This window comes from Nomascus leucogenys, chromosome 10 (genome assembly GCF_006542625.1).
Source record: "Nomascus leucogenys isolate Asia chromosome 10, Asia_NLE_v1, whole genome shotgun sequence".
Classification (NCBI taxonomy): Eukaryota; Metazoa; Chordata; class Mammalia; order Primates; family Hylobatidae; genus Nomascus; species Nomascus leucogenys.
The window spans coordinates 61016202-61147237 of NC_044390.1; the positions used below are offsets into that span (position 1 = coordinate 61016202).

At 50.9% G+C, this 131036-nt stretch overlaps 5 protein-coding genes across 8 annotated transcripts; 1 reads left to right on the forward strand and 4 right to left on the reverse strand.

Moving 5' to 3' along the window:
• Positions 1-7095: 7095 nt before the first annotated feature.
• LOC100587458 (complement C3-like) lies at positions 7096-10554 on the reverse strand. Its single transcript, XM_030821872.1, has 6 exons — positions 10444-10554; positions 9843-9932; positions 8214-8300; positions 8045-8134; positions 7789-7924; positions 7096-7317 (listed from the first exon to the last, which is right to left on the reverse strand). Exons 1-6 carry the CDS (start codon positions 10502-10504, stop codon positions 7185-7187), a joined length of 597 nt encoding a protein of 198 aa, XP_030677732.1. The 5' UTR covers positions 10505-10554; the 3' UTR covers positions 7096-7184.
• Positions 10555-19688: 9134 nt separating this feature from the next.
• Positions 19689-34611, reverse strand: LOC100586770 (putative protein C3P1). Its single transcript, XM_030821871.1, has 11 exons — positions 34541-34611; positions 34168-34253; positions 33920-34059; positions 31019-31087; positions 28775-28826; positions 28513-28599; positions 26247-26322; positions 25808-25976; positions 22912-23001; positions 22461-22759; positions 19689-19784 (listed from the first exon to the last, which is right to left on the reverse strand). The coding sequence occupies exons 1-10, from the start codon at positions 34609-34611 to the stop codon at positions 22508-22510; spliced, it is 1092 nt and encodes a 363-aa protein (XP_030677731.1). The 3' UTR covers positions 19689-19784; positions 22461-22507.
• Positions 34612-41706: 7095 nt separating this feature from the next.
• Positions 41707-42603, reverse strand: LOC105740331 (complement C3). The gene is made up of 3 exons (XM_012509487.2): positions 42375-42603; positions 42205-42287; positions 41707-41964 (listed from the first exon to the last, which is right to left on the reverse strand). Exons 1-3 carry the CDS (start codon positions 42425-42427, stop codon positions 41873-41875), a joined length of 228 nt encoding a protein of 75 aa, XP_012364941.1. The 5' UTR covers positions 42428-42603; the 3' UTR covers positions 41707-41872.
• A 15807-nt stretch (positions 42604-58410) lies between these two features.
• On the reverse strand, positions 58411-68017 carry RDH8 (retinol dehydrogenase 8). Its single transcript, XM_030821873.1, has 6 exons — positions 67607-68017; positions 63550-63708; positions 61803-61982; positions 59885-59978; positions 59252-59435; positions 58411-59156 (listed from the first exon to the last, which is right to left on the reverse strand). Exons 1-6 carry the CDS (start codon positions 67764-67766, stop codon positions 58941-58943), a joined length of 993 nt encoding a protein of 330 aa, XP_030677733.1. The 5' UTR covers positions 67767-68017; the 3' UTR covers positions 58411-58940.
• Positions 68018-70682: 2665 nt separating this feature from the next.
• COL5A3 (collagen type V alpha 3 chain) lies at positions 70683-120480 on the forward strand. Of its 4 annotated transcripts, none has more exons than XM_030820909.1 (67): positions 70701-70910; positions 74959-75117; positions 75205-75394; positions 75476-75632; positions 77048-77152; positions 77479-77631; positions 79314-79427; positions 79525-79671; positions 83156-83203; positions 83280-83321; positions 83871-83933; positions 84619-84693; positions 84791-84874; positions 85045-85101; positions 85188-85241; positions 85691-85744; positions 87489-87542; positions 87621-87674; positions 87859-87912; positions 88225-88269; positions 88412-88465; positions 89253-89297; positions 89459-89512; positions 89646-89690; positions 91460-91513; positions 91616-91660; positions 91805-91858; positions 93569-93613; positions 93720-93773; positions 93904-94011; positions 94431-94484; positions 97995-98048; positions 98978-99022; positions 99252-99305; positions 99419-99463; positions 100066-100119; positions 100221-100274; positions 100701-100754; positions 100879-100986; positions 101136-101225; positions 101489-101542; positions 102388-102495; positions 102617-102724; positions 102807-102860; positions 103513-103566; positions 105685-105792; positions 105869-105922; positions 106118-106171; positions 106281-106334; positions 106467-106520; positions 107063-107170; positions 108659-108712; positions 108999-109052; positions 109348-109401; positions 109984-110037; positions 110223-110330; positions 110499-110552; positions 111222-111275; positions 111458-111565; positions 111871-111924; positions 112011-112046; positions 112640-112693; positions 113295-113505; positions 113619-113731; positions 117142-117210; positions 119152-119391; positions 119485-120480. In XM_030820909.1, exons 1-67 carry the CDS (start codon positions 70823-70825, stop codon positions 119629-119631), a joined length of 5241 nt encoding a protein of 1746 aa, XP_030676769.1. In that variant the 5' UTR covers positions 70701-70822; the 3' UTR covers positions 119632-120480. The 4 variants fall into 4 exon arrangements, 3 of the variants coding, with proteins under 3 accessions (XP_030676769.1, XP_030676770.1, XP_030676771.1); XM_030820910.1 differs by having other exon boundaries at positions 83289-83321; XM_030820911.1 differs by lacking the exon at positions 100221-100274.
• The last annotated feature ends 10556 nt before the right edge of the window (positions 120481-131036 follow it).

Consider the following 131036-nt stretch of genomic DNA (forward strand, 5'->3'; position numbering starts at 1 on the left):
TTCTTTCTTTCTTTCTTTCTTTCTTTCTTTCTTTCTTTCCTTTCTTTCTTCTTCTCTTCTCTTCTCTTCTCTTCTCTTCTTTTCTTTCTCACAGAGTCTTGCTTAATTGTCCAGGCTGGAGTGTAGTGGTGCAATCTCGGCTCACTGCAACCTCTGCCTCCCATGTTCAAGGAATTCTCCCATCTCAGCCTCCCGAGTAGCTGGGATTACAGGCGCCCGTCACCACGCCTCGCTAATTATTTGGTATTTTTAGTGCAGTTGGTGTTTCTCCATGTTGGTCAGGCTGGTCTCGAACTCCCGACGTCAGATGATCCACCTGCCTCGGCTTCCCAAAGTGCTGGGATTAGAGGTGTGAACCACCGCACCTGGTCCCCATTTTCTTTTCTACATGTCTGCCTTTGGGGGAATCTTTTTGTTTTCATGTATCCTAAAAAGATAATAAGCACAGGCCAGGTGTGGCGGCTCCTATCTGTAGTCCCAGCTCCTCGGGGGGCCAAGGCAGGAGGATCACTTGAGCGCAGGAGTTCAGGCTGCAGTGAGCCATGATCATGCTACTGCACTCCAGCCTAGGTGACAGAGTGAGACTCTGTGAAAATAAATAAAAACTAAAATTAAAAAAGTAATCAGTATAGCTGGGTGTAGTGGTTCATGCTTGTAATCTCAGCACTTTGGGAGGCTGAGGGGTGGGGAATCACTTGAGTCCAGGAATTCAAGACCAGCAGCTTGGGCAACATAGCAAGAATCCATCTAAAAAAAAAAAAAAATAGAGAGAAAGAAAAAGGAGAAACAGTGGAGAAATTTAAAGACTCAATGGGCCAGGCATGGTGGCTCACGCCTGTAATCCCAACACTTTGGGAGGCCGAGGCAGGCAGGGATCACGAGGTCAGGAGATCAAGACCATCCTGGCTAACATGGTGAAACCCCATCTCTACTAAAAATACAAAAAATTAGCCGGATGTGGTGGCACGCTCCTGTAGTCCCAGCTACTCTGGAGGCTGAGACAGGAGAATTGCTTGAACCTGGGAGGCGGAGGTTGCGGTGAGCTGAGATTGCGCCACTGCACTCCAGCCTGGGTGACAGAGAGAGACTCCATCTCAAAATAATAATAATAATAAATAAATAAACAAAGACTCAAGGAAACCAAAAGGTGGTTCTTTAAAAAGATAAAGAAAATTGACAAACCTTTAGCAATACTGACAAAGGAAAAAAAGGTGCAAATAACTAAAATTAGAAATGAAAATAGAGGCATTACTACTGACCTTACAGAAATTTAAAGGATTGTAAGAGAATGCTGTGAACAATTATTCACCAACAAATGAGATAATCTATCTAGATGAACAAATTTCTGGAAATACATAAAACTAACTCAAGAAGAAATAGAAAATCTCAACAGATCTGTAATAAGAACTAGAATTAGTAATCAAAAACCTCCAAACAAGAAAAGGTCATGACTGAATGATTTCAGTGATGAAGTCTACCAATAAGGTAAGTACACATTCTTTTCAAATGCTTCCAACAAATAGAAGAGGAAGGAACATTCCTTCCTTCCTTCCTTCCCTCCTTCCTTCCTTCCTTCCCTCCTTCCCTCCCTCCTCCCCTCCCTCCCTCCCTCCTTCCCTCCCTCCTTCTCTCCTTCCTTCCGTCCTTCCTTCCCTCCCTCCCTCCCTCCCTCCTCCCCTCCCTCCCTCCCTCCTCCCCTCCCTCCTTCTTTCCTTCCTTCCTTCCTTCCTTTCTTCCTTCCTTCCTCTCCTCCTCCTCCTTCTTCTTCTCTTCTCTTTTCTCTTCCCTCCTCCTCCTCTTCCTCTTCTTCTTCTTCCTCCTCCTCCTCCTCCTCCTCTTCTTCTTCTTCTTCTTCTTCTTCTTTCTTCTTCTTCTTCTTCTTTCTTCTTCTTCTTCTTCTTCTTCTTCTTCTTCTTCTTCTTTCTTCTTCCTCTTCTTCTCCTCCTCCTCCTCCCCTTCCTTTCCCTTCCTTTCCCTTCCCTTCCCTTCCCGTCCCGTCTTGTCCCATCCCTTTCCTTTTCCACAGGGTCTCAGTCTGCTGCCCAGGCTGGAGTGCAGTGGTGTGAATGATTTACTGCAGCCTTGACCTTCTGGGCTCAAGCAATCCTCCTGCCTCCCATGTAGCTGGGACTACAGGCACACACCACCGCATCCAGCTAATTTCTTGATTTTTTTGTAGAGACAGAGTCTCACTTTGTTGCCCAGGCTAGTCTTGAATTCCCGGACTCAAGTTGTCCTCCTGCCCCAGCCTTCCAAAAATGTTGGGATTACAGGAGTGAGCCACCCCACCTGGTCTCTCTCTCTCTCTCTCTCTCTGTCTCTCTCCTTTTCTTGGATACAGGGCTTTTCTCTGTTGCACAAGCTGGAGTGCAGTGGCCTGGTCGTAGCTTACTGCAGCCACCTCTGTCTCCTGGGCTCAAGGAATCCACCCACCTCAGCCTCCTGAGTAGCTAGAACTACTGGTGTGTGCTATCATGCCCAGCTTTCTTCTTTTCTTTTTCTTTCTTTCTTTCTTTTTTTTTTCACTCTTGTTGCCTAGGCTGGAGTGCAATGGCGCGATCTCGGCTCACTGCAACCTCCACCTCCCGGGTTCAAGCGATTCTCCTGCCCCAGCCTCCCTAGTAGGTGGGATTACAGGCATGTGCCACCATGCCCAGCTAATTTTTTACTTTTAGTAGAGACGGGGTCTCTCCATGTTGGTCAGGCTGGTCTCCAACTCCTGACCTCAGGTGATCCACCTGCCTCAGCCTCCCAAAGTGCTGGGATTATAGGTGTGAGCCACTATGCCCGGCTAATATTTTTTTAATTTTTAATTTGAGACGAGGTCCTGCTGTGTTGCCCAGACTGGAAGAGGGATTTTTTTGTTTTGTTTTTTGAGACAAGGTCTCATTGTCACTGAAGCTGGAATGCAGTGGTGTGATCAGAGTTCACTGCAGCCTCAAACTTCCAGGGTCAATCCATCCTCCCACCTCAGCCTCCAAAGTAGCTGGGACTATAGGCACATACCACCAAGCCTGGCTAATTGTTGCATTTTTTGGTAGACACAGGGTTTTTCCATGTTGCCCAGGCTGGTTTAGAACTCTTGGACCCAAGCGATCTGCCTGACTCAGCCTCCCAAAGTGCTGTGACTACAGGTGTGAGCCGTCATGCTCAGGAAGAGGAGAAAATCTTTCTTTCTTTTCTTTGTCTTTTTTCTTTCTTTCTTTTTTTTTTTTTTTTTTTTTTGAGATGGAGTCTCACTCTGTCACCCAGGCTGGAGTGCAGTGGTGCGATCTTGGCTCGCTGCAAGCTCTGCCTCCCGGGTTCATGCCACTCTCCTGCCTCAGCCTCCTGTGTAGCTGGGACTACAGGTGCCCACCACCACGCCCGGCTAATTTTTTGTATTTTTAGTAGAGACGGGGTTTCACTGTGTTAGCCAGGATGGTCTTGATCTCCTGACCTCGTGATCTGCCCGCCTTGGCCTCCTAAAGTGCTGGGATTACAGGCGTGAGCCACTGCGCCTGGCCAATCAATCCTTTAAAAATGTTTTAAGGCCAGGCAGGGTGGCTTACGCCTGTAATCCCAGCACTTTGGGAGGCCGAGGTGGGCGGGTCACCTAAGGTCAGGAGTTCGAGACCAGCCTGACTAACATGGAGAAACCCCATCTCTACTCATACAAAAAGATTATCTGGGCATGGTGGTGCATGCCTGTAATCCCAGCTACTGTGGAGGCTAAGGCAGGAGAATCACTTGAACCCAGGAGGCAGAGGTTGCAGTGAGTGCACCATTGCACTCCAGCCTGGGTAACAAGAGTGAAACTCTGTCTCAAAAAATATATGTATTTTAGCCGGGGGTGGTGGCTCACGTCTGTAATCCCAGCACTTTGGGATGCCAAGGCGGGTGGATAGCCTGAGGTCAGGAGTTCGAGACCAGCCTGGCCAACATGGTGAAACCCCGTCTTTACTAAACATAGAAAAATTAGCTGGGTGTGGTGTTGGGTGCGGTGTTGGGTGCCTGTAATCCCAGCTACTGGGGAGGCTGAGGCAGGAAAATTGCTTGAACCCAGGAGGTAGAGGTTGCAGTGAACCGAGATCGCCCACTGCACTCCAACCTGGGTGATAAGAGCGAGACTTTGTCAAAAAAACAACAACAACAACAAAAAAACCCTACTCTTAGCTTGAGGACTGTACAGAAACAGGCCATAAGCCAGTTTGCCTGCCATCTTTCCTTCCTTCCTTTCTTCCTTCTCTTTCCCTCTTTCCTATCACCTCCCTCCCTTCCTCTCCTTTCCCCTCCCCTCCCCTTCCTCCCTCCCTCCCTCTCTCCCTTTATCCTTCTCTCTCTTTTTCTCTTCTCTCCCTCCTTCCCTCCCTCCCTTCCTTCTCTCTCACTCCCTTTCTTTTACTTCTTCAACCATTCATTCAGCAAAATTAGCATCTATTATGTGCCAGGCCCTGAGTGCGTCTATGATTATAACTGCGGCTAAGACAGGGAGCCTCCCTGCTCTCCTGGGGCTCTCAGTCCAGTAGGGGAAACAGCAAAGACACAGATAAAGAATCTCAGCTGAGTGTGGTGGGTCATGCCTGCAATCCCAGAACTTTGGGAGACTGAGGCGGGCAGATCACCTGAGGTCAGGAGTTAGAGACCAGCCTGACCAACATGGTGAAACCCCGTCTCTACTAAAAATACAAAAATTAGCCAGGCATCATGGTGCACGCCTGCAATCCTAGCTACTAGGGAGGCTGAGGCACGAGAATCGCTTGAACCCAGGAGACAGAGGTTGCAGTGAGCCTAGATCACACCACAGCACTCTGGCCTGGGCGACAGAGTGAGACTGTCTCAAAAAAAAAAAAAAAAAACCGGCCGGGCGCGGTGGCTCACGCCTGTAATCCCAGCACTTTGGGAGGCCGAGGCGGGCGGATCACGAGGTCAGGAGATCGAGACCATCCTGGCTAACACGGTGAAACCCCGTCTTTACTAAAAATACAAAAAAAATTAGCCGGGCGAGGTGGCAGGCGCCTGTAGTCCCAGCTACGCGGGAGGCTGAGGCAGGAGAATGGCGTGAACCCCGGGGGGCGGAGCCTGCAGTGAGCCGAGATCGCGCCACTGCACTCCAGCCTGGGTGAAAGAGCGAGACTCCGTCTCAAAAAAAAAAAAAAAAAAAAAAACCATACTAAGAATCTAGAATCTGACTATGCACTGTGACGTTTTCTTTTCTTTCTTTCTTTTTTTTTTTTTTAGGTTGAGTCTTGCTCTGTCACCTAGGCCAACATATCTTTCTTTAGAGATGGGGTCTCACTATGTTGCTCAGGGTAGTTTCGAACTTCTGGGCTCAAGTAATCTTCCTTCCTTGGCCTCCTAAAGTGCTGGGGTTATAGGTATAAGCCACTGTGCCTGACCAATCAACTCAGTTTCCACCCGTCAATCATCTGAGGCTTTCCACCTCAGGGCTGGTCAGTTCTTCTCCTACTCAAACACCTTCCATGGCTCCCTGCTGCCTTTGATAATGGCCAAACCCTTTAGCCCAGCATTCAAGGACCTTTAAGAAGTCAACCCCGCAGTGGCTCACACCTGTAATCCCAGCATTTTGAGAGGCCAAGATGGGAGGATTGCTTGAGCCCAGGAGTTCAAGACTAGCCTGGGAAATATACTGCAACCTCATCTCTAGAAAAAAATTTAAAAAATTAGCCAGGTGTGGTGGCACACATCTGTGCCTGTAATCCCAGCTAGTCAGGAGGCTGAGATGTAAGAATCACTTGCATCCAGGAGGCAGAGGCTGCAGTGAGCCAAGATCATGCCACTGCACTCCAGCCTGAGCAACAGAGCAAGATCCTGTCTGAAAAAGCAAACAAACTAAACAAACAAAAAGAAGTCAGCCCATCTGCAGCCTCAGCCCTCTCTCCCTTCTCTAGTCTCTCCTTCACACTCAAGTTCAACAGACACCTTGCAATCCCTCTGGCACTCCTTGGAGGTTCCCAGAATCCACATGGGCTTCTGCCTTAGCTTGGCAGAAGCCCCTACTCCTGCCCCAGCCCACGTTGATGAAACTCAGTCACCCTCCCTGCATCTCCTCTGGGCTCCTAAACTGCCTGGGCTTCTCCATCAAAGCTTCCATCATAGGCCGGGCGCGGTGGCTCACGCCTGTAATCCCAGCACTTTGAGAGGCCAAGGCCGGTGGATCACGAGGTCAGGAGATCGAGACCATCCTGGCTAGCACGGTGAAACTCTGTCTCTACTAAAAATACAAAAAATTAGCCGGACACGGTGGCGGGCGCCTGTAGTCCCAACTACTCAGGAGGCTGAGGAAAATTGCTTGAACCCAGGAGGCAGAGGTTGCAGTGAGTCGAGATTGTGCCACTGCGGTCCAGCCTGGGCGATAGAGCGAGACTGTCTCAAAACAACAACAACAACAACAAAACAACAACAACAACAAAAAACAAAGCTTCCATCACTACGAGCTCCTTGGAGGTACAGAGCAAGTGAACCACTAGGGCCAAGTGCAGAATGTGGGCACCAAACTCATCCACCCATTTATTCACTGACTCATTCATCCATCCATCTATGCACTGAATCAACACTCATTTCCTGAGCACCTACTGAATTCCAGCTCCTGCTGTAGAAACAGGGAATACCGCAGTCAATAAGACAGATACAACCCCGACTTTAAGGAGCTGATATTGTGGGGCAGGGAAAACACCCATTTAACATCCATCCACCTCGGCCTCCCAAAGTGCTGGGATTACAGGCATGAGCCACCATGCCAGAGGTGACATTTAAACAGAGCCCAGACAAGGGAATGGTTCAAGCCGAGCTGACTTTAGGGGGAGGGGTGCACGTGGGAGAGGAACAGTGGGTGCAAAAGCCCAGAGCTGGGAATCATCTCCCCGCTGAGGTGGGTGTTGGAAGGATGCAAGGCAGGCCAGTGTGGTCAGAACGGAGCCAGATGTAGTGAGCATAGCTCACTGCAGGCTCCAACTCCTGGGCTCAAGTGATCCTCCCGCCTCAGCCGCCCAAGTAGCAGGGGAGGAGGGAGGAGACAGGTCCTCTGTCTGATTATGCCAGATCAGGTTGTGCAGGTCCCCTGGTGAAAGCTGAAACAGGGACAAATGTCCAGGGTTTGGGTGTGATATCCTGTGCTCTTTATTTGGGGTTAAACCCAGTGGCCCAGAGCTGCCTGGTGACACCTCCCTGAAAGCAGAAGAGGCTCAGGACTGACAGCCGTGGGTGCGCATATATTCCGAAAATTCCTCCAGTTGGTCCCGCAATTCTTCCTTGCTGGCATCTCCATCTGCTGGCCAAAGCATGAGGAACGTCTCCCTGCCCAGAACGTAGCTGTAACTGTGGGTTACAAGAAGCAAGAAGGTGAGGAGAACCTGGTGCCCCTGGGGATATGGGGACCTCCCAGCCCTGCCCTGTCTGACAGCCTGCCAGAGCCTTAGCCTGTAGTGTCCATGCCCGAGGGCTCTCTCTGATCTTCCAGCCTCTTAGTCCAAATCAATGGGAATTAGTAAATGCTTCCCTGGCCGGGTGCGGTGGCTTATGCCTGTAACCCCAGCATTTTGGGAGGCCGAGGTGGGCGGATCACTTGAGGCCAGGAGTTTAAGACCAGCCTGGCCAACATGATGAAAACCTGTCTCTACTAAAAATACAAAAATTAGCCAGGCGTGTGGTCCCAGCTACTACTTGGGAGGCTGAGGCAGGAGAATTGCTTGGAACCTCCAGCAAAAATTGTAGAACTGAGGGCTGGGTTGAGGGTAGGGAAGAAGGCCCAGGCCTGAGTCCCCAGGACAGGTGGAACCCCTCACGCACTCAGATTTGATTCTCCACAGGTCTGACGTCTGGCCCATGATGAGGTATGATTCCTGTTCTTGCAACCCCAGGGAGTCACGGCAGGTGGCGTGGGAGACGAATTTCTTCATGGCCAGGGGTGTGGCAGGGTCCGTACCTGGAGAAAACCCAGTGTGTGTGCATACACAGGTCTGACCCTCCCACGCAATGGGACCCCCAGGGTGGGCCCCCAGGGTGACCCCACACTGGGATTCCTTCTTTGCCATCTGGGACATACCACTCTTAATGATGTCTTCGAGCTGCATGTTGTAATAGATGTAAGGGTTGGAGGCAGAGACCTCCACAGATTCCAGCTTTGTCTTGTACACTGGGGAAGGGGAGGGTGTCATGTTGGCATTCGGCCTGCAGGTGGGCTCTGCCTGTCCCCTGTGGCTCCCCACACTCACCAAAATCCACGCCTGCCTCACATGCTGTTGTCTGGAGCTCCTCCGGCCTCCATTGGCCACTGGGCTTCTGCAGGGATGGACACTGTCCTGCAGGGTCAGGAGGGCGTCTGCTCTGGCTGCGCTGGGACAGGGGACTTCCTCCCATTCACCCCCCACCCTCCCTCCCTTCAGCCCCCAGGCCTGGGTCTCTGCATCTGACCCTTCTGGTCTGTGGGGCTCTCTCTCTATCTCTTTTTCTTTTCTTTTTCCTTCCTCCTTCCTTTCTTTTTCTTCTCTCTCTCTCATATTATTATTATTATATTTTTAAGAGATGAGGGGCTCTCACTATGTTGCCCAGGCTGGTCTCAAACTCCTGGGCTGAAGCAATCCTCTCACCTCGGCCTCCCAAAGTGTTGGGGACAACAGGTGTGAGCCATCATACTTGGCCTATTTATTTATTTATTTTTTGAGACAGAGTCTCGCTCTGTTGCCTGGGCTGGAGTGCAGTGTGATCTCAGCTCACTGCAACCTCCACCTCCCAAGTTCAAGTGATTCTCATGCCTCAGTCTCCTGAGTAGCTGGGACTATAGGCATGCACCACCACGCTCAGCTAATTTTTGTATTTTCAGTAGAGATGGAGTTTCACCATGTTGGCCAGGCTGGTCTCAAACTCCTGACCTCAAGTGATCCACTCACCTTGGCCCCCAAAATGCTGGGATTACAGGTGTAAGCCACTGAGCCCGGATTTTTTTTTTTTTTTTTTGAGACGGAGTCTCGCTCTGTCGCCCAGGCTAGAGTACAGTGGCGCAATCTCGGCTCACTGCAAGCTCCGCCTCCCGGGTTCACGCCATTCTCCTGCCTCGGCCTCTCCAAGTAGCTGGGACTACAGGCGCCCGCCACCACACCCGGCTAATTTTTTTTTTTTTGTATTTTTAGTAGAGACGGGGTTTCACCGTGGTTTCGATCTCCTGACCTCGTGATCCGCCCGCCTCGGCCTCCCAAAGTGCTGGGATTACAAGCGTGAGCCACCGCGCCCGGCCCCGGATTTTTTTAAATTTATTTTTGAGACAAGGTCTTGTTGTATCACCCTGGCTGGAGTGCAGTGGCGCAAGCATAGCTCACTACAGTCTCCAACTCCTGGGCTCAAGTGATCCTCCCGCCTCAGCCGCCCAAGTAGCTGGGACTACAGGTACTTACCACCATTCCTGGCTAATTTTTTAAAAATATTTTTTTTGTAGAGATGGGGTCTCACTGTGTTGCCCAGGCTGGTCTGGAACTCCTGGCCTCAAGCCATCCTCCTGCCTCGGCCTCCCAAAGTGCTGGGATTACAGGCATGAGCCACCATGCCCAGCGTCTGTCTCTCTTTTTGGTCACTTTCTTGTCTATTTCTCCTGTCTTCGTCTCTTTGTGTCTTTCTCTCTCTCTCCGTGTCATTTGATCTTTGGCAGTGCGAGTATGTGTGTGTGACAAGCTTTGTCTCTCTGTGCCTTCTTTCTGTCTCTCTTTGCCTCTGCCTCTGTCTCTTTCTCTTTCTGTCTAAACTCAGGCCAGACTACAGCCAGGAGGAGGCTTGAAGGGCTCCTGAATCTGCCCCCCACAACCTGGCAGCCCCAGTCTGGCAGCATGGGGCTCACCCTCGGCACATCTCACCCTCTGCACATCTGCAGACGTCTTTGTGGCAGATCTTTCGCAGGGAAGATTGCTCTGTGGGCAGGTTGTAGAAAGTGCTGCACCTCCGGGCTGTGGATGGAGGGTGCAGGGGTTGGGGGAGGGCATTGTCTTGGGCCAGTGTTCCTGGGGGTTCATTGCCTACCTCGCCTAGTCCTGAGAAGTCTTCACCCGCTCCAGGCCCTGGCCTGCCTTCCCCATCCTCCAAAGTCCAGGCTCCGTCCTGCCCCTCCTTGTCCCTGGGCTGTGCCCTCCAGGTCCTCCCAGACCTTCCCCTGTTCCTGGCCCTGCCCCCTACAAACCTCACTTTGAAGGGCCCTGGCCAGCCACCTCTGTCGACAGCCACGCCCACTCAAAAGAGCCTGCCCCTTCCCCACCCATTCCCAGCAGGCCATGCCCAGTCCCCCTTCAACTTTGCCCCATCTCCTTCCTGTCCTCGCCCACCTAGGTCAATCCAATAAGACCTCGCCCCTTATGTCTACCCAGGCCCAGCCCCCTTTTGGCAATGCCCAGTCTCTCATCGCCTGGCACCTGGCCCTGTCCTTTGCAGGCCTCATCCCCATGCACGGGGGCCCCTACTTACAAGGCTCGTAGTAGTCGTAGATGGTGACCAGGGCGGCCTGCAGGAACTCCACCTGCAGCATCCTGTGAACCCGAAAGCCCAGCACCGTGTTTTTCTCATGGGAGAGCTGGAGAGAACAGAGTCCTGTCTGAGCCGGTCAGGGCCACTGACTGTGGGGCACTGACCTTGTGGCACTGACCGTGAGGCCTTGGCTGTTGACATTGGCCATGACCACGGACCATGTGGCCTTGACCACAGGAATCGCAACTGGAGGAGCTGACCTGAGAGGGCCTGGCTCTCTGCAAAACCCACCCAGGGGACCAACCTTGGGTTCTCCAGCCCCCAGCGTGCCCACACACCTCTGGTGGAGGGCACCCGGCCCCTCTCACCTTTTCCAGGTAGAGGACAACAGTGCTGTCACTGGTACTTGTCTTGGTTTCGTACTGAAAGGCGTACCTCTCCACATCACTCGTGAGCTGGGGCAGAGGGTGGAGACTGGAGGGTGGCTGACAGCCTCCAAGGCCCCTAGCCCTAGAGCTCCAGCCTTTGTCCAATCAACCCCATGCTAGGGGAAACTGAGGCCCAAGCAGGGAAAAGATTTGGTTTTGGCCATGCAGAGAGTCAACCAGAAGTAACGATGGAGCGTTAATCCAGGAGCCTTGATTTGAGTAGACACTGTCCTGCACCCATGTGGGAAGTATGGGAAGGTTGCTCAGGAAGCAGGTAGGTGGGGTCTGCATTACCTGTTTGAGGTCATCCTGGTTGGGGTAGAAGCCCGTGAGCAGGGAGACCTCCATGATAGTCATTGTGGCCTCTCGATTGTTCTGGAACCTGGAAGTTCACAGCCCCAGTCTTTCCCCACTATCCTCCCACCTCTCTCTCCATGCTGCCCACTGCTGTTGTCTCTGGCTTGGACTAGCGCAGTAGCCTCCTCCCAGGTCTCCCCATGTCCCCTTTGCCACTCACAACACAGAGCTTTAGTAAGCAGAAATCTGACTACCTCGACTTGTTGCTTCAATTACCAAATGCCTTGCCTCAATCCTGACACCCTTCCGCGTCACCTCCTCCCACCTCAGCCTCCATTTGATCACTGTTAGCCTTGTTCCCTGTCCTGCCACCAGACCTTTGCACATGCTGTTCACTCGGCCTGGAATCTTCATTCCTGCCTCTTCATCCTGAAACACCCCTCATGTTTTCCATCTCAGTGGATGCATCACTCCCTCTGGGAAGCCTTCCCCAATCTACACCCTACACACCAGATCTTTTTTTTTTTTTTTTTTTTTAGACAAGGTCACCCAGGCTGGAGTGCAGTGGCTCAATCATGGCTCACTGTAGCCTCAGCTTCCTGGGCTCAAGTGATCCTCCAGTCTCAGGCTCGTGAGTAGCTGGGACTATAGACATGCATTACCACCCTCAGCTAATTAAAAAAAAATTTTTTTTTTTAGAGATGAGGTCTTGCTGTGTTGCCCAGGCTGGCCTCAAACTCCTGGGCTCAAGTGATCCTCTCGGCTTCCCAAAGTGCTGGGATTACAGGCATGAGCCACCGCACCAGGCCCAGATCATTCTCTAATTTGCCTCTCATGACTCTGTAAACCTCTCCTTTGCCACATGAAATCACCATTGCCATTTCATTATTGGTTCTGTGTGATTATTTGATGACTGTCTGTGTCTCCTGATAGACTGTGGGCTTCGCCAGGGCAGGGAGAGGCTGCCTTGCTCGTAGCTGGGTCCCTAGCTCCAAGAACAGGGTCTGGCACACAGTAGGTGCCCAATAATGTTTCTATCTGAAGCAGACCTGGGCAAGGGAGGTATGGGACAGGGCAGGACTGGGGTGGGGGCTGGAGTGTTTGGAGAAAATGAGAACCATGGGGAGAGCTTCAGGGCTTGGAGCCAGCTCCAAGCATCTGAGTCATAGAGCACGTCAGCTGAGGTAGAGCCTGTCATCTGAGGACATGCAGACATGGCAGGAGGCAGGGACAGAATGGGAGACAGGCATGGAGAGGCAAGCTTGGCTGGTTCCCACTGTCCACTCAGTACACAGGTAAGGCCACTAAGGAATCTGGATACCAGAAAGTGAGACCCTCCTCCCGCCCAGTTCAAGATCCTGGTGCCCTGACCTTGTTTCTATCCGGAGCCGAAAGGTCTCATCTTCCTTTTTATTTTCTGCAGAGAGAAGGCAGCAGTTTAGAGGCTGGGGAGCATAGTGATCAAGTGCACACTCTCTGGAGCTAGCTTCTTGGATTCAAATCCTGACTCTGCTGTGTGACTTTGAGCAAGTTGCTTAACTTCTTTCAGCTTCAGTTTACTCATCTGTAAGGGGGGATCATAATATTCCCAACCCAACAGGGTTGTTGTGAGGATTAAATAAGTTAATATAAGTAAAGCCCTCAGCATGGTGCCTGATCAGTGCTTTGTAACTATTATTATTATTGTTATTATTATTAAGAAATCAAGCAAAACCCAAAACCTTGGTGAGGTTTAGTCCCTAAAATTCATGGGACTGGTGAGGGTTGTTCCTCTTATTCCCACAGTGAGCTCCCAATAGTCCTCTCTCCTTCTTGGTGCCCCAGGCTGGGAACTGTGGAATCCAACTATTTCTCTGTTTTTTTTTTCTTTTGAAAGAGGGTCTCACTCTGTTGCCCAGGCTACAGTGCAATGGCACAATCATGGTTCACTGCAGCCTCCACCTGGGCTCAAATGATCCTCCCGCCTCAACTTCCTGAGTAGCTGGAACCACAGGCATGCATCACCATGCCCAGCTAATTTTTTGTAGAGATGGGGTCTCACTGTGCTACCCAGGCTGGTCTTAAACTCCTGAGCTCAAGTGATCCTCCTGCCTCAGCCTCCCAAAGTGTTGGAATAACAGGCATGAGTCACTGTGCCCGGCCCACTAATATCTGATCATCTCCAGAGCCCCTAATCTGGCCCGGCCTCCATCATCTCCTGCAGGACCAGTGCAGTCACCTCCTTCCTGGTCACCTGGCTCCCACCCTCTCCCTCTAGAGTCTACCCTCACCCTCTAGAGTGGTCAGATCAGAGGGAGCCTGTGCAAACCTGTGCTAGGTCATGTCCCTCCTCTGTTGGGAACTTTCTGTGCCCCACCTTACTCAGAACAAAAGCCAAAGTCCTCCCTGTGGCTAACAAATCCCTACACCATCTTCCCCATCACCTTTCCAACTTCTCCTAAAACTCTACCGTCACTCCTCCTGTAGCCACACCAGGCTTACCTTCTACGGCACTGTGGAGCGTCACATTCAGGTGGTACAGGTTGCAGTTGTCCTCCCAGGACTCTGGGGACTTGTGGTACATGGTCAGGATCTGCCGGGCCAGGAAAGGTGGCTGTCAGAGGCCTTCCCCACCCACTGCCTTTCCTCTGCACCCCAATCCTTGACTTCCCAGGTCTCTGGCCATGTGGGGAATTTACTGCAAGATTGTCCCCACCGACCCCATCAATTCCTAGGTGCAGTGGCCAGAGCAGTGTCTGGAGTCTAGACCAGCGCTGTGTAATAGAACTTTCTGCAGTGATGGAAATGGTAACAATTGGCATTGTCCAGTATGGCAGCCATTAGCCACATGTGACTACCAAACACTTGAAATGTGGCTAGCTCGATGGAGAAACTGAATTTTGAATTTTATTTAATTTTAACCCATTTAAACTTAGATTTCACAGAGGCTTGAAGAAAGGTATGACTTGCTCAGGGTCACATAACAAAGGCAGAGATTCAGCCATGACTCCACTGTCTGGAACACGACACCAGGCCACCTTTTGGTGAACAAAAGAGCTGTCCTCCCGGGCATATGTCATGGGGCTGGAAGATGTCATGGATGTCAGGCTGGGCATGGTGGCTCATGCCTGTAATTCCAGCACTTTGGGAGGCCAAGGCGGACAGATTACTTCAGGTCAGGAGTTTGAGACCAGCCTGGCCAATATGGTGAAACCCCGTCTCTACTAAAAATACAAAAAATTATCTGGGCATGCTGCTGTGCACCTGTAGTCCCAGCTACTCAGGAAGCTGAGGCAGGAGAATTGCGTGAACCTGGGAGGCAGAGGTTGCAGTGAGCCGAGACTGCGCCACTGAACTCCAGCCTGGGCAACAGAGCCAGATTCCATCTCAAAAAAAAAAAAAAAAAGTCATGGACATCATCCCAGCACCCAGCCTCCCAAAGCGCTGGGATTACAGGCATGAATCACACTGACTGGCCTATATTTATTTATTTAGGTTATAAATAAATAATAATATGAGTATAATACATTACAATTTATTTATTTATTTATTTATTTATTTATTTATTTATTTATTTATTTTGAGACGGAGTCTCGCTCTGTTGCCCAGGCTGGAGTGCAGTGGCACGATCTCGGCTCCCTGCAAGCTCTGCGTCCTGGGTTCAGGCCATTCTCCTGCCTCAGCCTCCCCAGCAGCTGGGAATATGGGCAGGTGCCGCCACGCCTGGCTAATTTTTTGTATTTTTAGTAGAGACAGAGTTTCACTGTGTTACAGGATGGTCTGGATCTTGTGATCTGCCTGCCTTGGCCTCCCACAGTGCTGGGATTACAGGTGTGAGCCACTGCACCTGGCCTGAAACAGAGAGTGTACCCTGCCTTTATCTTGGACTTCCCAACCTCCAGAACTGTGAGCAATAAATTTCTCTCTCTTTCTTTCTCCTTTCTTTCTTTCTTCTTTCTTTCTCTTTCTTTTTCTTTCTTTCTTTCTTTTTCTTTCTTTCTTTCCTCTTTCTTCTTTCTTTCCTCTTTCTCACTTTTCTTTCTCCTTTCTTTCTTTCTTCTTTTTTTTCTCTCTCTCTTTCTTTTCTTTCTTCTTTCTTTCTGACAAAATTTTGCTCTGGTCACCCAGGCTAGGGTGCAATGGCTCAATCTTGGCCTCTGCCTCCTGTGTTCAAGTGATTCTCCTGTCTCAGCCTCCCGAGTAGCTGGGACTACAGGTGCCCGCCACCATGCCTGGTTAACTTTTGTATTTTTAGTAGAGACAGGGTTTCACCATGTTGGCCAGGCTGGTCTCGAACTCCTGACCTTAGGTGATCCTCCCTCTTTGGCCTCCCAAATTGCTAGGATTACATGCGTGAGCCACCATGCCCAGCCAAGCCACTGCACCCAGTCTTTGTTTCTTGCTTTCTTGCTTTCCTTTCTTTTCTTTCTTCTCTTTCTTTTCCTTCTTCTCTTTCTTTTCCTTCCTTCCTTTGAGATAGAGTCTCACTCTGTCATTTAGGGTAGAATGCAAGGTTTTGATCATGACTCACTGTGGCTTCTGCCTCCTGGGCTCAAGCAATCCTCCCACTTCAGCCTCTTGAGTAGCTGTGACTATAGACATGTGTCACCATGCCCAGCTAATTTTTCAATTTTTTGTAGAGACAGAGTCTCACTCTGTTGCCCTGGTGCATCTTGAACTCCTGGACTCAAGTGATTCTCCTGCCTGGGCCTCTCAAAATGCTGGGATTGCAGGCATGAGCCACCATGCTGGGCCAATTTCTGTTGTTTATAAGCCACCCAGTCTATTTTGTTGTAGCAGCCTAAACAGACTAATACAGTAGAATACAAGACCTACCGAGATGGTGCCTCTCCCGTTGCCACTGGCTTTGATCTCTAGGTCGTCCTGGGCAAGGAACTGAAGAGAACAAAGAGGAAGATTTAAGGGTGGAGGAAGCAGCAAAGTGAGGGTCAAGTGTAGGGGGATGTGGAGCCTGAACACTCACCAGGGCCTCGGTTATTCCCTAACCTGGAACCTGGTGATTCATTTTCCATCTCTCTCCACGCAGATGGTTTTGCTTTTCCCTCTTCAGAGAGCATTTGTGGTGTCTACACTATCATAAATCAACTGGAACTGCTCATCCAGCCTGTGTATTTTTTTTTTTTTTTTGAGACCAGGTCTCAGTCTGTAGCCCAGGTTGGAGTGCAGTGGTGCGATCTCGGCTCACTTTGGCATGCCTCTGCCTCCTGGGCTCAAGCGATCCTCCTGTCTTAGCCTCCCAAGTAGCTGGAACTATAGATGTGTGCCACCATGCCTGGCTAATTTTTTTTTTGTATTTTTTTGTAGTGACAGGATCTAACTATGTTCCCCATGCTGCTCTTGAACTCCTGACCTCAAGTGATCCACCCTCCTTGGACTCCCAGAGTTTTGGGATTACAGGCGTGAGCCACCATGTCCAGCCTAAGGATGTGTCTTTTTTTTTTTTTTTTTTTTTTGAGACAGAGACTCGTTTTGTTGCCCAGGCTGGAGTGCAGTGGCATGATCCCGGCTCACTGCAACTTCTGCCTCCTGGGTTCAAGCGATTCTCCTGCCTCAGTCTCCTGAGTAGTTGGGACTACAGGCTTGTGCTGTCACACCCAGCTAATTTTGGTATTTTTAGTAGAGATGGGGTTTCAGCATGTTGGCCAGGCTGGTCTCGAACTCCTGACCTCAGATCATCTGCACGGCTCAGTTCAGGCTGTGTCCTAATGTGCATCCCTGGAATCTGTTCTCTTTGGAGCATTTCCAAGGTTCCCTTTGCATGGAGCTCCCATGAGCCCCTTGTCACTGGCACCTCTGCACCTCTACTTTTCTTTGCCTTTTAAAATTGATGCATAATGGGCTGGGTGCAGTGGCTCATGCCTGTAATCCCAGCACTTTGGGAGGCCGAGGTGGGTGGACCACCTAAGGTCAGGAGTTCGAGCAGCCTGGCCAACATGGTGAAACCCTGTCTCTACTGAAAAATACAAAAATTAGCTGAGCATGGTGGCAGGTGCCTATAATCCCAGCTGCTCAGGAGGCTGAGGCAGGAAAATCGCTTGACCCCAGGAAGCGGAGCCTGCAGTGAGCTGAGATTGTGCCACTGCACTCCAGCCTGCGTGACAGAGTGAGACTCCATCTCAAAAAAAAAAAATGATGCATAATGGATGTACATAGTTTCAAGGCACGTGTGATAATCTAATGCACTCGTATAATGTGTAAAGATCAGATCAGTGTACCTCAGATATCCATCACCTTAAATATTTGTCTTTTCTTTATGCTAAAATCATTCTAATTCTTTTCTTCCAGCTATTTTGAAATATACAATAGATTATTGTAAACTATAGTCACCCTATGAATCTATCAAACACTCGGTCTTATTTCTTCTATCGAACCATTTGCTTGTACCCATTAATCAACTTCTTTTCATCCCTCCCTTTCTTCCTACACTTCCTATCCTCTAGCAACCACCAATCTAATCTCTATCTTCATCTGCAGCTACTCTTGTTTTCCTCATTATAGTCTTCTTGCATCAGCCAGAATAAAATTTTAAAAATTCACAGCCAAGCCAAACCTAGTGGCTCATGCCTGTAATCCCAGCAATGTGGGAGGCCAAGGGGGGAGGATTGCTTGAGCCCAGGAGTTCAAAACATGCCTGGGCAATTTAGCTAGATCCCATCTCTACAAAAAAAATTGAAAATTAAGTTGGGCATGGCAGTGCATATCTAGTCCCAGCTACTCAGGAGGCTAAGGCAGGAGGAGCGCTTGAGCCCAAGAATTCGAGTCTGCCGTGAACTGTGTTTGTGCCACTGCACTCCAGCCTGGGCAACAGAGTGGGATCCTGTCTCTAAAAAACAAAAAACAAAAAGAAAGAAAAAAATCACAGCCAGTCACTTAAATCTCATTGCCTATAGGATCGAGTCCTAATTCTTGCCATGGCCTCCCAGCCCTCACTGCTGAGCTCTGCCAGCCTGCAAGCCTCCTAATAGCCTGCTTTATTTGCTGTTCTCCCTTCTGACCATTCCTGTGCCTGACTGGCTCTGGGTCTCCACTCTGTGCTGTTCCGTATGTCAGAAACACTCTTCCTCGGCTGGGCGTGGTGGCTTATGCCTGTAATCCCAGCAGTTTGGGAGGCCGAGGCGGGCGGGTCACAAGAGGCTAGGATTTCGAGACCAGCCTGGCCACCATGGTGAAACCCCATCTCTACTAAAACTACAAAATTTAGCTGGACCTGGTGGTGTGTGCCTGTAATCCCAGCTACTGGAGAGGCTGATGCAGGAGAATCACTTGAACCCGGGAGATGGAGGTTTTGGTGAGGCAAGATCACACCACTGCACTCCAGCCTGGGTGACTGAGTGAGACTCTGTATCAACAACAACAACAACAACAACAACAATAAAAAGAAACACTTACCCCCCCTCTGCTTTCTTCATTTTGACAACTATTTATCCAGGGACATCCACTAAACAATGCGTGACCTTAGATGAGTTGTTTTACTTCTTCTTTTCTTTTTTAGTAGAGATGGAGTCTCGCTATGTTGCCCAGGGGTGTCATTTCTTTTCATTTATTTATCTATTTTTATTTTTATTTTGAGATGGAGTTTCACTCTGTCACTCAGGTGCAATCTCAGGTAACTACAACCTCCTCCTCCTGGGTTCAAGTGAGTCTCCTGCCTCAGCCTCCCGAGCAGCTGGGATTACAGGTATGCACTATCATGCCTGAGCAATTTTTGTATTTTTAGTAGAGATGGGGTTTCACTATGTTAACCAGGCTGGTCTCGAACTCCTGACCTCAGATGATCTACGCACCTCGGCCTCCCAAAGTGCTGGGATTACAGGCGTGAGCCATGGCACTCGGGCCATTTTCTTGTAGATCTTATGGACTCTTCTAGATTCTATAAGAGCAGGGACCATGGATCTTTCATAACATAACCCCAATGCCTAGGAGAGTCACTGATACATAGTAGATGCTCAGGAAATGTTGATGGAATAGATGAATCAATACATTGACAGTATAGCCACATATCTTGAGGTATGTTTTGAGGAGGGAGATCAGCAGGGACATGACGCTTGGCCTCATCTCCAGTGCCATCTCTGCATGGACTCTGGCCTGCCCCTCAGTGACATACCTTTGCTGACCGCTGTTGGTAGGCATTGCTGTGATCAATGTGCCAATTCACATTCAGGGCTTTCTTGGGGGCGCTGATCTGGACGTGGAGATCCTGGACGCCCTTGAAGGGGACAGCTTCGCGGAAGCGGGTCAGAGCTTCAAGGGCCACCACCGTTGTCTGAGTGTTGGAATGGGGCGCGGAGGTGGGGGAACGTGGATCAGCACCACAGACAGCACTCGAGAAACCATCGGCCAGCGTGTCAGCACCACGGACAGCCCCCACACTCCCCCATTGGGCTGGGCGTGTCAGCACCTTGGCTAGCGACCCTGACCCTCACCTCCCGGGGGTCCCCATCACCTGGGTGGACCCGAAGCCTCCTCCCAGCTCCCGCTTCTCTAGTAGCCACTTGGCTATGGCGTGCGTCTCATTGTACCGGCCCAGCTCCAGCTTCTGCATGAGCGCATAGGCTGTGGCCTCAATGGTGTACAGGGAGCCCAGGTTCTGCTCATCCACCGGCCAGTGGGTTTGGTCTAGAAACAGGGACGTCCGCCTTGTCACCCAGAGCTGGGCCCACCCACCTTAACCTGCCCTCTCCTTGTGTCATCTGGCCCAGTTTTCTCATCTGCTATCTTATTGATCATGTACTTTATTTTTATTTTTTTGTAGAGATGGGGGAGTGGGGGTTGGGGGGGTTCTCATTATGTTGTTGAGGCTGGTCTTGAGGCCGGGAGGCCTCAAGCCATTCTCTCACCTCGACCTCCTAAAGTGTTGAGATTGCAGGCGTGAGCCACCGTGCGCAGTCCTGATCACCTACTTTATGTGAAGCTCTGTACTGAGGAAACGTGGACATCCAATTTTCAGAATGACCCTAGGAGATGGGACTCTCTTTTCCGATGGCGAAATTGAGTTTCAAAAAAAAAGTTCCTGGCTGGGCATGGTGGCTAACACCTGTAATCTCAGAACTTTGGGAGGCCAAGGCAGGTGGATCACCTGAGGTCAGGAGTTCGAGACCAGCCTGGTCAACATGGTGAAACCCCGTCTCTACTAAAAATACAAAAAAATTAGCCAGGTGTGGTGGTGGGTGCCTGTAATCCCAGCTACTCAGGAGGCTGAGGCAGGAGAATCGCTTGAACCCGGGAGGTGGAGGTTGCAGTGAGCTGAGATCATGCTATTGCAGTCCAGCCTGGACGAAAAAAAAAAAATCCTTCAGGTCCCTCCAGTCCCACTGCAAGCAAATTTTCCTAGTTCCACTTTGCTTGACTTGCAGAATGGAGAAGATGGGATATGGACCTTTGGGGATGAGATAGGATCAGCCATGGGATTTTTTTTTTTTTTTTGAGATGGAGTCCCACTCTGATGCCCAGGCTGGAGTGCAGTGGCACGATCTTGGCTCACTGCAAGCTCCGCCTCCCAGGTTCAAGTGATTTTCCTGCCTCAGCCTCCCGAGTAGCTGGGATTACAGGCATGTGCCACCATGACCGGCTAATTTTTTGTATGTTTAGTAGAGACGGGGTTTCGCCATGTCGAGCAGGCTTGTCTCGAACTCCTGACCTCAAGTGATCCGCCCGCCTCGGCCTCCCAAAGTGCTAGGATTACAGGTGTGAGCCACTGCGCCCAGCCCATGGGCAGGTTTTATAACCTTTCCATCCTTGACAACACGAAGCACTCTTTCCACTTCAGGGTGTTTGCTTGTGCTGTTCCCTTTGCTTGAAATGTCCATGGCCTTTCATGAAGGTGTGCCTTAAAAAGCGTTCTTTTTTTTTTTTTTTTTTTTGGCTGGGCACGGTGGCTCAAGCCTGTAATCTCAGCACTTTAGGAGGCCGAGATGAGTGGATCACGAGGTCAGGAGATCGAGACCATCCTGGCTAACACGGTGAAATCCCGTCTCTACTAAAAATACAAAAAATTAGCCGGGCGTCGTGGTGGGCGCCTGTAGTCCCAGCTACTCTGGGATGCTGAGGCAGGAGAATGGCGTGAACCCGGGAGGTGGAACTGCGCCACTGCACTCCAGCCTGGAGGACAGTGCGAGACTCCGTCTCAAAATAAATAAATAAATAAATAAATAATTTTTTTTTTTGGCCAGGCACGGTGGCTCATGCCTGTAATCCCAGCACTTTGGGAGCCGAGGCGGGCGGATCACTGAGGTCAGGAGTTTGAGACCAGCCTGGCCAACATGGTGGAACCCCGTCTCTATTAAAAATACAAAAATTAGCCGGGCGCAGTGGTGGACGCCTGTAATCTCAGCTACTTGGGAGGCTGAGGCAGAAGAATCGCTTGGACCCAGGTGATGGAGGTTGCAGTGAGCCAAGATCGTGCCACTGCACTCCAGCCTGGGCGACAGAGCCAGACTCCGTCTCAAAAAAAAAAAAAAAAAGTTTTATTTTTTATTTTTTTATTTTTATTTTTTAGATAGAGACAGAATCTTGGTCTGTTGCCCAGGCTGGAGTGCAGTGGGGTGATCACAGCTCACTGCAGCCTTGACTTCCTGGATTCAAGTGATTCTTCTGCCTCAGCCTCCCTAGTAGCTGGGACTACAGGTGCACACCACCACACCCAGCTAATTACAAACAATTTTACAGATGGGGTCTCACTATGTTGCCCAGATTGGTCTTGAACTCCTGGCCTCAAGAAATCCTCCTGTCTCGGACTCCCAAGTAGCTGGGATTACAGGCATGAGCCATCACACCTAGCAGGTATGTCTTTCCATCTTTCATCTCAGCCTCCAACCTGTACTCCCCTCCCCTTGCCATCTCTCCCACCCACCTTGAGTGTTATCATCTCAGTGCTTGTCTCATTTTGGAATTATTATTATTATTATTATTATTATTATTATTTTGAGCTTCCCTTTGTCACCCAGGCTGGAGTGCAGTGGTGTGATCTTGTCTCACTGCAACCTCTGCCTCCTGGCTGCAAGCGATTCTCCTGCCTCAGCCTCCCAAGTAGCTTGGATTACAGGCACCCGCCACCATGCCCAGCTAATTTTTACATTTTTAGTAGAGACGTTTCACCATGTTGGCCAGGCTGGTCTCAAGCTCCTGACCTCAGGTGATCCTCCTGCCTCGGCTTCGCAAAGTACTGGGATTACAGGCATGAGCCGCTGCTCCCAGCCTCAGTTTGGAATTATATGGTGACCTGCCTATCTTCTGATTGTCTCTTCCAAGGACGGTGGGACCCTTGAGGGCAGGGAACTTATCAGTGTTGCTCACCTTGGTCTCACAGGTTCTGAGCTCAAGAGTTGATACACAGTGGATGCTCAGGAAACACTAAGTGATGAATGACACATTGCTGGATTTGAGATCACCCCCTCCCCACTCCATGACTGAGGTTGATTAAGAAGCATCCCACACCCACTAGGGCTGGCAAAGCTGTCCAGGCGGTCGTTGGCTTGGGAGCTGTTGGCAAGGGCCAGTGCGTAGGAGGCTATGGCTACGGCAAAGGTTGTCTGAATGTCGGGAAGTTTTCTCTCCAGGAAGCCACGGGCTCTCTCGATGCTGACCATCAAATTCTAGAGGGTCAGAGGGAGGGGCCAGAAGGAGATGATCAGAGGAAAGAAGTCTGGGAGTTAAAGGGAGCCAGAGGGACGTGAGGGTGGGGGAGCTTTCCAGATGCTGGGGCTAGAGGACCTTACAGATCCTGCCCTCCTCTCTGGGGTCCTACCTTCTGGCTGCACAACTCCTTTCCCTCATTCAGGGCTATCAGGACAAGAGCTGTGAGGGATACATCCTCCTCGGAGCCTTGGTAGCCACCCTGTGGAAGCAGAGTCCCATCTGTGATTCCCTCAGCGTCTTGGAGATGCCTTCCTCAGCCTCTCCTGTCTGACCCTGAGAAGTTTCCAGGTACCCAGCTCTGGGCTGGATGATGGTGGAGGTGGGATGAAGACAGAGAGGAGAGGTTTGCCTCCCTGGGGTCTTCCCTATGAACAAAAGCTATCTGCCGGGTGCGGTAGGTCATGCCTGTAATCCCAGCAACTTTGGGAGGCTGTGGCAGGAGGATCACCAGAGGTCAGGAGTTTGAGACCAGCCTGGCCAATATGGTGAAACCCTGTCCCTACAAAAATACAAAAATTAGCTGGGCATGATGGCGGGTGCCTGTAAGCCCAGCTACTGGGGAGGCTGAGTTGAGAGAATTGCCTGAACCCAGGAGGCAGAAGTTGCAGTGAGCCAAGATCACACCGTTGCATTCCAGCCTGGACGACAGAGAGAGACTCTGTCTCAAAAACAAAACAAAGCAAATAAACAAACAAAAAGCTATCAACACAAGAAGGTGAGTTCTGTAGACCATCTCAGAGCATTCTAGCAGCAGTGCCATTTTACTGGTGAGAAAACTGAGGTCAGAGTGGAAAAGTCTTCCCATTGCTAGAAAATGGCCAACTCAGGGTCCAAACACCACTTTAGTACCCCAGCTTCCACCCTCATCCCCTGTCTGGACTTGAATAGTGACCCCGAAATTCATGTTCACCCGGGACCTCAAGATGTGATCTTATTTGGTTGGGTCTTTGAGGATGTAATTAAAATTAAGAAAAGGTCATACTAGATTAGGTTGGACCCTAAGTCTAATAACTGGTGTCCTTATAAGAAGGTCATGTCGGCTGGGCGCAGCGGCTCATGTCTGTAATCCCAGCACTTTGGGAGGCTGAGGTGGGTGGATCATGAGGTCAGGACATCGAGACCATCCTGGTTAACATGGTGAAACCCCGTCTCTACTAAAAATACAATAAATTAGCTGGGCGTGGTGGCACAAGCCTGTAGTTCCAGCTACTCAGGAGGCTGAGGCAGGAGAATTGCTTGAACCCAGGAGGCGGAGGTTGCAGTGAGCCGAGATTGCACCACTGCACTCTAGCCTGGGCAACAGAGCAAGACTCTGTTTAAAAAAAAAATCCGGGTGCAGTGGTTCACGCCTGTAATCTCAGCACTATGGGAGGTCGGGGGGGCGGGGTGGATCACGAGGTCAGGAGTTCAAGACCAGCCTGGCCAATATGGTGAAACCCTGTCTCTACTAAAAATACAAAAAGGAGCCAGACATGGTGGCACTTGCCTGTAGTCCCAGTTACTCAGGAGGCTGAGGCAGAAGAATCGCTCGAACCCAGGAGGTGGAGGTTGCAGTGAGCTGAGATCATGCTACTGTACTCCAGCCTGGGCGACAGAGCAAGCCTCCGTCTCAAAAAAAAAAAAGGTCATGTCAGTGCTAGGGGCGATGGCTCATGCCTATAATCCCAGCACTTTGGGAGGCCAAGGTAGGCAGATCACCTGAGGTCAGGAGTTCAAGACCAGCCTGGTCAACATGGTGAAACCCCGTCCCTGCTAAAACTACAAAAATTAGCCGGGCATGGTGGTGCATGCCTGTAGTCCCAACTACTCGGGAAGCTGAGGCAGGAGAATCGCTTGAACCCGGGAGATGGAGGTTGCAGTGAGCCGAGATTGCACCATTGCACTCCAGCCTGGGCAGCAGAGCGAGACTCCATCTCAAAAAAAAAAAAAATTAGCCAGGAATGGTGGTGTGCACCTGTAGTCCCAGCCACTGAGGAGGCTAAGGCAGGGAGATCTCTTGAGCTCAGAAGTTTGAGGCTGTAATGAGCTATGATTGAGCCACTGCATTCCAGCTTGGGTGACAGAGCAAGATCCTGTCCCTAAAAATAATAACAATAGGCTGAACCCAGGAGGCAGAGTTTGCAGTGAGCCGAGATCGTGCTACTACACTCCAGCCGTGGCTCATGTCTGTAATCCCAGAACTTTGGGAGGCCGAGGTGGGCAGATCACTTGAGGCCAGGAGTTTGAGACCAGCCTGGATAACATGGTGAAACCCCATCTACTAAAACAAAAATGTAAAAATTAGCTGGATGTGGTGGCACATGCCTGTAATCTCAGCTACTCTGGTGGCTGAGGCATAAGAATCGCTTGAACCCAGGAGACGGAGGTTGCGGTGAGTTGAGATCATGCCACTGCATTCCAGTCTGGGTGACAGAGTGGAACTCTGTCTCAAAATAAATTAATAATAATAATAATAATAATAATAATAATAATAATAATTTGGCCTGGTGCATGCAGAGAGGGCAGCAAAAGCGCTTTTTGGAGGAGAGTTGGAGGAGCCTATGAGTGGTTAATTGTGAATAGTGAGAAGGGAGTGGTGAGGTGAGGCCTAGGAGGTGATACAGACAAAGATAGCTGTGAGCCACAGCAGGTGTTTGAACAGGGGAGAGACCTGCCAGGCTGCGTTTGAAAGACATTTCTGGATGCTGGTGTGAGGGGACTCTTGGTGGGGATGGGTGTGCAAGCTGGGGAGGACTCAGTTCCTGAGGGAGGAGGGCCAGGGCAAGCCACTGCTTGATGTGGGGATGAAGAAGATATGGGTTCCCAGATATGCCCAGCCTCACCCACATTCTAACAAGAGTATGAGGTGGTTCAGACCGGGGGGGATGTTATCCTTGGCACTGAGCCTCAGCTCTTTCCTGTTCTCATTCTGCCCGAGAACAGATTGGGAGCCTGAAATCTCCCTCTTAGTGCACAGAGTCCCTGGGATTTGTTTGAATGGCCCAGGCAGGGAAGGCTGTGATCACCTGCATGGATGTCATGACCACAGGGCCCTTCTCCAGGAAGTGCCCATCCTCTGCCTGCCTGTCGATGATGATCCAGTTGGCCATGTCACAGAGAGAGGACAGGCTAAGCACTTGAGTCGTCATCATAGAGTAGGCCAGGGCAAAGACGCGGAACACATAGCTTGTGAGCCTGTCAGGAGACAGCGAAGGTGACACCTGCGAACCGCAGCCAAGGGGGCTTTGGGACAGGGGAGTCTACACCATGGTCCACACCATTCCAGGTGGACCCCAGTCATTCGCCGCTGCCCACGTCTGCCAGGGTAGAATGGCCCAGGGCCGTGCACTGGACACCCCAAGACCCCCCGACTCTACAGCGTGGATGCTCCTGGGTCATCAGACCCCAGGCTGGCCCCTTGGGCTGCCAGGGTGGCAGTGGCAGGAGAGACAGGGTCATCCTCACCAAGTGCTTCCTGGGTTCCCCTTGGAGGTGTGGTAGGTGCCGTCTGAACTCCGGTGGGTCAGCATCCGAGTGTAGCCTGGGGAAACAGAGCAGGGCTTTGAGGGACAGTCAGTGTTATCAGGAATAACCTGGCAGGCAGGGACTGGAGGTGACATGGGGGTGTCACATATAGAGGTAAGCTAGAAGGGGAGACCTGTTGTCCAGGTGTACTTTGGAGGGATGTTTAGGGCCCAGATGTAAGTGAGGAGCAGGGTTCAGGAATGACTTTGAGGGACCCAGGATGCAGTTGTCTCTGGGTGTAACCCAGGAAACTTTCACCTCAGGGACTCTGGGGCAGGGCATGCTACCCTTGGAGTTGCTGCTGGAAGAAATCATGGAAGGTGTTGTCCACATGTAACCTGGGAGATGGGGCAACTTGAGGGGTGCTACGTGGGAGTTTTCTTTTATTTTTTTTTTGAGATGGAGTTTTGCTCTATCGCCCAGGCTGGAGTGCAGTGGTGCGATCTTGGCTCACTGCAACCTCCATCTCCCAGGTTCAAGCCATTTTCCAGCTTCAGCCTCCCGAGTACCTGGGATTACAGGCATGTGTCACCACACCTGGCTAATTTTTGTATTTTTAGTAGAGACGGGGTTTCACCATGTTGGCCAGAGTGGTCTTGAACTCCTGACCTCAGGTGATCCACCTGCCTCGGTCTCCCAAAGTGCTGGGATTACAGGCGTGAGCCACCACACCCAGCCTTTCAGGTGTATTCCGAGCCTCGCTACTCGGGTATTACTTGAAGTTCCCCTGAAGGTTTACTGTTTGCTTGGAGCATTGGAGTGACAGTATCTGGACATTACCTGTGGGATTACTGCTTGAGAAAACCTGGAGGGAAAGTTGGAGTCTGAGGGTAACCTGGGACCAATTAACTCAGAGGTCTGTTGGTGTTACTAGGGGTGTTCATCTCTGGTTGCTCCCTGGGGTGTGTGGTTGTAACCCGGGGAAGTATCAGCATACAGGTGCAACCAAGAGGCCACTGCCTGGGGTTATTCTGGGGTTTGCTGCTTGGGTGTTCCCTGGGGTTCCCTGGGAGTAGCACTGAGGGGGTGTAACCTGGGGCAGGGCCTGAGTATGACATCCTCTTGCAGGATGGCTTTTTGGGAGAAATCAGGGTGTCTGTCATAAGATTGAAGCCTGGAGGTCTGGCGTGGTGGCTCACACCTGTAATCCCAGCACTTAGGGAGGCCAAGGCAGGTGGATCACCTGAGGTCAGGAGTTCTAGAGCAGCTTGGCCAACATGGCAAAACCCCATCTGCACTAAAAATCCAAAAATTAGCCGAGTGTGGTGGCAGGCACCTGTAATCCCAGCTACACAGGAGGCTGAGGCAGGAGAATCACTTGAACTCAGGAGGAGGAGGTTGCAGTGAGCCGAAACTGCGCCACTGCACTCCAGCCTGGGCGACAGAGTGAGAGTCTGTCTCAAAATAAATAAATAAATAAAAGTAAAAATACAAAAATTAGCCAGGCATGGTGGCGGGCACCTGTAATCCCAGTTACTCGGGAGGCTGAGGCTGGAGAATGGCTTGAACCTGGGAGGCGGAGGTTGCAGTGAGCCAAGATCACACCAGTGCACTTCAGCCTAGGTGACAGAACGAAACTCCATCGCAAAAAAAAAAAAAAAAAAAAAAGATTGAAGCCTGGGAAAGTGGTCAGGTGAAGAATTCCCATGGGTGTGTCACAGCTGGGGGATGACCTTGGGGAATTGGTATCAGGTTGTAGTCTGGGGAAGGAGTCATAGTTTGGGTGTTAATGCCTGAGGTGGGGGCTGGGGGGGTCCCATGATTTCCCCAATCTTGGGGGTGCCTCAGCCACCCTCTAGGAGATCCCCAGGCACCCTCATGGAGGCCCCAGGAGGGTTCCCGCTCTCACCGCTGACAATATTCTTCATCACCTGGTCCCTGTGCTCCACACCGACCTTGCCCCACTGGCCGGTGGTATCCAAATAGCGGGACAGGATGATGACGGGCGTCAGGGAGCTCAGTGTCTGCTCAGGGCAGCCCGTGGGGACCCGCAGCAGCCGCTGAATCTCACTGGGTGTCAGGCTGCCCACAATTGTCTCGCCAAGGATGTCACCTGTCGGGTGGGAGTTGGGTCACCCTGGGAGTGGCCTATGCCTAAGCCACCAAGGTTTACTGATCGCCCCACATGGCTCCTCCTGCCCTGGTGCTTTGTGGACCTTAGAGGACCCAGTGTCAGCCCTCGCCACGTCCCTGTGTCCCCCAGCACCTTGAACGCTGATGAACACTTCCGCCTCCGTGTCGGGTACCATGTTCAAGAACTCCTGTCTTGGCACCAGTTTTGTCTGGGTCTGACCTGAATAACCACAACCTTCTGTGACAAGTGGGCTCTGGCGCTGCGGAAGTCAGGGTGCACAGAGCCCGGGACTGGGGCTCGGAATCCCCACCTAGGCATATCCCCTCATGCCGACTCCTTCCTCCTCCCTAGCACAGCCCCAGGCTCTCACATGTCCCCTGCAGATCTGACAAACCTTGGGGTTCCAGGACGATGCTATAGGACGTTTGCTGGATCTGACCCCCTGCCTGAGGGATGAGATGAGGATATAAGTCAAAAGCAAAAACAGCAACCACAGTCAAAATGACAATCGCAGTGATGGTGAGAGGAGGCATTGCTTGGCTGTGATAAGCACAGATTCTGGAGCCCCAAAACCTGGGTTCGAATCCCAGCTCTTCTGCTTCCTAGCTGTGTGTCCTTGGGAAAATTAGTTACCCTCTCTCTGCCTCAGTTTTCTCATCTGTCAAAGGGGGATAATAATAGTCCCTCACTCATAGGGTTGTTTGGAGGGCTGAATTAGTTAATTTTTTTTTTTTTGAGACAGGGTCTCACTCTGTCACTCAGGCTGGAGGCAGTGGCATGATCTCAGCTCATTGCAGCCTCCACCTCCCAGGTTCAAGGGATTCTCATGCCTCAGCCTCTTGAGTAGCTGCAATTACAGGCGCATACCATCAAGCCAGGCTAATTTTTGTATTTTTAGTAGAAATAGGGTTTTGCCATGTTGGCCAGGCTTGAACTCCTGGCCTCAAGTGATTCACTTGCTTCAGCCTCCCAAAGTGCTGAGATTACAGGCATGAGCCACCATGCCTGGCCTAGTTAATTTTTTTTCCAGAGAAAAAAAGACTTCAGGTTGCCCAGGCTGGACTCAAATTTCTAGGCTCAAATGATCCTCCCACCTCAGCCTCCCAAATAGCTGGGAATACAGGGGGGTGCCACCACACCTGACTGAGTTAATATTCTTTTTTTTTTGAGACCGAGTCTCGCTCTGTTGCCCAGGCTGGACTGCAGTGGCACTATCTCAGCTCACTGCAAGATCCACCTCCCAGGTTCATGCCATTCTTCTGCCTTAGCCTCCCGAGTAGCTGGGACTACAGGCGCCCGCCACTGCGCCCAGCTAATTTTTTGTATTTTTAGTAGAGACGGGGTTTCAACGTGTTAGCCAGGATGGTCTTGATCTCCTGACCTCATGATCCACCCGCCTCGGCCTCCCAAAGTGCTGGGATTACAGGCATGAGCTACTGCGCCCGGCCTGAGTTAATATGCTTAAGCATTTATATCTTAAGTGTTAAACATGTGTTGGTTAAGTAAATAAAGTTTTTTGTTTGTTTGTTTTTTAGAGAGAGGGTCTTGCTCTGTCGCCCAGGCTGGAGTGCAGTGGCGTGATCTCAGCTTCAGGCTCAATTTCATGGGCTCAAGCAGTCCTCCCTCAGCTTCCTGAGTAACTGCGACTACAGGTGCACAACACCATGCCAGGCTAATTTTTAATTTTTTTCTAGAGAGGTCTTGCTATATTGCCCAGGCTGATCTCGAACTCGTGGGCTCAAGCGATCTTCCTGCCTTGGCCTCCCAAAGTGCTGGGATTATAGGCATGAGCCACCAAGGCTGGCCTAAGAAAGTATTTTTGATAGGGCCATACACTGGTTCTGGGTCATTTTCCCAGCTCTATGTTTATTCATGGATATGATGATTATCCTCATCCTGCAAGCAAGGAAATGGAGGCTCAGAACAGAGAAGTTAAGTAAGTTGCCCAAGGTCACACAGCAGAGACAAGATTAGAACCCAGGCCTGACTCCAAAACTCTGAAGTGGGGGCTTGTGACCCGACCCCCTCACATCAGTCCACTGACTAAACTTTTTTCTTCTTTTCTTTTTTTTTGAGAAGTCTCGCTCTGTCACCCAGGCTGGAGTGCAGTGGTGCAATCTCGGCTCACTGCATCCTCCACCTCCCAGGTTTAAGCGATTCTCCTCCCTCAGCCTTCCGAGTAGCTGGGACTCCAGGTGTGCACCACCATGCCCAGCTAATTTTTGTATTTTTAGCAGAGTTGGAGTTTCACCATGTTGGCCAGGCTGGTCTCGAACTCCTGCCCTCAGGTGATCCACCCACCTCGGTCTCCCAAACTGCTGAGATTACGGGCTTGAGCCACCGTGCCCAGCCAACTGACTGAACTTTCAAATCTGTTCTCTCTCACCTCACTCCCGTCTAGGAGCCTTGCTTATCGATCCTGGGCCCACATGCCCTGCCTGGACCTGGTGGAAGCCCCGCTGTCTGCACCAGCAGCTAGAGAGTTGGGGGTGCCCATTACCAGGACCAAGAGTGTCTTCTTCACGTGGTCCTGGACCCCGTAGCCCACAGCCTTGACCTCCACGTCCACTTTGCCTGTCTCCAGAGGAAGAAGCACAAAGCGTACTATCTTGGAGGAGGTGGGGGGCACGACCACCACCTGGCGGGATGGTGCTCCTGGCTTTGACGCACTGCACAGCGTCTCCTTGTGGGGGAACTCCACTCGGACCTAGGGCAGGATGGGCAAAGGGAGGGGGTATCGATGTATGGTGTGGTCCAGGACCCTAGGGTCACAGTCCCCTCCCCACCCTGAGATGCACGAGTAGGTGACAGCGAAGCCTAGTGATGAGGACCACAGACCCAGCCTGAGTCAGAGCCCCATCTGCCATTTATGTGCTGTGTGACTCCAGGCAAGCCCTTTAACCTCTCTGTGCCTCAATTTCCTCATCTCTAAACCAAGAACAATAATAGTACCCATCTGATGGGGTTGTTGTGAGGTTTAACTTTCCTTCTTTCCTTCCTTCCTTCCTTCCTTCCTTCCTTCCTTCCTTCCTTCCTTCCTCCCTTCTTTCCTCTTTCCCTCCCTCCCTCCCTCCTTCCTTCTTCTTCCTTTCTTTTCTTTCTTTCTCTCTCCTTTCTTTCTTTCTTTCTCTTTCTCTCTCTCTCCCCCCCTCCCTCCCTCCCTCCCTTCTTTCTCTTCTTTCTTTCTTCCTCTCTCTTTCTTTCTTTGTTTTTTTTTGATGGAGTCTCGCACTGTCACCCAGGCTGGAGTGCAGTGGTGGGATCTCGGCTCACTGCAAGTTCCACCTCCCGGGTTCACACCATTCTCCTGCCTTGGCCTCCTGAGTAGCTGGGACTACAGGGGCCCGCCACCACGCCTGGCTAATTTTTTGTATTTTTTAGTAGAGACGGGGTTTCACCATGTTAGCCAGGATGGTCTTGATCTCCTGACCTTGTGATCCGCCAGCCTTAGCCTCCCAAAGTGCTGGGATTACAGGCGTGAACCACCATGCTCAACCCCCTTTTCTCCTTTTCCTTCCTTCCTTCCTTCCTTCCTTCCTTCCTTCCTTCCTTCCTTCCCTCCTTCCTTCCTTCCTTCCCTCCTTCCTTCCTTCCTTTTCTTTTTCTCTTTCTTTCTTTCTTTCTTTCTTTCTTTCTTCTTTTTCTTTTTCTTTCTCTTTCTTCTTTTTTTCTTTCTTCTTTCTCTTTCTTTCTTTCTTTTCCTTTCTTTTTCTTTTTCTTTCTTTCTTTCTTTCTTTTCTTTCTCTTTCTTCTTTCCTTTTCTTTCTTCTTTCTCTTTCTTTTTCTTTCCTCTCTCTTTCTTTTTTTCTTTCTTTCTTCTTTCTTTCTTTCCTCTCTCTTTCTTTCTTTCTCCCTCCCTCCTTCTCTCTTTCTCTTTCTTTCTTTCTTTCCTTTCTTTCTTTCCTCCCCCCTCCTCCTCCTCCCCTCCTCCTCCTCCCCCTCCTCCTCCCCCTCCTCCCCTCCTCCTCCTCCCCCTCCTCCTCCTCCCCCTCCTCCTCCTCCCCCTCCTCCTCCTCCTCTCCCTCCTCCTCCTCCCCCCTCCTCCTCCTCTCCCTCCTCCTCCTCATCCTCCTTCTTCCTCTTCTTCTTCTTCTTCTTCCTCTTGTTGTTGTTCTTCTTTCTCTCTCTCTCTTTCTCTCTTTCTTTCTTGGTCTCGCTCTGTCACCCAGGCTGGAGTGCAGTGGTCCAAATACAACTCAGTGCAGCCTCAAACTCCTGGGTTCAATCGATCTTCCTGCTTTAGCTTCCTGAGCAGCTGGCACCACAGGTGCATGCCATGAAGCCTGGCTAACTTTTTTAAGATCATTTTTTGTAGAGACAAGGTCTCACTTTGTCATCCAGGCTGGAGTGCAGTGGTGCAATCACAGCTCACTGCAGCATTGACCTGCTGGGCTCAAGTGATCCTCCCACCTCAGCCTCTCAAGTAGCTGAAACTGCAGGTGTGCAGCACTGTGCCTGGCTAAATAAGAGAATACCTTAGATTTTCCAAAAGAGCCACCACTTCACTGACCCATAGGAATAAAAATACACCGAATTTCCTTTTCTAAAACACACTAACAGGCTGGGCACGGTGGTTCACACCTGTAATCCTAACACTTTGGGAGGCTGAGGAGGGTGGATTACTTGAGCTCAGGAGTTTGAGACCAGCCTGGGCAACATGGCAAAATCCTGTCTCTGCCCAAAATACTAAAAATTAGCCAGGCATGGTGGCCCACACCTGTGATCCCAGCTACTGGGGAGGCTGAGGCACGAGAATTGCTTGCACCTGTGAGGTGAGATTGCAGTGAGCCGAGATCACGTCACTGCACTCCAGCCTGGGTGACAGGGCAAGACTCTGTTTCCAAAAATAAAATAAAATATGCTAGGTGCGGTGGCTCATTCCTGTAATCCCAGCACTTTGGGAGGCCGAGGTGGGTGGATCACTTGAGGTTAGGAGTTTGAGACCAGCCTGGCCAACATGGCGAAACCCCGTCTCTACTAAAAATACAAAACTTAGCCAGGTGGCCGGGCGCGGTGGCTCACGCTTGTAATCCCAGCACTTTGGGAGGCCGAGGTGGGCGGATCACGAGGTCAGGAGATCGAGACCACGGTGAAACCCCGTCTCTACTAAAAATACAAAAAATTAGCCGGGCGTGGTGGCGGGCTCCTGTAGTCCCAGCTACTCGGAGAGGCTGAGGCAGGAGAATGGCGTGAACCCGGGAGGCGGAGATTGCAGTGAGCCGAGATTGCGCCACTGCACTCCAGCCTGGGTGACAGAGCGAGACTCCGTCTCAAAAAAAAAAAAAAAAAAAAAACTTAGCCAGGCATGGTGGCAGGGCGCCTGTAGTCCCAGCTACTCAGGAAGCTAAGGTAGGAGAATCGCTTGAACCTGGGAGGCAGAGGTTGCAGTGAGCCGAAATCGTGCCACTGCACTCCAGCCTGGGTGACAGAGCAAACTCTGTCTCAAAAAATAAATAAAATGAAATAAAGTCATTAAAAAATAAAATAAAATACACGCTAGCAGAGGTTTTGGCAGGAAGTTGAGGGCTTGGGGCTTCACCTTGGCCTGGCGATCCCTGAAATTGTACAACACGGCTTGGATCTGGACCTGCTCATTCCTGATCATGGAGGAGGGCAACTTAAGGTCCACAAAGAACGATTTCATAACTGTCAGCTCAAAGGGGTCCGAGACACAGAGACCTACAGCCAGGAGAGCACATTGGGTTTAAGCAGAGGTTTGGTTGTGGGAGGGGCTGGGTAAGGTCACCATACTCCCATTCTCTTGGCACTGGGCTTGCTGTGGCTCACCTTGTCCAGCCTTGAGGCTGACCGCCACAAACTGCCACGTGGTGATGGAATCTGGCACTTTCGCAGAGATGGGGTAATGGGAGATGCTGTTGTGAGTGAGAAAACATCACTGAGTTTGTGCTGCATGGATAGAGCTTCTGGATTAGGGGTCACCATGCAGGGGTTATGGTCACTATTGAGGATCATCAGGTCACCTCATTAGTGACAGCATCCCTAGAAGGTCATCCTTTTAGGGAATCCATTAAGATGTTTTCCCAATTGTGGGACTGTCCTGAGGCTCAATGTCACTGCTGGGGTCATTGTCCCTGACCAGCATCCACTGATGATTGCAAGGACCTGGGACCAGATTCTGGCATGGAGGCTGATGTCCTACCCCGATTCACTCTTTGGCAGAGTGAACTTCCTCCAGAGCCAACTCTCGGGGAACAAGGACCGCACAGGCATGTCATCCAAGAAGAGGTCATCGAAGTCCTCCTCTTCATCCGCTGGAGGGAGCAGGTGTGAGGTGGAGTCTCCTTCATGTTTCTTCCATGTTCCACCAGACTCCTTGTGGAGTCCTCCTCTCCAACCCTCCATGGCCCATATCACCCCTTAACCTGTCCCATGTCACTCTATATCCCTCCATGAAGCCCCCCGCCCTGCATCTCCTGCCATGGCCCCCTCACTTGTCCCCAGACGCAGTTGATACTCTCGAGCCTCCTGAGTCAGGGTGTCAGACAGATGGCAGCAGTCCAGGAAAGCAGCCACACACGCTGGACCATGGCGGACATGCCAGATCCTCTCCTCACAGGACAGCCCCACTGGGCTCTCCCGGAGCCCAGCCTCACAGCACTTTTGCTCCAGCTCTGTCTTAAACTTGTTCACTGTGGGCCAGAGTCAGAGGGAAAGAGGAGGTTTGGGCAGGACCTAAGAAGCTGGGACCCATTCACCTTGATGCTATGCACACCTTGCCACTATTTAGCGATTACTCTGCGGTAGATTCTATGCCTAGTGCCTTATCTGTGCCCTTTCTGCAGGCTCATATTGAACTCACATGGTGAGATTCTGACAAGGAAGCTGAGCCACAGAGACGTGAATTCATTTGCCTAGAGTCAAGGCTCCCAAGTGGCAGAGGTGGGACCAGAATCCATACTGCTTTTTTTTTTTTTGAGATGGAGTCTCATGCTGTCACCCAGGCTGGAGTGCAGTGGCGCAATCTCAGCTCACTGCAACCTCTCCCTCTCAGGTTCAAGCGATTCTCATGCCTCAGCCTCTCATGTAGCTGGGATTACAAGTGCCCACCACCACAGCCGGCTAATGTTTGTATTTTTAGTAGAGACAAGGTTTCACCATGTTGGCCAGGCTGGTCTTGAACTCCTGACCTCAAGTGATCCACCCACCTTAGCCTCCCAAAGTGCTGGGTTTACAGGCATGAGCCACCATGCCAGCCTCAGAATCCATGCTTCTAACACCACATGCTGCCTCCCATCTTCCTCTGACTCTGGGCTCAAAGCCTTTTCTTCTGGTCCACATTCTAGCCTTCAGGATGGCAGTTTAGTCAGATATTGTCCAATGACACTCAAGACCTATCTCTCCTTTTGTCTACATTCCATCCTGAACCCCAGAGGCTAGACATCCGAAAACTACTTTCCCAGACTCCCTTGCACTAGGATTCTGAATGGGATTAGATGCAGCCACTGAGATGGTTTTATGAGAGATCTGGGAGATAGAAGAGAAGCAGAAACCATTTTTCCTGCAGCAGTGGTAGCTGAAGGGTGGGCTCCAGTCTATGTGTGTTTTTGTAATGGGCATGATTTTATGTTTGATTATCAACCTACCAGCACTTTGAGAGATATTGGCAGCAGTTTCCTGATACTTCATGGATTGCAAGACTGAAGTGGGTGATCTTGAGTCCCAGCAAGCAGCCTTCCAACTTCCACCCCAAAAGCCCATCTAATGATTTCATAAGCACCAAACTCCCCCTATTAGATCCCTCCCTGCTAGAAATACATAGAGTGGTTTTGGTGTCCTGTTCTAAGCCCTGATGGATACCGTAAGTTGGGGAGATGGAGGGAGACATACAGCTTTAACACTGACCTGCATTCCTCTTTGTCTCCAGCCTCTTCAGGGAGCGGTGACGGCGGCTGGGAGGAGGGTCCTGGGGGCAGGGCCAGTCTGGGGGTCAGAGAGAATGATGATAGAACAACTGCCAAGATCATTATCAATATCCTTGATGATGTTTATTGGCTGTTTGCTGTATGTCCAGCGCTTTATATGCATCACTTCATTTCATCTGACAGCCTCCTATATTCAAGACTTGTCACTTAAAACCTGGGCGATTTTCAACAAGTCACTTAACCTCTCTGGGTGTTAATTTCCCCAGTGACGTAAAATGGGCATAATCATAGTTCTATCAATGAGATCATGCATATACAAGTACTTAGCATGGGGCCTGGCACGTAATAAATAAGAACTGTTATTAGTATTACAATTTATAGCTGAGAGAATACACTCTTAGTTGTCTCCAAATCCATTACCATCCCTCATCTGTGACAACTAAGCCTCCATATTGTATAGATCACTCAGAATAAAGACTACATTTCCCAGCCTCTCTTGCACTTAGGTGGGGCCATGTGACTGTATTCTGGCCAATGAGATGTGGAAGAAGTGTCCTCCCCTTTCCACCTCCCTTCATCTTGCTGCCTGACATGGATGGACTCCTAGAAGGAGTCTGAGTCCCAGGATGACATTTGTAGTGTTACTGAATGAGAAATAAACTACCTGTTTGACCTACTGTTATTTGTATCTTTGATACACATGGCTAACCCTGTCTTAACCAACACACTGTGAGTTACTTCTATTATTATCTCTATTTTGTGGACCAAGAAATCAAGACTCAGAGAGAAATGTGACTGGCCCATGGTAAGTGACAGGATGTGGATTACAGCCCATATCTCTTTGACACTAAACCCAAGTAGGCAGCACTGCACCCTTTTCTGCCCTCCTCTTGCCCCAACCCCCCAAGCCTGTACCTGAGCTTGCCAGGCTATCCATTCCTGTGCTGATTTTCAGGTCCAATCCAGCATCCTTGAACACAGCAAATCTGTCTTTCCCACTTCCTGCTGTGCAGCCAATGTCATGTTCCTCCACCACATTCCAGACCTAGAGGTCAAGACAGGAACTGGGATTTGGGACCTATATGACTCCTCCATGAAAGGAGAAATGGTGTACTGGAATTGCAGGCTCAAATCATAATTCTCATACTATCTCCCATTTTTTGAGCTCTTATCACCTTTCAGTCATTCGACTTTGCACCATCTCCTTGAATCCTTACACTGATGTTGTCCTCTTTATGGCTGAAAAAGCTGAGGCTCCAGCTAGAATATCCTGGCAACATCTTGGCCCAAAGCCCACATGCTCTTACCTTCTTCTGAGTGAGCTTGTGTTTGCTGTTCAAAACATAAACAGCCTTGTCCACAGACACCAGCCCCACTGTGGCTTCTGCATCACCTGTCACCTTCAGTTCAACTTGGCTATTGGGCTCCAAAGACTGGAAGAATCTATCATTCTTCAAGCCAACTTTCAGCTGAGCCAAGAAAAAGAGAGATGTCAGAAAAAGGGAATCATAGACCACACAACTACACTTTCAGGTTTATGTTCCCTACTGCTCTGGTGGAGCATCTGGGAACTCCACTAGGCTAATCCCAACTCCGTATATTTATTTACTTGCATCATTGCCACACCTTGTGTTGAGCTCTTAAGGTCACATATTCTCCTTCTCTTCCCTGGCTTCCAGTTTGGGAATGCCTAAACTTGTACAGCCCTTTTCTGGGGCTTTATGATGGTGATGCACAACTACAAGGAGTTTGGCTTACCATCCCCATGCATCTGTCATTCACATCAATCCATATGGAATCAGCCACCAACTCAGGGTCCTGGCTTACTCCTCTGGGAAGTAAATAAAAGGCCAGAATGCGGAAGGAGGGCAGCATTGCTGAAGTCACATCAATAATGGCTGACGTGTAGACACTCCCCTGGCTTTTTGACTGATGTTTGGCACTCACGATCTGGCCCTTACTCAGGACCTTGGAGACAAGGGAGGTCAAGGATGAGAAAGGAGGGCCAGTCTTTCTCTGAATCTGTCCTACCCCACAATGGAGGCTCATAGTCTCTTTTCTTCAGCCTCTAGATCTGAGCCCACTCAAGATGGTTGCCACCTTCACATATTTTTTCATAGTTTCTCCAACCCAGCAAGCCAAGGTTTTTCCAAGGAAAGAATTCCTTGACTCAGACCCTGGTCCTAGCCCCTCACCAGGATGGTGAAGTGAGTAATCTGGTCCGCAGTTTTAGGGTCCTGATGCCTTGTGTTGAGGCTCAGCTGGATGCTGCTGCCAACCTCTGTGCCCAATGTCTTTACTTCAATGTGCAGGAAGTTTCCTGACCCATCCTGAGTCAAGTAAGGCCAAGCTGTCATCTTGGCTGAAGCTTGCTCCTCTGGCTGAAGAGATTCCTCAGTTTTCACCTAGGGAGGATGATGGGCAAGTAAACCCCAACCCTTCCAACTCACACAGCTCCAATCCCACCCTCCTTGCCTTGTCAAGTTAGTACCTCGATGGGGAGCTTGTCCAGATTTGCATCTGTGTTGATGGTCAGAGTGGCCAACCCCTCAGCTGAGGTGTATACTTTGTGGTCTTGGGAGTGGACAAGGACTCTGGAAGCTGGGGACCCATCAGGATTTGAGACGAAGACCTGGGGTGGAATCTGGGGTAAGGTGAAGGAAAAGCCTGCAGTGGCCTGGTGTGAGAGGTGAGACTGGAATATGATCTGAATAGGACTGCTTTGTACAACTTTATACATGGTGCACTAAATAACACCAGGGGCACCATTCATATTAGAGTTTTTATCAATGGCACCTCCTAGAGCTTTGCAGTGTACAACCACATGTGGTTACCCTGGGTGTTGCAGAGCTGATGGTGAGTGGGAAGACTGAGAGTGGAGAGGGAAGGAGGACACATGAGAGCCTATAGGAGACTTGGAGTAGGATTGGTGCCAAAGGATATCCCTGACTTTCCTAATGCCCATCCAAATTAATATATGTGAAAAGACCATGTTTGCTGTGCAAATGCAGCCTCTAGATAAACCTCAAACACCACCTTCCAGCCTGATTGTGGCCTCTAAGTCCCCATAGAGAAATTCTGGAGCCATCACTGTGCTTTGGGGTTAAGGTTTGGAGGGACTCTGGGATTAGTCTGGGGAACATGGTGGACTCAACCTTCAGATGAGTTGGATGCAGGTGAGTCCAGTGTGGGTTTTTGTCTCTTTGTGGGAAGTCTGTTTTGGGGAGGGGGCCCTGAGTCCCTGGGTGTAGTGAGTCCAGACTCTGACCCGAAAGTGGAAGGGCATTCCTGGCTTGAAATACTGGGGGGGGGGGGGGGGGCGCAGGGGGGGGGGGGGGGGGGATGAGCAGGGAACCCGACAAAAAAAAAAAGGGGGGTGGCGGGGCGGTCCAGTATGGGAGGCGAGGGGGAATGGCGTGACCGGGGCGGAGCTGCAGTGGGAGAGGCCACTGCACTCGCCTGGCGAAGAGGAACTCGTCTAAAAAAAAAAAAAAAAAAAAAAAAAAAAAAAAAAAAAAAAAAAAAAAAATGAAATACTGGGGTGTCCTGGTGAACTTGATGTTGTATGGGCTCTGGACGATCTTCACCCCTGAGGTCTCGGCTTGCACCATCTCACCCCCTGTAGAGACAGTGGGAACATAGAGTTTGTGAGGGAGTTCAATTTCTTAAGTGAGTGGCAGGACTAGTATGAGAGGCCCATCTTGGTGAAGGCAGAGAAAGACAATAACACGATTTCAGCTCCTTCCACCCATTTCTCTAATGAGGAAACTGAGGTTGGGAGGTGGCCCAAGGTCACATAGGTGGAGTGTCTGCATTGGGCAAGAACACTATGTCCTGACCTCAGTCAGGGGCCTGGGTGAGGGTGGCACCTGAGGAGAACACGGTGACATTGACAAAGATTGAGCCTCCAATGAAGTCCTCTTCTGGGCCATGGAATGTGGCCATCAATGTGTCCTTCTGGAGAGAGACGTGGCCCAGGCCTTCAGAGATCTGTTCTTAGGGTAAGATAGAGGAAGAAGATATGGTTTCTTGGGGAGCGTTAGAGAGTGGAGTGGATTGGAGGTTGGGGAGGAGCTGGGATTTAGTCACCTCCACCCTCTGCAGGGAGCTTTGGATAGGGATCCGGCGGGAGTCCAATTTCACCCCGAAGATGACCAGAGCATGTCCGTCCACTGGCTTGTTAAATATATACCTGGGGGATGGAGGATAATTCCACTGTCTCTGAAGCACCCACATACCTCATGTTGCTTCAGACACAGCTGTGCAAAATTGGGAGGGGCAGAGGTGGCCCTTGGAAACTTAGATGGTTTCATTGATGACCCACACAACTCTGGGAGGTGACAACTATATCCCATAAAGCCTCGATGGGTTGCAGATGTGGTCTAGGCAATCTCCCAAGATGGTAGAGGTGGACTTAAAGCCACAAAGAAGTCTGGGCAACCTATGAAGTGGCCTGTGCAGCCTCACCAGGGAAACTAGGTAGCCTATGTAGCATGTTAGAGCTGCAGGAATGATTAATATAATGTCCAGAAGTGGCAGACATAGCCCGTACAAACTCAGGTGGACAGCATTGCCTGCACAACCTCATAGAGCAATGCAGATGGTCTGTAAAACACAAGGCAGCAAATGTGTCATTTACCATCACATAGAGCTGCAGAGATGGTCTGGTCAATCTCATGATGGCAAAGATAACCTGTACCACCTCATAGACTTTCAGAGATGGTCTAAACTGTGAAGTGGCAGATGAGATGGGACTCAGTACAACACCATTGGGTAGACAAGGTGGCCTGTACAACTAAATAGACTTGAAGAAATGGTTTATACAACCTCACAGGTGGCAGACGTGGTCTGTACGTCCTCACAGGACAACATAGGTAGCCCAGAATATCTCATGGGTGGGAGAAGAGTACGTCTGCCACCCTAAATGCTACAGAAGTGGCTTGCTTCTCTCTTTCTTTTTTTTTGAGACAGGGTCTCACTCTGTCACCCAGGCTGGAGTGCAGTGGCACAATCTTGGCTCACTGCAACCTCTACCTCCTGGGTTCAAGCGATCATCCCACCTCAGCCTCTCTAGTAACTGGGACAACAGGCATGTGCCACAACTCCCGGCTAATTTTTTTTTTTGAGACAGAGTCTCACTCTGGCACCCAGGCTAGAGTTCAGTGATGCAATCTCGGCTCACTGCAACCTCCGCCTCCTGGGTTCAAGGGATTCTCCCACCTCAGTAGTCCCTGGGACTACAGGCATGCACCACCATGCCTGGCTATTTTTGTAGTTTTAGTAGAGACAGGGTTTTGCCATGTTGGCCAGGCTGTTCTTGAACTCCTGACCTCAGGTGATCCACCCACCTCAACCTCCCAAAGTGCTGGGATTACAGGTGTGAGCCACCATGCCCAGCCAGCCTGGTTAATTTTTTTTTTTTTTTTGGTAGAGAAGGGGTTTTGCCATGTTGTCCAGGCTGGTCTTGAACTCCTGGCCTCAAGTCATCCTCCTGTCTTGGTCTCCCAAAGCACTGGGATTACAGACGTGAGCCATAGCACCTGGCGCTTCTTTCTCTGTACTCAATCTTTGTGTCCCTGGTCTTCTGGCAGGGCTGGGAGGAAAGGGGCTCACCGAGCCTGGATGTCAACGCCCAGAGCCTCATCCTTGAGGTAGAAGAAAGTCTTATTTGGGACCAGCTGGACCTCAAAAGCTGGGAGGACTGGGAGAAAAAAAAGCCATGGGCACCCTCAGTATTGTACCTGCTCCCTCATCCCCTCCCAGTCCTGCTCCTTCCTTGGTGGCTCTGCCAAGCCCCAAGGGCTGGAACACCAGCACCCAGCACTTAGCATCCAGCTCAGGCCCTGGTTTACAGCGGAGGTTCCCCTTGAGACTTCCTTTCCATTCCAAGTCCTGTCCCTGGCGTATTTCATCTTGCTCACCCCACCCACACCTTTCTCACCATATTCCTTCACATCAAAGGCAGCCTTGAACTTCTGCTTGGGTGTACTTTGGTAGCTGGCTTCGATGGTCCAGGTCCCTAAACTAAGGCACAGAAAGTTAAGAGAGATGGAGACAGAGAATGACAGCCTCCCTTGCCACCCCTCGGGCTCCCAGACCTGACAAGGGCACCTGACAAGCTCTGGGAGGTGAAAGGAGCTGAAAAAGAAGCCGTCCTTGGCCATCAGACTCTGGCTAATCACAGTGATTCCCTTTGGGTTCTGCGGGGATAGGGGGTGGGGCTGGTGACTGCCCTCTGGGAGGGCCCTGGTGGTTCATGCCCCCGGGACTTTGGCACACCGTGTAACCCCAGTGTCCAGGATCCACCCCCCCACCCCCATTAGGAAAGACCACCTTGATGTCCAGAGTGAATGTCCTGGTCACAGGGTCCATCTTGTGGTTCACAGTGAACACCCGGTAGTGAACTAGGGGAGAAGGAGGACTCTGAGTATTGGGTAGAGGAAGGGAAAGAGAGAGAGAGAGAGAGAGAGAGAGACAGTTTGGATCTTGGGCAGTGGGGGGTGAGCACTTATGCATAGAGAGAGATCTTGGGAGGTGGAGAAGATTTTAGGGGATGGGAGTATCTCAGACATTGGGAGAGACTGGGGATGAGAGCCAGTGATTGCCCTGAGCCAAGTGCCTTGGGGCTGTACCCAAGTGCTCAGGGGTGTAGATGGTCTTCTCCGTCTGGATAAAGATGTAGCCAGCATGAAGAGCCACCAGCACCATCTTCTCCATGAATGAGGAGCCCGAGGTGGGTGCCCAAGTTGCCCGGATGATGACATATTGCTGCCCTGGTTTTGGAGGGTACACCAGGCTCTCGGGAACCTGAGAGAGATATATATCCATACTTCTCAGGCTCTGCTGAGGTCTCCCTGGCTGGGGGTAAAGCCCTGGGACAGATCCTGGGAGGAGCAATTGACTGAGGGTCTTCTGACTCTGCCTTTGGGAGCTAGGTTGACATGTGCAGTTGTGTAGGTTGCTCATTGCTCACTGCACAAGAGCACCCAGCCAAAGGAAGGACGAAATCCAGTCCATGCTCATCTTCCCAAGCTACCAACAGAAGGCACCTTTTATAGCTCTTGGAGAGGCATCAAATGGACTAGTGGAGGCTTCCTGGAGCCCAGGCTTTGGGACTTTTGGCTTCTAAATGCACAGATATTAGAGGAGTGGTAAGTACTTTGGGCCCTGCATGTACTCTCTGGACACAAAGTCTCCCCCTTTCTACTTTTATTGCTGACCCGTAGCCTCCCTTTGTGGTCATGCATTCCAGCCTGTCACCCACCGTCACAGGTGCCTGGTCCATAAAGTTGTTTCCTGGCGAGAGAATGAGCTGGCTCCTTGCCAACACTGTCTTCCTCATGGGGAAGTCCCACACTGTGAGGTTCACCTTGAGGGTCCTTGTGAGGGGCTGTCTGGAGTCCGAGTGGGCCTGAATGTGAATGCTCTCTGGACTGCCAACCCTCAGAACTCGGGGGGTCACCAGGATGTACCTGCCAGTAGACAAACACAGGGGCATTAATGGACTTGAGTAGGGAAAGTGACACTGAACAGGAGTCATAAGCTGGAATCACACAGACATCAGATGTGCAGGAAGCCAGCTGATCCCCCTCCATTCCCCAGACTCACAGAGGCTCAGCATGGATGAGGGGGCTTCCCAAAAGAAGCAGAATCCACCCTAGGGGCCAGGGCATGTCCATGGCAGGTGGGAGGGTGATAGACAGCCCCAGGCTGCAGATGTCTGTCTTCTTGTCTGTCCTCTAGTCTGCCCTGGCCCTGGCCTGTTTGCCTTGACTTGTCATGGCTGAGTTAATATCTAAACAGGTGTGGGGCAAGAATCCCTATAAATCCAATGGGGCGGGGTTAGGGGTGTTTCTTACTTCCCAACCAAGCCTCCAAGATACGCTTGAGAAGTGCCCCAGCCGCTTCCTTGGGAGCCAGAGTGGTAGGAGAATTGCCTGTCCAATGAGCCATGAGGGTCTTATCCACCCCCCCTTTTTTTCTGAGACAGAGTCTGGCTCTGTCACCCAGGCTGGAGTGCAATGGCAAAATGTCAGCTCACTGTAACCTCTGCCTCCCAGATTCAAGCAATTCTCATGCCCCAGCCTCCCAAGTAGCAGGGATTACACACATGGGCCAGCAAGCTCATTTTGTACTTAGTACAAAAATACTAATTTTTGTATTTTTAATAGAGACAGGGTTTCACCATGTTGGCCAGGCTGGTCTTGAACTCCTGACCTCGAGTGATCCACCCGCTTCGACCTCCCAAAGTGCTGGGATTACAGGCATGAGCCACTGTGCCTGGCCATGAAGATCATATCCTAAAGCCCTCCCCTCCCCCAGCAAGGAGCTTTGCACACCCAGGACACTGAACTCAGGGCTTGGTTGGCATTGGCTGGCAGGAGGAGAGCAAACGACTTTCTACCCTAGCCTGCATGGATTTTCCCTACTTTTGCCCTTGTGAAATTGGCAAAACAGGGCAGCTGCACAAACAGGGGCGGTGCTGGCATTTTTTCCCTATTTCCCAATTCTGGGAGTGAGCAGCATGTGGCATTTGACCATCTGACCCCAGGATCCACCATAACGAAACCTCCTGAGAAATCCATGGGTCAAAGTCCTCTTCTTGGGCTTCAAGTCTTTGCACTACATGGATTTCTTCATCCTTGCAGGAGACAGTTATGCTTGGTAAATTGTGACCATTGTCTATTGTTTCCCAAGTCATGGCAGAGTCTCTGGGTTCCTTTTCCAGAAGGCAAATTATACATATTAAACCAGGGAAGGAAACACATCATGCTTGAAGCATTCCTGGAAAAAGGCTTTCTCTGTCCTCAAATAATTCTCACTGTTTAGCAGGCTTATTAAAGAGAATGTTGAGATGGCTTTGTGGTGTCTGCCTCTAAGAAGCAGTTGCACTTAATGATGAGTCTGTTTGAATCTGCACCCTACAGTGATGTCAATTCAGCCAGCTTGGGAAATTTTGCCTATTGAAGGGTCCCTGATCCCCCCATCAAATGATAATATACTTTTTTTTTTTTTTTTAAAGACAGATCTCACTCTGTTGCCCAGGCTGTAGTGCAGTGGTGCGATCTTGGTTCACTGCAACCTTTGCCTCTCAGGTTCAAGCCATTCTCCCGCCTCAGCATCCTGAGTATCTGGGATTACAGGCGTGCACCACCACATCCGGCTAATTTTTTGTATTTTTAGTAGAGACGGGGTTTCACCATGTTGGCCAGGCTGGTCTCAAACTGACCTCATGATCCACCCACTTCAGCCTCCCAAAGTACTGGGATTACAGGCATGAGCCACCACATCCAGCAGATAATATACATTTATCCGGCAGATTCATCAAGCATTTACTTTCAGCCTGGCCCCTACTTAGCATGCTGGGGACACAGCAGTGAACATGATAGACAAAATCCCTTCCTGTATGGAGTGGACATTTACTGCAAACTTACTTATGAAGGGCATTTTCTACTGAAATCTCATAGTCTCCCATGAATTGGAGCTTAATGTGTGCCCATTTCCTAGATCCTGCCTTTGTAGAGAGCTGAAACCAAGGATGTTAGAAGCAAAGGGAGGAGTAGGATCTAGTTATTTATTCCTTGGGCATTTGTCGAGCACCTACTAGGTGCCAGACACTGTTCACTGTGCTCTATGTCCCCTGATAGAAGTCTTGCAGCTGGGCCAGGAGTGGTGGCTCATGCCTGTAATCCTAGCATTTTAGGAACCTGAGGCGGGAGGATTGTTTGAGGCCAGGAGTTCGAGACCAGCCCAGGCAACATAGTGAGACTCTGTCCCTACAAAATGAACGAACAAACAAACAAAAAACCAGGTGTGGTAGTGCAGACCCGTAGTCCCAGCTACTCAGGATGCTGAGGTGGGAGGATTGCTTCAGCCCAGGAGGTTGAGGCTGCAGTGAGCTGTGATTATACCACTGCACTCCAGCGCAGGTAACCCTACCTCAAAAGAAGAAGAAGGAGAAGAAAGAGGAAGAAGAAGGAGGAGGAGGAGGAGGAGGAGGAGGAGAAGGAGAAGAAGAAGAAGAAGAAGAAGAAGAAGAAGAAGAAGAAGAAGAAGAAGAAGAAGAAGAAGAAGAAGAAGCAGCAGCAGCAGCAGCAGCAGCAGCAGCAGCAGCAGCAGCAGCAGCAGCAGCAGCGGAGGAGGAGGAGGAAGGGGAAGGGGAAGAAGAAGAAGAAGGAGGAGGAGGAGGAGGAAGAAGAAGAAGAGGAAGAGGAAGAGGTCATCTTGCAGCTATGCTGAAGTAATTAGCACCCATTGCAGAGATGAGGAGATTCAGGCCCCAAGAGGCTAAACAACTTGCCCCATGTCAGGCAGCTGAGGAGCAGTGAGGCTTCAGCTGATGCTTTTAAGTTGATGTTTTAGAGGGCAAAGACTCAGTAGAATCAAATTAAAGCCTGGCTCAGGGAAGCAAGTGACACTTAATTTGGAAGGTTCTAGAACATTAGTATCTATTTACTGTCCCAGGGTCTCAGGAATCTCCACTGGTTCTGTTTTTTTTTTGTTTGTTTTTTCTTTTTTTTTGGAGTCTCACTCTGTTGCCTAGGCTAGAGTGCAGTGGCACAATCTTGGGTTCAAGCGATTCTCCTGCCTTAGCCCCCCGAGTAGCTGAGGTTACAGGTGCAGGCCATCACAACCGGCTAATTTTTATATTTTTAGTAGAGACGAGGTTTCACCATGTTGGCCAGGCTGGTCTCAAACTCCTGACCTCACGTAATCCGCCCACCTCGGCCTCCCAAAGTGCCAGGATTACAGGTCTGAGCCACCATGCCTGGCCTCCACTGGTTCTGGTTAGCTCTGCCTGGGCTGGGGGTGAGTGTTCCCCTTCACCAGGTGTTCACATCCCTGTGACATTCTTCCCCTGCCCGAAAAAACTGCCCCTAACTGTAACTTTCCACTACCCTACCCCAAACCTATAAAACCAGTTCCACTCCAACCACCCTTCACTGACTCTCTTTTTGGACTCAGCCCGCTTGCACCCAAGTAAATAAACAGTCTTGTTGCTCACACTTAGCCTGTTCAGGGTGCCTCTTCAGTTAGACGCGCGCAGAACATTTGGTGCCGAAAGCCCGGGATAGGGGATCTTCTCTGGGAGACCTACCCCTATTCCCCTGCAGTCTTCCTCGAAGAGACTCCCTTCGACCTTGGGACTTCAGACCCATCCCTGCAAAATGATCCTGCCTACAGATCGATTAAGCTGCCTCAGTCTCTCTTTGTCTCTCTCTCTCTTTCTTTCAGACAAGGTACCTCCTTTTATCTGTGTTTCTGAAATCCAACGTTGGTCACAGCCATACAACCCAGGACTTCTACTGGGGACGCCCACTGAAGATCCTAGTGGTTGCTCTATTCTTTGTCTCTTTCTTTCCCATCCAATCTTCCCTGTTCTGTCATGGGCAACCTCCCGCCCTCCATCCCTCCTTCTTCCCCTCTGGCTTTTGTCCTCAAAAATCTCAAATCTCTTCAGCTTTCATCCAATCTAAAGCCTAAACGTTTATTTATTTTTTTTCTGTAACATGCCTGGCCCCAATGTAAATTAGACAATGGCCCTCAGTGGCCAGAAAACGGCACTTTCGATTTTTCTATTTTGCGGGACTTAGATAATTTCTGTCACAAAATGGTCTAACGGCCTCAGGTGCCCTATGTCCAGGCATTTTTTACACTATGATCTCTCCCTAGCATCTGCTCCCAATGTGACCCGTCCCAAGTTTTCCTTATCTCCCTTCCGTCTACCCCTCCTTCTTCCATCGGCAATGCCGATTCCTCTTTTTCCGTTAATCCCTCTGATATTTCTCCCCGTCACCTACCCAAACTCGTTCTAATTCCCCCTCAGAACCTGATCCTTCTTCTACCCACAACCCACCCCCTTATGCCGCTCCCATCACCACCCCTCCTCACACCCTATCTGGCTTACAATTTGGCCCCGTGGCCCGTCCCCCTGCCCCCGCCCAGCAATTTCCCCTTTGAGAGGTGGCAGGAGCCGAAGGAATAGTCCAGGTTCATGTCCCTTTCTCCCTGTCAGACCTCTCCCAAATTAGTCAGCGCCTAAGCTCTTTCCCGTCTGACCCCACCAACTGTATACAAGAATTCCGATACTTAACCCAGTGCTACAATCTTAACTGCAATGACTTAAATGTCATCCTCACCTCTACTTTCTCTCCTGAGGAGCGAGAGCAAGTTTGGACCCTAGCTCAGTCTTACGCTGATGACCACTGGTGTCTTGAGCCTGGCCTCCAAAAAGGTGCTAGGGAAGTACCCCGTGAAGACCCCCAATGGACCTACCAGGCAGGGGTCCAAGGCATAGCCAGGTGGGGGACTACATGATCTCTTGCCTAGCTCAAGGTCTTCAGAAGGCTGCATATAAAGTCATCAATTACGACAAACTAAAAGAGGCCACTCAGAACAAATATGAAAATCCAGCTTAGTTTATGGCCCATCTAGCTGCCACCCTCAGGCAATATACAGCACTAGACCCTGAAGGGCCAGAAGGCCGCCTTATTCTTTTTTTTTTCTTTTTTGAGACGGAGTCTTGCTCTGCCGCCCAGGCTGGAGTGCAGTGGCCTGATCTCCACTCACTGCAAGCTCCACCTCCTGGGTTCACACCGTTCTCCTGCCTCAGCCTCCCGATAGCTGTGACTACAGGCGCCCGCCACCACACCCGGCTAATTTTTTGTATTTTTAGTAGAGACAGGGTTTCACCGTTTTGGCCAGGATGGTCTCGATCTCCTGACCTCGTGATCTGCCTGCCTCAGCCTCCCAGAGTGCTGGGATTACAGGCATGAGCCACTGCGCCCGGCAGCCGCCTTATTCTTAACATGCATTTTATCATCCTGTCAGCTTCTGACATTAGAAAGAAATTTCAAAAATTAGAGTCTGGCCCTCAAATCCCACAGCAGGATTTAATCAACCTCGCCTTCAAGGTGTTCAATAATAGGGAAGAGGCTGCCTGGCGGCAGCGTATTTCAAAACTACAAACACTTGCCTCTGCCGTAAGATAAACCCCAGCTGCACCACCTACGTGCAAGAACCTCAAGGCATCCAAACTGCAGCCTCTAACCCTCCGCTCCAGGACCTTGCTCCAAATGTTGAAAACCTGGCCACTGGGCCAAGAAATGCCCGCAGCCTGGCATTCCTTCCAAGCCGTGTCCGGTCTGTGCGGGCCCTCACTGAAAGTCAGACTGTCCGACTCTCATCGCCACTGCCGGAGCTCCTGGAGCTCAAACCCGAAACTCCCCGACCAGCTCCTTCCCAGATCTCCTCGGCTTGGCGGCTGAAGACTGACGCTGCCCTAACGTCTCGGAGGACCCCCAGACCATCACGGACACCGAGTTTTGGGCAACTCTTACGGTGGAGGGTAAGTCCATCCCCTTAATCGATTCGGGGGCTACCCACTCCACATTACCTTCTTCTCAAGGGCCTGCTTCCCTTGCCCCCATAACTGTTGTGGGTATTGACGGCCAAGCTTCTAAACCCCTTAAAACTCCCCAACTCTGGTGTCAAATCGGGCAACACTCCTTTAGGCATTCCTTCCTGGTTATCCCCACCTGCCCAGTCCCCTTATCAGGCCGAGATATTTTAACTAAATTATCTGCCTCCCTGACTGTTCCTGGACTACAGCCACATCTCATAGCTACCCTTTTCTTTTATCCGATTCCAACCCTCCCTTGCAACCTCCCCTTTCATCTCCCTACCTCAACCTTAAAGTGTAGGATACTTCCGCTCCTTCCCTTGCAACTGTCCATTCACCCCTTATCATCCCATTAAAACCTAACCACCCTTATCCTGCTCAATGCCAATACCCCATCCCACAACAGGTATTAAGGGGCCTAAAGCCTGTTATTACCCATCTACTACAGCATGGCCTCTTAGTTCCTACCAATTCCCCTTACAACTCTCCCATCCTACCTGTTCAAAAACCAGATAAATCCTACAGACTAGTCCAAGACCTTCGCCTCATTAATCAGATTGTCCTCCCCTCCATCCTGTTCCTTCCTTGGCCAAAAATTGTTGGCTATGCATTTCCCTCTCTTCCTCCTACTACACAGCTGTTCCTGCCCTACCAGCTGACTGGGCAACCTCCCCCATCTCCCTACACCTCCGAACCTCTTTCAGTGACCCCCACCGTTGCCCTCCTGAACAACTTCTTTACTTTCCAGACAAATTCAGTAAAAATTCCGCTGACATGTTTTACCAACTAGCTGCCGCTCTCCTCCTTACCAACCTAAAAAACCTGTCCACCTATATCAATTCCACACCCCCATTCTTGGACCCCTCACTACACAGACAACTATCCCCATTGCTGCCTCCTTATACGTCTCAAAACAATTACCTACTGGAATTCCCTTAGGGAGCCTCCCATCTTCCTTATGTTCCTTTACCCCTCCATGAAAACAGAACCTCTCCCTCTACACAACTACCTTACCAAACCCCACTACAACCTTTAACAGCTGCTGCCCTTGCTGGATCTCTAGAGGTCTGGGTACAAGACCCCACTTCCAAAACACACTCTCACCTTTTTACTCTGCACTTCCAGTTTTGCCTGCCTCAAGGACTTTTTTCTCTGCGGCTTTTCCACCTACATGTGCCTCCCTGCCAACTGGACAGGCACCTGTACTCTAGTTTCTCTTACTTCCAAAATCCAGTTTGCAAATAGTAGCGAACAGCTGCCCGTTCCTCTCTTAACCTCAGCACAACAAAAAAGAGTCATTCCGTTAATTCCCCTGCTTGTAGGACTAGGAGTCTCTGCCGCTTCAATCGGGACAGGAGCAGCAGGCTTTACAACTTCCATCACCACTTTTCTCAGTCTCTCCGATGACTTCTCCGCTAGCCTTACCGATACAGATCAAACACTGTCTGCCCTCCAAGCCCAGGTGGATTCCTTGGGTTTAGTTGTCCTCCACAATCGCTGAGGCCTCAATCTGCTTACTGCTGAAAAAGGAAGACTCTGCCTACTCTTAAATGAAGAATGCTGCTTTTACTTAAATCAGTCTGGCCTCGTATATGATAACATCAAAAAATTTAAAGACAAAGCTCAAAAACTTGCAAATCAGGCAGATAATTATTCTGGACCTACCTTGCCATTCTCTGGCCTAGCTTCATGGCTCCTTCCACTAACAGGCCTTCTCACACTCATTCTTCTCCTCCTCTTGACCAGACCTTGTCTTTGCAGGCTAATCTCTCAGTTTATACAAAATTGCATCTAAGCTATTACTAAGCAATCAATACGGCAAATGCTCCTCCTAACGAGCTCACAATATCACCCCCTACAGCAAGATCTTTCTTCACTTTAATCTCTCCAACTTTAGGTTCCCATGCTGCCCCTAACCCCGCTTGAAGCAGCCCTGAGAAACATTACCCATCACCCCAAAACATCATCCATCACCCCTCCATACCATCCCGAAAATTTTCACCCCAACATCCCAACATTACACTACTCTTTCTCGTTTTATTTCTTTCTCATTTTATTTTTCATTATTAAACATAAAAAGATAGGAATGTAAGGTCCTCTGAACAGGCTACACCATGGTCCAGCCATTGTGATCCCTGTGAGCCACACGTACAGGCCTCCTGGAGTCACAAAGCCTGGAGCAATAGGAGAACCACTAAAGAAGAAACAGCTAGTTCCTGCCTTAACTTATTAACCAACCTTGCAACAGTCCATCATTGTGATCTGCTCCTGCCCTGCCCTAACTAATCAATTGCCTTGTGACCTCCCCCCACCTCGTGACTATGCACCTTGTGACATTCTTCCCCTGCCCGAAGAAACCGCCCCTAACTGTAACTTTCCACTACCCTACCCCAAACCTATAAAACCAGTTCCGCTCCCAACACCCTTCGCTGACTCCCTTTTCGGACTCAGCCGAAAAGTGAGTAAACAGCCTTGTTGCTCACTCTTAGCCTGTTCAGGGTGTCTCTTCAATTAGACGCGTGCATAACACCAACTACTCAGGGGGCTGAGGTGGGAGGATCGCTTGAGCACAGGAGTGAAGGCTACAGTGAACAGTAATCCTGCCACTGCACTCTGGCCTGGGCGAGAGTGAGATTGTGTCCCAAAAATTAAAAAAGAAAGAAAGAAAGAAAAAGATAGAAAGAAAGAAAAAGAAAAAACGAAGGCAACCAGGGTGGTGGCTTACTCTTGTAATCCCAGCATTTTGGCAGGCCAAAGCAGGAGGATTGATTGAGCCCAGGAGTTTGAGACCAGCCTGGGCAACACAGTGAGACCCCATCTCTATAACAGAAAGAAAGAAGAGAAAAAGAAAGAGAAGAAAGAAAAAGAAGAAAGAACGAACGAATGAAAAGAAAGAGAAAGAAAGAAGGAAAGAAGGAAAGAAAAAGAAGAAAAGAAAGAAAGAAAGAAAGAAAGAAAGAAAGAAAGAAAGAAAGAAAGAAAAAGAAAGAAAGAAAAAGTGGCACTAAAAAGGTAAAGGATCCTGTCCCAAATTGCACAGCTAAGAAACTGTGGCACAGGGAGGTTGATTGTCTTGCTCAGGGTCACACAGCAAGTTTAGTGATGGAAGCTGAGTTCGTGAACCCAGATGGTAAAGGGAGCCCAAGAAAGGTAGGGGGTAGACCTAGCTCCACCCAGGTCCACCTGAGCTGCAGACAGTGGCCTAGGACAGACCGGCTGCTCGTGCGCAAGTCCACGTGGCCTCTCGTACTTGGACAGCAGAGGGCGCAAGCGAGCCTCCGGCCAGGCGGGCAGCTGCGCTCGGCCCCTCCCTCAGGAATGCCAGTGCTGGAGGGAGGGGACCTTGGCCGCCCGCCCAGAGCAGCTGCGCCTGCCGCTCAGATTCCGCCCGCCTTCCCCTCCCTGGGATCGGGAGTTTGCACCGAGAAGGCGCGGGCGGGAGGGGTGGACTTGCAGAGATGTGTCCTTGCAGAGATGCAGCCTCTGGTTTTACTCCCTCCTCCAGGGCTTTGAGCTCAGAGCGTCCCAGGCAAGGCCGGGCAGGACCCAGGAGACCAAGGAATATGGCTGCCATCAACATAACTATTAAGGGCTCTAATTTATTAGACACCGACTACATTCCAGCCCTTAATATGACTTTCTCCCTGGCAAGTTCCATTTCACAGATGAAGAAACTGAGGGTCAGATAAGTACCCTGTCTTGTCCAGGTAGGAGGTGTCAGGAGCTTCTCAGGGTGGACTGTACTGCCAGGATGTGCCAGCTTGGTTGACTCCTTGAGTCATTTTTTGGTTTCCACAATGCTGGTGATGTGGGTAGAGCAAATAGACAACAGTCCCCTGCCCATGGAGCTGACATTTTAGTGGGTGGAGACAAGCAAGAAACAGTGGTATATGCCTGCCGGGCGTGGTGGCTCATGTCTGTAATCCCAGCACTTTGAGAGGCTGAGGTGGGAGGATCACTTGAGCCCAGGAATTCAAAAGCAGCCTGCTCAATAAAGCAAGACCCCTGTTTCTATTATTTTTTTTTAGAAAGAAAAAAAGAGAAGGAAGGAAGGGAGAAAGGAAGGGAGGGAGGGAGGAAGGAAGGAAGAAAGGAAGGAAAAAAAAAGAGAGAGAACCATGTCAGATCATGGGAAATAAAACATGTAAGAAAATAAAGAAAATAAAGGACAGTGGGCTTTCTTGAGGTGATCCTGGAGGACCTCTTGGAGGAGGTGGTATTTGAGGGTATTTGAGCACATGAAGGAAATGAGGAAGGGAACCTTGTGGATATTTGGGAAAAGCATTCTATGTAGAGGGAACAGCAAGTGCAAAGGTATTGAGGTTGGAGTGTTTAAGAAACAGCAAGTAGGCCAGGCATGGTGGCTCACACCAGTAATACCAGCACTTTAGGAGGCAAAGGCCTAAGGATCACTTGAGTCCAGGAGTTTGAGGTTGCAGTGAACTGTGATCATGCCACTGCACACCAGCCTGGGTGACAGAGAGAGACCCTGTCTCTAAAAAGAGATAAAGAAAGACAGACAGACAGACGAAACGGCACAGCAAAGAAGTCAGTGTTGCTGGAATGAGTGGGTGATGGGGAAAAAGTAGGAGATAATTTGAGACAAATATTCAGTGGTCAGATGATGCAGTTTTGATCTGAGTCTAAATAAGAGGGGAAGCATGCCGGACGTCATGGCTCACACCTGTAATCCCAGTACTTTGAGAGGCCGAGGTGGAAGGATTGCTTGAGACCAGGAGTTCAAGACCAGCCTGGGCAACATAGTGAGACTCCCCCCGCCTACAAAAAATTTTTAAAAAGTTAGCTAGGCATGGTGGGACGCACCTGTGGTCCCAGCTACTCAGAAGGCTGAGGTGGGAGGATCTCTTGAGCCTAGCAGGTTGAGGCTGAGTGATTGCACCACTGTACTTCAATCTGAATGACAGAGCAAGACCTTGTCTCAAAAAAAAAAAAAAGTCTAAATAAGAGGAGAAACCACTGCAGAGGTTTGAAAAGAGGATTGACATTGTCTTTGTGTGTGTGTGTGTGGTTTTTTTTTTTTTTTTTTTTTTTTTTTTTTTGAGATGGAGTCTCACTCTGTCGTCCAGCCTGGAGTGCAGTGGTGCAATCTCGGCTCACTGCAAGCTCCGCCTCCCAGGTTCATGCCATTCTCCTGCCTCAGCCTCCCAAGTAGCTGGGACTACAGGCGCCCACCACCATGCCTGGCTAATTTTTTGTACTTTTAGTAGACACGGGGTTTCACCGTGTTAGCCAGGATGGTCTCGATCTCCTGACATCGTGATCTGCCCGCCTCAGCCTCCCAAAGTGCTGAGATTACAGGCATGAGCCACTGCATCTGGCCTGTCTTTGTGTTTTAACAGAATCAGTCTGTGTATGTCCTTTCTTATTTTATTTATTTATTTATTTATTTATTTATTTATTTATTTGAGACAGGGTCTGTCTCTGTCAGCAGGCTGAAGTGCAGTGGTGCGATCCTGTCTTACTGCAGCCTCCAACTCCTGGATGCAAGAGATCCTCCCACTTCAACCTCCTGAGTAGCTGAGACTACAGGGACATGCCACCACACCAGGCTAATTTTTTAAATTTTTTGTAGAGATGGAGTTTTACTATGCTGCCCACGCTGGTCTCAAAATCCTGGACTCAAGTGATTCTCTTGCCTCCACCTCCCAGTGTTGGGATTACATGCGTGAGCCACTGTGCTATCAGTATGTTCTTTGTTTCTGTGTCTTGAAATTTAAAAGTAAAATAATAATAATGGCCAGGTATGGTGGCTCACACCTGTAATCCCAGGACTTTGGGAGGCCGAGGCAGGCAGATCACCTGAGGTCGGGAGTTTGAGACCAGCCTGACCAACATGGAGAAACCCCATCTCTACTAAAAATACAAAAATTAGCCGGGTGTGGTGGTGCATGCCTGTAATCCCAGATACTTGGGAGGCTGAGGCAGGGGAATCACTTGAACTCAGGAGGCGGAGGTTGTGCTGAGCCGAGACTGCACCATTGTTGCACTCCAGCCTGGGCAACAAGAATGAAACTTCGTCTCAAATAATAGTAATAATAATAATTCCACAACATAAAAATAAGGCCAAACACCCTTAACAGATAAGTTAAAAAAGAAAAAAAAAAAAAAAACGCAAACTGGGAATGAAAGGGTCTGTACTTCACATCAGAGACTCCTTAATTTCCTCAATATATAAAGTTTCCAGAAATGAATAATAAAAACATCAACAATCCAACAGAAAATAAATTGGGCAAAGGTGTGATCAGAATGCCCACTAAAAATGAAACACGAAAGGTTCTTTAACATTTGAAAAGCTATTTAGCTTCTCTTATTATAAGAGAAGTACAATTTAAAACCACACCAAGATACCAATTTTTATCCATTAGATTTACATAAATTCAGAAGACAGATAACACGGTGTGTGCCAAAGGTATTGCCAAGCAAGGAGGCTAACATATGGACATTGGTCCACCAGGATGGACAATAATTTGATAATGTTCAGAAAAATTACAAATGCATAGATACTTTGGCCAAATAATCTCATGACAGAAACTCTTGCACATGTGTGAGATGATATGAGGTTTGTCATTGCTGCCATTTATGTAATAGCAAAGATTTGGAGAGAATCCAGAGATCTATTAGCAGAGAAAAGAGTTGCATAAATTATTGTTTATCTACACAATAGAATAAACTCCAGATCTGCAAAGAATGAGGGATGTCTGCCTGGGCCGATATGGAAAACCCTCCAGGCAGGCGCAATGGCTCACGCCTGTAATCCCAGCACTTTGGGAGGCCAAGGAGGGTGAATCAGTCAGGAGTTTGAGACCAGCCTGGCTAACACGGTGAAACCCTGTCTCTACTAAAAATACAAAAATTAGCCGGGCATGGTGGCACACGCCTGTAGTCCCAGCTACTCAGGAGGCTGAGGCGGGAGAATCGCTTGAACCCGGGAGGCAGAGGTTGCAGTAAGCCAAGATTGCGCCACTGCATTCCAGCCTGGGCAACAGAGCAAGACCCTGTCTCAAAAAAGAAAAAAAAGGGCTGGGCGCGGTGGCTCACGCTTGTAATCCCAGCACTTTGGGAGGCCGAGGTGGGCGGATCACGAGGTCAGGAGATCGAGACCTCGGTGAAACCCCGTCTCTACTAAAAATACAAAAAAATTAGCCGGGCGTGGTTGCGGGCGCCTGTAGTCCCAGCTACTCGGACAGGCTGAGGCAGGAGAATGGCGTGAACCCGGGAGGCGGAGCTTGCAGTGAGCCGAGCTTGCGCCACTGCACTCCAGCCTGGGCGACAGAGGGAGACTCTGTCTCGAAAAAAAAAAAAAAAAAATTTACCATTTTTGGCTGGGCGCAGTGGCTCATGCCTATAATCCCAGCACTTTGGGAGGCCAAGGCGGGAGGATCATCTGAGGTCAAGAGTTTGAGACCAACCTGGCCAACATGGAAAAAACCCATCTCTGCTAAAAATACAAAAATTAGCCAGGTGTGGTGGCGCGTGCCTGTAATCCCAGCTACTCAGGAGGGTGAGGCAGAAGAATCGCTAGAACCCAGGAGGCAGAGGTTGCAGTGAGCCGAGATTGTGCCACTGCACTCTAGCCTGGGTGACAGCGAGACTCTGTCTCAAAAAAAAAAAAAAAATTACCATTTTAACCATTTATAACTGTACAGATCAGTGGCCTTAGGTTCATTCACATTGTTGTGCAACCATCACTGCTATCCATCTCCAGAACTGTCTCATCTTCCCAAACTGAAACTCTGTCCCCATGAAACATTAATTTCCCATTCTGTCCTCCCTCAGCCCCTGGCGCCCACTGTGTGACTTTCTGTCTCTATGAATGTGATTACCTTAGGCATCTCAGATAAGTGGAATTTTCTCTCTGGTTTATTTCACTCAGCATGGTGTTCTCAGTATTTACCCATGTGTCAGAATTTCCTTCCTTTTTAAGAATATACAAAAGTTGTCGGGGCGCGGTGGCTCACGCCTGTAATCCCAGCACTTTGGGAGGCTGAGGAGGATAGATCACAAGGTCAGGAGATCGAGACCATCCTGGCTAACATGGTGAAACTCCGTCTCTACTAAAAATACAAAAAATTAGCTGGGTGTGGTGCCGGGCATCTGTAGTCCCAGCTACTCGGGAGGCTGAGGCAGGAGAATGGCGGCGTGAACCCGGGAGGCGGAGCTTGCAGTGAGCCGAGATCTTGCCACTGTACTCCAGCCTGGGCGACAGAGAGAGACTCCGTCTCAAAGAAAAAAAAAAAAAGAAAAAAAAAGAATATACAAAAGTCTGTTTATCCATTCATGAGTTTTTGTTTTTTTATTTTTTTGAGACAGAGTCTCATTCTGTTGCCCAGGCTGGAGTGCAGTGGCGCCGTCTTGGCCTCACTGCAACCTCCGCCTCCTGGGTTCAAGTGATTCTCATGCCTCAGCTTCCCGAGTAGCTGGGATTACAGGCGCCTGCCACCATGCACAGCTAATTTTTGTATTTTTAGTAGACAGAGGGTTTCTTTGTGTTGGCCAGACTGATCTCGAACTCCTAGCCTCAAGTGATCCACCTGCCTCGGCCTCCCAAAGTGCTGGGATTACCTGCATGAGGCACCATGTCTGGCTTGCTTGCTTTCTCTCTCTCTCTCTCTCTCTCTGTCTCTCTCTCTCTCTCAATTTGGAGCCAGTAGTTCAACTGGCTTTTTAAGTTTTTATTTAATTTTAAGAAATTGAGCTTTATTAAATAGTAAATGTAACTACAACTTGTGGTTATAAATATATATTTAATGGAAAAAATATACATACATTGCTGGTGTGTGCTCAAATACATTTTACTGATAGGGTGTGTGACCAGGAATGTCCCCTTGGTCCACAGAGCTCTGGTGTATGCATGGAGGTGGGGGGTGGGCTATGAATCATTCCTGTATTCTCAGGCCCAGGATCATGAAGTCACGAGGTTGAATGTAGCAGAGTCTGTCTCATCCTTCAAGGCTCATAACAATGCCCCTTCCTCCAGGAAGCCTCCCTTGCTTTCCCAGAGACAGCCGCGGCTTCCTGTTCTGGGGTCCCCAGGCCAAGTGCCCAGGGTCCCTCTCTCTGCTGCAGCTGTAATCACAGAGGAGTCTATGCCTGAAAATTGAGGCCCTTCTGGGATTCTAGCCATGTCCAGGCACACGGCAGGGGAGGGGGAGTTTGCAGAATGAATGAATGAAGAGTCTGTTCATCCTTTGAATTAGATGTGGAATGAAGAGGTCTGGTTGTTCAGGGATGGGGATCGTGAAGCTCTGTTCTGCTCATCTTGGCCGTACCCGGGTTGGGAGGCAGCCGCAGGACAGACATTGAAGGCCAAGGTTGAGGAGGCGTGGACAGCGGAAGAGGAGGCGGTGGGTGGTTCGCACATACAGGCTGCCAGAGGAGTCCACGGTTTTGAGCATGGTCAGCGGGGAGTAGCGGACGTTGGTCTGTCGGCGCAGAGGTGGTCGAGCCGAGCTGATGACATTGACAATGGCCTGCAAAGTGGAGCCCCTGAGCGCTGGGACCCAGGGAGAGCCTCACCCTGCAACATACCTGAGCCATGTCTTGGGGCTCTGGGCCCCTCACTCACCTGAACCACGTCCTGTGGGCTCTGTCCCACGGAGCGAAACAGCTGCCTGGAGGCTGGGAGATAGAGGTCCCGGAAATAGTGCAGGGTGTCAGGGTCAGTGCCTGGGAACTCAGCCATAGAAACCTGCGCCAGAAGCTTCCCCTCAAACTCGGTGACCACGGGGCCTGGCTCCACCAGGGAGATGCTGGCGACCAGGCAGGGGTAGTGTAAGTCTGATGCCCCAACCACTCCCTGACCTATTTTGTCTATTTTTTTTTTAAAGATACAGTGTCTCACTCTGTTGCCCAGGCTGGAGTGCAGTGGCATGATCATAGCTGTCTGCAGCCTCCAACTCCTGGGTTCAAGCAATCCTCCGCCTCAGCCTCCTGAGTAGCTGGGACCGCAGGTACACACACCACCACCCTTGGCTAATTTTTAAATTTTGGGTTGAGATGGGGGGTCTCGCTATGTTGCCCAGGCTGGTCTCAAACTCCTGACCTCAAGCAATCCTCCCATTTCAGCCTCTCAAAACGCTGGAATTACAGGTGTGAGCCACTGCACTCAGTTTCATTGTCTTCATCTCTCCTCTCCCCCTTTCAATCCCACCTCCCCATCACTGTCTCCAAGCCCCCTCTGCCCACATGCCCGCCTCACAAGATGTTGAACTGCAGCAGCTGGATAGCCAAGCTTTCGAAGAATCCCTCCAGGGCGAACTTGGAGGCTGCATAGACATCGTTGAAGATGACACCTATGAGGGTCAGAGGGAGGAGAGCCTTTTGGGGGTTTGGGAGGTGGGCTTTGTGGGTTCCAGGGTGATGGGGTCTTTGGGAGACAGAGCAAAGAGGATGTGGGGACCAGAGAGCAGATACATGATGCCAAGATGATGGGTGTATGGCATTGTGTGATGAGGTCATATGGGGTCAGAACGAGGTTGTTCTTGGGTGCCAGGTGCCACCTCCTCCCAGCTCCACCTGAGTCCCAGGAAACTCCCCTATTTCCCTCCATTCTCTAAACCTTTGGGGCCACTTAGGGATCTCCTTCATTTTTCTCTTCATCAGGGCCCTTGTCTCTCTTCCTCCCTCCCTTTCTTCCTCCTTCTCTCCCTCCCTCCCTTCCTTCCTTCCTTCCTTCCTTCCTTCCTTCCTTCCTTCCTTCCTTCCTTCCTTCTCTCTCTCTCTCTTTCTCTTTTTCTTTTTCTTTTTTGATAGGGTGTTGCTCTGTTCTGCAGTCTGGGGTGCAGTGGTGCAATCATGGCTCACTGCAGCCTTGAACTCCTGGGCTTAAGCGATCCTCCCACTTCAGCCTCCTGAGTAGCTGGGACTACAGGCACACACTACGATGCTTGGCTGATTTTTTTATTTAATTTAATTTTTTTTTGGCGGTGGGGAGACAGAGTCTCACTCTGTCGTCCAGGCTGGAGTGCAGCCTCTGCCTCCTGAGGTCAAGCGAATCTCCTGCCTCAGCCTCCTGAGTGGCTGGGACTACAGGTGCACACCACCATGCCCGGCTAATTTTTGTATTTTTACTAGAGACGGGGTTTCACCATGTTGGCCATTCTGGTCTCGAACTCCTGACCTCAAGTGATCCATCAGCCTCAGCCTCCCAAAGTTCTGGGATTACAGGTATGAACTGCTGCGTCTGGCCAAAGTTTTGTTGTTGTTGTTTTGTTTGTTTATTTATTTATTTATTTTTTGAGACAGAGTCTTGCTCTTGTTGCTCAGGCTGGAGTGCAATGGCACAATCTCAGCTCACTGCAACCTCTGCCTCCTGGGTTAAAGCAATTCCCCTGCTTCAGCCTCCCGAGTAGCTGGGACTATAGGTATGTGCCACCACACACGGCTAATTTTTTTGTATTTTTAGTAGAGATGGGGTTTCACAATGTTGGCCAGGCTGGTCTTGAACTCCTGATCTCAGGTGATCCACCTGCCTCGGCCTCCCAAAGTGTTGGGATTACAGGCATGAGTCACCGTGCCTGGTCCAATTTTAAAAAAATTTTTAGTAGTGATGAGGTCTCCCTGTGTTGAGCAGGCTGGTCTCAAACTCCTGAGCTCAAACAACCCTCCTTCCTAGGCTGTGCAAAGTGCTGGGATTATAGGCACGAGTCACCATGTCTGGCTACTTTTTCCTTCTAAACTTCAGAATCCTTCTGAACACAATTCTCCAGGCTAATTTATTTTATTTTATTTTGAGACAGTTTCACTTTGTTGCCCAGGCTAGAGTGCAGTGGCACGATCTTGGCTCACTGCAACCTCCACCTCCCAGGTTCAAGCAATTCTCATGCCTCAGCCTCCTGAGTAGCTGGGATTACAGGCACATGCCACCATGGCTGGCTGATTTTTTTGTATTTTAGTAGGAACGGGCTTTCACCATGTTGCTCAGGCTGGTCTTGAACTCCTGAGCTCAGGCAATCCACCCATCTCAGCCTCCCAAAGCGCTAAGATTACAGGCATGAATCACTGTGCCTGGGCTCCATGCTAATTTAGAATATGATCTAAAACCCATTCGCCATCCTCCCGGTCTGGGGAGGATCAGACACTGGTGGGATTTCCAGGGGTGGGTCCCCACAGCTCACCCTGCAGCCCCATGACACTGCTGATCACCACGATGTGGCCCTGCCGCCTCCTCTTCATGCCTGGAAGCACAGCTTTGACGAGACGGACAGCTCCGAAAAAGTTGGTGTCAAAGACATTCTGCATGGCAGCAAGGCTGAGCCCCTCCAGGGGCCCCACCAGGCCCATTCCAGCATTATTCACTAAGAGAAGAGGTACTAAGGGTTACCTTAAAGTCCCTCTCACCCTTCTAGCATTACTTCCAGACACTCCCTGAAGCACCCCACCCCGTACTCCAAGTCCAAGGCCAGTCCAGGGTATCTTGGGTGGACAAATATGAAACCTTGGTGATCTTTAAACAGTTCAGCATTTGTCATAGGGGATCCTCAGCCCTGAGTGGGAGGAAGGGCTGCTGGGAATAGTGCCCCCCTTAATCCATGAGCAATTCAATTCTGACCCCAAATTGCATCAAGACAGCAACACCCACCTTCCTGCGAAGGTTAGGGACCTTATGACTTATTTCTGCATCATGCTGTCTTCCCCAAGTGACTCATCCAAGTAATTTTCCCAACCACTTATGGCTTTCTCCATACATGAGAATTTCTATTCCATAAAATCTGCCCCACCTCCAGGCCTCAGATTGTTACTAGCATCTCTAATATTTTTATTTTTTTAAAAAAATTGATTTTTGAGCTGGGCATGGTGGCTCATGCCTGTAATCCCAGCACTTTGGGAGGCCAAGGCGAGTGGGCCAAGGCGAGTGGGAGGCCAAGGATCACCTGAGGTCAGGCTTCGAGACCAGCCTGACGAACATGGAGAAACCCCGTCTCTACTAAAAATACAAAATCAGCCGGGTGTGGTGGTGCATGCCTGTAATCCCAGCTACTTGGGAGGCTGAGGCAGGAGAATCATTTGAACCCGGAAGGAGGAGGTTGCAGTGAGCCAAGATCGCACCATTGCACTCTAGCCCAGGCAACAAGAGTGAAATTCCATCTCAAAAAAAATTGATTTTTGGCCAGGTGCGGTGGTGCATGCCTGTAATTCCAGCACTCTGGGAGGTCGAGGTGGGCGGATATCTTGAGATCAGGACTTTGAGACCAGCCTGACCAACATAGTGAAACCTCGTCTCTATGGAAAATACAAAAATTAGCTGGGCATGGTGGCAGGCACCTGTAATCCCAGCTACTCAGGAGGCTGAGGCAGGAGAATTGCTTGAACCTGGGAGGCGGAGGTTGCAGTGAGCCGAGATCACGCCACTGCACTCCAGCCTGGGTGCAGAGCAAGACTCCGTCTCAAAAAAAAAAAAAAAATTGATTTTTGAGACAAGGTCTTGCTCTGTCTCCCAGACTGGCTCTATTGTAACTCACTGCAGCCTCAAACCCCTGGGCTCAAGGGATCCTCCCACCTTGGCCTCCCGAGTAGCTAGGACTAGGCATGCACCACTATGCTGGCTAATTTTTAATTTTTTTGTAGAGTCAGAGTCTCACTATTTTGCTCAGCCTGCTCTCGAGCTCCTGGGCTCAAGCAATCCTCCTGTCTCAGCCTCCCAAAGTGCTAGGATTACAGGTATAAGCCACAGCACCCAGCCCTTAATAAATCAATTGGTAGGACCAACTGGTCTACCCCTCTTGGCCAACTGGTCTACCCCTTCTGTCCAGGTTCAGAGATTGCTGAAGAAGCCAGAGAGCTGGTGCTCAGACCTTGCCGTACTGAGGGTCTATACTCAGACCAAGGATGGGGCTTAGTGAATCAGGGGCCGTGAAGTCTCACCCAGCACGTCCACTTCTCCCTTGATACAGCTGAGACACTGGGCCACCGACTCATCACTGCACACGTCCAGCTGGGCCACGGTGAGGGTCTGCCCCAGAGCCTCCCCAGCAGCTGCCTCCAGTGTCTCCTTCTTCCCCAGGTCCCTCATGGTGGCCACCACTGGGGGGCAGAGAGTAGAGCAGGGATAGGCACTGAGCTCCTTTCCCCTTGGTGTGGGCTCCACATTTCTGTGATCTTGCATTAGAAGTCACAGAGAGATGGAAACCCACAAGTTTACTCACCTACATTTATCACTCAGCCAACAAGTGCACACTTGTGTACACGCATCTCCACATACCTATATCCATCCTTCCAACCATGAGTTCAACAGACATTTATTGAGCATCTACTATACACTATGCCCTATTCTAGGTGCTGAGGCTATGGCATGAAACAAGATAAAGTCACCAGGTACGGTGGCTCACGCCTGTAATCCCAGCACTTTGGGAGGCTGAGGTGGGAGGATTGCTTGACCCCAGGAGTTTGAGACCAGCCTGGGAAGTATAGCGAGATCCCATCTCCACAAAAAAATTATATATACAAATTTGTCAGAATGTGGTGGGTGGCCCCCACCTGTAGTCCTGGCTACTTGGGAGGCTGCGGTGGGAGGATTGCTTGAACCCAGGAGGTTGAGGCTGCAGTGAGCCAAGATTGAGCCACTGCACTACAGCCTGGGTGACAGAGTGAGATCCTGTCTCAAAAAAATAAAAAATAAGGCCGGGCGGCTGGGCACAGTGTCTCACGCCTGTAATCCCAGCACTTTGGGAGGCTGAGGCGGGGGGATCATGAGGTCAGGAGACCGAGACCATCCTGGCTAACATGGTGAAACCCCGTCTCTACTAAAAATAAAATAAAAAAAAATTAGCCTGGCGTTGTGGCAGGCTCCTGTAGTCCCAGCTACTCGGGAGGCTGAGGCAGGAGAATGGTGTGAACCTGGGAGGTGGAGCTTGCAGTGAGCCGAGATAGCGCCACTGTACTCCAGCCTGGGTGACAGAGAGAGACTCCGTCTCAAAAATAATAAAAAAAAAAAAGACCGGGCGGGGTGGCTTACAAGTGTAATCCCAGCACTTTGGGAGGCCGAGGTGGGCGGATCACAAGATCAAGAGATCGAGACCATCCTGGCCAACGTGGTGAAACCCCATCTCTATGAAAAATACAAAAATTAGCTGGGTGTGGTGGCACACGCCTGTAATCCCAGCTACTCAGGAGGCTGAGGCAGGAGAATCACTTGAACCTGGGAGGCGGAGGAGGTTGCAGTGAGCTGAGATCACGCCACTGCACTCCAGCCTGGCAACAGAGCGAGACTCTATCTCAAAATAAATACATAAATAAATAAGAAAGTTTCTGCCTTCATGGAATTTATAGCCTAGTAGATAAGACAATAAAATATATAAACATAAAACAGGTTGCCATGAAAAAAATGCATACACACCTATAGCCAACATATGTGCATATATGAACTCTGAAGTGAATAGCCATATATATATATATATTTTTTTTTTTGAGACGAAGTTTCACTCTTGTTTGTTGCCTAGTCTGAAGTACAGGGGTGCAATCTTGGCTCACCGCAACCTCCACCTCCTGGGTTCAAGCAATCTCCCTGCCTCAGCCTCCAGAGCAGCTGGGATTACAGGTGTACAGGTGCCTGCCACCACACCCGGCTAATCTTTTGTATTTTAGTAGAACAGGGTTTCACCATATTGGTCAGGCTGGTCTCGAACCTCAGGTGATCTGCCCACCTCATACTCCCAAAGTGCTGGGATTACAGGTGTAAGGAGCCAGAGAGCCACAGCGCCTGGCCAAGCTTATGCTCTTGTTTTTTTTTTTGTTTTTTTTTTTTGAGACGGAGTCTCACTCTTGGCTCCCAGACTGGAATACAGTGGCGAAATCTCGGCTCACTGCAACCTGTCTCCCAGTTCAAGCGATTCTCCTGCCTTAGCCTCTCAAGCAGCTGGGATTACAGGCACCTGCCACCATGCCTGGCTAATTTTTGTATTTTTATTTATTTATTTATTGAGATGGAGTCTTGCTCTGTCGCCCAGACTGGAGTGCAGTGGCGCGATCTCGGCTCACTGCAAGCTCCACCCCACAGGTTCATGCCATTCTTCTGCCTCAGCCTCCCGAGTAGCTGGGACTACAGGCATCCACCACCATGCCCAGCTAATTTTTTGTATTTTTAGTAGAGATGGGGTTTCACCATGTTAACCAGGATGGTCTCGATCTCCTGACCTTGTGATCTGCCCACCTCGGCCGCCCAAAGTGCTGGAATTACAGTTGTGAGTCACCACGCCCGGCCAATTTTTGTATTTTTAGTAGAGACGGGGTTTCACCATGTTAGCCAGGCTGGTCTCAAACTCCTGACCTCAGGAGATCTGTCCACCTCGGCCTCCCAAAGTGCTGAGATTACAGGCATGAGCCACTGCGCCCAGCCTCAAGCTTATGTTCTTAAGCAAGACCTCCGCATATGTACTATGTCTGCACATGCACTAGCATACATGTTTGATATCCCCCAATGTGTGCACCCATAATCATCCATGAACACTCCTGGGGGCATTTGCCTCTTATCTTCGGGCCAGTGTGATTTGTGGGTAGCAGGCACGTGAATGGGGTCACTTACATCTACACGTGGTATAGTGGGAAACATGGGTGCAAGGGATGGGCTGCCTGAGTTCAAATCCCAGCTCTGCTACTTTGCAGCTGGGAGACCTTGAGCAAAGACCTTTGACAGTCTGCACCTTACTTTCCTCATTTCTAAAATAGGGCAGGCCAGGCACGGTGGCTCATGCCTGTAATCCCAACACTTTGGGAGGCCCGGGCAGGCAGATCACCTGAGACCAGGAGTTTGAGACCGGTCTGGCCAACATGGTGAAAACTCATCTATTAAAAATACAAAAACTTAGCCGGGTGTGGTGGCGCATGCCTTAACCTCTTCAAGCTCGGGAGGCCGAGGCATGAAAATCACTTGAACGTGGGAGATGGAGGCTGCAGTGAGCCAAGATGCACCACTGCACTCAGCCTGGGCGACAGAGCGAGACTCTGACTCAAAATAAATAAATAATAAAATAATAATAAAATGGGGTGAACGATTGTGCCTGCCTCACAGGTGTGATGTGAGGATTAAATGACTTCCCGGATTCAGGGCACTTAGAATGCAGCCTGGTGCATTGTAAAAACTCCATAAACATTAGCCTCCAGCAGTTTCATACACCCATCTGCCCACCCACAGGGACCCACGTTATTCCCTGCACACTGGCGTTCAGGCTGTCATGCTCAAAGCTGTGTGTGTCTCTAAAACAGAGGGCAGAGTGCTGGGAGAAGCAGCCTTGCCAACTGGGGCAATGCCCTCACCCCCAGTTGCCTCTTTGTAAGTAACAACCCTTTGCCCACTTTGACTCCAGCACGCTCCCTCTGGGTCAGGGGTTCTCCTGGTTGGTTAGGATGCAGGTCCCAGGGACTTATTCTAGAGCTGCAGAAGGGCAAGTTCTTAGAACTAGAAGGCCATCCCTTCAACCCCCAAGGTCAGGAGCACTTAGGAAGCTTATCTCAGTAAAAGCAGTAATCTGGGGAGACGTGGAGGAGTGAGCATCAGGGTAGTGATTATTCCAATCTAGGAAATGCCCTAGTGAAACCCTTCTAAAAATAACACCCACCCACCCCCTGCCACTCTCAGCATACTTTATTTTGTTTCTCAGCACTTATTCCCGCCAGATATAGCAACAATTTCTTTTTATCTGTTTATCGCCCATTCTCCCTCTCCTCCTCGCATGGCACCTGTCCCAAGGGCTGAGACTTTTGTCTATTTCATCCCCAGTTGTGTTGCCAGCATTCAGAGCATCCAGAAGGTGCTCGAGAAATATTTGTAGGATGAGGGGATGATTCCTGGAGGGAGAGGAAGACCCCATGCATCCTGGGTCCTCCCCAAGCTCACAAGTGCAGCTGGGAGAGATGGGTAGGGGAGACAGCGCAGGGGAAGCCGTTTCCACCCTGCTGCCTCCTAGCGCCACCCTGCACCTCTTACCCTGGTAGCGCTTCTTGGGGTCATGGGCCAGCTGCACTGCAAGTTCCAGACCAATTCCTGATGAGCAGCCGGAGATCAACACAGTCCGGGGTGCAGCGGCCATGTTGATCCCCTCCCTGGACGCGTGACCTTCCGCCGGGCAGCACCTGACTCTGACCATTCATCCCGCGCTCATCTGCTCCCTCCTAACCCCCTCCCACAGATCCCCTGCAGGGCAAAGCCTCTGCCCTTCCCCGGAGACCCATAGTTTCTGGACTGACCCTGAACAGGCAGTAAGAGAGAATCTCTTAAATCCTCTCTGCACCTCATTTTCTTCATCTGCCAAACATTTCTTCTCCACACCTACTATACACATCACTGGTTTTTGTTTGTTTGTTTTTAAGAGACAGCGTCTTGCTCTGTCACTCAGGCTGGAGTGCAGTGGCACCATCATAGGTCAGCATAGCCTCAAGCGATCCTCCCACCTCGGCCTCCAGAGTAGCTGGGGCTACCGGCGCACACTACCATGCCCAGCTAATTTTTAAATTTCTTTTTCTTTTAGACATGGGATCTTGCTATGTTGCCCAGACTGGTCTCCAACTCTTGGCCTCAAGTGATCCTCCTGCCTTGGCCATTTGTAACTGTTTTCTTAATTTATAATTTTTATTATGAGTGTAAATTATTATTATTATTTTGAGACAGAGTCTTGCTCTTGTCACCCAGGCTGGAGTGCAGTGGTGCAATTTTGGCTCACTACAACCTCAGCTTTCCAGGGTCAAGCGATTCTCCTGCCTCAGCCTCCTGAGTAGCTGGGATTACAGGCGTGTGCCACCACACCCAGCTAATTTTTGTGTTTTTAGTAGAGATGAGGCTGCGCCATGTTGGCCAGGCTGGTCTTGAACTCCTGACCTCAAGTGGTCCAGCCACCTCAGCCTCCCAAAGTGCTGGGACTACAAGCATGAGCCACTGAGCGTGGCCGAGTATAAATTATTTAGGGCTGGGGAGAGTTTCTGTGAAAGTTGGGGGGAATTAGTGTCTGTATTCTGGGTGAAGAATCTCTGATTGAAGGGAGAGAGTGAGAGAAGGAGACAGAGAACGTGGATCCAGAAGTGTTTCATAGAGGGAAGGGGTGTAGAACTGTCAGAAGACGTAGTTAGACCATAGGAAGAACTTCCAGCAAGGCAGGGCAGGGCAGGACTTTTTTGAGAGTCTTTTAGTTGGAGAAGTCTCAGCCTCAGATGTCCCTGGGGTGGGAGGAGGCGCAGCTTACAGAGATACCCTCTCCTCCTCCCACCCTGGGGGGCCCCCATCTCCCCCTCAGGCCTGATGGGGCCCCACCCCCTCCTCTTCAGGGACACAGAGACTCTTTGTCTGGGGAGTCAGAGGCTGGGAGGGAGGCACTGCTTGTGTCTCCCTCTTCCCCTGGGGCGGAGGTGGGGGGAGCAGGGTTCGGGGAGCAGTTCAGGGCTCAGAATACGCCTCTTGGTTCCTCCCTTCCCTGGGGAAGCACCCTCACATCCTGCGTGTCTGCGCTTGTCCAATTGCATAAAAGCTCTATTTGACCTCCTGGGGGCCTCTTCATGCTGGAGGTGGGGATCCCAGCACAGTGAGGGGGGCCTCTGCCTCATCCCAAGAATGGCAAGAATCCACCCCTTCCTCCCCGGTGGCTGTGTGTTGCTTTTCGACAGGGACAGATTCCCACCACTGCCCCCCTCCCCGGCCTTTTTTTTTTTTGAGACAGACAGAGTCTTGCTCTGTTGCCCAGGCTGGGGTGCAGTGGCACAACCTCAGCTCACTGCAACCTCCACCTCCCGTGTTCAAGTGATCCTCCCACCTCAGCCTCCCAAGTAGCTGGGACTACAGGTGCCAGCCAAAATGCCTGGCTAATTTTGTATTTGTAGAGACAGGGTTTCGCCATGTCGGCCAGCTGATCTCTAACTCCTGGACTCAAGCGATCTGCCCGCCTCAGCCTCTCAAAGTGCTGGGATTACAGGCATGAGCCACTGCACCCAGCTCAGACTCCCTCATTTGGTGGGGATTTGGGATTGGGGCCGGGGCATCCACTGGAGACCTGAGTTGGGGCGGGGGGAGATGAGGGTTAGGGATGGAAATGAGACCCTTTATTTGAGGAATCAAGAATTTGGGGGAAAGCGAAAACTGTGTTTTGGGATCTGTGGTGAGAATTTGGGACCAGGACACATGACTCAGGGATTTGAGTGGAGAGATGAAGGTTTGGAGTAAGGCTGGGGACCCCATTTTGGGATCTGGGGTGAGGTTTGGGGTGGGATGAGGACCCCTTAGGGACTTGAAGGAAAGGCTTTGGGGCTGAGGCTGGTACCTCCTATTGTGCAGCTAAGGGACTGAGGATAAAGCAGGTAGGTGAGTGAGAGTTCAGGGTGAGGTTGGGACCCCAGTTGGGGGCCTGAGTGAAGCAGAAAGGACTTGGTGCCAGGGGCGGTGGCTCATGCCTGTAATTCCAGAGCTTTGGGAGGGCAAGGCTGGAGGATCACTTGACACCAGAAGTTCAAGACCGGCCTGGGCAGCATAGCAAGACCCCGGTCTCTACTATATATATATATATTTTAAAATTAGCTGGGTGTGGCAGTGTGTGCCTGTGGTACCTGCTTCTCAGGAGGCTGAGGCAGGTGGATGGCTTGAACCCAGGAGTTGGAGGCTGCAGTGAGCTATGACTGCACCACTGCACTCCAGCTTGGGTGACAGATCAAGACCCTGTCTCCAAAATAAGATGTAAAAATAACAGAAAATAAAAAAGATTTGGTATAAAACTGCACCTCCCCCTAATTCTAGGGCCTGGATGGAGGCTGAAGGTTTGAATGAGGTTAAGGTCTTCTTTGAGGGGATCTGCTAGGCGGAAAAGGTTTGGGGTAAGACTGGAACCCTCGAACTCTAGGGCTGGGTGGGAGTGACCCTTCTCCTCCACTGTGGGGTGGGGCAGGAACAACCCAGCTCCTGGCGCTGGGCTCCATCCCAGCCGGCCAATCAGCGCTCAGCACAAAGTTTCCCAACTTCCCAGTCCAGCTGTCAGCGCTCCCCCTCCAAGGAGCCCCGCCTGGCCAGGCGCTGGAGCGCAGGGCGAGGCCAGGGCGGGGTCTCGGGCAGTTTCCCGCGGACCCCGAGAGGAGCGGCCGCCGCGAGTGACTGCACCGAGCCCGAGGAGTCGCCGCGCCCCGCAGCCGCCCCGACTGGTCCCCCGCCTTGCCCGTGGGCCCCGCCGGGATGGGGAACGGCCGGGGCCTGGGCTGGCCGCGGGCCGGTCTCTGCCTGCTCCTGGCCGCGCTGCAGCTTCTGCCGGGGACGCAGGCGGGTGAGCCGGGAGGAAAGAAATGGGACCCAGGGTCCACGACTCAGAGAGGCCCTAAAAGAGAGAGGGGTGGAGGGGGGTGGAGGGGGAGGGCGTGGGCGCCGCGTGCGGCCCCGGTGTGATGTGAGCGCAGGAGTATCTGACTCTGGGTGATTTGTGGGTGTGACAGCTCAGGGGTGGGGGTGATGTGTGAGCGCGTGGGAATGCATGCAATGTGCAGGTGTGTGCGTGTGTGTATGTGTGTGTAGCATGTGTGTGCATTTGGAGTGAAGTTGCGTGTGTGCTTGCGTGTGGAGGTTGATGGTGATAGTGTGACTGTGAGTGACAGGGCAGTGCTGGGAGGGTGTGTATTGCGACAGGTGAGTATGCACTTGTGCGCTTGTCTATGTGCTATTTTCGAGGGTAACCGTGTGTGTGGTTATGCGTGTGATTGTGTGTCTCTGAGTGCCCCTATGAGCGGTGTAGTTGTGATTTTTGGGTGCAAATAATTGCCCATGAGGATGAAGGTGAGTGAGGACGAGTATTGGGGAGGGATCTTCGGGAACCCACAGTTTCCTTTGCATCTCTTTAAATGGCTTCACCTCATTCTCCCTTTTCCTCCTCTGCCCCAAATTGGCGAGCGCCCATTTCCTCCCCTCCCTCCCTGTTGCCCCCTCCCCCACCCCGCGGTCCCCAGAGCCACGATCAGCACCATGGACAGGGCCTCGGGGAGGGCCGCGGTGAGGGGCGAGGCGGGGCGGGGCGCAGGGCGGGGCAGGAGTGGAAGTTGCTCCCCCCCTCCCACCCCAGCTGCAGGAGCCTTGGGTGTTTTTCCCGAGGAATTTCTCAGGGGCCCCCAGGGGGTCCCGGGGGCCGCCGGATGGGTGAGTCAGCGCTGACGCACGCCCAGCTGCGCGCATCTGGCTGGGCGCCCTGTCCCGCCCCGCAGGGTTCGGAGTGGGGGGCGCTCCGGGAGTCAGGGGGTGGCGTAGCTTCTTAAATGTTGGAGATGGGGCTTCCCTGACCTGAGAGATCCCAGACTAGGCCCTCCTGGAAATCCCTTTCTAAGGTGAGCTCAGTCTCCCAACACACACACACACACACACACACACACACACACACACACACACGCGCGCACACACAGGCACACACACCACAGCACACTTCTTACTTTGGAGTCCAGGAAGTTGCCTGTCCATATGGTTAATCCCTGATTGGACTATGCCTCATTCCCACGCTCACACATCCACATGGTCGTGGAATCTCAGGCATCCACTCTGAATATAAGTCCCCTGGGACTCCAGGAATGTGAAACACCGTGTCCAGGCAACCCCTTCAGCCACCCGCCAAATGGTCTCAGCTTTTATGACCCTCCCACGCGCTCAAATTCTCACACATGCTGCCCCTGACATCCGAACAAACACTGTCAACATTCACAACCCGTCACCCACTCACCCACTGGGTCACACTCTCACACAGAACGGCACTCCCCCATCAGAAGTCCGAGGTGTTACAGTCGCAGACACACCTGCAAGCTCGCTGCAAGCGTTACATGGCCACACGTCAAGAAACTGTACCTAATCCCTCCATTAGAAGCCAAATATTTGCACACATTGACACCTGGAGAAATGACATATGCCCAGCTATTCTCTGCCTGTCTCACTCAGACTCACCCACGCTTGTACAATCTCATGCACATACACGTATTTGCACACACATCACACACCTGGGGGGTTCCCAGTCATGCCCTGACTCAGTCCCTGCCTCTGTCCCTCCACATCCCAGACCCCACCCAACATCCCCCTGGGGGCCCTGACTAGCACAGGGGAGAGTGGCAGGGGGCAGCCTGGGCCCCTGACAGACCCCCCCCCGCCCCCTGTCCCCTGTAGGCAGGACTCAATGCAGCTTGTGTGCCTTTTTGTCGTAATGCCAGCTGTGAAAAGAAAGGGCAGTCAGTTTCTGAAAGGTCATTCCAGAGGGGACACAAGTTTCAAGCGGGAGATCTTTGAGTTGGATGCCGGGAAGGACTTTCTTAATGTAAATGAGTGGTAGTTGAGGAAAGACCCTCTTTCCTCTGCAGAGAGGTTAGGGTCTGGGTCAGGGGAGAGCCTCCAGGCTGGGTGAGGTGGTCGGTCTCAATCCTGCCCTGGGCCCCAGGCTGAGATGGGGCAGCTGGGATGATTGTTCCGTGGGGAAGTGACTCTTGTGGTCAGCAGAGCCTGGGAGCCCAGATCTCAGCCCCAGGGGACTGCAACCCAGATTTCTCTTAATGACAGCCCAGCCACAAAACAGGCAATTAGAGATGGGGGCTGGGGTGATGGGTTGGGGAAGGTGGGTGGAGAGAGAGAGAGATTGAGAAAAGAGAGAGAATGAGAGAATGAAAGAGAGAGAGAGAGAGAGAAAGAGACTTGGATACAGATAGAGGCCTGGAAAGACCCGGCACAGAAAGTGGGACAGAGAGAGGGCGGGCAAGGATGGGGGGAGAAGGAGATTGGAGGCAAGAGGAAACAGAGGCTGAAACAGGCCTCTGAGGAGTCTGGAAAATGAGGGTTCTGACCTAGGAAGAGTGGGAATGAGGGTCCTTCATCCAAGCCCCTGCCTCCCCAACGTCTTACCCCCCACCCCGGCTCCCCGTGGTGAGATCAGCAGAGCCTCCCCCGGGGGTGAGGTCATGGCAGATTCGGGAGAATCCAGCTCCCGCCAAGAGGCTGGGGCAGGGGGTCAGTGGGACAGTTTGCTGAGGGTAGGGGGAGGGGGGAATCAGACGGGGGCTCGGGGCCCAGGGGAAGCCCCCACCCGCCCCTGCCCAAGCCATGTGGTTCCACTTAGCACTGGCCGGGCTGCCTGCCGGGGTGGGGCTGGTAGCATGGCCTAGATTAGGAACTGTTGGGCCAGACAAGTCCTTTCCTTAGCTGGGATGAAAGAGGGAGAGGGTCAGACAGGGGAGATCTGGAGGTTATCAGAGACAGCTGGTCAGAAGGAGGAGGTCAGAGAGATGAAATGAGGAGGTTATGGGGCAGATGGAGGAGATCAGGATAGGCAGTGGGAGAAGGTCAGGGGTAGTCAGAGGGAGGAGGTCAGAGGGGAAAATCAGAGGAGAGGAGGTTGGACAGGAAAGTCAGAGGGAGGAGGTCAGAGGGAAAAGTCAGAGGAGAGATCAGAGGGGAGGCTCAGAGGGAGGAGGTCAGAGGGGAAGGTCAGAGGGAGAAGGTTAGAGGGGAAAGTCAGAAGGAAGAGGTCAAAGGGGAAAGTCAGAGGGAGGAGGTCAGAGGGGAAAGTCAGGAGAGGAGATCAGAGGGGACATTCAGAGGGAGGAGGTCAGAGGGGAAAGTCGGAGGGAGGAGGTCAGAGAAGAGGGTCAGAGGGAAGAGGTTAGAGGTGAAAGTCAGAGGGAAGAGGTCAAAGGGGAAATTCAGAAGGAGGAGTTTGGGGTCAGATGGAAAAAGGAGATCAGAGGGAATAGGCTGGGGTCAGGCAGAAGAAGATCAGAGGGTCAGAGGGGGTAACCCGCAAAAGAAGTTAGTGGGCATGGTCAGAGGCATATGGTCAGAGGGAGGAGCTCCAAAATGGCTGTAGTCAAAAGGAAGAGGTTGTGGCTGATGGTGGTCAAAAGAGGAAGCTAGAGAGAGGGAGGAGGTGGGAGAAGAAAACACACTGGAAGCGCCTCCTCTCCACATGGGTTTCCCCTGGCAAGGGGGCTCCAGGCCTGGGATGTACCCCTAGGGAGCCTGTGTGGGGGAGCAGGGAGAGGGGGACAGTTCCACTCTGGGGCTTAGGCCAGGAAGCTTTGATTCATCCCAGAAGTAGGTCAACTTTTTTTCTCACCAAAAACCAAGGGAAAAAAAAAACAGAGTCAACAGGCTGCTGAGGTCGGAACATCTGTGGGGTGGTGAGGAGGCGGGGGGTGCTGGGGGCCCAGGCCTGCTCCTTCTTCCTGAGCCACAAACACATGGTGTGAGGGAGGGAGAGGCTGAGCCCCCTAAAAAAACCCTGAGCCTCTATCCTGGAATCCTGGGCTTGTTCTAGCTGTTCCCCACCTCTGCCCGACCCCCCGGGCTTCTCTCTGCTGCAGATCCTGTGGATGTCCTGAAGGCCCTGGGTGTGCGGGGAGGCCAGGCTGGGGTCCCTGAGGGGCCTGGCTTCTGTCCCCAGAGGACTCCAGAGGGTGACCGGGCATTCAGAGTGGGCCAGGCCAGCACACTAGGCATCCCCACGTGGGAACTCTTTCCAGGTAAGTTGGAGTAGAAGGCCTGGGTACCTCCCTGGAGGGAGGCACTGCTGGGCCATCTGAGCTGCCCTGTTCCCTCTGCCCACTCAGATGGCCACTTTCCTGAGAACTTCTCCTTGCTGATCACCTTGCGGGGCCAGCCAGCCAATCAGTCTGTCCTGCTGTCCATTTATGATGAAAGGGGTGCCCGGCAGTTGGGCCTGGCACTGGGCCCAGCGCTGGGTCTCCTAGGTGACCCCTTCCGCCCCCTTCCCCAGCAGGTCAACCTCACAGATGGCAGGTGAGCATGAGGAGAGTGGGCGGGGGTCTGTGGATGAGGGGTGGGGTGAGAAGCACCCACACTGAGGCTGTCCCCTTGCAGGTGGCACCGTGTGGCAGTCAGCATAGATGGTGAGATGGTGACCCTGGTAGCTGACTGTGAAGCTCAGCCGCCTGTCTTGGGCCATGGCCCCCGCTTCATCAGCATAGCCGGACTCACTGTGCTGGGGACCCAGGACCTTGGGGAGAAGACTTTCGAGGTAGGAGTTCAGTGATGGGGGAAACTGAGACAGAGGGTGGGATGTTTTGTCTACAGCCTGAATCTGGAAAGGATATTAAAGAAGGAAGATGTCAAGCTTCAATCTATCCCCAGGAAGCTAAGGGAAGTGAGTGCATGCTTTCGTGCACCATTGCAGCATGTGATTGTGAGATTGCAGAGCCACAAGACAATAATTTGTTTTTTTTTTTTTTGAGATGGAGCCTTGCTCTGTCACCCAGATTGGAGTGCAGTGGCTCGATCTCAGCTCCCTGCAACCTCCACCTCACGGGTTCAAGTGATTCTTAGCCTCCCAAGTAGCTGAGATTACAGGTGAGTGCCACCACGCCCAGCTAATTTTTGAATTTTTAGTAGAGGCAAGGTTTTGCCATTTTGGCCAGCCTGGTCCCGAACTCCTGGCCTCAAATGATCCACCTGCCTTGGCCTCCCGAAGTGCTGGGATTACAGGTGTGAGCCACCGCGCCCGGCCAAGACCATAAATTGTGACGATGCCTACTTGGCTTTTTGTGGGAAGATCCAGTTGTGCCAGTGCACGCTTGTGTGTGCCGTTGCAGTGCATGACTGTGAGATTGCAGAGCCACAAGACCGTGAATTGTGACAGCGCCTACTTGGCTTGTTGTGGAAAGATCTGGTGTTGTCGTGCATCTGAGACTGTGACCTAAGATGGTGCTGGTTTTTGTGATAGTGTGTGATTGTGTGGGGGCGGTTGTGACTTTGGGAGCCAGCAAGCAGCTGTGTTGTGTGGTTGTGTGATGTGTGTTCTGGGTGTGGAGACCTTTGTTGGCTGTGTGTGACCGTGATGTGTGTCACCTCTGGGAGGCCAGGGGCCTGATCTATCTCATGTTCCTCCTTATCCCCAGTACTGGATCTTCCCACAACAAGCCAAGTAGGCATTGTCACAATTTATGGTCTTGGCCGGGCGCAGTGGCTCATACCTGTAATCTCAGCACTTTGGGAGGCCAAGGCAGGTGGATCACTTGAGGCCAGGAGTTCGGGACCAGCCTGGCCAACGTGGCAAAACCTTGTCTCTACTAAAAATTCAAAAATTAACTGGGCGTGGTGGCACACGCCTGTAATCTCAGCTACTCGGGAGGCTGAGAATCACTTGAACCTGTGAAGGAACTGATGCACCTCTAGTGGGGCAGATGTGTGGGATGTGGCTTGTGGTTGGGATCAGGTGTGCCCCTGATAGGATCTTTCCTTCTCTTAGTTACAGAGGATAGAGAGATCACTAGGGCTGTGATGGGGTCATCTCCTCCTTATACTTAGCATGCTCTGAGTGGGGGAGCATCGCACCCTGGTGCCAGGAGGTGGGCAAGACTGCTGGGGGTTGGGGGGTCAGAGTAAGCCTATGGCTGTATGGCTGCCTTCCTTGACTCCTACGCCCCCAACCCCCAGGGAGACATTCAGGAGCTGCTGATAAGCCCAGATCCTCAGGCTGCCTTCCAGGCTTGTGAGCGGTACCTCCTCGACTGTGACAACCTGGTGCCGGCGGCCACAGGGGTGAGTGAGGGACTCCATGACTCCTAATCTCAGGACACAGGCTGGGTCCTTCCTGGCTCCAGATCCCTGGAAAGGATGAATTCTCATCCCCCAGACATGGGGTTAGGTGACCCATGACCTCCAACACATCCCAGGCATGAATGACTTTGACCTCAAGTCATATTCCTGAGCCACCCTTGACCCCAGGTTACATGAATAATGTCGACTCCAGGTCACAGGGTTGAGTGAGGACCCATGGGCCATGAGCCAGCCTCACCCCAGGTGGCCTGAATGATGGGGTCTCTGCTGGTGGGATGCTCTAGACCTGACTGGAACCCTCCTCCCAGGCTCCCCAGGATGAACTAGAAACCCCTCGTCCTCGGCGGAAGGGGAAGGGAAAAGGGAGGAAGAAAGGGCGACGTCGCAAGGGGAAGGGCAGGAAAAAGAAGAACAAGGAAATTTTGACCTCAAGTCCACCTCCTGACTCCCCAGAGAACCAGGTAAGGGCCCTGAGACCTCTCACTTCCGGTTTTGACCACCTGACTTCCGGTCTTGACCATCTGACTTCTGGTCTTGGTGCTTGACTTCTAGTCTCCCATCCCTACTAATCTCTGGTCCCTCATCTATAATCTTTTTCTCTGGTCTCGGATCCATGAGCTCCGACTTCTCTCAGGTGACTGTTGACTGTCAGGGTGACTGATAACAGGGTCGGGGTGGGTCCCATCTTATGACCTCTCCCGTCTCTGACCCCCTCAATCTCCAGTCCTGGAGCACTAGAGGGAGGGGACAGACCCAGATAAGTTCCTGATTTTAAGGGAGTTCTTGATGAGGGCTACTGTTTAAGGGAGGATCATTGGCTAGGTTGAATGACGTGTTTATTAGTTAGTGTGTCATTGTTTGGGGTTCTCTGCTTGGGGTCATTGGGGACAGTTATTCATTGGGAGAGTCATTAATTGGGGGCATTATTTGGCTTCCCTGATAGGGATTGCTGGATAGTGGGGAATCATTGAGGGAGATATTAATTGAGGTCAGTGTTTGGGGTGCACCTAGCTGGGGATCACAGTGGAAGGTCATGGATAGAAACCATTATTGGTGTTACTGATGTCCCTAGTTTAGGGTCAATGACTGGGGGTTGTTGGTGGGTGGTCACTGACTGGAAGTCATAGTGGGGTCACTCATTGGGGCCACAAGTTGGAAGAGTGATTTTCAGGGGGTAGCGGATGGGGTAATTGGTTTGGGAGTCCCTGAGGGAATTATTAGTTAGGGAGTCATTGATGGGTGGAATTACTGTTTGGGGGTCATTGGTTAGGATGGTTTTGTTGCACTTATTTATGGGTATTCATTGTTGGAGCATCACTGGTTAGAGGAATAATTGATTAGTGGTCACTGATAGGGGTTATTAGTTGGAGAGTCACTAGTTGGTGCTAATGGTCAAGAGAGTGTCACTGGTTGAGGTCACTGGTTGGGAAATATCACTGAATGGAGCAGTAACGGGTTGAGGCCATTGATGGGAGTGGGAGGGGTTGTTTGTGGGTCTCTAGTTCTAGAATCATTGGGGTCTGTTGATATAGGTCATTCTTGGTGGGTCACTGGGTTGGGGGATCCTTGGTGGGGGTCGTTGCTTGGGGTCTTTGGCTGGTGGGGGAGTCACTGGTTGCGCTACATCTCAGTTCCAGATCTTCTTTGCCAAGAATGCAAACACCAGGAGTAGTGGGCCCCTCTTCAGCCCCTTCCTCAGCCTTGTTCCCTCACCGGGGACCCCCCCGCCCTCTTCCCACAATGCCCCCCCACCCCCCGCCTTGACCCAGTTCCTCTGCAGCTGTCCAGGCCAGAAGGAGCTGCCACTCCCTCTCTGACTGTGGCCTGCTGGCCGCTGAACTCTGCCTTGGGAGAGGACATGTGGGCTAGGCTTCCAGGAGGCTGGCCCTGAATGTTGGACCTTGACCTTGACCACTGGGCTTTAGGGCCAGCCTGGCTCAGCACCTCCTCCATCCACGATGGCTCCCTCTGCTGGTAGCCCTGCTCCAGCCGGCCCACTTTTGTCTCCACTGGCCTCTGGTGCTCTTTGCCTCCTCTGTCCCTGTCCCCAGACTGGGAGCTCCTGGGGACAGTGGGAGGGTGCCTCCCTTTTGTCTTGATTGCCCTCCCCCGAGACCCAAGGCTGCCTCCATCCCTGCTCCAGACCTCCACTGACATCCCCAAGACAGAGACTCCAGCTCCAAATCTGCCTCCTACCCCCACGCCTTTGGTCGTCACCTCCACTGTGACTACTGGACTCAATGCCACGATCCTAGAGGTTGGATGGGGCTGGAAGAGGGGAGACCCCAAGGGTTAGGGGGGTGGCAGAAAATAAGGAGGTCAGGGGAAACTTTGGTCTGTCCTAACGTTCTCAGGGGAGCTTGGACCCTGACAGTGGAACCGAGCTGGGGACCCCGGAGACCAAGGCAGCCAAGGAGGTTGAAGAAGGAGATGATTCCACCATGGGCCCTGACTTCCGGGCAGCAGAATATCCGTCTCGGACTCAGTTCCAGATCTTTCCTGTGAGTATCTAGGTGGCTGGGGTTAGGTGCAAGAGAGTGGGATTCCTATTTAAAAAAATTTTTTTTAAATTTATTTATTTAGGCAGGGCACAGTGGCTCCCACCTGTAATCCCAGCACTTTGGGAGACCGAGGTGGGCAGATCATTTGAGATTAGGAGATTGAGACTAGCCTGAACAACATGGTGAAACCCCATGTCTACTAAAAATACAAAAAATTAGCCGGGAGTGGTGGCACGTGCCTGTGATCCCAGCCACCGGGAAGGCTGAGGCAAGAGAATTGCTTGAACCCGGGAGGCAGAGGCTGCAATGAGCCAAGATCGTGCCACTGCACTCCAGCCTGGGCAACAAAGTGAGACTCCATCTTGAAAAAAAAACCGAACAATTAAAAAATTTATTTAATTTTTTCTTTTTTTTTAAACTTTTATCTTAAGTTCAGGGGTACAACTGCAGGCTTGTTACATAGGTAAGCTTGTGTCATGGGGGTTTGTTGTACAAATTATTTATTTTATTACTCAGGTATTAAGCCTAGTACCCATTAGTTATTTTTCCTGATCCTCTCCCTCCTCCCACCCTCCACCCTCCAATAGGTCCCAGTGTCTGTTGTTGCCCTCTATGTGTCCATGTGTTCTCATTTATCTCCCGCTTATAAGTGAGAACATGTGGTATACGGTCTTCTGTTCCTGTGTTATTTTATTTACTTACTTTTTTCACATCTTGAGGACTTAGAAGGGATTCCTACCTGGAGCCACAAAAGGCCAGTCTCTCTTTAGACTTCTGCACCTCTTGTATCAGGCACTGTGCTAATAGTTGACTCTGTGACTAGAGAGAGGCGCTTGGCTTTTACTCCAAGCACCAGGAGATGCCACTTGAGCACTTGTGAAGGAACATGATCTGACTTGGAGCTTTAAAACCTCCCTCTGGGCTGGGGGCAGTGGCTCACGGCTGTAATCTCAATGCTTTGGGAGGCTGAGGCAGGAGGATCGCTTGAGGCCAGGAGTTTGAGGCCAGCCTGGGCAACAGTGAGACCCCATCCCTTAAAAAAAAAAGAGCTATCCGGCTGCTGAATGGCACATGGACAGTAGGGGGAGCCAGAGGGGCAGCAGGGAAGCCCACAATCTGCAGTCGGGATGTCACCTGGAGGAAGATGGGAGGGAGGGACGCAGAGAAGTGGACCAATTTGGCACATGCTCCATTTTGGTCTTGGAGAAAGATGGATACACATTCGATGTAACTGAATCCAAGCTCAGTGGCATGATGTTTGAAAGGAAAACAAGAGAGACGAGAATTGGTGGAAGGAAAAGCAGGTTTATTCTAAGCAGGTTTATTCCAAGAGACAGCAAACTAAGAAGATGGTGGACTGTTGTTCCGAAGCACCATCTTAAGTCAGTACAAATTTTAGGCTCTTTTTATGTTAAGGGCAGGGAGAAGAGAAGAGGGTAGAGATCAAGAGGTAACTGAGGCCGGGTACGGTGGCTCACACCTATAATCTCAGCAATTTGGTAGGTTGAGGCAGGAAGATCACTTGAGCCCAAGAGTTTGGGACAGCCTGGGTAACATAGCGAGATCCTATCTTTACAAAATATACAAAAAATTAACCGAACGTGGTGGCGCGTGCCTCTGGTCCCAGCTGAAGCAGGAGGATCACTTGAACCCAGGAGATGGAGGCTGCAGGGAGCCATGATCACACCACTGCACTCCAGCCTGGGTGGCAGAGCAAGACCTTGTCTCTAGAGAAAAGAAAAGAGGCTTGGGCCGGGCGCGGTGGCTCACGCCTGTAATCCAGCACTTTGGGAGGCCGAGGCGGGCTGATCACGAGATCAGGAGATTGAGACCATCCTGGCTAACATGGTGAAACCCTGTCTGTACTAAAAAATACAAAAAATTAGCCGGGCGTGGTGGCGGGCGCCTGTAGTCCCAGCTACTCGGGAGGCTGAGGCAGGAGAATGGCGTGAACCTGGGAGGCAGAGCTTGCAGTGAGCCGAGACCGCGCCACTGCACTCCAGCCTGGGCATGAGAGGGAGACTCCGTCTCAAAAAAAAAAGAAAGAAAGAAAGAAAAGAGAAGAAAAGAGGCCAGGTGCAGTGGCTCCCAGTTTGAGTTCAGCCTGGGCAACATAGCAAGACCCTGTCTCTACAACAACAACAAAAAAATTAGCTGGGCATGGTGGTGTGTGCACCTGTGGTCCCAGCTACTCAGGAGGCTGAGGAGGGAGGATCACCTGAGTCTGAGGAGATCGAGATTGCAGTGAGCCATGATTGTACCCCTGCATTGTAGCCTGAGCAATACAGTGACCCTGTCTCAAAAAAAAAAAAAGTAAAGCAAGCAAGCAAGAGAAAGAAGGAAGGAAGGAAGGAGAAGAGAGAGGAAAAAAAGGAAAAGCCTGCCTGGGCAATAGAGTGACTCTGAAAAAAAAGAAAAAAGAAAGAAAGAAAGAGAAAGAGAAAGAAAGAAAAAGAAAGAGAAAGAAAGAAAGAGAAAGAAAGAGAGGAAGAAAGAAAAAGAAAGAGAAAGGAAGGAAGAAAGAAAAAGAAAGAGAAAGGAAGGAAGAAAGAAAGAAAAGAAAAGAAAAAGAAAGAAAGAAAGAAAGAAAGAAAAGAAAAGAAAGAAAGAAAGAAAGAAAGAAAGAAAGAAAGAAAGAAAGAAAGAAAGAAAAGGAGCCAAGCATGGTGGCTCATGCCTGTAATCCCAGCACTTTTGGACGATGAGGCGGTGGATCACCTAGGTCAGGAGTTTGAGACCAGCCTAACCAACATGGTGAAACCCCGTCTCTACTAAAAATACAAAAATTAGCCAGGTGTGTTGGCGGGCACCTGTAGTCCCAGCTACTGGGGAGGCTGAGGCAGGAGAATCCCTAGAACCCAGGAGGTAGAGGGTGCAGTGAGCTGAGATCGTACCACTGCACTCTAGCCTGGGGGACAGAGCAAGACTCTGTTTCAAAAAAAAAAAAAAAAAAAAAGAAAAGAAAAGAAAAAGAAGAAAGAAGGAAAGAAAGAAGGAGAGAAAGGGAGAAAGGAAAAGCCTAGGTGTTCCACAGGGGAGGCACATAGGCACATAGTTGTAACTAACTTGCCCTTGTTACCTGGAGTGCTTGTTGTGTGCCAAGCATTGTTTTAATTCATTCATCTTTGCATGCGATATACGCAGTCATCATTCATCCACTGACTTTACAGGTGGACCAATTACCTCTAAGTGGCCATAGGGGTTGACTAAGTTTCCCAACATCACTCAGTTAGTAAAAGGCAGATGCAGGATCAGTATTGGGCAGCAGGCTCTGGAGTTCACGCTCTTCATCTTGACATGGTATTGCCCGGTGGATGCGGGGGGCTGAGCTTCTCAGTGCATATTGGTTACAGTAGAGGAGAAGGGGCTCTGAGGGTGGACCCCGTGTGTGTGTGTGCGTGCGCGTGTGCGTGATCAGATAGCTGAGGGGCTTATGTCCAAGTTCACATCTCTTTTCTCCCCATCTCCCCTGACCCCACCCCAGGGTGCTGGAGAGAAAGGAGCAAAAGGAGAGCCTGCAGTGATTGAAAAGGTGAGGGGTCTGGATTGCAAGGGGGTTGAGAGGCTTCATGATGACAGTGGTCACCGACACTCATTTTTCCCTTCAGGGGCAGCAGTTTGAGGGACCTCCAGGAGCCCCAGGACCCCGAGTAAGTCATGGCTGTGTTTCCTTCTTCCAGTCTCCTTTCCAGCTGAGGGGTGTTTAAGCCCCTAGAGTGAGGAGTTGGGGGTGTAATGTTGCCTGGCCAAGTGGAGGGTAGTGGACACTTGAGGCTTAAAGGGTGAGTCAAAATAGGGAGGATGAACAACATACAGACTGGGCAACATAGCAAGACCCCATCTCTTTAAAAATAGCCATATATTTTTTTTAAAAATAGTGGCACCCACCTGCAGTCCCAACTACTAGGGAGGCCAAGGTGGGAGGATTGCTTGAGCCCAGGAGTTGGAGGCTGCAGTGAGCTATGATCACACCACTGCACTCCAGCATGGGTGACAGAGTGAGACCATCTCTAAAAAAAGAATAGGGGTCCGAGAGTAGCGTTGGGGGTGAGTGTGGGTCAGCATTGCATTAGCGGAGTTGGAGTGGCTCTGTAGTGGGGTAGGGAGGTCAGCCTGAGGTTAGAGTCAGTGGCAGGTTGAAAGTCAGCCTAGCTCAAATTTTGCATTTCCTGTGACTCCTGTTTCTCTGTCCCCAACAGGGGGTGGTTGGCCCCTCAGGCCCTCCCGGCCCCCCAGGATTCCCTGGCGACCCTGGTCCACCGGTAAGAGACTCTCACTGGGGTGTATACTTCTCAGAGGAGTGAGGTTTGGGGCTGGGAGCATGACAGTCTGAACATAGATATGAGGGCGTGGCACTTGGGAACACCATCCCGGGGCTGGCACTGACCTCTTCTGTTCTCTGTCTCCCATCTGTGAACTATTTCTCTGGTTCCCCTTGTGTTTCTGGGGCCTACTCTTTGCTTTTCTTCTTTTGACTGTCTCTGTTTCTGAGTGTCTTTCATCTCTGTCTTTCTCCTTTGTGACTCTGTCTCTGTCTCTCTTCTGTCTCTGTTGGTCTCTGTCTCTCTCCCTCCCTCCGTCTCTCTGTCTTTGCCTCTCTCTCTATTTCTCCATCTCTGTCTCTCTTTCCCTGGTTTTTCTGCCTCTGTCTGTCTCTCTCTGTCTCTCTTTGTTTCTGTCTCTGTATGTTTCTACATCTGCCTCCATCCTTCTCCGTCTCTCTCTCCCCTTCTCTCTGTCTCTGTCTCTATCTCTGTCTTTTCCTTTCCCCTTCTCTCTACTTCTCTCTCTCTTTCCTTGCCATGATCCCTCTCTGATTCTGTCTGTGTCTCTCTCCATTTCTCCCTCTCTCTCTCTTTCTGACTCATCCTTCTGTACCTCCCCTGTCCTCGCTGTCTCTCTGCCTCTCTCCCTGTCTCCACCTCTCTTCCTCCATCCCTCTCTCAGGGCCCTGCGGGCCTCCCAGGAATCCCCGGCATTGATGGGATCCGAGGCCCCCCAGGCACTGTGATCATGATGCCGGTAAGAAGGAGAGGGAGTGGCCCAGCCTTGGGGAGTGGAGTCCTCATCCAGGAGGGGGCTCTCCTGGGGGCTTCCCTCACCACTAAATTCCTCCCAGTTCCAGTTTGCAGGTGGCTCCTTTAAAGGACCCCCAGTCTCATTCCAGCAGGCCCAGGCTCAGGCGGTTCTGCAGCAGACTCAGGTGAGTGGGAGGTGTGGACATAGTGGGAGGAACCCCAGAGAGTGATAGAGCCTCGGCGTAAGGAGGGGCTGGGCAGGAGAAGGGGGTTATTTTTCTCCTGGAGATGTCTCTGTGGGGAATGTTGGGGGTCTCGTGGGAGGCCCCAAGCTCTGGCTCCTCTGTCTTTCCAGCTGTCTATGAAAGGCCCCCCTGGCCCAGTGGGGCTCACTGGGCGCCCAGGCCCTGTGGTGAGTAAGGGGACTGCATGGAGGGGGCGGTGCATGCATTAGTAAAGAATCATCTAACCACACTCCTCCGTCTCTCCTCCCCCAAGGGTCTCCCCGGGCATCCAGGTCTGAAAGGAGAGGAGGGAGCAGAAGGGCCACAGGTGAGACTGGTGGAGATAGGGCAGGATAGGATGGGAAGAACCTTCCCCCAGGACCACAAGATACAGTGCTGGATGGGGAAAATGCCAAAGGGGCTGGGGATATCCTTGCAATTAATGACTTTCTTAGAGAATGGTGGCTCACATCTGGAATCCCAGCACTTTGGGAGGCTGAGGTGGGAGGATTGCATGAGGCCAGGAGTTCAAGACCAGTCTGGGCAACATAGGGAGACCCTGTCTATACAATAAATAAATATGTCCTTCCAAGCTGGGTACAGTGGCACACACTTGTCTCAGCTACTTGGGAGGCTGAGGAGGGAGTATTACTTGAGCCCAGGTGTCCAGCCTGGGCAATACAGCAAGACCCCATCTCTAATTTCTTTTTAATACAATAGAATAAGTCCCCCTTTCTTCTTATTTTCCTTTCCTCCCTCCTTTTCTCTTTCTTCTAGGGTCCCCGAGGCCTGCAAGGACCTCATGGACCCCCGGGCCGAGTGGGCAAGATGGTGAGTGACAGCTAGGTCCCCAGACCACCCCTTATCCATCCCTCAGCACCCAACATGAGCCTTGGCTTTGTGACCTTGAGGTCTGCTGGTGTCGTTAGTGGGAAAAGAGTGCTGAAGGCAGGGAATGGCAGCTCCACTGAGTGTGTGTCAAAGGAATCCGGCCAGGCCGCAGAGTCAGGAAGGACTTGCCTGCAGGAGTGATGCTTGTCCTGAGATCTGAAATAGAACCAGATGAACAGATGGGGAAGTGGAAGTAACAGCATGGCAAAAAAGAGGCCTGTCACATGGAAGGAAATGACAAACAAGTCAATTTCAGATAGAGTCATGCACCACATAATGATGCTTATAAGATGACTGGCTGTGCGCAGTGGCTCATGCCTGTAATACCAGCACTTAGGGAGGCTGAGGCAGGTGGATCATTTGAGGTTGGGAGTTTGAGATCAACCTGGCCAACATGGGGAAACCCCGTCTCTACTAAAAATACAAAAATTAGCTGGGCATGACAGCGTGCGCCTGTAATCCCAGCTACTTGGGAGGCTGAAGCGTGAGAATGGCTTGAATCCAGGAAGCGGAGGTTGCAGTGAGCCACTGCACGCCAGCTTGGGTGACAGAGTGAGACTGAGTCTCAAAATATTAATAATAATAATAAATAAATAAGATGCTGGTCCCATGAGATTATAATACTGTATTTTTACTGTACCATTTCTGTGTTTGGATATGTTTAGACATATAAATACTTACTATAGTGTTACAACTGCCTGTGAGATTTGGTACAGTTGCGCATTGTTCAGGTGTAGTGTGGCAGCACCAGGTTACACTGCATAGCCTGGGTGTTTGGTAGGCTGTACCATCCACGGTTGTGTAAGTGCATTCTATGATGTTCACACAATGACAAAATTGCCCACTGATGCATCTCTCAGGACGTATCCCTGTTGTTCAGTGACATGTCACCATAGTTATATATATGATATATATATGTGTGTGTGTATATGTATATAGCATATATATAACTCCAGCCTGGGCAACAGAGCAAGACCCCTTCTCAAACAAATAAATAAATAAATAAAATCAGCCATAGCATAGCGGCTGATATCTGTAATCCCAGCACTTTGGGAGGCTGAGGTGAAAGGATGGCTTGAGCCCAGGAGTTTGAGACCAGCCTGGGCAACATGGCAAAACCCGGTCTCTACACAAAATGCAAATAAAAAATTAGCCAGCTGCGGTGGTGCACACCTGTAGTCCCAGCCACTTGGTAGGCTGAGGTGGGAGGATTGCTTGAGCCAGGAGTTCCAAGCTGTGTTGAGCTATGATCATGCCACTGCACTCCAGCCTGGAGTGCAAGACCTCAGCTCTAAAATACATAAATAAATTTTAAAAAATAATATCTTATCCTAGGCATGGTGGCTCATGCCTGTAATCCCAGCAGTTTGGGAGGCTGAGGTGGGTGGATTGCTTGCATTCAGGAGTTCAAGACCAGCCTGAGCAACAAGGTGAACCCCCCACCATCTCTACCAAAAATACAAAAAGTTAGCCAGGCGTGGTGGCATGCGCCTGTGGTCCCAGCTACTCGGGAGGCTGAGGTTGCAGTGAGCTGAGAATGTGCCACTGCACTCCAACCTGAGTGACAGAGACCCTGTCAAAAAAAAAAAAACTTGATGACGTTGATGATGAAGTTGGGTTCCTAATTTGGGGGAGGGGTACAGGGAAGGTTCATCCTTGACTCTTGGGCTCACTTTCCCCATAGGGCCGCCCTGGAGCAGATGGGGCTCGGGGCCTCCCAGGGGACACTGGACCTAAGGTAGGTGATGGGGCTGAGATAAGACTTGGTGGGGCTGTCAGGCTTATGGGCTCAAGGATCACTGGTGTCTCTGGACAGGGTGATCGTGGCTTCGATGGCCTCCCAGGGCTGCCTGGTGAAAAGGGCCAAAGGGTGAGTGTGTGAGGTCCCTCCCCCAGGTCTAAGCCCTCCTCCCAATATTCAAGCCTCCCCGCTCCTCCCTCAGTATCAGAGTCATGATCCCTGTGTCCCTCCTCACACCCCATCTGCCTTCCCAGGGGGCTGGTCTCTACACCCACACCCTTCCACTCTGAACTCCCCTCTGTTTCCTCTCCAGGGTGACTTTGGCCATGTGGGGCAACCCGGTCCCCCAGGAGAGGATGGTGAGAGGGTAAGTTTAGAAGAGAGTTAGGGCCTGGTTTGGAGAGTAAGTTTGGAAGCCTGAGTGAGAATCAGAGAGGAAGATCTGGAGGTCTCAGTGGCCAGCTTGAGAGCTGGGGACAAATTGTGGGGTGAGGAGGTGAGACTTGCAGGTCTAGGATTGGAGTCAGGGGCCTGAATGGAATCCCATGAACTTAGTCTGTGGGTTCCTAGGGATCTTGGTCTAATTCCGAGACCCCCTGGAAGGGGCTGCCCAGATGAGGGGAGGTGGCTCTCCAAGGGTTGTACCTTCCTGTTCCCAAGTAACGACGCTTTTCCACAGGGAGCAGAGGGACCTCCAGGGCCCACTGGCCAGGCGGGGGAGCCGGTGAGTATCAGGGATCCCTGGGCCCCTTGCTTGGTGCAGGGGAGGGAGTCAGGACTCCCAGGGCCCCAGGACTCATAGGCTCCCTGGAACTCACAAGGCCACACAGAGGTGATGTGGAGATAATTCGCCTGCTCCCTTGCAGGGTCCACGAGGACTGATTGGCCCCAGAGGCTCTCCTGGCCCCACGGGTCGCCCGGTGAGTGTCACTGGCTCTCTGCATCCATGTCTGTCTTTTTGTTTGTTTGTTTTGAGATTAGAGTCTCGCTCTGTCGCCCAGGCTGGAGTGCAGTGGCAAGATCTCAGCTCACTGCAACCTCCACCTCCTGAGTTCAAGCGATTCTCATGCTTCAGCCTCCTGAGTAGCTGGGACTACAGGCACCCACCACCACACCTGGCTAATTTTTGAATTTTTAGTAGAGACGGGGTTTCACCATGTTGGTCAGGCTCATCTTGAATTCCTGGCCTCAAGCGATCCTCCCAAAGTGCTGGGATTACAGGCCTGAGCCACTGTTCCTGGGCCCCCTGTCTGTCTTTTTTTCCTCGCTTTTCTGTGCTCTGCATGTCCATATCTGTTGCTGGCTTCTCTGCCCGCTCACCTTTCTTTTTTTCTTTTTTTTTTTTTTAGACAGAGTTTTGCCCTTGTCACCCAGGCTGGAGTGCAGTGGCGCGATCTCTGCTCACTGCAACCTCCACCTCCCAAGTTCAAGCTATTCTTCTGCCTCAGCCTCCTGAGTAGCTGAGATTACATGCCTGGCTAATTTTTGTGTTTTTAGTAAAGACGGGGTTTCACAATGTTGGCCAGGCTGGTCTTAAACTCCCGACCTCAGGTGATCCACCCGCCTCAGCCTCCCAAAATGCTGGGATTACAAGCACGAGCCACAGTGTCCGGCCCTGCTTACCTTTCCACCTGCATCTCTCGGTGTCTCAGACTCAGGCTCCCAGCTTGTTGCTCTGTCTTGGTGTCACATCCTCTTTTCCCCTAGGGTGTGACTGGAATTGATGGTGCTCCTGGTGCCAAAGGCAATGTGGTACGTGCCCTGTGCCCTTTGACCCCTGATCCTTCTGACACTCTGACCCCGATTGTCCACATCCCTATTCCCTTCCATGACTGACCCCCCAAAGGCAATTTCACTAACACCTCAACACCATGACCCCTCTCAGCTTCACTGAAACCCCACTTTCTCCCCAGGGTCCTCCAGGAGAACCAGGCCCTCCAGGACAGCAGGGAAACCATGGGTCCCAGGTTTGAACTATCTTTCCCAATAATGGGGCATGGGAGTGGTCAGTTCAGACCTTAGACCATGACCAGGCTTACCAACCTCCACGCTCACCGCTTCTTTCTTATGCCTTCCCTCATCTTCTTTTTCTGTCCCCAGGGACTCCCCGGTCCCCAGGGACTCATCGGCACTCCTGGGGAGAAGGTGAGTGACAGCTCCACCTACCGCGACCTCCTCAAGTCTTCTTCCTTCAACTCTGTTGCCAAGCAAATCTTCCCACCAGGACCCCTCTGTTAGCTCTGGATAGTGATAAACTGCAACATTCCCTAAGCCAGCCCAGAGTTACAAAGTATCCTTGTTGGGGAAGGATTGGTTGCAAGAAACAGAAACCCACCAAGGCTAGCTCACATAAGGGATATTGTCAGGATACAGAGAGCCCACAGAAGCCTGTCACAGAAGATATTACCAAGATGCACAGGCCCTGTGGGTCTCATCTTTGTTCCCTGGCACATCTGCTTCCGCCTTCCCTGGCAAACACACTTCTTTCTGCACATGTCTTTTTTTGGGGTGCAGGGACAGGGTCTCACTCTGTCACCCAGGCTGGAGTGCAGTGGCTCAATAATGCCTCACTGCAGCCTTGGCTTCCCTGGGCGCAGGAGATTCTCCCACCTCAGCCACCCGAGTAGCTGGGACTATCGGCGCATGCCACCATGCCTGGCTAATTTTTCTTTTCTCTTTTTTTTGTAGAGATGGGGTCTCCCTGTGTTGCCCAGGCTGGTCTTGAACTCCTGGGCTCAAGCACTTCATCTGCCTTGGCCCCCCAAAATGCTGGGATTACAGGCAAGAGCCATCATGCCTGGCTGGGCATTTTTAAAGAAAGGGGTGTGGCTGTGAAGCCTCTATTTCAACATGTCTCTTGCACTGTTTTAATTTAATTTTATTTATTATCCTTGTGGGTACATAGTAGGTATATACTTATGGAGTACATGAGATATTTTGATACAGGCATGCGCATAAGAATCATGTCATGTAGTATCCATCCCCTCAAGTATTTATTCTTTGTGTTACAAACAATCCAGTTATACCATTTTAGTTTAGTTTTTTTTTTTTTTTTTTTTTTGACGGAATTTCACTCTTGTTGTCCAGGCTGGAGTGCAATGGCATGATCTCAGCTCACTGCAACCTCAACCTCCTGGGTTCAAGTGATTCTCCTACCTCAGCCTCCCAAGTAGCTGGGATTACAGGTGCCCACCACTAGGCCCAGCTAATTTTTGTATTTTCAGTAGAAACAGGGTTTCACCATGTTGGCCAGGCTGGTCTTGAACTCCTGACCTCAGGTGATCTACCCTCCTCGGCCTCCTAAAGTGCTGGGATTACAGGCGTGAGCCACGCCCGGCCTCTTTTAGTTATTTTTAAATGTACAGTTAAATTATTACTGAAGCCAGGCACAGTGGCTCATGCCTGTAATCTCAGCACTTTGGGAGGCCGAGGTGGGCGGATCACTTGAGGTCAGGAGTTTGAGACCAGCCTGGCCAGCATAGTGAAACCCCGTCTCTAATAAAATTACAAAAATTAGCCAGATGCTATAGTCCCAGCTACTCCAGAAGCTGAGGCAGGAGAATCACTTGAACCTGGGAAGAGGTTGCAGTGAGCTGAGATCATGCTACTGCACTCCAACCGGGGTGACATATAATTGATTATAGTCACCCTGTTGTGCTATCAGTCTTGTACTGTTTTTATGTTCTTCCTTGTAACCTTCCTAGAAGCAGTGGATTTCTGAGGATCAGAGAGGGAAATGGGCTTGCCTGGGGTCACACAGCAAGTTTGGGCAGAGCTGGGATAGATTTCCTGGCCAGCGAGGTCTGCTTATTTCCTAACCTTGAGGCGGCTGCATGTCTGCGTAGATCTGATCCTAGTGGTGCTCCAGGGCTCTGAGCACCTCTGTCTCTCCCCTGCTGTTCATCTTCTTTCAGGGTCCCCCTGGAAACCCAGGAATTCCAGGCCTCCCAGGATCCGATGGCCCTCCGGTGAGAACCACGAGCTGGGAAAAGGAGGAAGGAGAAAGGGGAGGCTTGGGAATTGGAATGGCAAGTTTTGGGCTCTGACAACTTAGAATGTTTCTTCCCCAGGGTCACCCAGGACATGAGGGCCCCACGGGAGAGAAAGGGGCCCAGGTGAGTGACCAGGAGGTTAGGCTGGGTTGGGTACGAGGATCGGGAGGCAGGACCTGCAGTCAGGTGCCACAGAGGAGAGAGATGAGGACTCTTAGAATGTGGAAAGGACTGTCTAGAATGGCACTGACCTTATTTTCCTCCCAGGGTCCACCAGGGTCGGCAGGCCCTCCGGGCTATCCTGGACCTCGGGGAGTGAAGGTAGGTGATACCGGGGGCTTGCAGGTATGAGTGATTTACCAGCTTTGGGTTCAGGCATGCGATGCAGCTCCATCGGAAACTTCTGGATGTGTGGAGAGGGGATCAGTTGGCCAGGCCAGATGTAGTGGGACTGGGGTTTGGAGCTGCACAGCCAAGGACAGCCTTACAGTGTGGTTGTCACCTTGTTGTTGAGAATAGCTAAGCCCATTAGAGGCCGAACACATTTCTTCCTTTTCTTTTTTCCTTTTTCTTTCTTTCCTTTTTTTTTTTTTTGAGACAGAGTCTCGCTTTGTCGCCCAGGCTGGAGTGCAGTGGAGTGATCTCAACTCACCGCAACCTCTGCCTCCTCCCGGATTCAAGTGATTCCCCTGCCTCAGCTTCCCGAGTTGCTGGGACTTTAGGCATGCACCACCATGCCTGGGTAATTTTTGTATTTTTAGTAGAGACAGAGTTTCACCATGTTGGCCAGGCTGGTCTCGAACTCCTGACCTCAGGCGATCCACCGTCCTTGGCTTCCCAAAGTGCTGGGATTACAGGCGTGAGCCACCATGCCCAGCCCTAAATGTTTTATTTTTTCAGAGACAGGGTCTTCTCTGTTGCCCAGGCTGGAATATAGTAGCATAATCATGGCTCACTGCAGCCTTGAACTCCCATGCTCAAGTAATCCCCTCACTTTAGCCTCCTGAATAGCTAGGACTATAGGTGTATCCCCACCAGGCTTGGCAGTTTTTTTGTTTGATTATTATGATTCTTGAGACAGAGTCTCACTCTGTTGCCCACGCTGGAGTGCAGTACCACCATCACAGTTCACTCACTGCAGCCTGGAGCTCACGGGCTCCATCAGTCCTCCCACCTCACCCTCCCAGGTAGCTGGGACTACAGGTGCATGTCACCACATCCGACTACCGTTTTTTTTTTTTTTTTTTGGACTTTTTGTATAAATGAGGTTTTCCTATGTTGCCCAGGCTGGTCTGGAACTCCTGGGCTCAAGCAATCCTCCAGCCTCTGCCTCCCAAAATGTTGGGATAACAGGCGTGAGCCACCATGCCCAGCCTCTAGTTACATTAATTAACCCCTGTGTTGTAGTTGAGTCTAGTTAGTTACACTGTAGCCAAAGCTAGAGAACAACTTGTAGCCAAGCTCAGTTACATTGTGATCAAGTGAATTTCTCTGTGGCTGGAGACTAACCACATGGGTTGTATTGTATCCAAGCGCAGTTTCATTGTAGCCCGCTGAGCTCAGAGATGTTGCAGCCAAGTGCAGTTTTCAGTTTGGTGCGAGCAGCATCCAGACTTGAACTAAGCGCTCTCTCCATAGCCAAGCACAGAGGTCGTCTGGTTGCCAAGCAGAGTTGCCTTGTCGCTGGCACAATGGGGAACATTCCTTTGCCTTTATAATGAGGTCCGGGCCTGGAATGTTCATCCTCTTTCTCCTGCCAGAAGGAACTGTGGACAAAGCGTCTCCAGGAGATGGGAATCACTTACTTGGAAATTTGGCCTTCCCTGCACGCCCCCGCACAGATGACCTTGGGAGGCCTCTACTGGGGAGGGAGGGGCCTCTGGGGAAAGATCATTTCTTCTGAAGCTGCCCCTCCCAGCTTCTGCCTAGCATCCTCTTGGGACTATCCTGGCTGCTTTAGAGCACGGGACTGAGTTTGGTTCCCTTCTTAAGCAGGGAAGAGGCTTGAGAGCTTTTTTTTTTATTTTTCAGGGCACTTCAGGCAACCGGGGCCTCCAGGGGGAGAAAGGCGAGAAGGTGAGGAGAGAAGGAATTCATCAGAGGAGAGGGAGTCCCAATCATGGGGTCCTGGTTGTGTCCCTTCCCCGAGGCCCTCACTCTGGCCTCTGTCTCTCCCACCCAGGGAGAGGATGGCTTCCCAGGCTTCAAGGGCGATGTGGGGCTCAAAGGTGATCAGGTAAGACCAGCTCCAGATGAGGGGTGGTGTGGGTCTGGGGGGCTCGGGGAAGATAGGGAGGGGATGAGCTGGGGCTAGACAGAGCAAGAAGACAAAAGATGGATATTAAAGACTCTCCTGTTTCTTCCAGGGGAAACCCGGAGCTCCAGGTCCCCGGGGAGAGGATGGTCCTGAGGGGCCGAAGGGGCAGGCGGGGCAGGCTGGCCAGGAGGGGCCCCCAGGCTCAGCTGGGGAGAAGGTAAATGACTCTCCACCCTCTAGCCTCCCACAGTCAAGGTGTTCCCAACCTTTTCCCTCTGCCCTTTGCCCTTTTATTATACCTTCGACCTCAGGAGGTTGCCACCAACCTTGTCATCTTTAATTCCTCAGCTCAGCATTACAGAGAAATTTGATGCACGCAACTTATGTGTTCATCTCCATAACCACCACATGCAATAGGCATTTTCATCCCATTTTACAGACGAGGAAAACTGAGACTTGGAATGGCTGAATGTCCTGCCCAAGGACATGCCCCTAGCAGGCAGGAGCGAGGACTTGAACCTTGTTTCCCCAATTCCCATCCCATTAGCCCATTCACCATGCCCCAGCCAGCCCGACCTTTCCGCCTCTGACCTCCAGGTTGCAATTTCTGACCTTTGTCCCATAACCTTTCTGCAGGGCAAGCTTGGGGTGCCAGGCCTCCCAGGTTATCCAGGACGCCCTGGGCCTAAGGTAGGAAGCTGGGGGTGGGGGTGGAGATGGAGATGGGCAGGATTCAGAGACTAGCATCTGGGGATCCAGGCTGTGGTCTTGGGGGATGAGCTACCACCCCAAGGGTCACTGACAGAATGTAAAATGTGGGCTTTGGCCAGGCATAGTGGCTCATGCCTATAATCCCAGCACCCTGAGAGGCTGAGGTGAGAGGATTGCTTGAGCCCAGGAGTTCAAGACCAGACTGGGCAACATGGCAAAACGTTGTCTCTACGAAAGCACACAAAAATTAGCCAGATGTGGCTGGGCACGGTGGCTCATGGCTGTAAGCCCAACACTTTGGGAGGCAGAGGCAGGCGGATCACTTGAGGTCAGGAGTTAGAGACCAGCCTGGCCAACATGGAGAAACCCCGTCTCTACTAAAAATACAAAATTAGCTGGGTGTGGTGGTGCATACCTGTAATCCTGGCCACTCGGGAGGCTGAGGCAGGAGAATCACTTGAACCCGGGAGGCAGAGGTTGTGGTGAGCTGAGATTGCACCATTGCACTCCAGCCTGGGCAACAAGAACAAAACTCCATCTAAAAAAAAAAAAAAATTAGCCAGATGTGGCCAGGGGCGGTGGCTCACACCTGTAATCCCAACACTTTGGGAGGTAGAGGCAGGCGGATCAGGAGTTTGAGACCAGCCTGGCCAATGTGGTGAAACCCTGTTGCTACTAAAAATACAAAAAAATTAGCTGGGCATAGTAGCATGTGCCTATAATCCCAGCTACCCAAGAGGCTGAGACAGGAGAATTGTTTGACCCCAGGAGGCAGAGGTTGCGGTGAGCCAAGATTGCACCACTGCACTCCAGCCTGGTGACAAAGCAAGATTCCATCACAAAAAAAAAAAAAAAAAAAAAAAATTAGCCAGATGTGGTCCCAGCTACTTGGGAGGCTGAGATGGCAGGATCACCTGAGCCCAAGGAGATTGAGCCTGCAGTGAGCTATGATCGAGCCACTGCACCCCAGCATGGGTGACAGAGGGGGGGCTCTGTCTCAAAAATTTTTTTAAAAAGTGAGCTTTGACCTCAGATAGACTTGGGGTCAAATGCCCTCTTACCTGCTGTGTGATCTTGGGCAAGTTTCTTGAGCCTGTTTTCTCTGCTGTGAAACAGACATCCCAGTAATTTCCACCTCATCAATTTGATTATAATAATGTTGATAATGGTGATGATGACAGTGATTATAAAACTGTAGGATCCCTTTATTTGGTGGGATTAAGTTTCATTCACCAACAAAGTCAATTAAAGGGGAGAATCATAGAATCATAAAATACACATCTTATATATCTTGAATTAATTATAACTTATAGTCAAATATACTTATGCAAAAACGTACTTATACAAAAACATAACATTTTTTTGCCAATGTTTTGATGGGTGAGGACACTGATGAGATTCATTTTTCTGCCTAAACTATACCCATATTATATCCCTGATGAGTTCTGTTTCTATAGAGTAGAGCAGAAACCTAAAGACATTTGGGGCTGGGCGCGGTGGCTCATGGCTGTAATCCCAGCACTTTGGGAGGCTGAGGCGGGTGGATCACCTGAGGTCGGGAGTTCACCACCAGCCTGGCCAACATGGCAGAACCCCATCTCTACTAAAAATACAAGAATTAGCTGGGTGCAGTGGCAGGTGCCTGTAATCCCAGGTACATGGAGGCTGAGGCAGGAGAATTGCTCGAGCCCGGGAAGTGGAGGATGCAGTGAGCTGAGATCCCGCCACTTACTCTATCCTGGGCAACAGAGTGAGACTCTGTCTCAAAAGAAAAAACAATAGACATTTGGGAAGATATTTGAGTGCAGAATCCTCCTAGAGTTTCACATTTTTGCTCTGTTGAGCTGATAGTTATCTTGCCTACATTGGATTTGACAGTGGTGTTTTTTTTTTTTTTTTTTTTTTCAGTGATTCCCCTTTAGATTGACTCCTTTTCCTTTAACTTAGATTTTTTTTTTCTTTTTAACGATTGGGAAAAAAACTTTTAACTTGGTTTTGATGGACAACTTTATTCTCCTTCCTTCCTTCCTTCCTTCCTTCCTTCCCTCCCTCCCTCCCTCCCTGCGTCCCCCTCTCTTTTTTCTTTTCTTTTCTTTCTTCTTTCTTTCTTTCTCTTTCTTTCTTTCTTTCTTTTTCTTTCTTTCTGTCTTTCTCTCTCTCTTTCTTTCCTTTCTTTCTTTTCTTTCTTTCTTTCTTTCTTTCTCTTTCTCTTTCTTTCTTTCTTTCTTTCCTCCTTTTGTTTTCTTTCTTTCTTTCTTTCTTTCTTTCTTTCTTTCTTTCTTTCTTTCTTTCTTTCTTTTCTTTCTCTTTCTTCCTTTCTGCTTGCTTGCTTTCTACCTTGGCCTCCCAAAGTGCTGGGATTATAAACGTAAGCCACTGTACCTGGCATAGACTAAGATTTTAGAAGGTCCTTGTGTGCATGTGTTCAGGATCTTTGAAGAGTGTTGGGGCCAGGTTGGTGGCTCACACCTGTAATCTCAGCACTTTCAGAGGCTGTGGTAGGAGAATCACTAGAGGCCAGGAGTTCAAGACCAGCCTGGGCAACATAGTGAGACCCCATATCTACTAAACATTTATTTTAAAAATTAGCTGGACATGGTGGCTTGAACCTGTAGTCCCAGCTATTCAGGAGGTTGAGGCAGGAGGATCACTTAAGCCCAAAAGGTTGAAGCTGCAGTGAGCTACGATTGCACCACTGCACTCCAGCCTGCGTGACAAAGTGAGACTCTGTCTCTTAAAAATAAAACAAACAAAAAAAGAGTATAGAGACCATGGAACCCCCAGATGGGAAGGGAGAGTAGAGGGAGCCTGAAATGGGCTTTGAGGCGGCATGCCACCACAGACTGGGCAACTTGGGCAACTGTCTTTTCTGATCTGAACTCAGTCTGCACAGTGAGGTGTGGGAGAGGATATCAGAGCCTGTGATGTCTTCCCCCAGGTGGAGGAAGGGTTCCTCCAGCATCGACTGGAGTCAGCTAACAAATATTAAAAAGCACTCACCGTGTGCCAGGCAGTGGGGAATAAGACCAGTGAGCTATGTCACAGTGAGGGAAAACAGGCATTGAATAAATAAGTCAATAAGGGTCATTTCAATGCAAGTGTTCTTGGGAAAACAAAATAGCACAATGTGACAGACAGAGGGTGACTTCGGCAATGTGGAAGCCAGGATGGTGGCAGAAAGGCATTCTAAGGAGGTGACATCTGAATGAGAGCTAAATGGTCAGGAGTGGCTGACTTTGTGGAGACCTAAGAGACGAGCATTTCAGCCAAAAAAAGCAGCCAGTGCAAAGGGCTGCAGTGAAATGAGAAGGGAGGAGAGGAAGGGAGAGGAGAGAAGAGGGCTGCCTTGTAGGAGGCTGGGGCTGTAGGGACCAAGGAAGCTTCTGGAATCACTGACCTGGAAATGCCGCAAAGGATGGTATGAGGGGCCAATTCCACCCACCACTCACTCCTCACCCTCATGTCTTCTTTCTAATTCTCTCTACTCAGGGATCCATTGGATTTCCCGGGCCCCTAGGACCCATAGGAGAGAAAGGGAAGTTGGTGAGTTATGACCCGGGGTAAGGGAGAGGGGCGAATTTGTCCAAGGGGAACAGCATGTGTGGTTGTGTCTGATGATGGGTGGACCCTGGGTGTTTGTGTCTATGCCTGGAAGCACTTGTGTGCACACATGCTATTATATGCAATGCATGACACATGTAGGTGATTACACATGGTATTATCATGAATATGACTGTAAGTACATGTATATGCGTTTCATGTATCTTTCAATATAGATGAGACAGGGTTTGAATGCCGCAACCTGCAGGCCTGTGCCTGGGTGAACAAGGGCATGAATCTGCATGCACTTTGCATGATGGTGGGCATAAATGTGTGCAAGAAGCTGGTACACATGCGTGAAAGGACATGTGTATACACATGTGTTTCTGTGCACACTGAGTGATGTGTATACAGGCATGTATTGTATTTGTGTTGCTATGTGTGTATTGTAACAGTGTTAATGAACATTGTATGTATGTACATGAGTGTATGTATACTGCTGTGCTTACCAAGACAAAGTCCTCAGCTGAATCCAGGCCTGCATGTGTTTACAGTGGGTATACAAGTGTGCAAGAGATGTATTGCACGATGAGTTCTGTGTCATCTTCAGGCTGTGGATTGCCAAATGCATGCCATGATTACATGCAATCATGTATGCATACTGCACAGCTGTGATCAATATATGTCTTGTGGGCAAACATGCTTGCACGTTTGTACTCTGTAGTTGCAATCATAGTTGTAATTGTGTGTTTAAGATCTTTGCATGGTTTTGAGTATAAGTTGTATGTGTGTGTATGTGTATGACTGAAAGGCTTGTGAATAAATATGTGGCAGACAGCTTTCTGGGTCTGTGACTGGGTGCCTTTTTGCGTTTGCGTCATGCCTTTGCACTCTAACTCTCTTCTGCTCTCTCTCTTACAATTCATTTTCAGGGAAAGGCAGGGCAGCCAGGCCTGGAAGGAGAGCGGGGACCACCAGTAAGAAAATAGACAGTGCCCCCTACCCTGCTGGGACTTGGGGACAGGGCTGGGAAGGAAAGGTAGTGGAGAGGTCATCTGTGGGCAGGGAAAGGGTTTGGGTTATATCAATGTCCCTGGTCGGGCAGGAGAGGGAGTCACAAGGGGAGGGGACCTGGAAGATTTGGTTTCATCTCCCAGGCTCCCCCACCCCCTCGTATCTGATCTTTGCCCTTTTTTTTTTGTTCAGGGCTCCCGTGGAGAGAGGGGGCAACCGGGTGCCACAGGGCAACCAGGCCCCAAGGTATGGGATGGGTGGGCAATCAAGGCCCCCCATGCCCCAGGCTCAGCCAGTCCCTCCAAATTCTTCCCAGTTGAGTTTGTTCTGGGGACTGAGTCTCATTCACTCTGTCCTAGGGCGATGTGGGCCAGGACGGAGCCCCTGGGATCCCTGGAGAAAAGGTGAGTGTGTGTGTGTGTGTGTGTGAATGTGCGTGTGTGTGTGTGACAGAGAGAGAGAGAGATTCTGAGTGGAGGACAAGCCCAAGAGATGAAGAGACATTATAATGCAGTTGTAAGAGCACAGCTTGATTGGGTGTGGTGGTGCACGCCTGTAGTCCCACCTACACTGGAAGCTGAAATGAGAGGATTTCTTGAGCCCAGGAGTTGGAACCTGCAGTGAGCTAATCACACCACTGCACTCCAGCTTGGGTGACAGAGCAAGACTCCATCTTTAAGAAAAAAAGAAGGAGCACAGCCTCTGAAGTCAGAGAGCCATGAGTTCAAGTCCTGGCTCTGCCACTCACCTACTGTGTGACCTTGGGCAAGTCACTTAACCACTCTGGGCCTTAGTTTTCTCCTCTGTAAAATGAGGGTAACCTCAGTCTCCACCCCAAAGGGCTAGAGTGGTGAATAAAATGACTGATTGTGTGGAGAATGCCCTGCCCATGCCTGGCATGCAGTAAGCACTCAATATGTGCTCGATCCTGTTGTCATTATGTGGGGCTCAGGGAGTGGGCAGGGAGGCAGGAGGGATGAGATAATGACTTCTGGTTCCATTTCAGGGCCTCCCTGGTCTGCAAGGCCCTCCAGGATTCCCTGGGCCAAAGGGTCCCCCTGTGAGTGAGGTCACCCTGACTGGGGGTTGGGTGGGTGGAGGATGTGGGAAGGGAGGAAGCCCTGTATCTGTGCCCCAACCCTTTCCCACCTCATCCCCCAGGGTCACCAAGGTAAAGATGGGCGACCAGGGCACCCTGGACAGAGAGGAGAATTGGTGAGTAATCCCTCAACCTTTGATTCCTGATCCTTTTTTTTTTTTTTTTTTTTTTTGAGACAGAGTCTCACTCTGTCACCCAGGCTAGAGGGCAGTGGAGGCAATCTCAGCTCACCGCAACCTTTGCCTCCCAGGTTCAAGCAATTCTCCTCCCTCAGCCTCCTGAGTGGGACTACAGGCGCGTGCCACCATGCCTGCCTAATTTTTGTATTTTTAGCAGAGACGGGGCTTCATCATGTTGACCAGGCTGCTCTCAAACTCCCGGCTTCATGTGACCCACCTGCCTCTGCCTCCCAAAGTGCTGGGATTACAGGCGTGAGCCACCGGACCTGGCCAGATTCCTGATTCTATCAGGCCTTCCCTGTCTCCCCCTCCTCCAGCCCTTCCCCATGTAACACCACCCCCGCATTTAATTTTTCTCTCTAGGGCTTCCAAGGTCAGACAGGCCCTCCTGGACCAGCTGGTGTCTTAGGCCCTCAGGTCAGAGTGGACTCCATAAACCTCCCTTGTTTTGTGCCAGTCGGGGGATATTTAGGGGAAAGCTGGGCTCCTAAGCGACTCCCCTAGGCCACCCCCACTCAACAGGAGCCTTCTCCCTCACCAGGGAAAGACAGGAGAAGTGGGACCTCTGGGTGAAAGGGGGCCTCCAGGCCCCCCTGGACCTCCTGGTGAACAAGGTCTTCCTGGCCTGGAAGGCAGAGAGGGGGCCAAGGTGAGACACTGTCCATTGGAGATCTTGGTTGAACATCCAAGATCAACCAAGGGCTCGGAATCAGGCTCATGGGGGAGGGGCCCTGAGTCACAGATTGGAGGGAGACATCCCTCCCTGGAGCTTGACTTCCCTCCTTTGCCCTCCTGTAGGGGGACCTGGGACCACCAGGACCCCTTGGGAAGGAAGGGCCAGCTGGACTCAGGGGCTTTCCCGGCCCCAAGGGGGGCCCTGGGGACCCGGTGAGTATCTTTGGAGACCCTCCTGCATGTCCCTTAGAGAAGGAAAGGATGGGGGTGGTCAGGGGAGGGATGGGGGAATGGCATTTGGGGTGCGGGAAATGATGAAAGCAAAAAAAATGGTGGAGGAGACTGGGGAAGGCAGACCCCCTCAAAGCTCAGTGTCCAGTCCCAAGAGAGAGGTGGGGACTGTGAGCTCCCCACAGAAGAAGACAGGACCTGGGGACACCCTTGGGAGTCTCTTAACTGTGAATTATCTCCTTCAGGGATCTACTGGCTTAAAGGGTGATAAGGGCCCCCCAGGACCCGTGGGGGCCAATGTAAGTATAACCCCATGTGCTGGGTGGGGGCAGGGGGGAGGGGACTTAAGGTGTCTTGGAAGCTTGACATTGTCATGATAAAACCCATGATGGAGGCCGAGGCAGGCAGATCACTTGAGTTCAGGAGTTCAAGATCAGCCTGGCCAACATGGTGGAACCCCGTCTCTACTAAAAATACAAAAATTAGCCAGACATGGCCGCGGATGCCTGTAATCCCAGCTACTACTCTAGAGGCTGAGGCAGGAGAATCACTTGAACCTGGGAGGTGGAGGTTGCAGTGAGCCAAGGTTAGTTCTGTTGCTCACTGGCTGGGCCATTGTATTCCTTGGCAAGCCTCAGTTTCCTTGTCTGTAAAATAGCCATGATGAGAAGCCTCGTCGCATGTATGATCACAAACCTCATTGAGATCATTTATCCAACAAATACTTACCTGTGCATTGGCCATCAACATATAAAAACCCCTTTTCTGGGGCCAAGTGTAGTGGCTCATGCCTATAATCCCAGCTCTTTGGGAGGCTGAGGCTGGAGGATCGCTTGAGCCCAGGAGTTTGAGACCAGCCTGGGCAACATAGCCAGGTCCTGTCTCTACAAATATATATATATATAGGCTGCTAGGAGGACTTTGGCTTTTGTTCTAAGTGAGACGGGAGCCGTGGAGGGTTCTTGAGCAGGAGAGGAATATGCCCTGCCCCTCAAGTGCTCACAGGCACCCTCTGGCTGCTGCGAAGGGAACAGGTTAGATACAATCCTGGTAACCTCAGAACTCAGTGCCTGGTGGCTTAAAAACCCTCCATAAAGGAGAGCTACTACTGGTATTATTCCTGACTCATCACCCCTGTTCTCAGGGCTCCCCTGGTGAGCGGGGTCCTTTGGGCCCAGCAGGAGGCATTGGACTTCCTGGCCAAAGTGGCAGCCAAGGCCCCGTTGGCCCTGCAGGCGAGAAGGGGTCCCCGGTAAGTGACTTGCCCATCCCATTCCTAGGGCCTCCTCAGGGTCTGGCCCTGCCATATCCCAGGACATGGCTCCTGCAGGACATTCCTGCCCTGACATCCCCGTTTCCATCCCCCATAACAGGGAGAACGTGGCCCCCCTGGCCCCACTGGCAAAGATGGGATCCCAGGGCCGCTGGGGCCTCTGGGACCCTCTGGAGCTGCTGGGCCTTCTGGCGAGGAAGGGGACAAGGTGAGGGGTTCACAGAGAGGAAGGGTCCAGGGGAGGATGGGGGTGAATGAAAGCTGGGTCCTTCATCCCATTTCCTCTGCAGGGGGATGTGGGCGCCCCCGGACACAAGGGGAGTAAAGGCGATAAAGGAGATGCGGTGAGTGAAGATCCCCAGTGAGGCAGGGTGGGGTAGGTAGCAGAAAAGAGAGGAGGCCAGGGATGTAGAGATCATTCTCCATGGGGTAGGAGAGGCCATGGAGTTTTCTGCCTTCTCGGGTACCATCTTGACACCTACATGCAACAGAAGGTACTCGAGCTGCCTGGAGCAATGGGTCCACGGAGCAATGGGTCCACAGAGCAATGGGTCCACAGAACCCAGCTGCAGACAGGATAGGGATAGCTGGGGCTCCCAAAGAACTGGAAAGGCACTGGGGTGCAGGTATACTCCTTCTGCAGTCTTAGTGACACATCCTTCCCTCTGCCTGTGACTCTGCATTGCAGGCACTGAGGCATCTGATACCCAACTTCCCCCCGCCCCAAATGTCAGCTCCAGTGTCTTGCATCATTGAGCCAGCTTTGTCCCTGGGTCTTGGTGGAACTTGTGGCCAGGGCTGGGCTTAGGACAGACGTCTGTCTGATCCCATCAGTTGGTGGCTGAGAAGACAGGATTTGGGGGGATGTAGCTGTTGCTGCTTGGTAGGGGAAGTTGTTCTCATAAAGGGGGTGTGGGAGGCAGTGATTGATAGCTCCAGTGCCCTCTCTAATCTTAAACCTGAGGGAATCTTTGGTTCTGTTTCCTGTTCTCCCAGGGCCCACCTGGACAACCAGGGATACGGGGTCCTGCAGGGCACCCAGGTCCCCCGGTGAGTGCCCCCAGCTTTGCAGTCCTTCTCTGGATCCTTGATGGGAGGGATAGTGGGAGCAAATGACAGTGGAAGCACACTGACTCAATCCAAACCTCAAACCCAACCCCAATCCTCCCTCAATACTGACACCCAGTGTGAACTCAATCCAAGAATCGGAGTCAATCCCAACCCAACCATGTCGTCCGCTCAATACCGACACTCAGTATGAACTCACCCTCAGAATCTGAGTCAATCTCAACCCAACTGTGTCTTCCCCTCAATGCTGACACCCAATATGAACTCAACCCCAGAATCTTATTCAATCCCAACCCAACGATGTCTTCCCCTCAGTACCAACAACCAATATGAACCCAATCCCAGATTCAGAGTCAACCCCAACCCAACCATGTCTTCTTCTCAATACTGACATCCAATGTGAACTCAACCCTAGAATTTGGCTCAATCCCAATCCAACCATGTCTTCCCCTCAGTGCTGACACCCAATGTGAACTCAACCCCAGAATCTGATTCAATCCCAATCCAACCATATCTTCCCATCAATACTAACATCCAATATGAACTCACCCCCAGAATCTGATTCAATCCTGACCCAACCGTGTCTTCCCCTCAGTGCCAACACCCAGTGGGAACTCAACCCCAGAATCTGGCCCAATCCCAATCCAACCATGTCTTTCCCTCAATACCGACACCCAATATGAACTCAACCCTAGAATTTAGCTCAATCCCAATCCAACCATGTCTTCCCCTCAATGCTGACACCCAATGTGAACTCAACCCTAGAATCTGATTCAATCCCAACCCAACCATGTGTTCCCCCTCAATACCAACACCCAATGTGAACTCAACCCCAGAATCTTGCCCAGTCCCAACCCAACCATATCTTTCCCCCAATACCAAAATCCAGTATGAACTCACCCCCAGAATTTGGCTCAATCTCAACTCCAACCATGTCTTCCCCTCAATGCCAACATCCAATATGGACTCAATCCCAGAATCTGGTTCAATCTCAACCTCATCCTCAACTTTGATCTGCCCCTCTATATCGATGTCCAATATACACTCAACTCTAAAATCGGACTAAATTCCAACCTAAACCCAGCTCTGAAGCCCACTTCAGCCCCAGTCTCAATTCTGCTCATGACCTTAACCTCAGTCCTACTCAAACCTTATCTTCAGCCAGGTGCGGTGGCTCATGCCTGTAATCCTAGTACTTCGGGAGGCCAAGGTGGGTGGATCACCTGAGGTCAGGAGTTCAATATCAGCCTGGCCAAAATGGTGAAACTCCATCTCTACTAAAAACACACAAAAAAACTATCTGGGCATAGTGGCGGGTCCCTGTAATCCCAGCTACTTGGGAGGCTGTGCCAGAAGAATTGCTTGAACCAAGGAGGCAGAGGTTGCAGTGAGCCAAGATAGCACCACGGCACTCCAGCCTGCGCGATAGAAGGAGACTCTGTCTCAAAAAAAAAAAAAAAGCCAGGCACGGTGGCTCACACTTGTAATCCCAGCTACTCGGGAAGCTGAAGCAGGAGAATTGCTTGAACCAGGGAGGCAGAGTTTGCAGTGAGCAGAGATCGCGCCACTGCACTCCAGCCTGGGTGACAAAGTGAGACTCCTTCTCAAAACAAAACAAAAAACAAAAACAAAAACAAACAAACAACAGCCTTATCTTCAAATCTCTTAACCAAGCCCTGACCCAGACCTGTCCTTTTTTGTTTATTACCATGCAATAGGAACATATGGCCTTATCCTTAACCCCAACTCTGACCCACTCTTCCAATGCTGACCCCAGACCTGAACTCAAACTTTGAATATGACCCTGGGCCCAACCTCAAACCCAACTCTAAATTCCATCTCAACCCCAGTTGAACCCTGCCCAAGACCTGAACCTCAATTGCAAATCTGACTCACTGTTTAACACTTTGACTCAATCCTTGACTTCATTCCCAAGCCCTGTTCCTTAACCTGGACCCCAACTCCAACTCAACCCTGACCCTCCCTAAACTTAATCTGAACCCTGACTCCAACCCTTAACCTCAGTCTTGACCCTTGAGCCTCACTCTACCCTAATCACTGACCCAAACCTTAAATGTGGCCCTGTTTGTGTTCTTCCAGGGAGCAGACGGGGCTCAGGGGCGCCGGGGACCCCCAGGCCTCTTTGGTCAGAAAGGAGATGACGGAGTCAGAGGCTTTGTGGGGGTGATTGGCCCTCCTGGACTGCAGGTGGGTGTCTGGGTTTGGGGGTGGCACTTCTGATCCTCCCTAGCTGGTGCCCCAATCTTGCTTCTTTGTTCCACAGGGGCTGCCAGGCCCTCCTGGAGAGAAAGGGGAGGTCGGAGACGTTGGGTCCATGGTATGCGCTCCCAGAGGAAGGTGGGAGGGGGAGGATGGTGGGGTTATAGGGTGGCAGCAGGCATTACATTCATTTGAGGGACATTGTCATTTTAAGAGCCCTGAGGGTCACCAGCATTGAGAGTGGTATCGGTGGTCAATGTGGCCTTTTGGGGGGGCCATGGGGTCACTGGATACTAATTCTGACCTTCCACAGGGTCCCCATGGAGCTCCAGGTCCTCGGGGTCCCCAAGGCCCCAGTGGATCAGAGGTGAGAACTCTTGGGGGGCCAGGAAGGCTCAGAGATGGGGACACCCATTTCCTAAGAAGAGGATGTTGAGATTCCACAGTCCCACTCTTACCCTTTGCTGTCTCTCCAGGGCACTCCAGGGCTGCCTGGAGGAGTTGGTCAGCCAGGCGCCGTGGGTGAGAAGGTGAGCGAGGGAAGGCAGGGGCTGCACGGGGGGAAGAGATGAATCTAGTCCTATTGGGCAGGGACGTTCTGGGGAGCCCCTCCCTGTCTGCCAGGATGGAACCTCTCCCCACTCTCACTTTGCCTCCTGCAGGGTGAGCCAGGGGACGCTGGAGACCCAGGGCCTCCAGGAGCCCCAGGCATCCCGGTGAGTGACTGTGTGATGTGGTCCCTGCACCCAAATCAGGGAACCCCTGACCCCTGGGCATCTTGGGCCACTTTGACCTCTGGGCAGTCCAAGATCGTCCACTCACCCCTGTCCTGTGACCATCCCTTATGACCTTGAGGAAGGACACCTGGAAGGTCTCAGATAGGGCTGCTATGTACAGTTCTGCAGGTTGCACACTGCACAAGGCTGCATGGCTCAGGGGTAGGTGAGGGCTCAAATCTGAGTCATGAGTCCTGACTTGAGGATGAGTTGCCCAGAGGGGGCCCCTCTTCTAATTCACTCAAGGGCAGCACATGGGCTAGGCCAACCTTGCACATGACCAGTGGGCACCTAGACCATCCAGACCTTTCACTGTCTTAAGTCCTAGCTCCTTCTGACCTTTGACCCTTGGACAACCTAGGCTACTCTGAACCCTGACCCCAGAAAAGTCCCAGACCACCCCAATGCCTGAATCCAAATATGCTAATCCTTGATCCCTGGAAAGTCCAGACCACTCTGACCTCTGACCTCTTTCTATAAAGGGGCCCAAGGGAGACATTGGTGAAAAGGGGGACTCAGGCCCATCTGGAGCTGCTGGACCCCCAGGCAAGAAAGGTCCCCCTGGAGAGGATGGAGCCAAAGGGAGCGTGGTGAGTCCTGGGGGGGAAGTGGGGGCAGACATGGGAGGGGGCACTTGAATGTTCTTGAAGCTCTCCCAAACTTTTTTTTTTTTCTTTGAGAAGGAGTCTTGCTCTGTCACCAGTCTGGAGTGCAGTGGCATGATCTCAGCTCACTGCAACCTCCGCCTCCCGGGTTCAAGTGATTCTTCTGCCTCAGCCTCCCAAGTAGCCGGGACTACAGGCACGCGCCACCACACCCGGCTAATTTTTGTATTTTTAGTAGAGATGGGTATTCACTATGTTGGCCAGGTTGGTCTCGATCTCCTGACCTCATGATCTGCGTGCCTTGGCCTCCCAAAGTGCTGGGATTACAGGCGTGAGCCACCGCGCCTGGCCAAAGCTCTCCCAAACTTCTAGCCAGGGATTGCATCCTCTAATTTGCTGATCTCATGAGCAACCCCCAGAACACGGATGAATGAATGAATGGGTGGATTGATGGATTAATGAATCAGTGGATGAATGTATGAATGAATGAATTAATGAATGGATAAGTGACTAACTGAGTGGATGGATGAATATGTGAATGAATAAATGGATGAATAAATGAGTGAATGAATGGATGAACGAGTGAATGAATGGATGAACGAGTGAATGAATGGGTGAATGAATTAATTAATGGAAAAATGAATAAATCAGTGGATATATGAATATGTGAATGAATGGATGAATGAGTAAATTAATGGATGAATAAGTAAATTAATGGATGCATGAATGTTAATGAATGGATGCATGAAGAGTGGCCGAATGGACAAATGAGTGAGTGAATGAGTGAATGGATGCATGAATGAATGGAGGCATAAGTGAACAAAATGACTGAAGAGATGAGTGAATGAATGAATGGATGGATGGATGAGTGAATTAGTGAATAAACGTGTGAATGAAACATAAACTTACAGTGGTTATACATCATTGAATGGCACGAAAGTTGATTTCACAGCAGATCATTCTAACACTGTTGTAAAGGTTAAGGTTGAATTGGGTCAGATTTGGGGTGGATGTGGGATTTGGCCTTGAGGCAAAGGTTGAGGCCCTTCTGCCACCACAGTAGGGTTTGGGGTGGGTGGAGGTCAGGAAGGGGCTTTAGCATCTGTGGGACCTCGACTTGAATCGCATTGTTTGGAGTGTCCCTTCTCTGAGTGTATGAATGAATGGATGGATGGATGAATGAATGAATGAATGAATGAATGAATAGACAAATGAATGGCCAGTTTTCTCTGTGAGTCCCGAGCTGGGAGGCTGTGAGGAGGCTGCAGCGAGACCATGCGTGCAGCATTCTTAGCTCAGCGTCTGCACCCATGAAACATGAGAATGTTCACTCTACCAAGCCAGGGATTTTATGTTTTGTTCACTAATGTGTCCCCAGAAACCAAACTGTTCCTGGATACAGTTGATCTGTTCCATAAATGCATGATTGCTCCACAATTCAGAGATGTGATTATTAATCATTCTGTGTTCCAGGGCCCCACGGGGCTCCCCGGAGATCTAGGGCCCCCAGGAGACCCTGGAGTTTCAGTGAGTGTGACCCCCTCCCCAGCACCGGGCACTCCCACCTCCCACCTACTCCCTCAAGCTGCTCACATTCCTGGGGGTCCCCAGAGAAGTGAAGCGGGAGCATCTGCAGGGGCCTTGGGTATATGCCCCAATCCTGGCATATTTCCTAATTCTGTCCCCATCTCCCCACCCCTGCAGACCTGGGCACTGACAGTGGAACCAATAACCTTCTTTTGCCTCCCAGCCCCCACCCCAAATTTTCACGTACCCTCATCACCCCTCCCAACTCTGTCTTCCCCCCATGCAGGGCATAGATGGTTCCCCAGGGGAGAAGGGAGACCCTGGTGACATTGGGGGACCGGTGAGTGGGAAAACAGAGGGTGTGGTGCTGAGGGCGGGGGGGTTGGGGAGCTAAAGAGTGAATTGGGGGGGGCAGGGGAGTGGGCTAGTGGGGTACCCAAGGCCCCTGCAGATGCTCCCGCTTCACTTCTCTGGGGACCCCCAGGAATGTGAGCAGCTTGAGGGAGTAGGTGGGAGGTGGGAGTGCCCGGTGCTGGGGTGAGGCTTGGGGAAGGCTGTCTTCTGGTCCAAGGCATCCTAAAACAGGCTCAAACAATGTTAGCTGAGACCACAGCTGGTGTCCTTGTCTCCTCCAGGGTCCTCCTGGAGCTTCTGGGGAACCCGGCGCCCCCGGGCCCCCCGGCAAGAGGGTGAGTGATACGCCACCTCCTGGGTCTTTGGTTTATCTACAGCCCCCACTCACCTTACAGACCCCAGTCATCCCACAGCCCTCAACTCACCCACAGCCTCCATTCACCCACAGACCCCACTCACTCCACAGCCTCTACTCACCCCACAGACCCCACACACTCCACAGACCCCACTCACCCCACAGACCCCACACACTCCACAGACCCCACTCACCTTACAGCCCCCACTCACCCCACAGACCCCACTCAGCCACAGACCACACTCACCCCACAGACCCCACTCACCCCACAGCCCCCACTCACCCACAGACCCCACTCACCCACAGACCCCAACTCACCCCACAGCCCCCACTCACCCACAGACCCCACTCACCCCCACAGCCCCCATTCAACCACAGACCTCACCCACCCCACAGATCCCACTCACCCACAGACCTCAGTCACCCACAGACCCCACTCGCCCAGACCTCACTCACCTTACAGACCCCCACTCACCCATAACCCCCAATCACCCAGACCCCACTCACCCCTCAGACCCTCGGTCAGCCCCTAGACCCCCCCCTCACTGTCTTTCCCTCCCAGGGTCCTTCAGGCCACATGGGTCGAGAAGGCAGAGAAGGGGAGAAAGGTGCCAAGGTGAGTCCCCCTGGCAAGGGGAAGGGTCCCTGCACTACTCTAGGCCAACAGTGGGGCCATCAGGAGAGGGTGGACCTGTGAACACCATGCACCTACTCCCTCCCTATCCCAGATGCTTCTCGGCAGGGGGTCAGGAGGCAGGAACCCTCTGACTCTGGCCCCTCCCTTGCCTGTGTCCATTTCAGGGGGAGCCAGGTCCTGATGGGCCCCCAGGGAGGACGGGTCCAATGGGGGCTCGAGGGCCCCCTGGACGTGTGGGGCCTGAGGGTCTTCGAGGGATCCCCGGCCCTGTGGTGAGTGGAGCGGGGCAGGGGTGGGACAGGGTGGATCCAGCCCCTCTGCCTGCTCCCAGCTTGTGATCCCATCACCGTTTGGAGGGGCTGCCCCTGGTGCATGGTTGGGGGGGTCCACACTGGGTTCTGACACGGTGCAGCCCACCCCATGTTCTGTTCCATTCTCAGGGTGAACCAGGCCTCCTGGGAGCCCCTGGACAGATGGGCCCTCCCGGCCCCCTGGTAAGAGACTTGTTCATCCTTGAGGTCTTGGCTCTGAGGACCACTCTGGGCACCTAGTGGCCACCCAGTGAGCATTGGTGTAGGCTGACCCTCACTGACCATCCGAGTGTCCACATTGCCTGTCTCTACTAACCATCTGCTCTGACCTTCCACCTTGATAGTCTACACTGCCCATCTCTCTAACCCTCTGTTCTAACACTCCACCTTGATGATCTACACTGCCCATCTCTATAACCCTCTGCTCTGACCTTCCACCTTGATGGTCTACACTGCCCACCTCTATAACCCTCTGCTCTAATACTCCACCTTGATGATCTACACTGCCCATCTCTATAACCCTCTGCTCTAATACTCCACCTTGATGGTCTACACTGACCACACTGACCCTCCATCTTGATGCCTACACTGACTCTCCATCTTGATGGTCTACACTGATCACCCACGCTGACCTTGGCCACTGACCAGTCACGTTGTCCATCCTCCAATCAACCCCTCATTAGCTCTCATCGTCCCACCTTGGTGGCCTATGCTGATCATCCCTTGACCCCATCCCTGGTAATTCCCATTTGAAATCTGCGTAATTTCCCATTTGACCATCCCCTAACCACCCACACAGACCTCGAGAGTTCACATTTGAGAATCCCTGACTGACCCTTGCTCTTCTCCCAGGGGCCCTCTGGCCTCCCAGGGCTGAAGGGAGACGCTGGCCCCAAGGGAGAAAAGGTAAGGATATCATTCCATTATTCTCTTCCCCATCTCCTCCCCTCTTTCCCTCCCTCCCTGGCTGGGGGGCTGGGAGATTGGCACATCCTCTGCACCCAAACTCATCACCGTAAGGCTCTAGGAGAAAAACCTCCCTGAATCCTCCCACATCCTCCCCTGTCTGTGCCTCTTTTGTCCTCCAGGGCCACATTGGATTGATCGGTCTCATTGGTCCCCCGGGGGAAGCCGGTGAGAAAGGAGATCAGGGGTTGCCAGGCGTGCAGGGACCCCCTGGTCCCAAGGGAGATCCTGTGAGTGTCCTGACCTGAGTGGGAAGAATATATTTGAAGGAGGGGGTGGGTTGAGAGACTGTGGGTGTGGGGTCTGGGAAATGTGCGTCTGGATTAATGAGGGTGTGTCTGGGGAAAATAGGTGGCTGTATCTGGGAACTGGCAAGTTGGAGGCTGAGTCTGGGGTTTGGGGTCTCCCTGTGGGGAATTGGAGGCTTGTCTAGGGTTTGGGGTCTTCCTTTGGTAGGATTGAAGGCTTGTCTGGGGGATGTGTCAGGGCAATAGTGTGTGAGCCACCAATACTGACCCTGATGTCCTTTCCCTAGGGTCCCCCTGGTCCCATTGGCTCTCTGGGTCACCCTGGGCCCCCAGGTGTGGAGGTGAGTATGAAGGGAATCTTTTGTGGGATTAGGTCACTATGGCGGTCCAGGCCAGGACCTCAGCTCTCCCTGTCTGTACCCTACAGGGCCCTCTGGGACAGAAAGGCTCAAAGGGGTCTCCGGTGAGTACACCCTGCTTCCGTGGGCTTACACATCCCAGCTCCCCACCCCCTCCACTGCACCAGAACCCTCCACGCCTCTGCCTTCATTTATTTATTTATTCATGCAATCCTGCATTCAACAAATATTTATTCAACACCTACAGTTGTATTTCATCAGATCCAAAATGCCATCAATTATAAGATGTACCATTATTTTACAAACTGCTAGGAAAGAAAACAATTCTGCCAAGTAAACTATGACTTGCCAAAGATGTTAAGAAGCTGATTTCAGAGACATTAAAACATGAAAAGAAAATTTGTGTCTAATGCTTAATGCTGAAAACTGCATGTCCCTTCCCCAAGGCTGTGTGTGAGTGTGTGAGACTGTGTGTGTGAGTGTATGTGTGTGTGAGTGTGTGACTGTGTGAGTGTGTGTGTGTGTGTGTGAGAGTGTGTGTTTGTGAGTGTGTGAGTGTGTGTGTGTGTCTGTGAGTGTGTGTGAGACTGTGTGTGTGAGTGTATGTGTGTGTGAGAGTGTGTGTGTGTTTGTGTGTATGTTGGTGGGAAGGGTCTCTATAGACAGCGTTCATTCTCCAAGTGACTTCTCCCTACAGGGGTCCATGGGCCCCCGTGGAGACACTGGACCTGCAGGCCCACCAGGCCCCCCGGTGAGTTCCCCAGGGAGGGGGGGAATGGACACCAAAACCTGGGGGGAGAGCAAGGACTATGTCTGGGTGTCCTCAGAGGGTCTTTCCGTGCCCAGCACTGGGCCAGGCACACACTAGGTGTTCAGAGGATGTAGGTGAAGAGGGTAGTTCCCTGCAAAACCCCAAGGAAGGTCTGGCTTGGGAGGTGGGGCTTGGAGGGACACCCATGGGGGCTCTGACCTGGGTCTTGTCTCTCGGACCCCATCTCTCCCTCCCTGTCTCTCTGCATCTCCCTTATCTGTCTGTCTCGATACTTGCGCCACTATTTCATCTTTTGTCTCTCTCCCTGCTCTCTCTCCCTCTGTCTCTGCTATTCTTGCGTTTGCTCTTTTGTCCTCTTACAACTTGGCTTCCCCCCATCTCTGAATCTGTCTCTCTCTTTCCTGTGTGTCTCTCCCTGTCTGCTTATCTCTCCTTTCTCTATCTCTGCCCCTTGTTTATCTCTCTCCTCTTTCTCATTTGTGTCTCTCTGCCTCTTCATCTCTGCCTGTCTCTCTTTCTCCCGCTCTCTCCCTCCCCCATCTCCCCTCTCTTCTCCTCCGTCCCCATCCCCCACGCCCAGGGTCCCCCTGCCGAGCTGCACGGGTTGCGCAGGCGCCGGCGCTTCGTCCCAGTCCCCCTCCCAGTCGTGGAGGGCGGCCTGGAAGAGGTGCTGGCCTCGCTCACATCGCTGAGCTTGGAGCTGGAGCAGCTGCGGCGTCCTCCTGGCACTGCGGAGCGCCCGGGCCTCGTGTGCCACGAGCTGCACCGCAACCACCCGCACCTGCCTGATGGTGAGGTCTGGTCCCCCCGCCACTTGGATGGGCGGAGGTGGGGATGTGGGGGGGGGCGTTGGGGTCCGTCTGGTGCCATTCGGACTCACCCACCCTGCCTGGCTTTGCGGCAGGGGAATACTGGATTGACCCTAACCAGGGCTGCGCGCGGGACTCGTTCAGGGTTTTTTGCAACTTCACGGCGGGAGGAGAGACCTGCCTCTATCCCGACAAGAAGTTCGAGATCGTGAGTAACCCAAACCTCTCATCGCCTCACCCAGGAAGGGCTGTCCCCGGCTCCCCACACCCACACCCACCTTGTCTGAGACGTTATTCTTCCTTCAACTGGCATTTATTGAGCACTTACTGTATGCCAAGTCCCGCCTCAAGAGCTGGGACTACAGCAGAGGATCAAAAAGAAAAAAATCAGGCCAGCCTGGTGGCACATGACTATAATCTCAGCATTTTGGGAGGCTGAGGCGGGAGGATCGCTTGAGGTCAGGAGTTCGAGACCAGCCGGAGCAACATAGCAAAACCCCATTTCTACAAAAATTAAAAAATTGGCCGGGCATGGTGGTGTGAGCCTGTAGTCCCAGCTACTCTGGAGACTGAGGCGGGAGGATCTTTTGAGCCCTAGAGGCGGAGGTTGCAGTGAGCTGAGATTGTGCCACTGCACTCCAGCCTGGGCGACAGAGTGAGACTCCATCTCAAAAAAAAAAAGAAAGAAAGAAAGAAAAGAAAACAAACTATCTCTGCTTTTATGGAACTCATACCTTCCATGGGAAGACAGACAAGGAAAACTCCAAAAGAAATCAATAGGCTGGGTGTGGTAGCTCGCGCCTGTAATCCCAGTACTTTGGGCGGCCAAGGGGAGCAGATCACATGAGGTCAGGAGTTTGAGACCAGGCTGACCAACATGGTGAAACCTCGTCTCTACTAAAAATACAAAAATTAGCTAAATGTGGTGGCAGGCACCTGTAATCCCAGCTACTCGGGGGCTGAAGCAGCAGAGTCACTTGAACCTGGGAGACAGAGGTTGCAATGAGCCAAGATTGTACTATTGCACTCCAGCCTGGGCGACAGAGTGAGACTCCACCTAGAAAAAAAAAAAAGAAGGCCGGGCCCGGTGGCTTACGCCTGTAATCCCAGCACTTTGGGAGGCTGAGGCGGGCGGATCACAAGGTCAGGAGATCGAGACCATCCCGGCTAACATGGTGAAACCCTGTCTCTACTAAAAAAAACACAAAAAATTAGCCTGGCTTTGTGGCAGGCGCCTGTAGTCCCAGCTACTCGGGAGGCTGAGGCAGGAGAATGGCATGAAACCGGGAGGTGGAGCTTGCATTGAGCCGAGATCGCGCCACTGCACTCCAGCCTGGGTGACAGAGCGAGACTCCGTCTCAAAAAAAAAAAGAAAAGAAAAAAAAAAAGAAAGTATCTACTTCATAGAGTGGCGTGCAGTTCAGATACTGATGCAAAAACAAATATCAGTGAACCGTTTTGTTTTTTTGTGTGTGTGAGACAGAGGCTGGCTCTGTCTCCCAGGCTGGAATGCAGTGGCGTGATCTCAGCTCACTGCAACATCTGCCTCCCAGATTCAAGCGATTCTCCCGCCTCAGCCTCCCCAATAGCTGTAATTACAGGTATGCACCACCACGCCCAGCTGATTTTTTTGTATTTTTTTTTTTAGTAGAGATGGGGTTTCACCACGTTGGTTAGGCTGGTCTTGACCTCAGGTGATCTGCCCACCTTGGCCTCCCAAAGTGCTGGGATTACAGGCGTGAGCCACCGCACATGGCCTTCAGGGAACATTTACTAAACCCTGACTACATGTGGTGCTGGGCTAATACCTCTATCTGCAGGTAAAGCACTTAGTAAGAACCTGGCCAGTGTAAGTGTGAAATAATATTTATTGTTATTGTTATTTTTGTCTGTTTTTCAGACAGGGTCTCACTCTGTCACCCAGGCTAGAGCACAGTGGTGGGATCACAGCTCACTGCAGCCTTAACCTCCTGGGTTCAGTGATCCTCCTGTCTCAGCCTCCTGAGTAGCTGTGCATCACAAAGGTGTGCATCACCATGCCTGGCTAATTTTTTAAATTTCTTATAGAGATGAGGGTCTCACTATGTTGCCCAGGCTGGTCTTAAACTGCTGGCCTCAAGAGATCCTCCTGCACTGGCCTCCCAAGGTATTGTGATTATAGGCATAAACCACCACACTCGGTCTCTTTTAATTTTTTTAGAGACAGGGTCTTTCTGTATCACCCAGGCTGGAGTGCAGTGGCATCATCATAGCTCACTGTAACCCAAAGCACTGGGATTAAGCAGTGGGAGAAAGCCACTGTGCCCAGCCCCATATTATTTTGTTCTTTTGAGACATAGTCTCACTCTGTTGCCCAGGCTGGAGTGCAGTGGCGTGATCCTGGTTCACTGCAACTTCCACCTCCCCGGTTCAAGCAATTCTCCTGCCTTAGCCTCCTGAGTAGCTGAGATTACGGGTTCCTGCCACCACACCCGGCTCATTTTGTATTGTATTTTTAGCAGAGACGGGGTTTCACCATGTTGGCCAGGCTGGTCTCAAACTTATGGCCTCAAGTGATCCACCCATCTCGGCCTCCCAAAGTGTTGAGATTACAGGTTTGAGCCACTGCGCCCGGCCCCATGTTGTTATTTTTAACTGGTTTATTTTCTCCTGGTGTAGTGGGAGCTCAGATGCCCAGTGGATGGGAATTTGGACAAGCTTGGACTTCCCACTGGGCCTGGAGTGCAGGACTTGATCCCTAAACAATTGCTAACATCTGAGGACCTCCTCATAACTCACCTGCTTAGCCTAAAGGGAGAGGCTGAGGCTGGGCACAGTGGCTCTTACCTGTAATCCTAGCACTTTGGGAGGCTGAGGCTGAGGTGGGAGGATTGCTTGAGCCCAGGAGTTCAAGACCAGCCTGGGCAACATAGAAAGACCCCCTCCACCCCCTCTCCAAAAAAAAAAAAAAAAACAGGCATGGTGGCACACTCCTATTATCCCAGCTACTTAGGAGGCTGAGGTCGGAGGATTGCTTGAACTTTGGAAGTCGAGGCTGCAGTGAGCCAGTGATCACACCACCGCACTCCAGCCTGGGTGACAGAACAAGACCCTGTCTCAAAAAATAAAAATTTAAAAAAGCTGGGCATGGGGGTGCACACCTGTAGTTCTAGCTACTTGGAAGGCTGCAGTGGGAGGATTGCTTGAGCCCAGGAGTTTGAGGCTGCAGTTAACTATGATTATGTCACTGCACTTCAGCCTGGGTGACAGAGTGAGATCCTGTCTCAAAAAATAATTAATTAATTAATTAAAATAAAATGGTACCATTGGAGATCCAGAGCTCAATCCCACTGGGGAGCCCTGGGAGACTGTGTAGCACAGGCACCTGAGAGTTATCCCCCTTGGAGGCGAGGGAGCTGGGGTATTTATCCATCAACTCCCATTAGTCATTGGGTGAGGGCTGCCTCAGGGGCATGAACCTCCTTCCCCCATTGTGCACTGGCAGAGCTCATCCATCCCAGAAGCCAGAGAACATCCTGACATAGTCACAGCAGCCTATGGTGTGAGGAGGGAAATGCAGATGGGATCTAGGTGGCACCAAGGGCGTCAGCTACAGTGACCCTCCCTTTTCTCCTCCAGGTGAAATTGGCCTCCTGGTCCAAGGAAAAGCCTGGAGGCTGGTATAGCACATTCCGTCGAGGGAAGAAGGTGAGTCACCAGAGGCCGAGGTGGGGAGTGGCATGAAAATTGATGGGAACCAGCAGGGGGGTTTGAGGGGTGGGTTCTGAGAGGTGAGATGAACAGGATAGGCTTTCCTCTACCTTCCTAGGGATCGCAAGCTGGAGGTGGGGTGGCAGCAGCATCAGATGTGTAACAGGCAGTCAACTGTCATACAGAATGATGGTGCCAGGACAGGGGAAGCACAGGGCATGGTGGAAATTTAGAGGCAGTGTTGGAAAGACCAGAAGGCTTACTGGTAGAGATCACAGCTCATCTGAAGCCTAAAGAATACACTGTGTTAGCAAGCTAGGAAGGACAAGGACAAGTGTTCCAGGGAGAGGGAAAGGCATATGCAAAGGCTCAGTCAAGACAGGGTCTGTTGAATTTGAAGAAGAAAAAGCCACATGGCTGGGTACAGTGGCCTGTAATTCCAGCACTTTGGGAGGCCAAGGTGGGCAGATCACCTGAGGTCAGGAGTTCAAGACCAGCCTGGCCAACATGGTAAAGCCCCATCTCTGCTAAAAATACAAAAAATCAGCCAGGCATGGTGATGTGTGCCTGTAATTCCAGCTACTCAGGAGGCTGAGGCAGGAAAATCACTTGAGCCCGGGAGGAAGAGGTTGCAGTGAGCCAAAACCGTGCCACTGCACTCCAGCCTGGGCAACAGAGTGAGATTCCGTCTCAAAAAAAAAAAAAAAAAAAAAAGCATTATTAAGATATTTTGTATTTTTTCATATTAGTTCTTCAAAATCTGATGGAGATTTTACATTTATAGTACATCACAATTTGAATGCTAAATTTTATTGGGAATATTTGATCTATATTTAGATTTCATAAAACCATTGAAAAACAGTTCAAAAAGTAGATTCAGACTCAAGTTGTTCCAAACATAAGCTTTCTGATAACTGGATTGAAGCTCAGTCATTAGTTATGATTTTTTTTTTTTTTTGAGATGGAGTCTTGCTCTGTTGCCCAGGCTGGAGTGAAGTGGTGCGATCTCAGCTCACTGCAAGCTCCGCCTCCTGGGTTCACACCATTCTTCTGCCTCAACCTCCCGAGTAGCTGGGACTACAGGAGCCCACCACTGTGCCCGGCTAATTTTTTGTATTTTTTTAGTAGAGACGGGGTTTCACCATGTTAGCCAGGATGGTCTCGATCTCCTGACGTCATGATCCACCCGCCTCAGCCTCCCAAAGTGCTGGGATTACAGACATGAGCCACTGCGCCCGTCCCCAGTTATGAATTTTCTTAAGTAAAAAAATTAAATGAAGTTAAAAAAAAAAGTCCCAGCCAGGCATGGTGGTGTGCACCTGTAGTCCCAGCTACTTGGGAGGCTGAGATGGGAGGATGACTTGAGCTCAGGAGATGGAGGCTCGAATGAGCCAGGATTGTGCCAGTGCACTCCACCTTGGGCGAAAGAGCAAGACCCCAACCCCTACCCTCCAAAAAAGGAAAAAAATTAAACAAAGTAAAAAAAAAAAATCCCTCCTTCAAATCAGCCACATTTCAAGTGCTCAAAAGCTACATGGCTATTAGACATGTGGCTGCCATATTGGACAGGGCAGAAATCACGTATTCAGGGACAGTGAGCTCTGTAGATCCAGCGACTCACAAGAGTGGAGGCAGAGTTGTGTCTTCTGGGTGGGGAGGAGTGTGTTAAAACCCTGGATTAGTGGATGAAGCAATCAGAATTTGGGAGGTCAGATGGAGTGGGCATGGAGGCCTACTGGATGGAGAAGTGGACGGAGTGGATGTTCAGGTGACTCTTGGGATTCTGCCAGGGATCTCTAGGTGGCTGGTGGGACCTCCTCAGAGATGGCGACACGGGAGGGGTGGCTTTCTGCCAGTGGATGGAGATTCCGGGGGCTGGGTTCTGCAGAAAGAGGCTCATGGAGCCCCTCACCCTCTGCCTTGCCCTCCTCCCACCAGTTCTCCTACGTGGACGCCGACGGGTCTCCAGTGAATGTCGTGCAGCTGAACTTCCTGAAACTGCTGAGTGCCACTGCTCGCCAGAACTTCACCTACTCCTGCCAGAATGCGGCTGCCTGGCTGGACGAAGCCACGGGTGACCACAGCCGCTCCGCCCGCTTCCTTGGCACCAATGGAGAGGAGCTGTCCTTCAACCAGACGACAGCAGCCACTGTCAGCGTCCCCCAGGATGGCTGCCGGGTAAGAGGGTGGGGCAGTGGCCAGCTAGAGAGGGGAGGAAAAACCTCAGCCACCCTCCCCGTAACTCACCATCTCTGTCTTCTCTGTGGACAGCTCCGGAAAGGACAGACGAAGACGCTTTTTGAATTCAGCTCTTCTCGAGCGGGATTTCTGCCCCTGTGGGATGTGGCGGCCACTGACTTTGGCCAGACGAACCAAAAGTTTGGGTTTGAACTGGGCCCCGTCTGCTTCAGCAGCTGAGAGTGTCCGGGGTGGGAGGGACCGTGAGGGAGCCCCAGAATGGGGTGCATTTGGTGCTGAGGCTTTGAAGCCACCGTATTTATCGTTACCTGTGACTCTGGAGCCAATGGGATGTGACGTCGCTCATCACAGTCAGTCATTCCTTCTCCTTTCCAGGGCGCTGGGGGCTGGGCTTCCCTGGCCCAAGGGTCCAGCCTCCTCTCACCCCATTCCAGGTGGCATACTGCAGTCTGGCTCTTCCTCCCCTCCCTCCCCACCCAAGCCTCACCTCCCCACCCCTTGAACCCCCATGCAATGAGCTTCTAACTCAGAGCTGATGAACAAAAGCCCCCCACCCCCCAATGCCTGCCTCCTCACTCCTCCGTCGCTGCCCTTCACACCTTTTGGTGCTACCCCTCCCCAGAGTTAAGCACTGGATGTCTCCTGATCCCAGGCTGGGACCCCCACCCTCACCCTCTTTGATCCTTTCTACTTCCATGGTGAAAGGACTGAAGTCAGACTACAGAGGGAAGAGGGACTTCCCTTGACTGGGTTGTGTTTCTTCTCCTGCCTCAGCCCAGCTCTGCAAATCCCCTCCCCCTGCCCCCCACCTCCCCAGGCTCACCTTGCCATGCCAGGTGGTTTGGGGACCAAGATGGTGGGGGGTGAATCAGGATCCTAATGGTGCTGCCCTATTTATACCTGGGTCTGTATTAAAAGGGAAAATACCCCCTGTTGTAGATTTCATCTGCTTCCTCCTTAGGGAAGGCTGGGATATGATGAGAGATTCCAGCCCAAGCCCGGCCCCCCACTGCCAGGCCATAGGGCATAATTTGCATCTCAAATCTGAGAATAAACTGATGAACTGTGTTTTCTTCTCTGTGTATTTCTTTTTTTAATTTTTTTTGTTTGTTTTTATTTTTATTTATTTATCCTTGAGACGCAGTCTTGCTCTGTCGCCCAGGCTGGAGTGCAGTGGTGCAAGCTTGGCTCACTGCAACCTCTGCCTCCCGGCTTCAAACAATTCTCCTGCCTCAGCCTCCCTAGAAGCTGGGGTTACAGATGTGCACCACCACACCTGGCTAATTTTTGTAATTTTAGTAGAGATGGGATTTCACCTTGTTGGCGGGGCTGGTCTTGAACCCCTGACCTCAGGTGACCAGCCCGCCTCGGCCTCCCAAAGTGCTGGGATTACAGATGTGAGCCACCACGCTCGGCCCTTGTTTGCTCGTTTTTAGAGACTGGGTCTCACTCTGTCACCCAGTCTAGAGTGCAAGGGCATGATCATGGCTCACTGCAGCCTCCAACTCTGGGACTCAAGTGATCCTCCTTCTTCAGCCTCCTGAGTACCTGGGACCACAGGTATGCACCATCACACCCAGCTGGTTGTTTTGTGTGCATGTGTGTGTGTGTGTGTGTGTGTGTGTGTACAGATGGTGTCTTGCTTTGTTGCCCAGGCTTGTCTCAAACTACTAGCCTCAAGCAATCCTCCCACCTCAGCCTCCTGAGCTGCTGAGATTACAGGTATGGGCCACCTTGCCCAGCTCTTGATCTCTTTCACCTGATGTGGCCCATATCTGTCTTGGGATCTGGCTCTTGTCTCATCTGAGGTACCTGTCACCACCTGTATTAATTAGGTATGTCTTTTGGGAATCCAATTATAATGAGACTAGGAGTTAGATGTTGGTTTGAGGTATATTTTTAACTGGTTTATTGAGACAGAATTCACATACCATATAATTTGCCCATTTAAGCTGTGTAATTAAAAGAAATCCTATACCCATTAGGGGTCACTCCTCATGTCTTTCCAATCTCCCAGCTGTAGGCAACCACGAATCTGCTTTCTGTCTCTAAGGATTTGCTTATTCTGGACTGAAATGTCCATTTCATATAAATGGAATCACGCTAGGTGAGGTGGCTCACTCCTGCAACCCCAGCATTTTGGGAGGCCAAGGCAGGAGGATCGCTTGAGGCCACGATTCCAGACCAGCCTAGGCAACATAGCAAGACCCCATCTCTACAAAAATAAAAATAAAAACATTAGCCAGGTACAGTGGTGCACATCTGTAGTCCCAGCTACCCAGGAGGTTGAGGCTGGAGAATCACTGGAGGCCAGGTGTTGGAGGCTGCAATGAGCTGTGATCACACCACTGCACTCCAGCCTGGGCAACAGAGTGAGACCTTGTCTCAAAAAAAAGGAATAAATAAAAATAAATGGAATCACACAATATATGGCCCTTTGTATCTGGCATTTTCAGCAAAATGTTTTCCAGGAGTTTTTTGTTTTGAGGGCAGAGTCTCGCTCTGTCACCCAGGCTGGAGTGCAGTAGCACGATCTCGGCTCACTGCAACCTCCCCCTCCAGGGTTCAAGCAATTCTCCTTTCTCAGCCTCCTGAGTAGCTGGGACTACAGGCACGCACCACCATCCCTGGCTAATTTTTGTATTTTTAGTAGAAACGGGGTTTCATCATGTCGGCCAGGCTGGTCTCGAACCCCTGGCCTCAAGTGATTCACCCACCTCGATCTCCCCAAGTGCTGGGATTACAGACATTAACCACAGTGCCCGGCTAGTTTCCAGGCTTATTTGTAGCATGCATAGTACTTCATTCCTTTTTATTGCCAAGTAATGTTCAGTCATCTCCCACCTTTGGCTAATTCATTCATCAGTTGATAGGCACTGTTGGACTGAGTTTAGTTAGGAGTGAAGGAGAAATGGTGTGAGCTGAGTTGGGTCAGATGGGAATGGGTGGGTAGAAACTTCGGATTGGGGTGAGTTTTCTCCCTCAAACCCAAGGCTCTCGCCCTACTACTTCTGCCACCGCCCCTTAAGGCCACCTGAATAATTGTCCTCATTCATTGAATCAACATTGCTAAGAGTCCTGATGCCATGAAGACTGTTGGTGCCCAGAGGTTGATGATTCGATGATTCGTTCATTCATGTTTTTTTTTTTTTTTTTTTTTTTTTTTTTGAGACGGAGTCTCCCTCTGTCACCCAGGCTGGAGTGCAGTGGCGCAATCTCGGCTCACTGCAAGCTCCGCTTCCCGGGTTCACGCCATTCTTCTGCCTCAGCCTCTCCGAGTAGCTGGGACTACAGGCGCCCGCCACCACGCCCGGCTAATTTTTTGTATTTTTAGTAGAGACGGGGTTTCACCATGGTCTTGATCTCCTGACCTCGTGATCCGCCCGCCTCGGCCTCCCAAAGTGCTGGGATTACAAGCGTGAGCCACCGCGCCCAGCCCATTCATGTTTTTTTAGAAGCATTTTTTTTTGTTGCTCTGTTGCCCCGGCTGGAGTGCAGTGGTGCAATCATAGCTCACTGCAGTCTCCAACTCCTGGACTCAAGTGATCCTCCCACCTCAGCCTCTCAAGTAGCTGGGACTATATTCATGTGCCACCACACCCAGCTAATTTTTAAACTTCTTTTTTTTTTTTTTTTTTGAGACAGAGTCTTGCTCTGTCACCAGGCTGGAGTGCAGTGGCGTGATCTCGGCTCTTTGCAACCTCTGCTTCCTGGGTTCAAGCAACTCCCCCGCCTCAGCCTCCCTAGTAGCTGAGACTATAGGCATGCGCCATCATGCCGGCTAATTTTTTGTATTTTACTAGAGATGGGGTTTCACCATGTTGTCCAGGATGGTCTTGATCTCCTGACCTTGTGATCCACCCATCTCAGCCTCCCAAAGTGCTGGGATTACAGGCATGAGCCACCGCGCACAGCCAATTTTTAAACTTTTTTTAAGAGACAGGGTCTCGGGGGGAGGGGAGAGGGATAGCATTAGGAGATATACCTAATGTAAATGATGAGTTAATGGGTGCAGCACACCAACATGGCACATGTATACATATGTAACAAACCTGCAAGTTGTGCACATGTACCCCAGAACTTAAAGTATAATAAAAAAAAAAAAAAGAGAGAGAGAGACAGGGTCTCAGCTGGGCACAGGGGCTCACACCTGTAATCCCAGCACTTTGGAAGGCCAAGGCGGGTGGATCATGAGGTCAGGAGTTTGAGACCAGCCTGGCCAATATGGTGAAACCCTGTCTCTACTAAAAATACAAAAATTAGCTGGGCGTGGTGGCGTGTGCCTGTAATCCCAGCTACTTGGGAGGCTGAGCCATGAGAATCGCTTGAACTGGGGAGGCGGAGGTTGCAGTGAGCTGAGATTGTACCACTGCACTCCAGCCTGGGTGACAGAGCGAGACTCTGTCTCAAAAAAAAAAAAAAAAAAAAAAAAAAGGCAAAGTCTCACTGTGTTGCCCAGGCTGGTCTCAAGCTCCTGGGCCCAAGGGATCATTCAGCCTCAGCTTCCCAAAGTGCTAGGATTACAGGTGTGAGATACTATGCCCAGCCTCAACTAACACTATTAATCTTAATCATAGTTGCCATTTATTACCCATATGCCAGACACTGTTCATCAAATATTTTACCTCGATTAATTTAATTATCCCACATAACAACCTTTGAGGGATGTTCTATTATTATCTCTATGGTGCAGATAAGGAAACTGAGGAACAGAGAGAGGTGGAATAATTTATCCAAAGTCTAGAACTAGAACGTGATGAAGACCATCAACAGATTTTGCTAAACAGAGCTGGGCATGGTGACAGGCACCTGTAGCCCCAGCTATTTAGGAGCCTAAAGCAGGAGATCTGGAGTGAGTTTGAGCCCAGGAGTTCAAGTCAACGTAGGCAACATACCAAGATCCCATCTCTTAAAAAAAAAACACACACACACACACACAAAAAAACATTTTGCTAAACAAAAGGCCATTCTCTCTCTTAAGGGAATTTTGGCCATTGCTGTTTTTCAGAATTACATCTCTGGGCTCAGCACTTTACATGTATTCTCTTTCTTTATTATCACAGTCCACTTTAATATCTTCCATTCCTTCTATTTTTATTTATTTTATTTTTATTATTTCATTATTATTATTATTATTTATTTTTTGAGATGGAGTTTCACTCTGTCACCCAGGCTGGAGTGCAATGGCATGATCTCAGCTCACTGCAACCTCTGCCTCCTGAGATCAAGCGATTCTCCTGCCTCAGCCTCCCGTGTAGCTGGGATTATGGGCGTGTCCCACCATGCCCAGCTAATTTTTGTATTTTTAGTAGAGACGGGGTTTCATCATGTTGGTCAGGCTGGTCTCGAACTCCTGACCTCAGGTGATCCACTCACATCGGCCTCCCAAAGTGCTGGGATTACAGGCGTGAGCCTATTTATTTTATTTTATTTTATTTTGTTTATTTTTTGAGACAGACTCTTGCTGTGTTGCCCAGGCTGGAGTGCAGTGGCATGATCTCAGCTCAATGCAGCCTTTGCCTCCTGGGTTCAAGCAATTCTCCTGTCTCAGCCTCCTAAGCAACTGGGACTACAGGCATGTGCCATCACACCCAGCTAATTTTTGCATGTTTAGTAGAGATGGGGCTTTTGCAATGTTGGCCAGGCTGGTCTTGAACTCCTGACCCCAGCCTTTTATTTTTTTGAAACAGGGTCTTGCTCTGTTGCCTAGGGTGGAGTGCAGTGGCATGATCATAGCTCACTGCAGCCTCCAACACCTGGGCTCAACCAACCCTCTTGCCTCCACCTCCTGAGTAGCTGGGACTACAGGTGCGCTTCACCATGCTCAGATAATTTTCAAATTTTTTTGTAGAGAAAGGGTCTTGCTATGTTGCCCAGGCTGGTCTCAAACTCCTGTCCTCAGGTGATCCTCCCGCCTTGGCCTCCCAAAGTGTTGAGATTATAGGCATGAGCCACAGGGCACTTGCCCCCAAGCCCCCCTGTCTTTTTGTTTGCATTTTATAGGAAGGAAACAGGTTCAGAGAGGGGAGGTGTCTGCCCACAGTACACAGCCAGGCATTTGAATGCAGGTCAGCCTGTCTCGGTTTTGCAACTCCATTCCCATCCGGGGGCAGGCGTTTTGGAAAGGAGGGACAATTTATAGAGTTTAATGAGGACTCTTTAATGAGCCCAAAGCTCGTTAATGAATGAGAAACCCGACCCTGTAAATGAAAGGTTAATTGACAAAGGCGTGAGAAGGGAATTCTGGGCCTTGCTAAGCTCCTTGTGTTTATTCAGCATCAGGGCCAGCACCCAGGCGGCTGCCCGGAAAACCCCCAGCTGATTTGCATATTTAGCAGCCATAATTAATCACACTGCTAGTGCTCCCCGAGCAATTACTGACACCCAGTGTTCCAGCCAGGGGCGGAGTGGGGTGGCCAGAGCGGGGGCCGCCTGTGGCTTTATACAGAGGTGGCTGTGGTCGGCGGGGGGCGGAGTTTATTTATTTAGGAGTTGGGGTCTTGCTCTGTCACCAGGCTGGAGTGCAGTGGTGCGATCATGGTTCACTGCAGCTTCAACCTCCTCTGCTCAAGCGATCCTCCTGCCTCAGCCTCCAGAGTAGCTGGGACCACAGGTGCATCCCACCACTCCCCACTAATTGTTTTTAATTTATTTTTTTAGAGACAGGGTCCCGTGCTGTCACCCAAGCTGAGGTTCAGCGGCTTGATCATAGCTCACTGCAGCCTCAAATTCCTGGCTTTAAGCAATCCTCCTGCCTCAGCCTCCCTAATAGCTGGGACTACAGGTGCGCACCACCATGCCCGGCTATTTCTTTTGTTGTTGTTGTTGTTGTTATTTTTGAGATGGTCTCGTCCTGTTGCCCAGGCTGGAGTAGAGCCTCAACATCCCAGTCTCAAGAGATCCTCATATCTCAGCCTCCTGAGTAGCTGGGACCACAGCCTCGTGCAACCACACCCAGCTAATTTTTAAATCTTTTGTAGAGACAAGGGCTCACTATGTTGCCCAGGCTGGTCTGGAACTCCTGAGCTCAAGCGAGTCTCCTGCCTCAGCCTCTCAAAGTGCTGGGATGACAGGTGTGAGCCACGGTGCCGGGCCTAGCAGGGAATTTTACACATGCATACTCATAGCTTCGTTTTGTTTTGAGATGAAGTCTCGCTCTGTTGCCCAGGCTGGAATGCAGTGGCAGTGGCACAATCTTGGCTCACTGCAACCTCCGCCTCCCAGGTTCAAGCAATTCCCCTGACTCAGCCTCCTGAGTAGCTGGGACTACAGGTGTGTCACCACGCCTGGCTTTTTTTTTTTTTTTTAATTTTTATTAGAGACGGTATTTTGTAACATTGGCAAGGCTAGTCTCAAACTCCTGATCTCAGATGATCCACCCGTCTTGACCTCTCAAAGTGCTGGGATTACAGGCATGAGCCACCGTGCCTGGCCACAACTTTGATAGGGACACTCACACACAATTACATATGAAAACCAAGGACCCTCAAAGTCAGACCTCTTGTCACCCCTGCCACAGCTGCAGGTCATGTCCCAAACCCCCATACCCACACCCACATCCTCAGCCAGGTTCAGACACACTAGCAGGGCACATACACAGTCACTCACTCCCAGCTGTGAAAGGAAAATTGCAACTTGGGGCTCCAAACTCAACTGTGGCAAAAGGGAAAAGTGAAGCTTGGGAACTGAGTCAGGCGAAAACTGCTTTCCTTTTGTTCCCAAGCAGATAGCTGTAATTTCACTTGCTTACTCTGTCTTACGTAAAATGTAGATTTACTGAGCTGGAGCCGATTGCATAATCGACTTTTCCTCTGCCCCTCTCTTTTCACATGTAAAATGCAGATTCACTAAGCGGTAATCAAAGCCTCACATGAATGAAACCACTTGCCTCATTGCCTACTCTCTCCCCTGCTATTTTTCCCTTCTTCCTTCCCCTCCTTTTTGTTTTTTCCCCTTAAAGTTGTTTTAATTTTTTTCTTTTCTTTGAGACGGAGTCTTGCTTTGTTGCCCAGGCTGAAGTGCAATGACGTGATCTCGGTTCATTGCAACCTCTGCCTCCCGAGTTCAAGCAATTCTCGTACCTGAGCCTCCCAAGTAGCTGGGATTACAGGCATGTGCTGCCACACCTGGCTAATTTTTCGTATTTTTAGTAGAGATGGGGTTTTGCCATGTTGGCCAGGCTGGTCTTGAACTCCTGGCCTCAAGTGATCTGCCCGCCTTGACCTCCCAAAGTATGGGATTACAGGTATGAGCCATTGTGCCCACTCTAATTTTTTTTCTTAAAAAAAATTTCTTTTTGGAGATAGAGTCTCACTGTGTTGGCCAGGCTGAAGTGCAATGGTGCCATCACAGCTCACTGCAGCCTCGAACTCCCGGGCTCAAGTGATCCTCCCACTTCGGCCTCCTAAAGCACTGGGATTGCAGGCATGAACCACTACACCCAGTCCCCTTTAAACAGTGAAGTCCTCAAAACCCTCTTTGGACAAAGCACAGGCCGCAGATCCTACTGTAACTTGTGTTTCTTTTTCCCAGGTGTGTCCTTAACCTTGGCAAAATCAACCTCTAAATTGATTGAGATCAGCCTCTGTTACTTATTGGTTTATTTATTTATTTATTTATTGAGACAGAGTCTCGCTCTGTCGCCCAGGCTGGAGTGCAGCGGCGCGATCTTGGCTCACTGCAAGCTCCGCCTCCCGGGTTCACGCCATTTTCCTCCCTCAGCCTCCTGAGTAGCTGGGACTACAGGTGCTCGCCACCACACCTGGCCAATTTTTTGTATTTTTAGTAGAAACAGAGTTTCACTGTGTTAGCCAGGATGGTCTCTATCTCCTGACCTCGGATCTGCCCTCCTCAGCCTTGCAAAGTGCTGGGATTACAGGCGCGAGCCACCGCACCCCGCCTACTTATTGGTTTACAACACACACCCAGAGCTCCCTTCACACACACACACTGGTGTTCAGAAATCCATTTGCAGAGACAGAGCCACACCTGGAGAGAGAGACTGTTGTTGTCATACACAAAACTACTGCATCATGAGGCCTGGCTGGCACATGTTAGACTTGGAAAACTGCAGCCTAACATGAAGACAGGCCATTGACACATGAAGCTACATGCAAGAGCCTGGTTAAACTGGCTTGTAGGCCAGGCGTGGTGGTTCACGCCTGTAATCCCAGCACTTTGGGAGGCTGAGGCCGGCAGATCACCTGAGGTCAGGAGATCGAGACCAGCCTGGCGGACATGCTGAAACCCCATCTCTACTAAAAATACAAAAATTAGTGAGGCATGGTGGTGGGCACACCTGTAATCCCAGCTACTCGGGAGGCTGAGGCAGGAGAATCGCTTGAACCCAGGAGGTGGAGGTTGCAGTGAGCTGAGGTTGCACCACTGCACTCCGGCCTGGGCAACAGAGTGAGACTCCGTCTCAAAAACGACAACAAAAAAAAAAACAAACCCAAAAACTGGCTTGTAGACATATCAGAGGCCCCATCCTAGCACACATAACATTCAACAAATATTTGTTCAGCACCTACTATGCTCCAGGCACTAGAGTGCAGTGGCGTAGGCTCTGGGGAGACAGCCACGTAACAAAGATCCTTGCCCTGCTGGAGTTAACACTTTAGATTGGTTGACAGGCAGTAAGCACATATATACATATATATATGTGTATATGTATATATGTATATGTGTATATGTATATATGTATATGTGTATATACACATATGTATATGTGTGTGTATATACACACATATGTATATGTATATGTGTGTATATATATACATACATATATATGTATATGTGTATATATACATACATATATATATAATATCAGGTGGTGCTATGAAGAAAAGCTAGGGGAGTCCAGGGGTGGTGGCTCAAGTCTGTAATCCTAGCGCTTTGGGAGGCCAAGGTGGGAGGGTCACTTGAGGCCAGGAGTTCGAGATTAGCCCTGGCAACATAGTGAGGCCCTGTTTCTACAAAAACTTAAAAGTTTAGCCAGGCGTAATGCCGTGTGCCTGTAGTCCCAGCTACTAGGGAGGCTGAGGCAACAGTATCACTTGAGCCCAGGAGGTCAAGGCTGCAGTGAGCCATGACTGGGCCACTGCACTCCAGCCTGGATGATAGAATGAGACTCAGTCTAAAAAAAAAAAAAAAAAAAAGGAGATTAGTGAATTTTATTGTGTATAATGTACGCCTCAATGAAAATAAAATTTTAACAAGAAATGTACCAGATACAGCAATCCCACTATTCCACTTCTGGGTATATAGCAAAAGGATTGAGAGCAAAAGCTCAAAGACATATTTGTACACCCATGTGCATAGCAGCACTATTTACAATAACTGGCCGGGCATGGTGGCTCATGCCTGTAATCCCAGCACTTTGGGAAGTCGAGGAGGCCAGATCATCTGAGGTCAGGAGTTCGAGACCAGCTTGGCCAACATGGTGAAACCCCATCTCTACCAAAAATACAAAAATTAGTTGGGCTTGGTGGTGTGCACCTGCAATCCCAGCTACTCAGGAGGCTGAGGCAGGAGAATCGCTTGAACCCAGGAGGCAGAGGCTGCCGTGAGCTGAGATCGTGCCACTGCACTCCACCCTGGGTGACAGAGTGAGACTCCGTCTCAAAAAAAAATTAATTAATTAATATGTAAATAGAAAATAATAGAGAGAACTCTTATCATGAACTCTCACCTACTCACACACCCACCTGAGAAATAACGCTTTGCACATAATTGATGCCCCTTGTATACATTTATCCGACTACATCTCTTTCTCTCCCTCACCAGCTGTATCCAAATGTGTATGTAAAATATGCATAACACGGAGCTGGGCGCGGTGGCTCACGTCCAGCATGTTGGGAGGCCGAGGTGGACAGATCACGAAGTCAAGAGATTGAGACCATCCTGGCCAACATGGTGAAACCCCGTCTCTACTAAAAAAACAAAAATTAGCTGGGCGTGGTGGTGTGCACCTGTAGTCCCAGCTACTTGGGAGGCTGAGGCAGAAGAATTGCTTGAACCCGGGAGGCGGATGTTGTAGTGAGCTGAGATGGTGTCACTGCACTCCAGCCTGGTGACAAAGGGAGACTCCGTCTCAAAAAAAAAAATATATATATATATACACACGCACATATATATATGTATATATATACACACACACATACATAACAGTTTCCATTGTAACTATTTTCAAGTGTATAGTCCAGTGGCTTGAGTACATTCGCATTATTGTGCAACCATCACCACCACTCATCTCCAGAACATTCTCATCTTCCCAGACTGAACTACTGTCCCCATGAAACACTCATTCCCCATTATCCCACCCCTCTGAGTGTGGGAATGGCTGTTCCCAGAATGCTTTTCCAAATGTACTGCATATGGACTGCTGTATCCATGGATGACACACATGATTTGGCAGAGTTTTAAATGATCTCTAACTGGTTCAATGTTGAACATGTTCTTTTGCAACTTGCTTTGTAGCTCAATTGGAGGTTTTGCCTCTCCTTGTAGGTACAAGTATCTCTCTCTCTCTCTGAGACAGGGTATTGCTCTGTTGCCCGTGCTAAAGTGCAGTGGTAACGTGTGACCTTACCTCTGCATAGTTACTCATTCTATTCATGAACTCT

Excerpts from the sequence above, each read along its gene's own strand:
- COL5A3 (XM_030820909.1), top strand. The coding sequence starts at position 70,823 with ATGGGGAACGGCCGGGGCCTGGGCTGGCCGCGGGCCGGTCTCTGCCTG. Across the intron at positions 75,395-75,475 it reads GTCAACCTCACAGATGGCAG|GTGGCACCGTGTGGCAGTCA; the intron begins GTGAGCATGAGG and ends GTCCCCTTGCAG. Across the intron at positions 100,987-101,135 it reads AAGGCAGAGAGGGGGCCAAG|GGGGACCTGGGACCACCAGG; the intron begins GTGAGACACTGT and ends GCCCTCCTGTAG.
- LOC100587458 (XM_030821872.1), bottom strand. The coding sequence starts at position 10,504 with ATGCTGCAGGTGGAGTTCCTGCAGGCCGCCCTGGTCACCATCTACGAC. Across the intron at positions 8,301-9,842 it reads CGTCTGCAGATGTGCAGAGG|GACAGTGTCCATCCCTGCAG; the intron begins GTGAGATGTGCC and ends CTGACCCTGCAG. Across the intron at positions 7,318-7,788 it reads CTGTGGAGAATCAAATCTGA|TTACAGCTACGTTCTGGGCA; the intron begins GTGCGTGAGGGG and ends TGTAACCCACAG.
- RDH8 (XM_030821873.1), bottom strand. The coding sequence starts at position 67,766 with ATGGTCAGAGTCAGGTGCTGCCCGGCGGAAGGTCACGCGTCCAGGGAG. Across the intron at positions 63,709-67,606 it reads CCCCAAGAAGCGCTACCAGG|TGGTGGCCACCATGAGGGAC; the intron begins GTAAGAGGTGCA and ends TCTGCCCCCCAG. Across the intron at positions 59,436-59,884 it reads CTGCTGCAGTTCAACATCTT|CATCTCCCTGGTGGAGCCAG; the intron begins GTGAGGCGGGCA and ends CCTGGTCGCCAG.
- LOC100586770 (XM_030821871.1), bottom strand. The coding sequence starts at position 34,611 with ATGCCTGTGCGGTCCTTGTTCCCCGAGAGTTGGCTCTGGAGGAAGTTC. Across the intron at positions 31,088-33,919 it reads TCAGGGATCGCCAGGCCAAG|GTCCGAGTGGAGTTCCCCCA; the intron begins GTGAAGCCCCAA and ends ATCCTGCCCTAG. Across the intron at positions 25,977-26,246 it reads GGGAACCCAGGAAGCACTTG|GCTCACAAGCTATGTGTTCC; the intron begins GTGAGGATGACC and ends GTCTCCTGACAG.
- LOC105740331 (XM_012509487.2), bottom strand. The coding sequence starts at position 42,427 with ATGGCCAAGGACGGCTTCTTTTTCAGCTCCTTTCACCTCCCAGAGCTT. Across the intron at positions 42,288-42,374 it reads CACCTCCCAGAGCTTGTCAG|TTTAGGGACCTGGACCATCG; the intron begins GTGCCCTTGTCA and ends TCTGTGCCTTAG. Across the intron at positions 41,965-42,204 it reads CTTTGATGTGAAGGAATATG|TCCTCCCAGCTTTTGAGGTC; the intron begins GTGAGAAAGGTG and ends TTTTTCTCCCAG.